The sequence below is a fragment of the Ylistrum balloti genome, unplaced genomic scaffold (assembly GCF_031769215.1).
Source record: "Ylistrum balloti isolate Yb309-2 unplaced genomic scaffold, AGI_CSIRO_Ybal_v1 Utg370288, whole genome shotgun sequence".
Taxonomy (NCBI): domain Eukaryota; kingdom Metazoa; phylum Mollusca; class Bivalvia; order Pectinida; family Pectinidae; genus Ylistrum; species Ylistrum balloti.
The window spans coordinates 535,004-650,998 of NW_026782219.1; the positions used below are offsets into that span (position 1 = coordinate 535,004).

Genomic DNA, 115,995 nt, shown 5'->3' on the forward strand with positions numbered 1-115,995 from the left:
CGTAGAAACTCCACCCACAGTTATGTTGTCGATTGATTCGGGTCAGGATGTAGTTAGATTGACGTACTCCCGCTAACCATTCTTGACATTACTCCCGCCCCATGCATGGATACACCAATAACCATTCTTGACATTACTCCCGCCCCATGCATGGATACACCGCTAACCATTCTTGACATTACTCCCGCCCCATGCATGGATACACCGCTAACCATTCTTGACATTACTCCCGCCCCATGCATGGATACACCGCTAACCATTCTCGATATTACTCCCGCCCCATGCATGGATACACCGCTAACCATTCTTGACATTACTCCCGCCCCATGCATGGATACATCACTAACCGTTCTTGACATTAACCCGCCCCATGCATGGATACACCGCGGACAGTTCCTAACATTACTCCCGCCCCATGCATGGATACACTTATAACCGTTCTTGACATTATCCCCGCCCCATGCATGGATACACCGCTAACCGTTCTTGACATTACTCCCGCCCCATGCATGGATACACCGCTAACCGTTGACATTATAGTCCCATACATGGATTAACCGCTTCTTGCATGATCGTCCCTGGTGTTACCCTTGCGCCGCTACACACATACATGCTACTTGATTATCTTGACAATTCCCCCGCCTTCTGCATGGATATACCGCTGACGGTTCTTGAAACTAATTCCTGGCTTATGCATAGGCACACCGCTGACCATTCCTGACATTACTCCCGCCCCTGTGCATAATACCCCCTGCGTAATATGATCGTAAAAAGAATTCCTCACCTTGAATTCATGTGCCGGGAATTCGAAGGATGAATCAATGTGTCCTTGGAACTGTAAAGCTCGCCACAGGGTTTCAACGTAAAATAAGTGATCAGAACAAAACTGTTTGAACTTAGAAAAGTACGTCAACTGAGATGAAATCCAGCTGTAAAAAGTATCCTCCAGTCCTTTACCATGTATTTGATTCACAATGGCCTGCCGTACTGATGTACTAGTGTTGATCACATTCAACACGTGTTCCATATCAGCGTTCAGAGTCTCCTGTTTACATATCAAGTCATAATGTACGGTGCACGGTTTACATAGGTTTGAAACGGGTATTGTGTGTTCTTCAATTTGTGTTCCAGAAGTTACGTAATCTAACATTTCCTGCAGTGTGACGTTGTATCCGCAGTACCCTCTGGTTGTGTTGTAAGGTCTTTTTCTGTATCTTTTCGCTACAGTGGTCCCCCATGAAGACAATGTATAATACTTGTCAACAAAGGCAGAAAATAATCTTGTGTATGGATTTCTTGTTACAAGAACAGTTTTCATGGAATCTGAATGATATTTAAACATTGAGGAAAACATTATTTCATTTTTTCCGTGAACATCTTCTCTGTTGACGTGGAATATATTGTCCGGTGTTTTCGCGTTCTTCAGGGCAGCAACTATCAATCCGATGAAAGTAGTGCCCGACTTCGGTGCTTTACAGAAGGCAATTTGGTAGTTTTCAGCAAAGAAGTACTTCGGCTCTCTATTTTTCACCCACGTTACAGGCATGTTCTCGCACTTCCTGTAGAGAAAATTTCGCCTCTCACGGTGTAACTGGACTAAATCCACTTCGCTCCTGTTGGAAGTCTCCACGTCTCTCCGGTTGGAATCATTACGTCAGTTGCTGTGTCCGCCATTCCGCAATGTCTAAAAAATATATGTTTATGTCAAATCTGGAAATTACGACGGGTAATTAAAATCTGGAGCTGTAGTATCAACAATTTTACTGTATATGATGTTAAGTTATTCATATTTTCTGATCATTTTAACATAATTAAAGGAGAAGGACAATTTTTGACGCGTGACTTGTGCTGGTCTCGAACCCACGATCTACGGCACCAAATCCCCTTGCCAGGAAATTCCAGGCTGTCTAAACACGACATCCCCAAAAAAGGATGTTAGTGATAGGTAGCTGAAATTTTCTCCATATAATCACAGTGGCAACTTGTCTAATTACATGATATGAACACATGGATCGCAATGTTAATGCATACCTGGACACGGATTGTATATATAACAAACTTAATTAGACAGGTAATAGAAATCTGAAACCTCCAGATCAACAACCTTACTGTATATGATGCATTGTTTTTAATTGATTGATATTTTAGCCGCACTTCACGAAAAAGACATTTTTGTACTCAGGCCCTGTCCGGGCAGTTGGTCCAGGCGAGTGTATGTAAAACACTAAATTTTCAGTAATTTGTATCCATCAAGTTCACACAACATGTTCCGAATTCTTCTAAATAATTCAAATGAAGCATACTTTAAATAGTTCGGACATCTGTTCATTTCAATATCATCACTGAAAAGAAGTGTTATTTAAGAAATGGAAAGTCTGTCCTTTAAAACTGGGATTGAATAATTAAACTGTTTAACATTATAACTATGACAGGCAGAAAGATATTCGGTATTGAAACATCAAAACCAAGCCGGTAACAAAGACAATAAGTCAAGACCAAAATGAATTTCCACTGATGAGTGATATCTGCGATAGAAAAACACAATTGACACCTTCTACATTTCAAAAGAGTTACCCATAGATCGTTATGGGACAAACCAAAATAGTTGTCACAAAACAAAATAGTTGGTACAAAACAAAAATGTTTTTTACAAAACAAAATAGTTGCTACAAAACAAAATAGTGTCTATCTATTTTCAACCAGAACGGGTAAAATTATGTTTGAGTACAAGCTAATCGATACATACATAAGTTGTACATGATGATTCGTGTGAAGAACGCACCAGAAAAAATTATAACAACTGAACAACATAAATAGATCTGAAGAAATGATACAAGATACATTGCAGTGTTAAAGTATATATCAGTCTCTTTAACAAAGGTTCAAGTGTAAAGTTGGCCGCTTGAGAAAGGGGAAAAAGAACGCCGGAAGTAAGGGGCTAGGACATTCTCGTAACCGAATATGTGTCAGGCAGTGCCTTGGAAAAGCGAAACATATATACCAAAATAACATTTTGATGCTGAAATAAAACACACAGGAATTTTGTTTAGCTGGTCAGTACTTCAAGAAATGAGGAGAATTTGGCGCATTACAGTGTGTGATCGAGGTTGACATTTTGTGTGCTTGTGTGTATGTTTTGACGTCATGATATTTGGTTGCCTTTAAACGCGGGGTACTTGTAGGAATAAAGAGAGTTTGATTTGTGCCAATTTCATTTTTGTAAAAACATTTTTGGTGTTCAGTAAAAATTAAAAGTAAGTCAAACAAATTCAGGAAATTGAAAATGTTGGCGTCAGCTTCGAATAGTGCAGAGTATGTGTATGCACCATGGCTTCCTTTTTCACGGAAGAATTTTTTTCTCTTTTTAAGTCTTGCATGCTTGGACGAGTTGTCTTGGAGCTATTAACGGCATATAGTTAATACATGATCATGTCTTTAAACAGAAGCCGCATTTTGGCGAGGATGAAGAAAGAATAAAAAGTGGCAAGTCTCTGTTACATTTGTCTTTCTGTTCCGAGTCAAAATGCGGCATATATTTTTTTTTATACTGACAATGTATTCTATCCTCTGTTGTGCTGAATTTTGCCTGATGACGTACGCCAAAATAATTGGTTCCGCACGGGAATATAGTTCCTAACATCAACTGATATAACAGCATATTTATGTTTTATGAATTTTTGCAAATAAATCTATTCCTTACAACATAACAAATTGCACATTTATAAAGTCAACCATATTTTGGACAAAAAGATTAAGTAAATTCTGAAAATAGTTCCGTTAAATTAGTGCACGTGCTAAAATACAGCTGTTTTCCATCACAGCCGAATGTTCCGACAGTGTAGGAATACTTTTTCAGTGTCTTCAAATCCCTGCGACGGGAGGAAAGGCAAAAGCGTGACTTCAGCAACACTTACTGAACATTCACACTATCGAATCTTCAATATTTCCTCATGCATATTTAATCATTGTTTACCTGACGTTGACGTTACGCTGAATATTGCCTGATTACGCACGTAAAAATAATTTCTCCGCGCGTCAATATAGTTCCACACCAACGAACATAAAAAGCAACTTTATAAGTTGACGTAACATAAATTGTTTGTTTCAATAAATAAAATCGATTCAAACATACATTTTTATTTCTGAATGAAATATTTTATAATGTAGTCAATCAGATAGTATTCTGTCGAATCAATGCACGTGCTAAAATACAGTTGCTTTCCGTCATTGACGTATACAGCAGAAATATATGTGATAGATGAACTCTGACAATGGCAGCGCCAGTTGCAGGACAAAGAGCTTTTTTGATGTGTGTTCCATAACGTGACAATTAGAAACATTATTTTTTGTCCTGCTAAAGTATAAAAGAAATGATCCATACCTCGAGCTCTGTTTGCTCTAAATGTCAAGAAAAGAATACCAAACAATCAAATTGGCTGTAAAATCTTGGCATACCCTTTTTTTAGAATAGGGGAGCCGTTTATTTTCAACCTAGTTTAATTAACGCATACGTTCGAGTAAAAACCAAACTTTCAAACCCCTTCTTCACGATCATAGTGCACATCAGGAAAAGCCTCTGAGAGGAAACCTGCGCAGATAGGCAAAATGACCAACGGGGAAGCACTGGGACTCTGCTTATCTAATATACATACATATCTCTTGTGAATAACTATTTACAAACATAATTATTACACATAAATACATCTTGATGAAAACTACCTTTACAAACAAAGTGCGTTATCTACAGAAAATTTGATAAGAACTATCTTTACATAGTCGGTATCTAACTAAGAGGGCAAGAAATAAAAACTCGCATATACCAGTTAAAGGGAGGTAGTATGGGGTGGTTGGTGGGATGTGTTGTAAAATAACTACAGGTGAATAAGAAAGTTACGTTGCAAATAAGATGAAAAACTTTCAGAAAATTTTTTTAAAAAAATCAATATGGCTTCAAGTTGTCTGAAAAATGCTGCTGAAGTTGGGTTTTCAATAGCCCCGCAGGGGCAAACTGACCCCAGGTCAGACAAACGGGGATCACCGAAGCCCCACAGGGGCCAATTATACTGACCAATCAGTGATCACCTGACTTAATTACCATGCATAAATTTACATAAGACTGAAACATCATGTACATAAAACCTTAGTATGTGGGAACCTTTATTGTACAAAAATATATTTATTTATTATTTTAGATTTTTACATACGTTACCAAGATAAGGAAATTATAATGTCTTCCTAAATGAAAGTGACTCTTCAAATTTCACTTTGGGCTAAAAAATATAAAGGGTCGATTATTTGAGCAGAAACCGGAAGTGACGTCATATTCCTCTATAATTTATTCTCTGAAGTCGTTTGACTACGTAATAATTCTTGCAAACTAATTCAGTGAAGTTAAACAACAGTTTATATGCAGCTTTGTATTTATAGATGAAAGCAACCCCAGATGTCAACATTGTCTACACCTATAACACTTATGTAAAACTAACCAGTCCTTACACACCTAAATACACACCACCACTTTGATACTGCATAAAATTTGCATGAAATGTTTTTAAAATGATGTATTTCCACTTCTGTTGCAATTTTAAAGGTATATGTATGTGCATAATACAGTAATATCTCACAAGAACCTTTTATATTACACTGTAAACTGTAAAGAGTTTTTTTTTTAATCTATGATTGTCATATGTAAGTTTATTTTTCTGAGAGTACAAATAGTCGCAACGTGATGTTCAGAGCTATAGAGTACACCATTCTAAAGATAATTATTCATAGCTATCGTTGAAGATAATCTGTTACTCTTCACCTCATGAAAAGATTGTATGTTTAGAATTTCAGTTCAGAGAACAATCAGTGCATGAGATATCTACATACGAGATTTTCATATGGTTTGAACTAGCTCACAACGACCTGTTTTATAGTTCTTAACTCACAACGACCTGCTATATAGTCCATAACTCACAGAAACCTGTTATATAGTACATAACTCACAGAGACCAGTTATATAGTACATAACTCACAGAGACCAGTTATATAGTACATAACTCACAGAGACCAGTTATATAGTACATAACTCACAGAGACCAGTTATATAGTACATAACTCACAGACTCCAGTTATATAGTACATAACTCACAGTGACCAGTTATATAGTACATAACTCACAGAGACCAGTTATATAGTCCATAACTCACAGAGACCAGTTATATAGTACATAACTCACAGACTCCAGTTATATAGTACATAACTCACAGAGACCAGTTATATAGTACATAACTCCCGGAGACCAGTTATATAGTACATAACTCACAGAGACCAGTTATATAGTCCATAACTCACAGAGACCAGTTATATAGTACATAACTCACAGAGACCAGTTATATAGTCCATAACACAGAGACCAGTTATATAGTACATAACTCACAGAGACCAGTTATATAGTCCATAACACAGAGACCAGTTATATAGTACATAACTCACAGAGACCAGTTATATAGTACATAACACAGAGACCAGTTATATAGTACATAACTCACAGAGACCAGTTATATAGTACATAACCCACAGAGACCAGTTATATAGTACATAACTCACAGAGACCAGTTATATAGTACATAACTCACAGTGACCAGTTATCATACCACACAGAGACCAGTTATATAGTACATAACTCACAGAGACCAGTTATATAGTACATAACCCACAGAGACCAGTTATATAGTACATAACTCACAGAGACCAGTTATATAGACCAGTTATATAGTACATAACTCACAGTGACCAGTTATATAGTACATAACTCACAGAGACCAGTTATATAGTACATAACTCACAGTGACCAGTTATCATACCACACAGAGACCAGTTATATAGTACATAACTCACAGAGACCAGTTATATACTGTGGATTCATTTTATTTCGTGGGGGTCCAATTTTCGTTGTTTTCGTGGATGAGCAAATCCACGAATTTAAAAACACAACGAAATATGAACTACTTACTAAAGTAATTTTGAAATTTGACCAAGTAATCTTTGCCGACACCGGAAACGTCCACCGGTAATGACAGAAGCCCCGTAATTAGTCGGGAGTCGGGTAGTCTGAGGCTCGACATGGATACGCTAAATTGGTGTCAACGATATATAATTATATATTATTAAACATAACAAACGGTAAGTACCCATTGTGATGCTAAGTATGATGGGATCGCAGTCGTTAGCGACACTGTGGACACTAGTTATATCGGACCATCCTGTCGATGAAGATTGGAGACCAGTATTTCTATCCGACTACAGGTTCACAATAATTATTAATAATGCAGATCTTGTTTACACACCTGTTTACACACATGGTCCAGTTATATGATACGCGTGGTGTTTTCATATGACTGCGGTACACCGACTGATCAGCGCACAATGTTATATCCACTGAAAACAATTGTTTCTGATAATTACCGATTGATTACACGCCAGGATATATACTGATTTGTGGTTTGATATTAACGAGACCAGCGTTATAAAAACACAGGACGCCATCTTGAAAAAAAACGTTCTTTTATTCTTGTCATCAGTGTTAATTCCTGTGAACATAGCCTTAATACAAACAGAAAAAATTTACTGGAAGCAAAAACAGAAAATTCTAGACGTTTTTATTTTTTTAGAATCAAAAATCCGCGAATTTATGAGTCCACGTTAAATGTCTAATTTGTAGAAACAACGAAAATTGAACCCAACGAAAATAAATGAATCCACAGTAGTCCATAACACACAGAGACCAGTTATATAGTACATAACACACAGAGACCAGTTATATAGTACATAACTCACAGAGACCAGTTATCATAACTCACAGAGACCAGTTATATAGTCCATAACTCACAGAGACCAGTTATATAGTACATAACTCACAGAGACCAGTTATATAGTACATACCACACAGAGACCAGTTATATAGTCCATAACTCACGGAGACCAGTTATATAGTACATAACTCACAGAGACCAGTTATATAGTCCATAACTCACAGAGACCAGTTATATAGTACATAACTCACAAAGACCAGTTATATAGTACATAACTCACAGAGACCAGTTATATAGTACATAACTCACAGAGACCAGTTATATAGTACATAACTCACAGAGACCAGTTATATAGTCCATAACTCACAGAGACCAGTTATATAGTACATAACACACAGAGACCAGTTATATAGTACATAACTCACAGAGACCAGTTATATAGTCCATAACACACAGAGACCAGTTATATAGTACATAACACACAGAGACCAGTTATATAGTACATAACTCACAGAGACCAGTTATCATAACTCACAGAGACCAGTTATATAGTCCATAACTCACAGAGACCAGTTATATAGTACATAACTCACAGAGACCAGTTATATAGTACATACCACACAGAGACCAGTTATATAGTCCATAACTCACGGAGACCAGTTATATAGTACATAACTCACAGAGACCAGTTATATAGTCCATAACTCACAGAGACCAGTTATATAGACCAGTTATATAGTACATAACTCACAAAGACCAGTTATATAGTACATAACTCACAGAGACCAGTTATATAGTACATAACTCACAGAGACCAGTTATATAGTACATAACTCACAGAGACCAGTTATATAGTCCATAACTCACAGATACCAGTTATATAGTCCATAACTCCCGGAGACCAGTTATATAGTACATAACTCACAGGGACCAGTTATATAGTCCATAACTCACAGGGACCAGATATATAGTACATAACTCACAGAGACCAGTTATCATAACTCACAGAGACCAGTTATATAGTACATAACACACGGAGACCAGTTATATAGTACATAACACAGAGACCAGTTATATAGTACATAACTCACAGAGACCAGTTATATAGTACATAACTCACAGAGACCAGTTATATAGTACATAACTCACAGAGACCAGTTATATAGTACATAACTCACAGAGACCAGTTATATAGTACATAACTCACAGAGACCAGTTATATAGTACATAACTCACAGAGACCAGTTATATAGTACATAACACACAGAGACCAGTTATATAGTACATAACTCACAGAGACCAGTTATATAGTCCATAACTCACAGAGACCAGTTATATAGTCCATAACACAGAGACCAGTTATATAGTACATAACTCACAGAGACCAGTTATATAGTACATAACTCACAGAGACCAGTTATATAGTACATAACTCACAGAGACCAGTTATATAGTACATAACTCACAGAGACCAGTTATATAGTCCATAACTCACAGAGACCAGTTATATAGTCCATAACTCACAGAGACCAGTTATATAGTCCATAACACAGAGACCAGTTATATAGTACATAACTCACAGAGACCAGTTATCATAACTCACACAGACCAGTTATATAGTCCATAACTCACAGAGACCTGTTATATAGTACATAACTCACAGAGACCAGTTATATAGTACATAACTCACAGAGACCAGTTATATAGTCCATAACTCACAGAGACCAGTTATATAGTACATAACTCACAGAGACCAGTTATATAGTCCATAACTCACACAGACCAGTTATATAGTCCTTAACTCACAGAGACCAGTTATATAGTCCATAACTCACACAGACCAGTTATATAGTCCTTAACTCACAGAGACCTGTTATATAGTCCATAACTCACGGAGACCAGTTATATAGTACATAACTCACACAGACCAGTTATATAGTACATAACTCACAGGGACCAGTTATATAGTCCATAACTCACACAGACCAGTTATATAGTCCATAACTCACAGGGATCAGTTATATAGTACATAACTCACAGACTCCAGTTATATAGTACATAACTCACAGAGACCAGTTATATAGTCCATAACTCACACAGACCAGTTATATAGTCCTTAACTCACAGAGACCAGTTATATAGTCCATAACGTTTATTTTCTGTATCACAAATCATATTCAATAGTTTATTTTCTCTATCACAAATCATATTCAATTGTTAACTCACTTATCTAGAAGAGTTCTTCTCTGCTATATTTGTATCTTGGTCCCTATATCATCGTCAATTTATTATCAACATATCAATCAAATCCTTATGCAAAATAAATAACTAAAAAAATAAATATAAAAACAAGATATAATAGTAACTGAACTTCGTGACAATTTGCTGAAATTTTTAGACTCTAGTGATCGAAAGCTACTTTATCCAGTGAAGTTCAGAATTTTTAGACAGTAAGATATATTGACAGCTGAGAAACCTCATCGATTTAATCACCTTGAAAGCTATTTTGAAGTGTAAGCTCAAATATTCAGATGAATAGTATGATATAAAATGACATTTAATCAATTTTTAATTAATTCGAAATATTATAAATTAGGAAAAAAAGTCCATCACAAAAACTGTACTTACTCGATATCAGTTTCGGTTTTGATGAGAAGAACAACATGAAGATGATAATTATTAAGAATCCATTTACAATTACGATCAATTTGAAGAGCCGTGTTTTCATCATTTCGATACTGCCGGCCGAGAAATTGTTAAAAAAATATCGACTTTGTAAATTCAATACACTTAGTCCAATATTAGACTACCGGTTTTGTGTTGTGGAGTCAAATTGTCGTATGTATAGAATTTTTCTCATTTCACTCTAGACACTTGGGTGTGGTATAGTCACTTAAAACTGACACGTGGTTCGCAAAAATCTTTCACCCATGACAGCAGATATTTATCCAGGATAGATAGGAAACAGCACCAAAACAGATTTCTTTTTAGGTCACTGAAGAAAAAATATCACGCAACGTATTAAAATAGTACTTTGTCCAACTTCTTCTCAATAAGAGGTTGATAAATGTGGCCAAAAAGAGTCAAATTGACTAAAATTTCAAAAATCTTCTCAACATCCTGAAATGATAGAATCAAATGCTCTTATGAAGTGATCTGAAGGTGCTTTACAAAAAAAATGTGCATTTCCTGACCCGGGGGTCCTACATTTCCCCTGGGGAGGGGGTTAACTTAGCTCTGGTGTATACATATTTAGGGAAATCACACTTTTGAATTTCATCCGTTTAATTGCCAAATGTATGGCACAAATTAGGTCAGAATTATCAGTATGAGCTGGCAGTTTGGTGGTCTACAAATGTTGACCCAGAGTGGATCCGGGGGCTGATGGATGGGGTCAATAAGGGTCAAATTGGCTAATTGGCTAACCTTGGGTCGCACATTTTTTCGTGGGGAGGGATCTACCACAGTTTGTATAGGAAATTCATATTTTGGAACAATTATTTTTAAAAAGCTATTGGAAATAATTCAAACTTTTATAAGTTATAATTTATAAGTATGGGACAGAAGTTCGATAGTAATCATGTATTTACAGGGCCTACTGGGCGGGGCCAGCATTTGTGAAATTGTCAAATATTTCATAACTCAGGTAACAGTTTAGACTCACGGGCGTCTTGGTATTACGCATTTACAACCTTAAGCTATGTAAATATTTTTATCAACCTATTCTCGAGCGCTCAGTGTAATTTCTCGAATCTGTTATGTGAAATATCTTTTAATGTGTATTAAACAGACTTTTTTTTCCTCTCTCACTTAAATCTTATTTAAGGCTCTTTCTTACTGGTCATAACCACCAACATACATCTACATTTACATTTCTTACATAAAGATATTCTGAATTGTGTCACTGTTAAAAGCTGTCATACCTGTTATATTAACAGCTGTTTAGAAAGGTTTTTATAAAAAAAAAAGATACTCTTGAATACGAACTTGCGGGGAATAAACATAATGTAATTTGTTTGAAATGGCAATATGTAGATATACACAAGAGCAGAAAGTCTATGGACCGTTACGTTCATCAGATTATTAAGACCTTTATTTGGAATAACACCATGTGGTAACCAGAGAGCGGAATATTTTTGCAGTAAATGCAAACCCACTTCTCATTATAGTTTCACCACTTTCTTACAACATTTCAGCCCAATTGCACTATTGGAACTTGAGAAGGAGTTTAAAATAGGTGCTGTTCAGTCAAACCATGATTACGTAATCACGTTACAAAATGGCCGCCATGACTGCCATATTGAGCTTTTGACGAGGCCGAAAACAACAGAAGTTGGTGGTGCCATCTCGTCTAAATGCTTGGAAAAATGATGTCTAGAATTCTGTGTACTGTTCCTTAAAATCGACTCCAATTCTCTGTAGACTGGTTTCCTTTGTTTCGACGTAATTCCGCTCCTTCTGGTTCCAAACTTTTGAGGAGAATTCAAACATCGTGCGTACTAACACATAGACTGGAAAACGCACAAATCAAATGCTTGAAGCAAAACTATGGTGGCTGATTCGGGACATCGTAATATCGCTTCGTTTAATGGGAAGCGAGATTGCGATATCACGATAGCACGGTGCGATATCACGATAGCACGATTCGATATCACGATAACACGATTCGATATCATCGCGCTATCGTGTTATCGCTTCTTGCTATCGCGGTATCGCATCGTGATATCGTGATCTCGCATCGGAGTATCGTGATATTGCAATATCGCTTTCCATTAAACGAAGCGATATTACGATGTCCCGAATCAGCCACCATACAATATCCTTGTTGTCGCTCTGAAGAATTTGAGTGCTTGCCAGTGAAAGGCGCTACGTGCAAGAACGATAAAAAAACGATCATGATTGTGTCTTCAATGAAGAATTGATACAATTAATCCAGATTTTGACAGCGAAACAGTCACAAATTCTTGTTGTTTTAGCTCAAAGTTATGGTAAACACGTATGATTTCATACTTACCCAGATGTCCATGATATTATCTGCTATCACTATCATATAACATTACTATTATGGCGTAATTTAAATCTACAAAATCCAAGTCGAACGGTTGAACTGATATGTTGAACGTTCGAGATAATAAGTTGAACGCTCGAGATAGTGTGTTGAACGTTCGAGATAAGAAGTTGAGCGCTCGAGATAACGAATTTAGAAAACAATATTGTTCATATCACAAATATACTACCGTACTATCAGTTACCTTTTGAATGGCTATTGCACTCCGATTTAAATGTTTTTTTTCTTTTGAATATGTGACATCGCCTGCTGTCAAAAAGCTAAAAAGTTCGTTTGTAAACATGATCGTTTCAGAGATATCGTTTTGAAAATTCACTATTTTTATGTTTGTAGTGTAACACAGTATTTCTTAAAGCCACAATTTACAAAACTTCTGAGAGAAATAAACGAAAAAACGTCAGACTCCAATCTTCTACTGGTTGTGTTATAAGATGAAGGAGACCGTGTAGTCATCGAAACGTCACACTCTAATCTTCTACTGGTTGTTTTATAAGATGAAGGAGACCGTGTAGTCATCGAAACGTCACACTCTAATCTTCTACTGGTTGTGTTTTAAGATAAAGGTGACCGTGTAGTCATCGAAACGTCACACTCTAATCTTCTACTGGTTGTGTTTTAAGATATAAGATGAAGGTGACCGTGTAGTCATCGAAACGTCACACTCAAATCTTCCACTGGTTGTGTTTTAAGATATAAGATGAAGGTGATCGTGTAGTCATCGAAACGTCACACTCTAATCTTCTACTGGTTGTGTTATAAGATGAAAGTTACCGTGTAGTCATCGAAACGTCACACTCTAATCTTCTAATGGTTGTGTTATAAGAATTTTTAATCTATTGATAATGTCAACCTGAAGAAAATGTTCCGAAATAGTATAAGTTGCATTTTGTATGTACGATTTGCGCTTTGGATACAAAGAACTATATGAAAGGGACATGCAACACAAATTAGGAACTCTTATGATAAAAGACCACAAAAGGATCTATTTAAAATTGACAAGAAATAATTCAAACAAAGCGATGGAATTCCGATCCCAGTACGAATCACGTGACAGGCAGTCAGTAACAGATTAATACAGTCTGATATTATATTGGCCTGTTTTCCCCCATCAATATAAAGTTATTGATCATATTTAATTCAATATTTAACAATGATATGCAGTAAAATTGTGATTCTTTGTTATATATACATTATATGTGTACATAAGTTTGTATTCCATATTTTTGATTAAAAGCAAACTTTGAATTTTATCTCCTGTTTTGTCCACGATTTCTTCTTCTTTTTCGTTGGAATTCTATACTTCATATTACCGCCATGAATCAGACACTTTAAAATGTTCTCCGCCCTACTTATGCAAAAGAAACGACACATATTCACAGATGTCTGTACGACATAGTAATCGAGAGAGAGACAGACAGACAGTCAGAGACAAAGAGACAGAGACACAGAGAGAGACACAGAGACACAGAGAGAGACACAGAGAGACAGAGAGACAGAGACAGAGAGAAAGAGAGAGAGAGAAAGAGAGAGAGAGAGAGACAGAGACAGAGAGAGAGACACACACACAAAGAGAGACAGAGAGAGAGAGAAAGAGAGAGACAGAGAGAGAGAGAGACAGAGAGAGAGAGACAGAGAGAGAGACAGAGAGAGAGAGAGACAGAGGGAGAGAGAGACACACACACAAATGGAGAGACAGAGACAGAGAGACAGAGAGAGACAGAGAGACAGAGGTGTAACAACACCGTCTTTGTATGCTGAGGATACTTTATATATATGTAGATCATACCTGCTCCTTCTCCACACAAGCAAAACATATCCACTTACCTAAACTCACATCCTGTACTTGTTTCAATATTTTTCTAGCTTTATTACATTAAGTACGGTGTGTGTCGGGTCGTATTTTATATGTACATGTATATGTAAAAAAAACACGCTTCAGTGACGCCATTAATCAGAAATTTTAAAAATATTCTCCGTCCTACTTAAGCAAAAGAAACGAAACATATACACAGATGTTTGTGCGATATGGTAATCGGAGGTTTTCGGCTGTTTTCTTACCCTATAATATAGTCTTATTAATTGGTTAATTCATAATGGCACCCCCCTCCCACCTTAATAGTGACAATGTAGCTCTAATGCAGTTTTTGATGTACATGATATTTTTGTGTTTTAATCATGGTCGTCTTGTTGCACTGGCCGTAAAATCCAAACAGATGCAACATAGAGAAAGTTCATTAAAAATACATGATATTCAGATCTGATAAGGAGCGAAATTCTGAAGTCAACAGTAGGCACAATGGGTTTTCAGTCACGGTGAATGAGAAAAAAAATCACTTTGCTGTGTCCAGGATAATAAAATAACCAAATAGTAATTTAAATTCAAATAAGATCTCGTACTAAAAAAGAAAAGATAAAATAAAATAAATAAAAAAAATTCTTATAGAAAATGAACTTTTGATGTAGCTGATACACCTGGGCATAAACCACTTTGTCAAGTCTTTTATACTTTGAAATCACAATTTCGTTTGTGAGAATCATATGGCGCATTAGTTGCTCTATCTATCTATGGAATGGGAGTCCATATATATCTTTTATGATAGTGTTGCTAAACGATTTTTTCAATGTCATGTTTTATAATCATGTTTGTGATAACACTGTTCATAACTTGCTGTAAAATTATTAATTTTCGCGAGGAATTTATTTTCGTTGAAATCACTATTACTTTAATAAATTAATCCATATGTCTTAGAACATTGTTCATAACTTGCTGTAAAATTATGAATTTTCGCGAGGAATTTATTTTCGTTGAAATCACGATTACTTTAATAAATTAATCCATGTGCCTTAGAACCATTGAATGAGTATAGATAAATTTGTTGGGCTAAATTTATACACGAGATGGTATTTTTTAATACTATCAATACATGTATTAACTCTCAGGAAATTGAAAAAGCGAATTGGCAAATTTTCGAGGCAACCTGCTCCTTTATGAAGACACATATCTTCCACAAATCGCATCACATACATAGAACGTAAAGAAAATACAAAGTTATAAATCTAAATCGAGAGCGGTGGTGTAAATTTAGGTGTCTCGATAACCCTTCGGCCGATGGACGCCGAAAGCCCTTTTTAGCGGACGAACAGTCATCCCAAGTTGTTGTATGAAAGATGGTGATTAAAATATCAAACATGTTTTACACAAATCTATGTATGTTTTGAACTCTAGACACGGAGCGTTTATGTGATCGCAACGAAAACAATTGCACGTCACACGCCGAGGAATCAGTAGAATGATGTACCAGCTTCCGACACAAAACCGATGAATATATTACATGAAATAACGAGTTGTTTATCTTTATTTTTTAAGAGCAAAACCTCTGTGAATGTCGTTCATCTTATTTCTTGAGTAAGCATTGTCTAACTGGTACCATGTTTGGTTAGATTACAGAAGTTATCTCCCTTATTCCGTGACTGCGTCAGTACTATGCCTATCTTTCTGTAACAGAAACTTTTGTTTGAAGTTTTTAGGCGTTTATAATAAACGATTTTAGACTTGTCATTGTGGCGACTCTGTCAACAGGAGGACATGACAGCAAATACTATGTCAATGTCTACATCAGGTTTACCGATAAACCTCTGCGTGGGTGTCCTGTTTTGGCGGGAACCGGTTCTTTAACAAGGAATTAAAGCACATGGTATCTCATTCTGGAATTTTAATCATTAAGCAACGGGAGATAACTCTTACATCAAGTGCATTGTATTACAAAATTTGTCGTTGCTACTTTTCTGTTTTAATGTACTTAGGTATTTTTCCTTATGAGTAGATTCCATACTTTCAGACACATGTTCCACTGATACAACATCCTGAATCTCAAGGTACATTGACGCGAGAAAAAAAAATATGATACGAAGTGATTAAAAAGTTTTAAAATAGATCACATGATTAATGTATGGTATTATTTTTTGTTTCCGCAACTTCACATTTGTTCCGCCAATGTTTCCGTCTTTGGTTTTAGGTCTGCTTGAAAGAGTTGTCTCCCTTCCTCCCTTTGAACACAATTTTGTTTCGCAGTGATCGTTTTGCTATGTTAGGGTGAGAAAATAAGAAAAAAAATTGATTAGATTGTAATTCAAAATCTATTGCTATAGTTAAATTTCAGAATCTGTCCACAGGCAAATATTCGTTTTCAGAAACATGTTTTGATACAGAAACGAAGCAACATTTTCATGATTAAGGAACTGAGAGTGTCGAAGAAAATTATCTTTAAATTTCTTTTTTTCCACAGGGGGTGCCACATGAGCATTCGGTGTCACCAGCCAGATTTCTACAAAATAAATCATATTTCCTAAGAACTGTTTTGATGACGTCACTTATTGTGTATGTAATCAACTTACTGTCACCAAATTCGTAGTAGATTGGTGATTTTTGATAGATGTCCTTTTTGTTTTAAAAATGTGTCACGTTTAAGCATATATTCTAATTTTCTTGAAGGATTGGTCTTTTTTCATAACGAATGAATAAATATTTTCAATGTGAAAACCCTGTTTGCCTTTATAGCACAGTGCCTATGACAATCACTGAAATTTTGAAAGTACATGATTAAATTTCAAATCCAGATCGCCACTGAAATCGACTGAATTTGTTGAAAAAAATTGTTTAAAACTGACAAGCCATATTTTTGTCCGGTTATTTAAAAAAAAAACGTATTTCTGAATAATTGTGGGTTGTCTTTGATTACATGAAGAAAATGTACCTATCCCTTCATTACACACTAATTAAGGTATGTAACATTATATATTCAATTATAATAATAAAACATACTTTAAAGAAACAAACACTTCAGTAGAAATAACCAGACAGTCTGTCTGTGCCACAAATATTCTTTCTTAAATGAATTTACCATCAATTTCTCTCCGAGTGCACTGCGGTGCTACTGATAAGAAACCCTGGTGGAGATTGTGAATATCCAGTTCTGTATCATGTAAGGACACTGCTACATATATCCTTTCTTTAAACGAAATTAGCATTACTTTATCTCAGAGTGCATTGCGGTACTACTGATAGGAAACCCTGGTGGAGATTGTGAATATCCAGTTCTGTATCATGTAAGGACACTGCTACATATATCCTTTCTTTAAACGAAATTAACATTACTTTCTCTCAGAGTGCATTGCGGTACTACTGATAGGAAACCCTGGTAGACTGAATTTGTAGTGCATGATTTTATTCATTTGTTTGTCTGATTCAAACTCGAAGTTTAAAGCATATCGATAACTTCAGTATATTGAAAATACTTTGAAGGGGTGATTTTACAGAGGTGTTCACAGTTAAAAACAATGGATGAAGTCTACAATGTTTTGATCTTCACAGACTGATTAGATCTACAATTTACCTTATTTTGGGTGGAGAGAGAGAGAGAGAGAGAGAGAGAGAGAGAGAGAGAGAGAGAGAGAGAGAGAGAGAGAGAGCTGTCCCGAACTGACCTTGAACCGGCGACCCAGAGAAGTGCTAGCTAATGTATGTATTTTTCATCTCAATGCCTCCGCCAGAAATCGAACCCGAGACCCTTGGCTTACTAGTCTGACGCTCAACAAATCGACCTAAAGATAAGTACTCTCTCTAGCCGAGTGGTATATTGCGGCTAGTATTTTACCAGGGCTACAATAGGAAGGGTCAGAACCCAGGTAGATGGTGGCTGGTATGATATGGCAAAACAATATCCACGGATAGATTTAATTACATACAAAAAAACATTTATCACAAAAGACAAATCGAACATTTCTGTAATGGTTGATTGAACAGCTGTTAATTTTGATTATATACCATGTGATACAATTATATATATATCACGTGATCAGTCTATTAAGTCAGTAAGGAATCTGTTATGTCATTATATAGAAAACGACATTACGACATTTCGTCTTGAACAAAAAAATGCACAACAAAATGGCTGCCTCCGTTAGAGACCTTTCAAATCAAGACTTTTTTTAGTTATGTGACAGAAAAGTACAATATATTTTAAATTTTCATTTGATATATATATCTTCTGGAAGTTTTCGAGATTTACAAAATATATGACATGAAATCTCAAAGTATTTTAGCATCGTGTTTAGTCTACACTCAACTGCAGGTAGGAAGCATGCTATCTTGTTGGTTTCTACTCAATACACACGATAACCGACAAATCCTGGTTCACACGTGATTCATACGGTAAATATATAGGTGTGAAACCGCACTTTCTCTTATAAATCACGTGCATATTTCAATTTCCTTTCAGTTATTTAGGATATAGATGATAAGCCAAACTGAAGTAATTATTCCTGGTGCTGTGGTAAAAACACGATTACGTTTCATTCATGTGGTTCTGAAATGAACCTATACAGTTCACGTATCTCAATCACAGAAGCAGGAGGGAAATAAAGATGACTGGGTCATATTTTTGCGATGTTATCTTTTCTCAAATTAACTTTTAATTTTCTCGTCTTGAAGTGGAAATACGTATGAATCACTTCCAGATATCTCCAATACAATCAGTTAACGTATATGTTTGGAATGTAGTTTGATCCTTTTCCTACCCCTGACATAAACTATGAATGAAATACTGTACATTCCTAACGAAATACAAATCGAGCAACTCGCGTGCAAGGTGCGTGCTATTTCGCTCGCATCAAACGGACCGTTGATGAAGAGAATGCGGGATGCTACATAAACTGCAGTAATGTCTCACTCCTGATAATCTTAAGACAGAAATCACAGACTGCACATCGTATACCCTCATCGTAAACAGAAACCCTGTGCAGTCTTTGTTAGAATCTATCAGACTGCTGTGATATTCCGTGCAAGCATCATAAGAAATCCTAACAGTATGCGTAAATAAAACCCCGTACTTAGATATATATCCGTGCTAAAGACAATAACAGAATTAAGAAAATATGTGAATTATTAACGGTATGTACACTGTATGAGAGGTACATACACTATAGGGGTGATATACTGTATACAATATGTGAGGTAGGTACACTGTGTGAGGTAGGTACACAGTGTGAGGTAGGTACACTGTGTGAGGTAGGTACACTGTGTGAGGTAGATACACTGTTTGAGGTAGATACACTGTGATGAAGGTACACCGTGTGAGGTAGGTACACTGTGTGAGGTAGGTACACTACATGAGATTGGTACACTGTGTGAGGTAGGTACACTGTATGAGATAGGTTCACCGTGTGAGGTAGGTAAACCGTGTGAGGTAGGTACACCGTGTACAGTAGGTACACAGTGTGAGGTAGGTAAACTGTGTGAGGTAGGTACACCGAGTGAGGTAGGTACACCGTGTGAGGTAGGTAAACTGGTGAGGTAGGTACACTGTGTGAGGTAGGTTCACCGTGTGAGGTAGGTACACCGTGTGAGGTAGGTACACTGTGTGAGGTAGATTCACTGTATGAGGTAGGTAAACTGTGTGAGGTAGGTACACCGTGTGAGGTAGGTACACTGTGTGAGGTAGGTACACGATGTAAGGTAGGTACACTGTGATGTAGGTAAACTGTGTGAGGTAGGTACACTGTGTGAGGTAGGTACACTGTATGAGGTAGTTACACCGTGTGTGATAGGTACACCGTGTGAGGTAGGTACACTGTGTGAGGTAGGTACACCGTGTGTGATAGGTAAACCGTGTGAGGTAGGTATATCGTGTGAGGAAGGTACATCGTGTGAGGTAGGTACACTGTGTGAGGTAGGTACACATTGTGAGGTTGGTACACTGTGTGTGATAGGTACACCGTGTGAGGTAGATGCACTGTGCGAGGTAGGTGCAGTGTATGAGGTTGGTAAAGTGTGTTAGGTAGTTACACTGTGTGAGGTGTGTACACTGTGTGAGGTAGGTAGACCGTGTGAGGTAGGTTTACCGTGTTAGGTATGTACACTTTGTGATGTAGGTACACTGTGTGAGATAGGTACACCGTGTGATGTAGATTAACTGTGCGAGGTAGGTGCAGTGTATGAGGTTGGTACACTGTGTGAGGTAGGTACACCGTGTGAGGTAGGTACACTGTGTGAGGTAGGTACACTGTGTGAGATAGGTACACTGTGTGAGATAGGTACACCGTGTGATGTAGATTAACTGTGCGAGGTAGGTGCAGTGTATGAGGTTGGTAAACTGTGTGAGGTAGGTACACCGTGTGAGGTAGGTTTACTGTGTTAGGTAGCTACACTGTGTGAGGTAGGTACACCGTGTGAGGTAGGTACACTGTGTGAGGTAGGTACACCGTGTGAGGTATGTACATTGAGTGAGATAGGTACACCGTGTGAGGTAGGTACCCTTTGTGAGGTAGGTACACTGAGTGAGATAGGTACACCGTGTGAGGTAGGTACACGATGGAAGGTAGGTACACTTTGTGAGGTAGATACACTGTATGAGGTAGGTAAACTGTGTGAGGTAGTTACACCGTGTGAGGTAGGTACACTTTTTGAGGTAGGTACACCGTGTGAGGTAGGTACACTGTGTGAGGTAGGTACACCGTGTGAGGTATGTACATTGAGTGAGATAGGTACACCGTGTGAGGTAGGTACACTTTGTGAGGTAGGTACACTGAGTGAGATAGGTACACCGTGTGAGGTAGGTACACGTTGGAAGGTAGGTACATTGTGTGAGGTAGATACACTGTATGAGGTAGGTAAACTGTGTGAGGTAGGTACACTTTTTGAGGTAGGTACACCGTGTGAGATAGGTACACTGTGTGAGGTAGGTACACTGTGATGTAGTTACACCGTGTGCGGTAGGTATGATCATTATATCAAGGATACTGATATTGGCATAGAGCATACATGTTAAGGAGCTACTTGGTTTGTTTTTAACGAATGACCTTGACCATCTTTAAAGGTCACTGAAGAACACTTTCGATACTCAAGAAGCTTAAGGTATTGATATTGGGTATGAAGCGTGCTTCGATAAAATATTACCAAGTTTGTGCAAATAAATTGCCTTAAATCATTTTCAAAATATACTTGGGGATTGGCCGTTCATGTTTACATCTACGAACCATTTTAAAGGAAAAGTTGTATATCAAGATATTTTGGTTGATGTTTCTAAAAGAATGTCGTTCGTCAGGACACTGATTAAGATAATGTTTAAGCGGAACATTGCTAGACTGAACATTCTGGTCCATGTTTGAAGAACCTCGTTAATTTGGACAATTTGGTTTAATGTTGAAGCGGAACATTGTTAGAGCTGAACACTTTTGTTTATGTTTGGAGAGAAACCTTGGTAATTTGGACAATTTGGTTAAATGTTGAAGCGGAACATTGTTAGAGCTGAACACTTTTGTTCATGTTTGGAGTGAAACCTTGGTAATCTGGACAGTTTGACTCGCGCTTGAAGTAGAACACTGTTAGTATTGAATACCTCGGTTCATGCTTAAGTGGGACCTCCTCAACCAGGACGCTACTCAATACCTTAAGAAGGACATCGTTTATGGGGAGATAACCCTGGCGTAGTTATCACATCAAGCGTCATAGTGTTTGACTCTGGCTGATTAAGCAATTTAGATATAAATAGAAAAAACACGTTCTCGCGAGAATAGGACAGGAGATATTGTTATAGATATACATTTTATCAATAGAATAAATTTTTTTGCCATTAAAACAGAGTACCAGTTAAAAACAAATGACAGAAATCTTTCACGTGTTTTTTTCAATTTTATTTTTTTACAAAAACAATCGGGCACCATTATCACATTTTATCTAAGAATAAGAGTTCTAGATAATATATATGAACATTATCAGAACAAACAGTAATTTATATCTGAAGAAATATCCGGAACGAAATGTTCCTGTCTTATCAGCCTCGTTGTATTAAATACAATTCTATATATCATACAGGGAAATATTCACACACAGAATTTCAATTTTACACCCAAAAATATACAGAAATATATATTTCAGGCCAAGTTATGCTATTGTAGATGAAACGTAGAATGTGACAGGACTTTTCCGCGTATACTGCAATTTTAGCGTTAAAATATCGTAATTTCGAAATCTGAGAGTACAAATTTTCTCTAACAACGACGCATTACCACCCTGAACTAAACATAAAGAAATATTCTAGATTGCCTGCCGAAGTTGTTTTTTCTCTCCGTAAAAGACTTCGCTTCGAAAATTAGTATGAGCGCAGTCTTGTAAGGAAAGGTTGTACGAAGGCAAGTAATCCGGTCTACTGAAAAGATACTCGGAACTCCTCTTGACATCTATCACATTCGAGGAGTACAGAGTAACACAAAAATTAGACAAACCATGATTCCGGATAGATAGGATCGCCTGCTTTAGTACAACTTTTCGTTATTGAAATTCATCATTGATACGTCATAAAATACTGTTGTTTCCAATGCACTAAGAAAAGTCCTAGTTTGTCATTTTCTCTACGAATTGACATTAACGCATATAATTTGACAAAAAACTTGGAGAAAAAATCGCTTGTTTCCGAAATAAATTCAATAATCATATGGACATATCGCTTTTTTTAGACTTGTAGAATTATACTTATTGAATAACATAGTATTTCGCTCAATATGAAGTTGATCAACGCACATAAAACATAAACAATTATTTTTGTCAACAAATGTATAATCTAAATATCTGAATAAAATTATTTCAACACGAAAAACACAATTCAACGCATCGCATACATTATTAACCTGAATAACTTGTTATGTTCCAACATTTTCAGCGGAACGAGTCGAGAACCGTTTTCGTTCGTTTTCAAGGCAGACAAAAACGAACCTGTCATTCGTGACATAATCTCCATTCTGACAAGCGTTTCTGGGACTCGGACAGTTAAATGTAACGTGCTGATTTTGCAAAATGTACATATTCATTTTCCAAAGCGGATGTTTTCCTCTTGTTTGTAGTTCATATAGTTGCTTAGCAGTTGTTCTGGTGTGAAATGGACAAGTCAGAAGTCCAGTAATTGATCGCATCCGGCTGAAATAAGTGTATGGGACACCTGATCACTGATGGTCATTTTGTTTCCGGTTACTGTTAAAGAATATGCCACTGCCGTCCACTGCATGCATCTGTCGTTGCTGGCTGCCGCACTGGATTTCCAGATATATTTTCTGAAAAGACAAAAAAGACCATACTTATAGGTACATATCTATTTACTTTTGGAAACTGAAATATGACATTAAAATCAAAGTAATCCTGGACAAGTTTGTGAAATTATTGGTAAAGAATTGTCGAATTTAACACCCGACTTTTAGCTGTAGCAATTTTGATTAAAATCCATTTCTGATAGTAGATTTCTAGCTCCAATATGGCTGCAAATATTAAACAGGCTTTCTTCAGTAGCTCCACTTAATCAGATTATAGCGAAACTAGATTTGCAACTTCTAAGTAAAGAAAGCGTTACAGATAATGAACTTATACTGTTGATGTTATTTGTAATATACAGACAATGGCTCGTTAACTAAAAACTAAGAATGGTGAGAAAAATATCCGAATTCCAAAAGATTTTTTTACAGCTTTCACTTCGCAGGCGATTTTTGTATCAGCCCATTATGCGGATCAAATGTATGTGCCTCGTGGTGTAATTATATCATCATAACTCGACACAGAAACTAAAACAGTTTTACTACAAGTTACGATACTGTATATCATTATATATATTTTTTTCTTTTCTTTTTTTTTTATTTTTGAGTTATTTGTTATTGATACCGACAATAAAAAGTTTAAAGATAAAGAAAAAATAACAGCCAGGAGTTCGTGAAAGAAGAACAATATGATAAAATATCGGATGGTCATCCCCGACTGATTGAAGATCGGTTCTGAGTTCTGCTCCGTCGTTCTCCAAATAAGGTCTGACATCAGCTCATTACAAATCGTGTTCTCGTGAACGTTTTCATCAGCCAATAATTTAACCGCTTATCGAATCTTTAAAGTAAATGAAGACGAGAGAAATTTGTATCATCCCCGTCTGTAATCTTAATCTTAAATCGTCAAATAGATTTACCAAAGTCCAGACATTATTTATAAAGAAAAAAAATTATTTTTCCCATTCTCAAATAAACAAATAATAAATAAATAAACAAATAAATAAATATCCGGTCTAATATCTAACCAAACGATTTAACATATCTGATGTAACTTAATTACGTTTTTGATAAAATTTCATAAAGTACATAATCAACATTACTGCTTAAATGGGTGATAATTTGGTTTGTCGCACGACGCACAACGAGAGCGGAACCGTAAAAATATGCGACCCTCGAAATGAAATTTTAGATTATCAACCATACGCGATGATTCTTAAAATCTTTTGGATGATTATGATAAGTATGTTATTTTAGATATTTTTATCATAATTTTCCTTATTGTTCTTTTGTGAAAATTCAGTTCATCTTTTCGCTGTATGTATTTTGTAAATAACAAATTCTGACTTTTTGAGAGGAAAAATATTAGATTCTTATATACCAATCGCAGTGGAGACGAGCATGCAATTAATTCACATCCCGACCACACATGTTTTATATATAGATATATAGATAATAATACACACGAATATATATTAATAAAATACGGTTAACGAGGTAGTATGTTTCTGCAATTGATATGATACTTTTGACATAGACAGGAAAAATGTACGTCATGTTATAATCACGTGACCGTAGAGGAGGAATGTCTTTGTTATGGTAACAAGCAATATATCTCAATCAGGGCGGTGAGGCGTTTTTATTTCATGTCATACCACGAGCCAAGACAATTATCTCACATAACCAGTCCGCCCTTTGTGAAAGATCATTTCCGCTAAAAGACCATTTTCAAATAAAGTACTGCACGTGGGAGGAAACTTTGTTTGTTTGGTGGGTTTAACGGAGCGTGAACATATTATTTCAATGTGTGGTTTCCTTGTATTCGCAGGTAGTTACCTCAAAGAACAACAGGTGGGAGGTCCGTCGCAGTCTATTTGCTAAAAGCAATTTTGATAAAATGCCACCCCAAAAGACATAAACATGACAGAACAAGCCTTTCCATTTTCACCTGTAATTGTAAAGTCAGGTGTCCCATTTAAACCATACTAATGAACTGTCGCGCGACCTAGTAAAACATTACATGTGCCTTTCACTGTGTCCAAAGACCGTTTTACATTGGTTGACATCAAAATCCATAGAATTCGTTTATGCAGATATTCAAGACATCGAGTTTGAAGAAAAGGAAATAACGGCACCGTACATTAATTAAGACAATTTTATTTCACCACGGAATGTCTCATTAAGACGGTCTAATTAATTACATATTTTAATTATATTTATAATAAATTAATGAAGCCTTTATGAAGTATTTTTATCAATGACTTCCGGCAGAGGATTAATCGTGTGGTTTCTTAATGCTTCCTCAAAAGGGTACCGCGTACAGAATATAATTTCAATAGTCCGGACCTGTGGTTTATCTACATCGAACGTGTACTTAATCATGGCACATTTCTATATGAATAAAGACATATACTATTAAGAGAAGACATATTATAATTAGGTGATTTGTGTCCAGTCTTATTTTATATATTTGGTACAAATAGAATGTGTTTAAATGATAAAAACGATCCTCTATAATACGGATTTTTATATTAATGGAATATTTAATGAGATGACCTCTCTAACAAGGATTTTATATTAACGGAGTATTAAATTAGATAATCTTTATCATAAGGATATCTGTATTACCAAGATATTTAATACATAACCTCTTTAATACGGATTTCTGAATTAAAGAATTATTTAATTAAATGATTTCTATAATACGGATTTCTGAATTAACGAGATATTTAATGAGCTGACCAGTATGATTTAATTAGTTCACCTCTGTAATACTGACCTTTGCATTAAAATATATTAGATTAAATGAAATCGAAAATACATAAATGAATAATTTAGAAAGTCATTTTTATAAAACGCTGAACAAATGTGGCTTCATTAATTACATATGAATTGGAAATTATTTCAAAATTTTTTTTATCCTATGATCGACATTTTCAGCCAAATATCTTAGAAAATGGACATTTCTACGTCAAACTATACGTGTTGTCCGTCTATGGTCTATATTGGCGAGTCAGAATGTCATCTGTGAATGTGTGCCGTCATTTGATTATCTGATGTGACGTCACAATGAGTTCTATTTCGCTTATAGAATACTCCAAAAACATGAAAAACAAGGCAATTATATGATAAAATACTATAATTATATAATTATCTCAACTCACCGCTGACTGAAAGAGTCCGTCTGTAACATCGGCAATTCGTTTTTGGTCCTGCTTGGATGAATCATCTTTGATCCGCATGACGTTGAGTTCAAAGTTAAGTCACATTGATCTCGTTTTATTGATAAAACATTGCCTCACGCGGTTGGAACATTCAGAAAAAAAAATTAACATGAAAACCAATATATATATATATATTTAATATCCCCTCAACAGCGCCCCTATACGATCAAATATTGGAATTCCTTGTGTAATACGTTACAGTCACTCCTACGATCTCTCCACAACAAAGGAGCCACGTCTTGATGATAACGATTTAGTTTCCGTACACAACATCCCATTGGATTCCGGAAGTAGTTCCGACACGAGGAGTCCGTCTGCAGAATCGTCTACTCCTATTTCCGGTGACTCGACGCTGATCTGAGCAGCGCTTTCAAGTGGCACCGCTAGGTGGCACACCATTGCGTACTTAAGCTCACTATTATTAGGTAAAACAATAGACATTTTGATTTTTTTTTTTTTTTTTGCTTAATATGTGCTAAGATGCACGTAAAATCAAATTGATTTACTCTTAGTTCCGAGCTTAACTCTTAACGATGAACCGTTTCTGTTTTACACACAGTTCCAAAAGTCTTGACGATTTGAATGTTTTCAGTTAAGACACTTAATTTAAAAATCGATCCAAGTATAGATAAGTTGTCACTTCCTTATTAAATTTCTATTGATTTTTTTCAGGTTCGGAAAATCACAGTTGCGCTTCCGATTTGTAATTTAGTTTTCGTTCTCGTCTTCCGTGTATTGTTTTGAGATTTGATATGAACTAATCGCTCGCACTCTAGTAAAATGAAATCCAGATAAAATAAATCAATTCCTTCAAATCACAGAAAAAAATTTCTCGACTTCGCCTTAACGTTTTGATTTTTTCCCAATTTCTCACACTTTAGAAGTTCAGATCGTAGTTTCAGAGTCGAAGTCCAATATTTGTTGTAGTCTCAAGTCTCGATGGTATCTCTGGTCAAACTGAATGAAATACCTACAACATACATACCTATATACTATCCCATACACACACACATATATATATATATCATATCTATTTAGCGTTCCTCACATTCCTCTGCATATGTAATTATAATTAGTTGATGCCCCGATGTAGATAGCTCCTCCTCTTTGTCTGTCAATCACCCGCCCACTCACCAGGAAACCTCTCACCCTCAGTTTCGAAAGAGAGAGAGAGAGAGAGAACTGGTAAATATAGAAACACTCGGTATAAGCTTTCAAGAAACATTTGAATGATTACGCTCATTTTGGTGTCGGATGTATACTGGCATGTTTAACAAGATCGCCACTAAGATAGGTACTGATGCTGTAGACTGGATACATGTGTATAACACAGACGAGTGAATTTTAACCGTGGACAGGTGGTTTTCGTAAACAGCCGTAATAGGCGATGTCGTCAAAGATTCGTCTGTAGCAGTATTTCTTTCCCATGCAATAAATTTGAATCAAAATAGTTTTCCCTTATTTTTGTTTTGAATATCCTAGCTTTCATATTTGATATATAGATCCTTTTATACATGTTTCAATTTCATATGATATTGATGAAACAAGCCTAAGACTTCGTCCATTTACAAAATACGATTATGTCAGATACAAAAAAAAAGCAAAACTGTACTTGATTTTGCTAAACGCATAAGGCGCTAATTGGCTACTCTGATCGCATAAGGCGCTAATTGACTACACTAAACGTACAAGGCGCTAATTAATTACACTAATCGCATAAAACGCTAATTGACTGCACTCAACGCATAATGCGCTACTTGACTATACTTAACGCGGAAGGAGTTAATTGATTTCGCTATAATCGCAGTAATGTGTGATCGTTTAACATTTATAAGCCGTTGAATTTAGTTTATGCGCTAAGATCTCCCTGGCCTCATTGAGTACGTTTGATAGCACAATTCCATGTCTATAAAACCAATACACAAGTTATAATAATTACATGATCTATCTAATTTTGTTAAAGTTTCTCTTCTTTCAGTTTTTTTTATAACTAGATAATGATCATTTTTCTTTCAAAACACTTTATTCGGATTGATTTTGTCAATGGTTGATTGGTAATGTCAATGGTTGGTTGGTAATGTCAATGGTTGGTTGGTATTGTCAATGGTTGGTTGGTAATGTCAATGGTTGATTGGTATTGTCAATGGTTGGTTGGTATTGTCAATGGTTGGTTGGTTGATTGTTATTGTCAATGGTTGGTTGGTTGGTTGGTATTGTCAATGGTTGATATTGTCAATGGTTGATATTGTCAATGGTTGATATTGTCAATGGTTGATATTGTCAGTGGTTGGTATTGTCAATGGTTGGTAATGTCAATGGTTGATTGGTATTGTCAATGGTTGGTTGATATTGTCAATGGTTGGTATTGTCAATGGTTTATTGGTAATGTCAATGGTTGGTTGATATTTTCAATGGTTGGTATTGTCAATGTTTGGTTGATATTGTCAATGGTTGGTATTGTCAATGGTTGATTGGTATTGTCAATGGTTGGTTGATATTGTCAATGGTTGGTATTGTCAACTGTTGATTGGTATTGTCAATGGTTAATTGGTAATGTCAATGGTTGGTTGGTATTGTCAATTGTTGGTTGGTTGATTGTTATTGTCAATGGTTGGTTGGTTGGTTGGTATTGTCAATGGTTGATATTGTCAATGGTTGATTGGTATTGTCAATGGTTGATATTGTCAATGGTTGATATTGTCAATGGTTGATTGGTATTGTCAATGGTTGATATTGTCAATGGTTGATTGGTAATGTCAATGGTTGATTGGTATTGTCAATGGTTGATTGGTATTGTCAATGGTTGGTTGGTTTTGTCAATGGTTGATTGGTATTGTCAATGGTTTATTGGTAATGTCAATGGTTGGTTGATATTGTCAATGGTTGGTATTGTCAATGGTTGGTTGATATTGTCAATGGTTGGTATTGTCAATGGTTGATTGGTTGGTTGACAGGTTTTCCGTTCCCGCGATTCCTTCCGTTGCCGGGTATCGACTCACTGACGAACGTCAGTGATCTGGCGACGTGTAGCGGTAATGTCAATAGAATATCAGGATGTTTCGATGACTACACTGTCAGCTTCATCAGACAAATGACCAGCGTGAAGATCAATGACCACACTGTCACCTTCATCAGACAAATGGCCAGTGTGAAGCTTGATGACCACACTGTCAGCTTCATCAGACAAATGACGAGCGTGAAGATCAATGACCACACTGTCCCCTCATCAGACAAATGACCAGTGTGAAGCCTCGTGACTACACTGTCAGCTTCATCAGACAAATGACGAGCGTGAAGATCAATGACCACACTGTCACCTTTATCAGACAAATGACCAGTATGAAGCTCAAAAGGCTGTATAAAGATAAAGTTTAGTTATCTGATTTGTAAACTCACAACACAGAGTTTCGAGCAAAGAAGACGGATGATGATCATGGGGGAGTCTTATGGTCGTCACAATCCTTGTGTAACGTGTCTTGAATGTATTTGAAGCTCGTTAGTGCTAGTATGTCTTGTGGTTTCGTTTGCGTTACCCTTGTTCTCTTTTTAGGAACGTGACATTACTTATTTGGATTCATCAAGATTTAGATGGCGGGAGTCGTCGATGAAGTGTTCTCTCCAGAAACAAGTTGTCTTATTAACCGTATGCTTTTTCTTTAGTTAATTTTTGCCCTAAATTAATCGAATTTCAGCTTGATTTAAGATTCTGTTGACATTAATATTTCTGTTTTTTTTTAAAAAATTAAGTTTGTTATTTCAACTATTCGTTGAATCGTGATAAGTTCTATTATATATACAAACTTTGGTTTAATCTATATTGTATAACTTCTTATCAACAACTATGGTCATTTGAGGACGGCTTCCCGGTGTTTGTGAGGTAAGTTGGTCTGGTTTTATATTGTTTAATGACCTATCAACAGCTAGGGTGATTAAAGACGGCATTAATACAAATTCCAAGCTTGTTTTCCCATCCCAAGTATCATATGTGTTTGTTTAATTGTTAAATAACAAATTCAATGATTGTTTAAACTATGAACGGTCACTCGGTGCACGCGAGGTGAGTGCAGGTGTAGAGAACATATGTTTTTAGCGGCTGCGATGTGTTCATGTAAGCCTTGTGGGACGGCGGTCGATTTTACAGTGTTGTCATACTGTACTACACTGCTGAAAGCCCCTATCAGGACACCACATCCGGTCACATTATACTGCCGACGGGCGAACTAGTCATTTCACTACCACAAAGCTGAGCGTTAAGTAGGAAGTAGTAACTACCATGTATAAAGGCTCTGGTATGTTGCTGCTTGAGAACAGAGCCCAAAATGTTCCTCATAGGGGCGGACGCTGAACTAGACCCAAAATTAGGACATTGTCAGGGGAAATATCAGGAAAGAAACAGTTGGTATGAAAGAAGAGATTGGGTAGATTTCAAATTTAGTCGCCTCTTATGATCATGCAATGAATGCAGGAAGCACAAATTGTATGTGCTACTTGTAGGACAAGTACAAACGAGGAGACGGTCGATCAGAACTACGGAATGGAACCATCTTGTTTGAAAATACGTTTTTAGCAGGTGCATCCTAAACTTATATCTCTAATCTAGTTTCTGAATACAGAAAATATCGTATAGTAGGCACATCCGATCATTATACCTACTCTCCCAATTTGTTTTTTTTTTCCGAAAGATCAGTATCACATTTAATACAATAAAAATTACATTAGAAATAATATAAATTTATAAAATTTTAAATTTTGTTTTATTGTCTTTTTTATTACGGGTTTCAGTTTTAGAATCACCCGCAATGGTTCTGCGACTTCAAAGCAAACTACTTTGATCTTTCTTGTCCGTATAGTAAGTGACGACAAGATATTTATGGTGTTTATCAAAAGTCGTTCAATGCTGTCAATAATTAGCTCAGGAGAGGAAATATTTCTAGATATATAAATATCACTGTCGAGTAAGGCAGCCTGAACTTCACAAGAATCTAGATAAACAATATCACCGACCTTTATTCCTCAAAATTGGGGGTATTTACATTGATGGCAACAAATTATTTATAACAATTGTCTTAGAACAAGAACACTAGATCAGATAAAGATGTTGGCGGAATTGAAATAAACGTTGGCAACTTTCCAGAAGAAAAACGCAAAAACCTCGCTTCAAAGCGGAAACCATTGCTGCGTCCTCTGTAGTTGCCAAAGGAACACGTATGGAAATCCCACTGAAAAAGACACAAGCTTTGTCATAAATTTGCCTTCGAAAGGAAATGTAGATGTATTCTTAAAACGTTGTCCTTAATTTCTTCATTGGCTGTGATAAGATAAAATCTAGTGAACGTATTTCTATTGTCGGTAACTAGATGTATTGTCGGTAACTAGATATACTGTCGGTAACTATATGTATTGTCGGTAACTAGGAGTACTGTCGGTAACTAGATATACTGTCGGTAACTATATGTATTGTCGGTAACTAGATGTACTGTCGGTAACTAGATGTACTGTCGGTAACTAGATGTACTGTCGGTAACTATATGTATTGTCGGTAACTATATGTATTGTCGGTAACTATATGTATCAGCAACTAGATGTATTGGTAACTAGATGTACTGTCGGTAACTAGATGTATTGTCGGTAACTATATGTATTGTCGGTAACTAGATGTATTGTCGGTAACTAGATGTACTGTCGGTAACTATATGTATTGTCGGTAACTAGATGTATTGTCGGTAACTAGATGTACTGTCGGTAACTAGATGTATTGTCGGTAACTATATGTATTGTCGGTAACTAGATGTATTGTCGGTAACTAGATGTATTGTCGGTAACTAGATGTATTGTCGGTAACTAGATGTACTGTCGGTAACTATATGTATTGTCGGTAACTAGATGTACTGTCGGTAACTAGATGTATTGTCGGTAACTAGATGTATTGTCGGTAACTAGATGTACTGTCGGTAACTATATGTATTGTCGGTAACTAGATGTAGATGTATTGTCGGTAACTAGATGTACTGTCGGTAACTATATGAATTGTCAGTAACTAGATGTAGATGTACTGTCGGTAACTAGATGTACTGTCGGTAACTATATGTATTGTCGGTAACTAGATGTAGATGTACTGTCGGTAACTAGATGTACTGTCGGTAACTATATGAATTGTCAGTAACTGGATGTATTGTCGGTAACTAGATGTATTGTCAGCAACTAGATGTATTGTCGATAACTAGAAGTCCTGTCGGTAACTAGATATATTGTCGGTAACTAGATGTACTGTCGGTAACTATATGAATTGTCAGTAACTAGAAGTACTGTCGGTAACTAGATGTATTGTCGATAATTAGAAGTCTTGTCGGTAACTAGATATATTGTCGGTAACTAGATGTACTGTCGGTAACTATATGAATTGTCAGTAACTGGATGTATTGTCGGTAACTAGGTGTACTGTCGTTAACTAGATGTATTGTCGGTAACTAGATGTACTGTCGGTAACTAGATGTACTGTCGGTAACTAGATGTACTGTCGGTAACTAGATGCATTGTCGGTAACTAGATGTAGATGTATTGTCGGTAACTAGATGTACTGTCGGTAACTAGATGTATTGTCGGTAACTAGATGTATTGTCGGTAACTAGGAGTACTGTCGGTAACTAGATGTACTGTCGGTAACTAGATGTATTGTCAGCAACTAGATGTTATGTCGATAACTAAATGTACTGTCGGTAACTAGATGTACTGTCGGTAACTATATGAATTGTCAGTAACTGGATGTATTGTCGGTAACTAAATGTACTGTCGGTAACTAAATGTACTGTCGGTAACTAGATGTACTGTCGGTAACTAGATGTATTGTCGGTAACTAGATGTAGATGTATTGTCAGTAACTAGATGTACTGTCGGTAACTAGATATACTGTCGGTAACTAGATGTATTGTCGGTAACTAAATGTACTGTCGGTAACTAAATGTACTCTCGGTAACTAGATGTACTCTCGGTAACTATATGTATTGTCGGTAACTAGATGTGTTGTCGGTAACTAAATGTACTGTCGGTAACTAGATGTACTGTCGGTAACTAGATGTATTGTCGGTAACTAGATGTACTGTCGGTAACTGGATGTATTGTCGGTAACTGGATGTACTGTCGGTAACTAGATGTACTGTCGGTAACTAGATGTATTGTCGGTAACTAAATGTACTGTCGGTAACTAGATGTATTATCGGTGACTATATGTATTGTCGGTAACTAGATGTGTTGTCGGTAACTAGATGTACTGTCGGTAACTAGATGTACTGTCGGTAACTAGATGTATTGTCGGTAACTAGATGTACTGTCGGTAACTAGATGTATTGTCGGTAACTAGATGTACTGTCGGTAACTAGATGTATTGTCGGTAACTAGATGTATTGTCGGTAACTAGATGTACTGTCGGTAACTAGATGTATTGTCGGTAACTAGATGTATTGTCGGCAACTAGATGTATTGTCGGTAACTAGATGTATTGTCGGTAACTAGATGTATTGTCGGTAACTAGATGTATTGTCGGTAACTAGATGTACTGTCGGTAACTAGATGTACTGTCGGTAACTAGATGTGTTGTCGGTAACTAGATGTACTCTCGGTAACTAGATGTATTGTCGGTAACTGGATGTATTGTCGGTAACTAAATGTACTGTCGGTAACTAAATGTACTGTCGGTAACTAGATGTATTGTCGGTAACTAGATGTAGATATGTTGTCAGTAACTAGATGTACTATCGGTAACTAGATATACTGTCGGTAACTAGATGTATTGTCGGTAACTAAATGTAGATATGTATTGTCGGTAACTAGATGTACTGTCGGTAACTAGATATACTGTCGGTAACTAGATGTACTGTTGGTAACTAGATGTACTGTCGGTAACTAGATATACTGTCGGTAACTATATGTATTGTCGGTAACTAGATGTACTGTCGGTAACTAGATGTACTCTCGGTAACTAGATGTAGACAGTAGATGTAAGTTGATGTACTGTCGGTAATTAGATGTAATTAAGTGTCTTATGAAATCAAACATTAGCTGGTAATTTATAAAGAACGTTTATCATTATTTTTTCTTGTATTTTTTAATTACTCTCTATTTGTTTTAAAAAAGGGCGGGATGGGGTGTGGGGTGGGGGTTGGGGGGTGGTTAACGCAAACACCCTGAAGAACAAGACCAGGTGTTTCAGAAGGGTAAACATCTTCTCTTTCATAGGAAATAATATCATGTTATCAAACGTGTTGACAACAATAAAACTATCAGGCATACTAGCACAAAATACACATAAATACATCTAATTTTATATTGAACAAGAAGATAAAAATATTTCAAATGATCTTGATAGCAATTATAAATATCATACAAGTCAGCATCGACTTCCATCTCTAAAAACCTTGTGTTGTAATTTTATCTTAAGAAATGTAATTCGAGTATAAAATTAGAGTAAAGGGACCTGATGAATTCACTTTTACATAAAATCTATATTTACAAAGGTTCAAATATCAAAAACATTTTCCAGTGTACAGCGAATAACTGCCAGCACGTGTAAAAACATGTTAAGCATACGTGTCAAAACGAACGCCAACTTGTTTTCTATCGACTGGTTCGGGATATGTAAAACAGATCTACATTTTGATCTCAATGTTCCTTGTACCTTTTTTTGTTTTCATTACTGGGCGCACGTATCCTTAGAAGACGAGGTCGCTCGAGCATTAACTGACTGAAAAGTGACATGGTAACATCACGACCAGTCACTCTATACTGACAACGAACTCATTTAAGTAGTAGGAACAGATCAAGAAATGTTAAGTGAGGTTCGACTTCTTCTCTTTCTCGCTTTTTGACTTCCTTGTGTCTAGTAATATTACCTTTATTACGTGAGGGACGTACAATACATTATGGTCTTTTCATTTTGTTTTAAATGTGTCATTAAGAATTGAAAGAACAGTTAAAAATCACAATTAAGCTTCGTTGTTCAATAAAATTCGAACCCGGACTCGCTGTTTTAGATTTAATTCATTAACAGTCTTCCCTGTCATTTGTTAGATGTTGTGTAAATCAACCCTTAGGGTCATTTTGAGACGGGGTAGCATTATAGAAGCTGATGGCTACCTAAATGAACAGAATGCAGGAGAGTCGTCACATGTTATCCAGAGAAATAAGGGTTTCCTGCTCAAGGACATAACCACGTGAACATAGATTAGTCCGTCTTTCAGCATCATGAGAAACACAAACCACCAGAGGCAGAGAGCGTGGAACAATTCACCTCGTATCTCCGACTACAGTTACATAAGCGACAGTCGTAATACTAAATAGTTACTAAAATATACGTCACGGGAGGACAAATAACATGAGATAAAAAAGGCTGAGGAAAATTTCAGCATGATGTAGTCCATAAAAGCTTATTAAATAATTGCATTTAAAAAGAAAAAAAACTTGTTTTTGAAAATTCATTTATTCGAATTCAAAATGAAAACAATACACAGGTGCGTGTTCCTTGATCCTGATATTAAATTCACACTTCAAGATTTTCATGACAGGTGTGTCATGTGCCTGCAGATAAAGCGTCCAATAACTTGACCCTTGTCTGTAGATATTGTTACATTTCCTGAACACAAACAGGGCTAAGCTTGCTTGACAACGAAGGAAATCCCAACTTTACAATATACAAACAGTCCATAAAAGAAATACTGTATCTACAAATACTTCAATATCACAATTATCTAGATTGTCTATTGGTTCTAAGGATACGGACCTCCTTCGTATATACTGGATTTCTTAAATTCCCAAGAATCCATATGCACAGTTTTATAATTAGCTCGTATTGCCGTTCAAACAAACCTTTCTGTGGGATTCTCACTACCATTCTCAGTAATATAAAATCTGGGTTACAGTCTTATTGTGATACTTATTAAATCGTTCTATTCACTTGTGTGACTTTTGTTCAATCCTCAAAACGTGGATTTCAAAAATAAATAAATAAATAAATAAAATGTCTTCTACATGAACTTTTGATTTTTCCACGTGTTATTAGAGCTTTCTTTTCCAAGAAATGTGAACTACTGTACAAATATATGGTTGCGAACTATACTGAAGCGTTTGTAAATATACGGGGACAAAATCATAAAAATGACCGAGTTTCTTGTCGACAATACCTTCGTCGAGTTTGGTGGTAAGATCTTCCAACAGACTATTGGCATACTTATGGGAACTAACTGTGCCCCTCATTTGACTCAAAGAGAAATATTCCATTTCATAGTGCGATATGAAGCTGGAGGTGTTTGATGATCATTAGCTTTCCTGTTTGTTCCGTTGTTGTATACCTTGCTCTTATTTGCGAACGTGCCATACTTACTCTGAATTACATGTGTCGCGTCGCCGATGAAGCAGAAGACGCCTACTCTTCCGGAACGCATGGTCTTTCTTTTGTTCATATTTTGCCATAGTTTTATTGAATTTGATTTTGGATTAGGATTATGCTCACATGTTTGTAATTTCCTGTCGTTTTTAGACAACACAAAGATTAAGCACGTCTTTCCTCGCATGCTGAAACTATAAACTATGATAAAAAATTGTTAAAAGTGATTTGATAAAAGGCAAGATACCTAACCAGTCTAATTAATTGCGACATTTAATACAAAAATGTACATTAAAACTGTAAATACCGCATTTTTAGACAAGACACAATTAAATCATAATTATTTCCGTTTATAAAAACTCGCTATATCACAACAGAAACGGTGATTTGTGAAAGAAAAAGATTAAATAAATTACATCAACGTAATTCAGTTAACTACAACATACCATACATTAAAATGTAAGCCTTTTATATCTAGCTAGTAGTAGGTAAAACCATAGCGGAGGTGTTTGAGGGTAAATTAGTAACATAGTTTTGTGGTGACCTGATCGCGCACTCTCATACACTGTGACTAATGAACTCGATATTACAGGTCGCACGTGAAAGTGGTCGCTAAGGAATGGTAGGAATTCCACGCACAATGGTGTGAAGTCGGAAATAATGGCATCAATATATATCTCACCGTAACATAGCGATAATCAGGAAACGAGTAAGTCTTGGTTATCAACAACACCCTTCTTTTAGAACATTGCAACTCGTACATGACAAGGGATACTGTTTATTGTTGTTTTGGGTCAGATAATTTCGGAAGAAGATCTCGGGTTTTCAAGGGTGATACATTTTTTTTGTTTCAGCTTTAGGAAACAGGAAAGAACATGACTGAAGAACAAGTTCAAACACCCAATGTCTCTTAATACAGAGTTATAAACATACCACCAGAGAGTTTGAAGGTGACTCATGGAATGTTGATAAACCCAGATTTTTTTAATATTAAATATTTATCTACACGTTCATCTGATCCACTCTATCATAATTCTATTTTTTCTTTTTTAATGAAAATACGAACAATCTACCACTGAAGATTCTACAGCGTAGCCAGGGGCTTGGATAGAAGAAACATTTGACATCACCTCGCAATGCGATCGTTATGCCGTAACACAAGACTTTGATAGCATCGTTGCATACAGAGCATAGACAATCAAAACATGGTAGTTAAGATTTAAAGTCAGACAAAAGTAATTTGCTGTAATTGATATTGGCAACAGATTTGCTCATTGCCGTAAGCAGAATATCTCATTTGTTTTCATTTCATGTGAAATTTACAATCTGTTCATTATAGTTCGCTTCTGATGAAATATTCATCAACCGTTTTGTAAATTCTTTATTGAAATCAGGCTTTATGGGACTTCCTTTGTACAAGGTAATAGGGGTGTGATTGTTCTAAAACTACCGGCGAAATGAAAATCACGAAATTTAATGAATCATGGGGCTAATGAACCTCCCCATCTAGATTTTGACTTTACATTCCTTCGTCACTTCGTCTGCTTCAACATTTCGGCCCTTAATATCACTGACGAGTCCTAGAAGGACGAAACAGCTGTATGATGTAGCATCACTGACGAGTCCTGGAAGAACGAAGCAGCGGTATGATGTAGCATCACTGACGAGTCCTAGAAGGACGAAACAGCTGTATGATGTGGCATCACTGACGAGTCCTAGAAGGACGAAATAGCTGTATGATGTAGCATCACTGATGAGTCCTAGAAAGACGAAACAGCTGTATGATGTAGCATCCCTGACGAGTCCTAGTAGGACGAAACAGCTGTATGATGTAGCATCACTGACGAGTCCAAGAAGGACGATACAGCTGTATGATGCAGCATCACTGACGAGTCCTAGAAGGACGATACAGCTGAGAAGACTTAGAAGGACGAAACAGCTGTATGATATAGCATCATGACGAGTCCTAGAAGGACGATACAGCTGTATGATGTAGCATCACTGACGAGTCCTAGAAGGACGAAGCAGCTGTATGATGCAGTTTATTTAATTATTTTGCCGTACTCCATCTAACCGAATTTCTGCTATTCACTTGTGTGTCTTTTGTACTCTGACATACGTTTTGATGAAATCACAGTTGGACGTGATCAACAGTCTAAAACAATTCTAGTTCATTGTATATCAAGCTGATCTGACACAGAATTCAAAATAATCGAACTGTTTTCCAGTAATAATGAAACACTCTTTGTTATCGTGGGGTCTTAGTCATGCTACGGTTAGGGGAAAGTTGTTACAAAATGCATGTGTTATCTTTTCTTATTTGTTGTATAAATTACTAAATGCATCTTTTTCTGTTAGGATAGAATGTTTGTTAAATGAATGCATATTTTGTATTGATTTCCATTTTCTTTGATACAGGTAGAGTTATAAGGTATTAAAGACAGTACATAAGAATTCTTCTTCGTCAGTTGTTAACACTTCAGAGAATATCGTTATATCTGGTGTTTTATCAAACCGCTTTGTTGTGATGTTACTTATTACTGCTATATATTAATTGTCTCATGATGACGTCATAATGTAATGACGTAACGGGCTGTATAATAATTAGTGGTTAATGCTGTCCCCCATTTTGCACAAATCAGTAATGTTTACGTTAATCTTATTCCTATACGCTTTTGGATACGGAATCAAATGAAATTTAATTGGAATGAAGGAAACCGTCAACAACACACCCTTATTTCAAAATTTCAAAACGTAATTTAAGATATCTGTGTGTATTTTGTACAATATTCTGATACTATCGAAAAGATATCTTATGACGTTTCTGAAATGACTTCTTTCAGTTAGCGTTTGAATGTTATCAATAAATAATTTAATATTCCATAAATAAAAAACAATTTTATTGGGTTTTTTTTAATGTTATCACTCCATTTTGAAATGTCATGTTTCCAATTCGGCGATATGAGAAATTTCCAAAGAAAATTTTTCGTTTTAATTATCAAAAATTCTTTATTTTGTATGTGGTTGATCCCTAACACGAAACACGATGTGTTCAGTTAGCACGAGGGGATTACATAGAACTGAGCATTCCATTTCAGTGCTATGGTCCAATGACGTAAAATATTATTGAGTAAATCCTAAAAACGACATTTTTATCAATCTGGTATAGAATGTATTTTAAGAAAATCTAAAAACAAAAAAAGTTATAGAAACACAGTTTAAATAAAATAAAAGTCCAAAAAAAAAAAAAAAAAAAAAAATCCAACACCCTCAAAAACAAATAAATGAAGGCAAAATTTGAGTATAAACACGACCAGGTGTTCCGGAAGGGTCAGCGTCTTCAGTGCACTAGCATAATTTGACATGTGCCTCTCTTCTCGTTACAATTATTTTCTGTATAATAATGACGTTGTACATGCACGCATTTACATAGCTTTATTGTAACCCTATGTTTAGGACTTCAGGATAATGTAACTTGTGGTATGTTTAAAAATATTTATTAACGAGGAAGGGATTTTGGACGTAGTCTATGCACGTGTTTACACTAGAGTTTGAAACAGAGAACTTTGAAGAATTCCCTTACGGACATCCCACTACAAAAAAAAATGACCTGTGTTGCGTCATGTCTGAAGGTTTATATTAAATCGATGTACTCGTTGCACTCTGAACGAAGTTCGATTTTAACTGACGATTTAATATAAAACCCCAAAGGAGACAAATACGTGAATTCACACACCTATTCACGTGTTGATCTTGCACTTGACTAGTACGAAAGTTTTGAGTTCTATCAATTCCTGTGGTTTGTTATCACGTATGATCTAATATCAGTTTCCATTTCATGTTAGTGTTTTAATCAAGTCTTATAATGCTACATTTCAGGCGAATTAAGATGATAACACATGTTTTAATATATAGAATATAGAGCTAGTACACCTTCCTATCTAAATTTTCATGTTTCTTTAATTAACTTTAGATTTTCTTCTAGGGTCCAATACTGAGGCGCTTGGCATCACCGACAGGTCCTAGAAGTACGAAAATTTATTTGGCTCTACTGTGTCTAATTTTAAGTGTGTATTAAGGAGTTTTAATCACTTGTATGTCTTTTGTCCGTCTGTGAGTCCATCTCCTCGGGTCACAGACGTTTCGCTGGCGTCTATTATAACAATATATTATAGTGATGTGTATATGTAAAGTGCATTTCCGCAAAATTAATGATAAACAAATATGATGACGTCATAAAGTCACCCGAATTTTTAGATTATATCTCCATAGTAATATCTTCATCTACATTCAAGTTCTATCTGATGGTGGATATTTTTTATTGACTTATTTGTCAAAATGATGACAATTTACATTTACCGTGAAAAAAATTACAAAAACATTTTTTCTGTGTTTTTTAAAAGTAAATAGATTCTCGCGATAGTACAACGATATTTGAACAACATAGTATGTAACATATGAAATAGAATATGTTTGATCTTGTTGGGTATTAAATAAATGTATATGCCCATAACACACCGTACCTTTTTTTGGGGATGTCGTGGTGGTGTGGTGGTTAGGCAGCTAAACTTTCTCAGTTGGGCGATTTGGTGCCGTAGATTGTGAGTTCGTGTCTTCCTTCCTTAATCGTGCTATAATGTCCTTCCAAAATCATATATTATTCATATTTTGTATCACCGTTCTAAGATTGAACGAAAGATATAAAAGTAGAACCAAATGACGGATTAAACTGCTTTATACAGCTGTTTCGTCCTTCGACAAAGGCAGGGTTGAATATATTTTATTTCTATAATAGTAAATTAATTACTATACCGTTTTTCAGAATACCTAAAACATATTCCATTATTAATTTTGTGAAGCGGTTATGTACTATGTGTAGGTATACACAGTCTGGAAAGTCTTCTATTTAATCAATGATAGGGTAAGTACATTATCCCATCGATATCTGTTTCGGCAAATTTTGGGTTTCTTCAGTCGACTGCTTGGTTTCAATACGTTAGACTGCAGCATCACAGAGTCATAGAAGAACGAAATAGTTGTATGATGTAATTTGAAATGTTGTCTGGTTATATTACAATATATCTTTATTTGTATATTAAAAAAAACTATGAATAAAATACAGAACTTTCGCTCCAAGTGAAATAAAATAAAACTTTAAGAAAATATGAAATTATTAATAAAAGAATGATTAATACGGAGATACCCTGACAAAGTACAAGGAGAATAAGATAAAGGGTTCCAGAAGTGTAAGCGTCTTCTGCTTGATCGGCGCCACCAGTCATGTGAATCATAGCCAAACCAGTTAAATTATTCACATTCCGAAATGAGAACACTTTAAGGAACTACGGATCCAACTGGCAGACTAATGAGCATCAATCTTGCGCAACTTTATATCTCACAAGAAAACCATTCCCCATTAGGATCATTATGGCGACGGTAAAAAATCCCTATAATCTTTATCAACGTGTATTTTTGTGTCTTTTTTTTTATACGGATCGAGTTCAAATAGTTAACTCATTTACCTACAATAATAATTTTCAATACTTTAGAGTGTTTTAACGTAAACCTTGTTTGCTATAAACCATCGCCTTGTTTTAAGAGCGATTTGAATTCTTCGTAACACGTTCAAGATCCAATAATTCTCTTAATACAGACCTCTGCCAAACCATGTAAACAGAAAAATAATCTGTCCACGCCCCAAAAATGTAGAATATCCCCTATTTATTTGATTTAAAGAGCAAAACACGTGTTTCGACAAAACCCATATTTTATTAATAAAATTTGGAATTCTCATATCACGCCAAAATTTTATTATAAGAAAGAAAACGAACTTAATAGCACGCTTATCGTTGAAACTGAATAACTTTAAACTTAAAAATGTGTTTTGTTTTACTTAAAGTGTAGATTTAATATCAGTAGGCGGCTCGAAAGTGTAGGAATTAGCTATAAATACTCGTAAACTCGTTAACTGCATTCATCTCGGGAGTACAGTAAATACTGAGGTCTTGTTGATGGCAAACGATGCTGCCAGTTTTATATACGGTAAGTTACAGAGGTCATAGGAGTTGCCGTTCGTAATATTACGGAATCATATCCATGAAACCTACTTTTAGAATTTAAAATGGTTTTACTCAGCGCAATAAACATTCATTTTGGGATCGATTAGGCACCGAGAAGAAATGTCATTTTCTTAAAAATAAATCCTGATAAGGATAGCAAGGGGTTGTATAAAAGATACATTAGTGAGTACAAATATATAAATTTCATATAAGATTAAGTATGTGTACTTAATGATAAATTAAACCATACGTACGTTTCGCCCTTCCAGGTATTATTGATCAGGAAAGTTTAATATGATTACAAACACCGTACTGGGATGAAACAGACGTTTACGACATTATGAACGCAATGGGGTGAGGATAATTTACTCAATATTTGATGATTTGATACCGACACGTCAACAGAATTTTGATTTATACTCAAATTCGATGAAACTATTATAAAATGTAAATAAAGGAAAAAATTGTCCAGAGACCTTAGCAAAATACAAGGACCATTTGCTCCGGAAAGAATCATTCCAAGAGACAATACAATCAAACCTCGTTATCTCGAAATCGTTTAACTCGAATACCCTGATTAATTCGAAACATTCCATCGGTCCCTACCTTACTTTACACAAAAAAATTCATTCGCTTAAATCGAATACTCGGTTATCTCGAAGTTGATCCATCGATTTCGAGATAAAGAGGTCTAGGAATATCGATTTACTTGAAATGTTATCACTTCATGTTTCTTCCAGGGTCAAAATGGATTTTCCGTTATGACTAATAACATTCTGATACAAATGACAGATCCAGGCCCAACTAGTATATTGCCTTTCTGTATTTCAAATGTTGCCATTGGGGAAAAAAACAAAAAACACACAATTGTTTTTGCTTTTAAACAGTTCTTTGTAGTCTGGTACTTTTTGCATGCGTGAGGTATTATCAAAAAATGTATCGACTAACTTCTGAAAATAGGTTTGCATTACATATTTTTAAAAACTCGCGAATATAAATGTGTGCGAGGAAATTGTGAGAGGCTGGCTGAAAAAAAATAAACTAACCATGTTTTATGGTTTAAATGTTCTTTTCCAAAATTTAATTTTGTATAATATATTTCTGTTTAATCTTTCCTATATTAAATGCATTCATTTTTGAATGTTTATCGTCTATTCATGGTCTCGTGTGAATATCAAAGTGATGTTATCTTGTTTATATGTCTTTTCATGTGTCTGTAGTAAATAACATCAGGTGTTGGGTTTCCTATATACAGTAATAACGATGGTTTACATCTAACGGTTAATTATCAACAGATCTGAAACATTGTTTGTTCCAAAACACTATAATTAAATCAGTTTAAAGAACGAGGAAAGTATGAGTTATGAACAAATGTATTTATAGATTTAGTTAGTTCTGTACAACAATGTTTCTCTAAAGAACAATTCTTACCCGTTACAGGCCATTTTGTAGTTTGTTTCAACATTCTCGCATATTTAAAACATTATCATGATTGATCGTGTTTCAGGGAGAATAAATTATTGTAAGAAACCATTTCTTTATCACGTTAGAAACGCTTCTGTTGGGAGCTGCGATCGTAAAATATTTTACTGTATACAATTTCACATGTTACATGCTACAAAATAAGATGTAACAACGATTGTACAAAAGACATACACGCCAATAACAGCTTTTGATAATTTAGAGTTAGACACAGTAGAGCCAAACAATGAATTAAACAACATCATACAGCTGTTTTCTGCGTCCTTCTAGGCCTCGTCAGTGATCCTAAGGGCCATTTTTTAAGCTTACGAGGTAACTAAGGGAGATTTGAAATGATCGAAAGTAAAGTTAAAATCTGGTTGGGGCTGTGATTTAGCTCCATGATTAAATAAATTTGGTAACTTTCATGTATGAAGTATATAATTTAACTATGTTACTATATCAAATTTGATATATAGAATGTTACTATATAAAGATATGGAAATATACAGATAATTAAGAATTAGTATGTTTCTATACAAAAGTTAGACATAAAGCATAAAAAATGATAATATGGCTATTGTTGTGACATGATAACGACATACCGACAAAAAAGGGGCATTTTCGTAATCACTGCCACGATTCTCATTTGGAGAACGTGACGTTTTTGGATATAGAATTAGATTTATTCGACGGTGAATCAGATGTCAGATTTCAGAAACCTGGTCTTTTTCTGATGAGAAAAACAAACCGTCACTGGTCGGGAGCTAGAACTACACTATCTCTAATCAATCATTTTGCTTTATTATGTTCTGTAGGTGTCTACGTGGTTCCTGATGCTGTCACTCCAGTTGTGACTACATCGAGAACCGATCTTCTTCATCTAATTTGCATTGATGTCCTATATACAACCGTATTTGTCAGTCTGCTGCCGCTTTGAAATCATCTACAATTTACTTTAATCAGATTTACTAAGGATTAATTTTTTAAATATCTAAATACAAGCTTGATATTTCTTTCAAAATAAATGATCAGAGAAATGTTATATGAAATAACGTCCATGACAGGCTTAATGCAAAAATGAATACCATACGAATTGTTGTTTATTTCTGCGGGTCAAAATTGTCACGATTTTCAATTATATAAAAAAACCTAAATTTTAACGCATTAGAAGTTTATGATCTGATTTTACGAGGACGCATAATTTTCGCGAATTATTTTCCGATATAAGTTTCAAATACGTGATCGTTTATTTATCAATCAGACACCAATGAAATCGGACGAGTTGTGATAACGATTTATGTTTATAAACAGAAGTATGTTGTACCATGTAACAAACACTCTGTATAAAGTATCATTTGGTCCATTTCAAACTATTGAAATATTTCCGTTAATATCAGTGGATGATTGGAACCGGCTTACGACGGTACCGATATGACAACAGCTTTAGTAGTACTTCATATAGCGAATGAGATTCATATGGATAATATTTTCGCGATCAAAGCCCCGCGAAATAGCTAAAATACCATTCCCGCAAAAATAACCGGTCACATGGTAATACACAAAGAAAAGTATGCATGCCAAATCGACGGTGAAAATTTACGTTTACATTTTTCATTTTTCTGACATTCGCACAAAAATAAACCAAAACAATTAAAAAATGTAAGGAAAATCTTACAGATAGACTTTTAAAAAATGACTTCAAGATTCCAACCTGTCAGCAAAAACAAAAATGTGATTTATTCTGGACTTCTACATTGAGCAAAAATTGTAGTAAAATAATCTTGGGTGGCGAGTAAGGGAAGTAAATATCACGCCCCATAGAACACCGATCCAGTGCTGGCAGGATATTTTGACAGTAGGAATGTCAATATAGCATATATCCAAAGAAAACACGAGGATGTACTGGAATCTAAATTATGAATGGAGAACAGAGGAACATGGAAAGTTCACTTACATAAAACATAGTGTTAAATAGACGTACGTTACCCTCCCTCGAGAAATACAGAATTTTCAAATAACTGCATTAACTTTTTTTTCCATAAAGTATAAGTTTGAAACTTCTGGGCGCCAAAAAACGAGTGAAAGATATCAAAATTAATTAAAACAAAACTTAATTGAATTTTTAGATCATAGAAGAAATTGATGTTTGATACACTTTCGCACAGAGCTAGTTAGGTTATTGTCTATAACTTTAGATGTATATCATAGCGAAAAGACCTTTTAAAATCAGAGCTTTAATGTTAAATCGATCGGAACATCTTCAAGTATAAAAGACTTCAAGATATTAATGTTATGTTTCCGGTGAAACCCTATCTCTATTATATTGTAGGGCTGGTACATTGTGTATGTTTAGTATAGACAGGAGGAGGAGGAGGAGATGGAGGGGAGGAGATGGCGAGCAGGAGCCCATACGAGATGATGATAGAAGGATATGACAGGAAGATTGGAGGAGGAGGAGGAGGAGGAGCCCGGACGAGAGGAGGATAGGAGGATGAGAAAATGACGGAGAGGGGTAGGGGATAATGATAGGAAGATTGGAGGAGAAGGAGGAGGAGCCCATACGAAAGAATGATAAGAGGATGTGTATACGAGGGAGAGAAGGAGGGGATGATGATAGGGAGAAGAGACGGAGAAGGTAACGATGAAATGAGGACAAAGAGTACATGAAGAGAAGGAGGAGCCCGGATGAAAGGAGGATGCGAGGATGAGTGCATGGAAGGGGGGTGGTGATAGGAAGATTGATGATAAAGGAGGCGGAGGGGGATATGATGATAAAGAGTACATTAGGGAGGGGAAGAGGAGACGGAGAGGAGGAGCACATACAAGTGACGAGGAGGAAGAGGAGCCCGGACGAGAGGAGGATAAGAGGATGAGTACATGAGGGAGAGGGGTAGGGGATGATGATAGGAAGATTGAAGGAGAAGGAAGAGAGGGATATGCGGAGCCCATACGAAAGGAGGATAAGAGGATGAGTACATGAGGGAGAGGGGTAGGGGATGATGATAGAAAGATTGGAGGAGAAGGAGGAGGAGAAGAGGAGGAAGGGATATGAGGATAAAGAATACAGAGGAGAATGACGATATGAGGATTGGAGGAGAAGGAGGTGGATAAAAGGACAAAGAGTACACGAGGGAGGAGGAGACGAGGAAGAGGAGCCCGGACGAGAGGAGGACAAGAGAATGAGTACATGAGGGCGAGGATGATGATGATGATAGGACGATTGGAGGAGGAGGAGGAGGAGGAGAAATGGATAAGGAAGAGATCGTCTTTTATTTATAACCGAAGCGATTTCTACACAGTCAGAACTAGTGAACAATTTTAGGTTATGTAGTCCTGGGTCACTGAGTATGTGGTAATTTAAATACATTTGTGTTAAAAAGTTTAAATGGGTTCAATTGAAGATAAAGATTAAAAGCAGGGACAATATTTTGTTATGTTTTATCCACCAATACAATCATAGTCCTTTCTTCGTAAATTTTAGCGATTTACAGAAAAGTGAAGTTTAAATTTCTGGATGTCAGAAAAATAAATACGTATATATGAACGGTAAAACAAACACTGAAAATAGATAACGACATCACGTGTAAATGTGATATTGGATAAATGTGTTGATTTAAGATGTGAAACATAACTTATGTTTAAACTTACTTTACACCAATAGGCAACCAGTCTGGTTCTTTTCCTGTTAAAATGAACATACTTACCCTTGTGTGACATTGCTACGATTTATCACTATCAAAGTCAGTTGTGTATCATCAGCTCATGAACTGCCAACAGCGTAGAAATGTTGAAAGTGATTTGAACAAATGGAGGTTCCTTCCTTCATAAAGAGGTGAAAATTGACGATGATAGATATATATGTAAGCATTGAACTGTTTTAGTTGGAATTCATGGGAGATATGAATGCCAACAGGTTACGGACAAACATAAAGCAGTTTGTCAAATTTGTCCTTTTTTCTGTTGGCATTCATATGGTCATGACTTCCAACTGAAAGTAGTTAAAAAAACATAAAAAAGAAAGAAAGAAAAAGAAATGAACAACATGAAAAATTTATCGCCTCGTTTTCTCCTCATGGATATTTTGTTTAATATTTCATTTTTCTTTCAGGCTGTCAAATCTGCTGTCTTCTTTTAAACATTATAACCAAAATTAAACTCCGAAATTACTGATAAAACCTTTTCTCCGTTTTCTTATATTTTGGTTTTCATATCAATAATAAAAAATACAGGAAAGGACACCTCATCAGCATCACACAGCTGTTCCGCGCCCTCCTAAGACCGTGACAGAAGGTCGAAAATTGGTGAAACGTACCAAGAAAGTGATTGAGGACAATTTTAAATTACCGACAAAATGGCAAAATACAGATTGAGAGGTACACTAATCGTACTATTCAATCAGTGTCTAGAATTTTCAATATTTGATCATTTTAAAAGAACGGCAAATACAGAGGTAAATTCTGAACTATCAAAGTGTGGCAGTGCATTGTCACGTGACATGGAAATATGAATTTATTTTCTCATATTTCGTCCCGTGTCTATTTTATTTGTTTCGAAAGGATGAGATCGTTACGTAATCATTTAACACAGAGGGCAAACTTCACGGGTTTGATAAGTCTTTCTTATGATGAGAAACATTGGATTTTTAAAGGCCGCCAGCGGTTCTTTCTAACGAATTTCATTTTTATGAGAAATGGGATGAATAGCAATTTTGATTTATTTTTAAAATATTACATATTGATTTTTCTTGAAGATAACGTTGAAAATATTTTCAAGTTTTATCCATACTAAGATCAAAGCGCGTGTTGTTTTGATAAGTAGACATTTCGAATTTTCCACGGCCCCTGTTTTCTTTAATGTAAATTGTATATATATTGATGTGGTTTTTGATTTAGATAGCAACTCAACATATGTTTCGCGGTTGATAAGAGAAATAGTAAAATCATATTTAAAAGACTTTCCCGCTGATTTTCGGTATACCTCGGTAATATTTGTGTTGTTATGGATTAAATATGGCTAAATGTAACACTGACAGTATAATATATAGGTCAAAACCAGTCCTTTCTGATATGGCTGAAAATCCCATCGCGATGAGTTGTAAGCTGTTTTGGAGCCGTTAGGTCTAAAAGAGTGTAGCCCACATCACAGGCACTCTTTGGCTTTCATCGCCTCAATAGCTTTAAAATATATCGGCAAATATGTTGATTTCACCAAATTGAAATTCGTTTTAATTAAAGTTTTAACTTCTGAACTTTTGAAAGTAACCGTAATTTCGATAAAGACAGTTGAGAATTTCTCAATATTTTCGATAGTAAGAAACCATGTGTATTTTATCTTTCTGAAGGTAAAAATACATTGTAATGATGTGGTATTTTAAGCCTTATCAAAGCCCAGTATGAATTAGATTGTATACTATCATTTAGGCATCATGTAATATATTATGACTTTTTAATCCGTTGAATGTTTTATGGTAATTTAACCAGATTGAATGCGCCTGATGAAGGCTTTGTTTGAAGTCGGTAACTCTGTGAAAATTCTTCTTTATCACAAATTACCGGATATCGGTTTATTTTGGAAAAGTACAATTTTGCGAAAAATTTCCAAATACACCACCCAGTTTTTTGGTTTTTTTTTTTGTTTTTTGTTTCAGGTTTTTTGTTTTTAAAACTTTTTTTCTAAGTCGTTTCTTTATTTTAAAAATTGCATTTAAGTACACAAAGCTATATCTGTGAAAGTCAGCATTTCCTACGATCAACGCGCAGTAATCACCGTATTAGCAAGTTAACGAACTTTTCAAGAAAAAAAGGAGAAAATATGTCGTAATGAATATTATGAATACATTTATATAAAATAAGTTAATAAATATAGTAAACGTAGCCCGTCCGATATCGATAGGAATTTTTGTCTCATTCAAATTCCTGATTGTTACCTTAAATGTATAAAAAAAAATTGTACAATTATTTACTGACACCAGGACATTTTCAAGACGTTTCAGTTTGATTATTAATTGTAATGCAACAGATCACGACTTATGTTTTTTTTTAATAAATTCGAATAGTGGCACGGTTCATAATATAAACATGTAGTAGACGTTCTTTTGAAACTGTCAGAAATATGAATATTTCGAGAATTTGTCATGAACACTGCACCTCTCTATCTGGATTTTAACATTTTTGTTCCAATAAATCTTGTTTTTCTCTGTCGCCTCCTCGCTTTTGAAATGTAGGCTCTTAGCATCCCTGACGAGTCCCAGAAGGACGAAACAGCGGTATGGTGTAGCATTCCTGACGAGTCCTAGAAGGACGAAACAGCGGTATGATGTAGCATCCCTGACGAGTACCAGAAGGACGAAACAGCGGTATGATGTAGCATCACTGACGAGTCATAGAAGGACGAAACAGCTGTATGATGTAACATCACTGACGAGTCATAGGAGGACGCCAGGGAACAGCTGTATGACGAAACAGCGGTAAGATGTGAGCTCATTCATTGCTTGGCTTAGTTTATCAAACTCGAAATTTGCATTAAGATGTGTGTTCACCTGCGTCTTTTGTACAATATATATGTTATTACTTGGCTATTTCATAGATTAGCGTCTCAAATGATTTATCACACAATCCAAACTTAACACGGACCAAAGCGCAAAATTCCATTATTTGATCTGAAGGTTACTTTAATTTGAGATAGGACGAGAGAATGTAGTCATACACACAAAAATAGCACATACGGCACGATAAGGATCGCACGAGCTTACTATAAATAGCATGTGATAGTCCAAACTTCTACTTGTTTTAGAAATATAGATACGATAATAAGGTTCTAATATCTGCCGGAAACAGATTTCAAAACGGCATGTCAGGGACTTGGCCAGAGAATCACTGGTATTTGACCTTGGTTATCCTTATGAAGCATTCATGAGTCACAGGTCATGTCCAGTAACTGGGTCCCTTATATAAGCAGTGTGTTTAAGTACAATAAATATGATGCAAAGTGGTAGTATAATTAACAAATAAAAAAAAATGAAAAAAAATCAATAAGATATCACCAAGAACTGCACAAAAATGCAACCAAAAGAAATTAAGTGCTTCATACAGCTGTTTTATCCTTCTAGGACTCGTCAGTGATGCTACATCATACAGCTGTTTCGTCCTTCTAGGACCCGTCATTGATGCTACATCATACAGCTGTTTTATCCTTCTAGGACTCGTCAGTGATGCTACATCATACAGCTGTTTCGTCCTTCTAAGACTTGTCAGTGATGTTACATCATACAGCTGTTTCATCCTTTTAGGACGTGTCAGTGATGCTACATCATACAGCTGTTTCGTCCTTCTAGGACTCGTCAGTGATGCTACATCACATAGCTGTTTCGTCCTTCTAGGACTCGTCAGTGATGTTACATAATACAGCTGTTTCGTCCTTCTAGGACTTGTCAGTGATGTTACATTATACAGCACTTTGATCCTTCTAGGACTCGTCAGTGATGTTATATCATACAACTGTTTCATCCTATCATGATACGTCAGTGATGTGACATCATACAGCTGTTTCGTCCTTCTAGGACTCGTCAGCCACATCATACAGCTATTTCGTCCTTCTAGGACTTGTCAGTGAGGCTACATCATACAGCTGTTTCTTCCTTCTAGGACTCGTCAGTGATGCTACATCATATAGCTGTTTCGTCCTTCTAGGACTCGTCAGCCACATCATACAGCTGTTTCGTCCTTCTAGGACTCGTCAGAGATGTTATATCATACAGCTGTTTCATCCTAATAGGACGTGTCAGTGATGTTAAGGAGGCTACTTGGGTAATAAAAATCAGTCGAAACGAATATAAAAAACCAGACGTGAACGTACAGAATCCCCATAAATCAAACAATGTTTGCCTTAATAGTTTTCAATGATAGTTGATTTCAAAAGTAGTCCATATGGTCTGTTGATTTTTTTCTCTTCTATACTGTCTGTGATTCTTTGTATGTATAACACAATGTAGTCTTTTCCTTTCACACTGTTAAGTTAAAATTGTTGTGGAGTAGCAGCTGCCTGGTGGGTTGAAGGTGAAATGACATTTGTCAAAATCCTTTTTTTATTTTTCAGTGTCAGTTGTTACATCCACCATTGCGCATGCTTATCGATTATTTATCAGTTTCCTCTTCTTTTCTCCGTTTTCTTGCCCTTCCAAAAATAAAATATGCCCAACTAGGAACCTGTAGGAACCGGTGTATCAAATCTCACAATGATCCAACCAGAAGTTCTCAAGATACTGGCTAAACGACTTTAACTGTCCTATTCCAATATGGCCTCCTCTCTACCATTTTTTGTCAATCAGTCCCATAAATGAACATGCACAAATAAGGATTAAAGGGGATCTAACTATGAAATTAGAGAAATATCGACTCAGTACTTCTCAAATATAGCCATAACAACTTCTTCAACTTCCAAAATCCAATAGGGCCACCTGTCCACATTATTGGTTTTTCGTCCAATCTAAAAAAAATTGAGCATGCACAACCAGATTGAAGGAAGTCTACATATGAAATTTGAGAAATGTTCATACACTACTTTTCAAAAAATAGAAAACCTCATTTTAAAAAATCCAATATGGCCATCTGTTGGACATTTTATTCCCTGATATGTCCAAGGATTAAACATTCACAATCAGGCACTATGAGATGAAATGTCAAGTTTGATTATATTCCATCCACTACATTTCAAGAAATATTGATAACAAACTTTAAATTTTTTCACCAATCTGTTTATATGTTTAATATTAATTCTAGGGACCAACCAAAGTCTACATCTGCTTTTCAAGAAATAGACAACAGATGAAATGCCATTTGTACATCCATCTGAAAAAAAAGTACCTTTTTCACAACTGCCAAATAAATCACAGAGGACTTTCAGAAAATTATGATAGGATAGGATAGCATTGTGTTGAAATATATTACAAAGATAATTTCATCTGGAGATGGGACCATTAGACATCAGATGAGAAATAGATGATAAAATATCAAGTTCCATTTTTAAGCCCTTATGAAACTTTCACAAATTATTTAAATTCACAGAACGCATTTCACAAACGATATCTTAAAATTCTCAAATATTTTTTGCTTATTTTTGACTGTAAATTATAATCTCTTTACGTCTTGTTTTACTTTTGAAGTTTTCAAGTCTAAAATATAAATAGTGAACGCATTAATTTTATCAAAATGACCTAACACGATCATATTGACCCCAGCATGTACTGTACTATAGGAAAGTATTCATACAAGATTAGCAGTATCAGGTTATTTCAAATTAATTTTATTTGATAATGAGACATCATTTTCACCATTATGGCCTTTTTTCTGAACCATCGAAGAAAGAACACTTTAATCACTGTACAAAATAATTAATAACAGCATTATAATTTTTTCCTCAGAGTAGAATATCTTATAATTCCTTTCTGAGAAATTTTTTTTTATTTTATTAAAAAAAAAAATTTCAACTGACATATACTGGTAAGTATGAAGAGAAACAAAATACCTGCTTTATGTTTTTTTTTTATTTACAGTTAAATTCCAAACAAAAGTGTCCAACTTTGTTTGATATCATAAAAACAATTTCTTTTCAGATGATGACCTGATTCTTAATCAAAATATCTGCATCGTCTCTGCTACCAACACATATCATTGTAATCACAAACAAAATGGTGACACATACTGTGAGATAAATCTTATTTATCAATCTTTATCCAGACAAAGTTTTACTTGTTTTAGAAGTTTCATTTCTCACAAAAAAAAAAAAAAAAAAGACGAGAGAAGATAAAATATAGTGTTGTAAAAGAAGAAAGCTACTTACACCACCTCAGTTTTAATAACATGATGCCCTACTAATCAAAACTAAAGAGAATTTCTATAAGAACCCTCCTTCTCAAAGACAACTAAATGTGGCTACATACGCCAAAGGATTTTCCACCTTAAGAGTTTCAACAATTTTAGGTACAATCAAACCTCCTTATCTCACATTCATATAACTTCAAGATACACTTTAATTTGAAGTATTCTCGCAGTCCTAGTCAAACTTCAGACCAAACAGTCAAAGTCGCATAAATCTGTTTCTCGGACAACTCTTAAGTTTTTTCCGTGGTCCTGTCCTTTTTGCCTGTAGAATATGAAACACTAGTATCTTTCTAAATATTTATTCAGCATATTTCTGTTATAAGTCTATAGAATAAAAGCTATTACAATATTATTATGCACATTTTCAGCAAATTTCAGGACTGTTAAAACCTTTCTCCATTATCTACCTGTTTAGACTATTGATTATAAGCTATATTTTGGGGTATGTTTTATCTGAACCACAAACTTGTTAATGCCATAATGTCTGGGGGACTTTGGATGTTTTTTGTCTATTCTGTTCTTTGATTCTTTCACGCTTATTCTAATGGTGCAATTTAAACTATTATCAATCTTTAGTTAGAAAGAAAGTTTTTGCCTTAATAGAATATTTATACATCAATAAATTCGAAAGCATAAATGCAATATGATAAAGCTTGTACTTAAAACATTCTCCAACAGCTATATTTAGAAAACGACAGAAAAATCACAGCTATATAAAAAAGACAGGAAAATCACTGCTTCCTATCTGAATGTATACCCAGGAATCAGGATTGTTTCAACATTTAAGCGACAGCTGCATTTCGATTTTTCTGTGAGTAATGCTTCAAAATATCACAACACTAACTTTAAAGAGATCATAGCATTTCACTGCATTCAGTCAGAAAGATACCCAGGACAGTGGGCTTATTTGCAGCTCAACTCATTACTGTTAGAATTGGGATGATTCTATAATTCATAACAAAAACGATTATCAGTCCTAGCAGAATGAGAAATAGAATCTTACATGGGTCTGTTCCTTCAGCAAGAACATACAAGAAAAAGACCCATATAGGGTTATACCTAACACATATTCAAAAAAATGAAAAAAAGTCATAAATTGTAATTTTTTTGTGAAACTTAATCGTTGCACCATCATTAATGTCTCAGACAAAATTGTAATTTTTTTGTGAAACTTAATCGTTGCACCATCATTAATGTCTCAGACAAAGGGCATAAAATAGACATTATCAATTTGCGACATGGTTACACCACATGAACTGATGAAACTATCTTACTGTCTTTCTCTACTCTGTGTGAGACAGAATTATCCAGTTCCTAACAACCATGAAATTACCCTGTGAAATTATGTGAATTGATATCTATTTCAAATTTTCATTTAGAGAGAAAAAGTGACGGACATAGCTTTATAATTTGATATGTCAAGAATAAAACAAAACAAAAGAGTTATTTTATGTTTTCCTAAGTACTTGTCACCTCAGAAACGTAACTTGTTTAAAAATCTGTTTCATAAACCTTTTGTGAAATAGAAACCTGTTTCAGGTCCTTAAACGTATGTACCAAATCAAACTGCCGTTATAATATTAATATCTTCCGAATCTCATCTGACGTAAAATTTCTTACTAATGCAGTAAAAGACAACAACAAAGCGTAACTCAATGACAGTTAAAGAAAACAATAATATTTCTTTCAGTTTTATGTTATATAGAGGCAGTGCAAATCCATTTGCCAGGTCCATTTTACTCATTTGAAAAATCAGTAACATTCACGAAACAAGACAAACATGTGATAACATATAAATCAACAATTTCCTATAAAAAAATACCCCACTTCTGTGATAATATAAATTTGAGCTTATAATTATGAAAAGAACATCAACCTGATCGAGTCTATTCTTATCTTTTAACATTAAAATCATTTATTATATAAAATACTAGCTTGATTTTTGTGTGATCCATCAGTGATGTTTTATTCTGGAAAATATTTTTACATGTTTATAATACCAGTTGACTGATTAACTTTGTTATAATCATCAATGATTTCGTATTTTGGGAGAACATTCTCACACTGATTGAGGAATCATCAATCATACAACTCAAACTCTACAAAAATCACAATCCTCCTGAAACACCAGACATCAAACTAATATAGTATTTACTTATCAGTACATATTTGACAATCAATCCTAACATTTCACAATCAGTCGCCTGTATCCTTACAATATTTTCCTGCGTTTGAAAGAAAACAAATTTCATACCGAGGATTATAAGTTATTAACTGACAACATATTAAAATTTTTCACATGCCTTTCTGGATAAGACAGGCATTTGAGTCAGAATTACATAATGTAAAATACCAAGGTAATTGGTAATGAATTTGCTATTAATTAATTGACACACAATCTATTAATTCCAGATGAATCCTATTTGTTTATAACCGGTTAATATGTGGATCAAATGGGGAAAAAATGACAGAAAAATTGGCTTTGTGGCTTATAAACAAGTGTGACTTAAAACTTGGAAAATCTGATAATCAGTTATTAATAGGACTTTTTTCCATTCACTATCAGAGCCCTACAGTCATACTCAGGAGAGATTTTCTCAAGTCATAGAAAGCTATGATTATTTTTGCTCATCTTTGTGAAAAATAGATTTTAAAACAAAGCGTTTCTTTTAGGTTAATTAATCATTTCCAAAACAAGGTCATTGAGCTGAATTGAGCCATCTAGAGTAAGAGATAGGAATCTTTCTGCAGCTTTTGCACTGACTGTCCTTAGTGATGGTAACCGTAGCAACATCTTTCCGTATCGCCTTGGATCATCCGGATGACTTTGCGTCATGTAGTGTCTTAAGACGTCCAGCATCTTCGTCTGATACACAGTGATACTAGTCTTTTCTTTCAGGCCAGCAGCGTCTGAAATACAAATACTGATGTCAAACCCTTTCAGACCATCTGGGTCTGGAATGAAAATACTGATTTAAAATTCTACAAAATTATACATTTAAGTATAAAATGTTTGTCAGAGAGGACCACCCCTACTGTCAAGCATATAAGTATCACTGTTTGATAAATTTGCTTAAGTTTCCAAATATGACCTTTATGACATTATGATACAGAGAAAAATGTTAACTAAATCTGTTGTGAGGTTCTTGAATTATGACATTAATCAAGAATGGAATGGATAGACAATTTGGTATTACTATACATCCCCTCCCCTAAAATCCCAAAACAAGCAGCTCAAGGGCTTTAATGGTCACCTGAGTCACAATTGTTCTTGTAACATGCCAAAGAAATGATATTGTTAAAAAAAGTAATATAACTTTAATTATATTGTACAGATAATGCAAATATAAATTGTGTTTACATTAACTGCTGCCCCGTGTTTTGGCTTCTTACCAAGTTTGAATTAAAAAAAATTTCACTCAAGAATTGAATTATCTTATATAAAATCTTCCATCAAGGACCAGATGCACATTTTTGAAATTTCAGTAATTTTGACCCACTACTGGCCCCGCCCATCATCCCCTGGTGGTCAGTCAAGGTAAAATATGTGCATCTCATTGAAATGTCATCTTAAATATATCAAGGTTTGAACTTTTTCCAGTAGAAAATAAATAATCTTCAAACTATAGTAGATTTTCCCCTCCCCAGGGGAAATGTGTCACTCTGGGGTCATGATATTTACAATTTTGGAAAAGCATCTGAAGGCCTTTCCATCCATGAAGAGTACTTGATTCTAACATACCTGGGATTTGAGAAAACAATTTTTAAACTTTCAATCAATTTGACCTTTATTAGTCCCATCCCTCAGGCCCCAATTATGGTGCACCTTAAGCTATGGAAGATTTTTATAAAATTTGATTGAAACTGGTTCTGTACTTTTCCCAAAGAAATTGAAAATGTTAAGAGTTTACGACCCACGACACCAGAAAAAAGAGGATCTCAATAAAGAAATAAATAGAAGGGCATAAAAGTAAATTATTCTGTGAGAAATTCTGTACAATGGCAATAAAAATGCTGATAGATGATCCTGATTTTGTGTAAACTCTAGTAAGTACACTCCCCTTACCAAAAAATCTAAATTCTTTGTTGATGTGATTAAAACATGATTGTACGAATTACATGATGAATTACTGGGTTTATCCTCTTGCCCAGGGTCATTTTGAGGCTAGGTCACCTTGTAGTAGTCTAGGACTACCTCACTGAACAACATACAGGAGGTCCATTACATGCCATCGATAGAGTGTCATGCTTGAGGACACAACAATTTTAGCACAGACTGGTTTGTTACACAGCTTTCTGAGAAACACAAACCTGCGAGGTAGGGAACACTTGATTTGTTCCTCAGCTTTCTGAGAAACACAAACCTGCGAGGTAGAGAACACTGAGTCATTCACCACAGTTGTTCACCTAAGACCTACACATAAAGTATGTTAACTGCAATAGGTCAATACTTGAAACTACCGATCGAATAAAACATTTTTGGTTTGGAAATTAAAACATAGTTTTAGTACCTGGGTAAGTGAGAACAATAGCATTCATGATGTTAAACTCCACAATGTCCATCTCCATCTCCTTAAGTCGTCTGCTGAATTCACTGATGGCTGTCACAAGTTCCTTACCAAATCCCATCCCTTTGGCAACTTCAGCAGGCAGTATGAATCCATCCGCGAACTTGATAGACTCATCGTAATCGATAGACCTGAAATAAACGACACACAACCTTGAAACTGCCTACCTCTAGTGTTTCTGTTTCCTGTGTTAGCAATGATTCATCCGGGCAAAGAAACCCTTATCCTAACAGGTCTTGAAAATATTGTATTCTTGTATTGCTCTGATATAGGATGTGTGGTATGGCAATAATAATTTGGATGTCACCAAAGATACACTTTTAATACAAATTCATAAGTCAACAAGAGTTATGTCCCTTGACATCATTATTTGTATGATACCTACCTGAAGGAAAGTCGAAGGATGTTAAGCTCCATGAACGATGATTTGAGGAGAGCCATTTGGTCCTCAATGCAAAAATCTTGAAATCCTAGTTATAGAATAGAAAGAACATACAATGAAGAGCTTTTCTGATTTGGCATTTATAGTTACTATAAATGACATAACTTTGCAGGCAAACATCATATTACATATGCATTCAAATAAGATATTTACAAAAGTGTGTCATTCATAGCGATTGTAAATGCCATATCAAGACCTTATATTTTAAAATGTTTTATTTCCTCATCCTATTTTTCTTTCTGATTTTCGAAATACATGCCGTTTACTCCATAACAAATGTCCTCCTCAAATGAACATCCCCACCCCCAATGTGACAAAAAGGTCCATTCCCAAATGAATAGGAAAACGCTGTATGGAATAGTCATTTCAATCATTCTACTATTACTGTACTCTTCGGACTTGGTTGTAAATGTTAAGGAGGAATTCCATGAAGAAAGAAAGTGGATGTAGAAATTTAATCCTTATATTTACAGTTTTTCTTCATTGAAATACAATTATGTTTCTATCAATTCCAAAATTTACTGACAAAATAACCCCAAAAAATCAGTTGACTGGCCTAAAAACTACCATCACTAACTTTTTCACGTCTTTCTGATACGACAGCAACAGAACAAACAATAAACTTTTGATAATTCATATATATTCATATGTCACTTACTATTCTAACATTTGGTTAACTGAGATTTCCTGAGAGAAATCCTCAAGAGTATGGCAAAGAATTGCATATGGACCAAATTTCAAATGCATTTCTTTTTGCAGAGGCATTTAAAACCATGCAATATTCAAACCCATAGTGTGATAGAACATCACATAACTATGTATACCAGAGAGACTATCAATATCCATGAATAATAAAATTGGGAATTACAAAGGTTATTAAGATAATTACAACAGTAAGTGTAAATATTAAGTAATATAGCACACTCTGAGAGTTTCAGTGGGATTTTCGAAAAAGAAAGGAAGAATTGAAAATCATGCTCCACAGTGATTCCAGAATTATGATGTCATAATGTATGGTCACATGATTTATGGCAAATACAATGTAAAATACATATCCATCTTGTTGAAGGTTCGTAGGAAATGCCATGCAAATGTTAAGAAAGAAATTGTAAAAAGACCTGTTTTGTATATTTCTTAAATTACGTCGTAATCATGGAAAGTTTTTTCTACATTTCAATACACATATGTAAACTTTCCTACATACCTGGTACTTTCTTTGCCCAATCAATGATAAACTTAAGTTCAGCATAGCCAAACTGCATCATCTCATTAATTCCCATACTCTGCAGACCAGTAGCACCTACAAAAGAAAAGACAACATAAACAGACATATCTGTAACCAGGGTTTTCCATAATTTTGTTAGTAGTAGGCTTTGTAGTGAAAGTAGGAGGCTGGCCTGCCGTGTATGTGCAGTCGTGTACGGAACATTATTACGGAACTGGATTGGTGTAGGTGGCCAAATGATCAAAGTAGCCGGTCAAATTAGCCAGCGACCGGTTCTTATGGAAAACTCTGTATAACACTATTAACACTGGTTTCAAGTAAACAGAAATTAGGCACTGATTTTGCACTGATTTTACGAATGTTTAAATATCAGCAACCACCAATACTTCATCATGCTTGATCCTCACTTGAACTGAAGCTTTTGCTAATATTCAGCGATTTTATTCAATACTTAGTAGGGGAAAGACCGTTTTTAGCAGTAAATTAAGACAACAATATCCCTACATTTGCAATACTTCATCATGCTTGATATATACACAAATGACTCTTACCGTCAAAGTGAGGCATCAAGTCAGCCTTAGCCTGTATTAGGCCCTCTATAGTCTGCTCATAGATCTCCGAGCGTCGGTCAGTGTCGGACACTATACTAAGCCCTCCGTCTGGACCAAAAATAGACTGCATGTCCTCAAGTCGTGGACGTTTGTGACGATGTTTTCCTCCTGGTGAACGGTCCTCACGCACAGCTATCAAGGCAATATTTAACAGAAAGTATGTTTTAACACACACCAGATTTTCATATTTTCTTTTGAATCAAAAGATGCCACAATGAAAGATAAAATAACATGTCTGTTATATACTGTTCTAAAAATGGGTTGCAATCAGATTATGTACCCATTAAAATTTATGATATGAAACTATGCTGCAGTGTAGTGTGCATGCAAGAAGTTAAAAATTTTGTGGGACAGAAACCAGGGTCATTATCTTTTTCAAAGCCTCCAATAAATACATTGACCCTGGGACCTCTGGCTTAGGTGCTAGACTTCCAGTCACACCCAATCGTATGAGAGGATTTCTCTAGCCAACTAAGTGGTACATTGTGGTATTATATCCATCATTTAATGAATATTCTATAGCATGCAAAAATTTGTTCTCTTTAATGTTCAAGACAAACCGAGAAAATAAAATATAAATATTGAGAGCTCAGAACTGTGTAAAAATTATATAGGTTAAATAACTGATAAGAAACAGCTCTGATAACTGTTTAATCAATGATGATAATCAGTTCCATGTGTCCACTGCAAAATTGTTGGACATGAATCTCTCTGGCATTAAAAATTTTAGCAAGTTTGAAATTATGTTTTTAGAAGTTTGAATCTGTTACAATTTTATCTTATACTTAGTGAAAAACACTGATTAAAAGCCTATAGTTGTGACCCCTTAATTAAGAACTTTCTTGCAGAATTACAATGAATCTGATTCTGTAATGAAGTAATTAAAAAAATTATACTGATGAACCATCTTTGCAAATTTAGCTTCATGTTCTAAATCCATTAATTTTCAATTATTTTTGATAATCCACATGCACATATCTTGAAATATTGTGTTACTTTTAAACCATGAAAGAAAAATTATCTACAAAATATTTTGTGTTGTACAGGATGAAATGCTTCTTATTAAAAGTTGACACAATCATGATATTCTGAGAGTGTTCCTATCTTGTTATATGTACAGTATGATACCTGTGATGTCTTACCTTCTCTCTTCATGCCCATTTGCTGACACTTCATGAATCTACAATACTGGCAGTTATTCCGTGTGAATTTGTTAATATTACAATTGCCAACATCTTTACAGGAATACGATAAGTTTTTCTGAACAGTTCTTTTGAAAAATCCCTTACACCCTTCACAGGAGAAAACAGAATAATGATAGCCAGACCCCTTATCACTACACACCAGACAGCTCATCATTCCAGTCTGTTTGGTCGTGGAGTCTGACCTATCAACATCTGTCACAGTCTCAATCTGTATTATATTGTCATTCATTGGTTTCAGCGATGAAACATAAATTGGAGGTGGTGATTGACCACTTGGGCTTGTTGATTCTAGATGTTGTTGAGTTGAAAAGACAACATTTCCATCAGGTGAAAAGAGACCCTCTCCTGCTTCACTCATGTGAATCACTACATTTTGCATTTGTGGCGTCATTTGGCCGAGTTGCTGCGATGCACCGGACTGTGCCTGCTCAATATGTATGTGTGTGGTCTCCGGCAGGCTTGAGGTGACCACACTCTGGTCCATGTTGATATGTCCTGGACTTATAGGAGTATGGTCATGGTTCTGTTCCATATCAATAGTTCAGGATGTAGGAATTTGAATCTAAAACATGTGAAAAAGTTATCATTATTAGAGAGTCGTTAGAACATGTAAAAGATGAAATCCTACCCAAAGTAACCATTTCTTCATGACTTAAAATATACTGTTAATCATGACCACAAACAACCAGGTACTGGAACATTGGCAAATTAAATCAGGCTAGACGTAGGCAGATTTGGCTATTTATAGTCTGGATGGCGTTAAATTTTACAAACACGTCACTGAAAATAGCATTGATGTGGTGTGACTTTTTTTACATCTTGCTGTAACATTGTGTGCCTGCCAGCTGACACAACTTGAGTCCACAGCTCTGTATTTCAAGCAAATAATGGGAACAGAAATCGTCTGTAAGTATATACGCACATTAATTTTTTTAGATTTATAAAAATTATTATTTGTTTATGTTGTTCTATTTGGTTGTAAGTATGGGCGATACAATTTGTTACAAACACACATATAAGGCTGAGCAGTCAGAGACCACTAACCATAGTCCTCTGGATGGGACAATAACAGTGGCCTGTGTGAGGATTTTCCACTCTCGCATGCCGAAAGATCCATCTGTAACTTTTCATAAAAGAGGGGGTGCGATAACGCTGGTCCAGGGGTCTAGGGATAGTGTCAGACTATACAATTTTTTAAGGCATTATATGGACATGAAAATTACCCTAACATAAACCAAATCTAGATAGGCCAGCCAACTCTTCCTTTCAGCATCTGGACATGTTTAAACTGCTAGAATTAGGATAAGGCAATATAAGGCCCTGGAGCTGTCTACCAAAACCAGTATAACTGAACGATCATTGCTACAGATGGTTCCACCCCAGTGAAGGGAATGCATGTCACCCCATCATGTTGCCAGAACACTGATGATCATCGGTGAGATGATACCTGGACAAGGGTCGCGGAAATGGAAAACTGTCAAACAACAACAAACAACCAGGTATGAGAATTGCTTTAAGACCATGGAAGAGGACGCTTCTAAAGACATTATAGTAGAGTCTAACCATGAATGAGGGTTAGGGGAAGTTTGTATAAGATTTCCATTTGCTTATTCGGTTACATAAAGAGGTGGTTAGATCCGCTGCACAAATGTAGAATATATGTAGTGCAACTGCAGCAGTATGGGAGGTGGCTGTCACACCAGTGCATTGTATTTATTATATGTGTATGGCACACTTACAGGTAGCAAGTGTGTAATACATGTACTTATGTATGTGTGTCACGCTGTGGCATGTAGCCAGTAGTAATTGCTTGTTATATGTTGCGCTAAGACAAGAAGCCTTTCGTTAAATAACATAATCATTGTAAATTTTATTGATACCATTGCAAATTAGGTGAAATCTCGGATCTTTCAAATACACCAGGAACAACTGATAGGATGAGCTACCCCCTACATGTTACATATATGTATCAACCACAGGATGTTGTTAGCATGTGTTTTGTCAAAGAAGAACATTATTCCACATTTTGATAAGATAATCACATCAAGACTATCTCGGTAATTGTAAGATTCATAGAATTTTAACAAACATTATGGTGGTCAGGTGGCAGAGTGATAACACATTTGCCTTTCACCTAGCCATCAGGGGTTTGATTCCTGGAACACACATGAAAAAGTACTCTGGTTGCCTCCCAAAGTAAGACCTCTCGCACACTTCCATCCGGGCCAACAAAAGTGATTAATATAAGCTGAAATAACATCTTTGTTGTAAAATATCTAAGGTTTATATTTTAAAAACACTAACATTAATCCACAGTCATATTAAGTCTCAATCCACACATAATGGGAAAAGGAAATATCCTGTCTCACTATTGGATCATTAGGATAAAGGGTTGCAAGGAGCACATCAATTTATCGCATACTACTTTGCACTATTTAATATTGATGTACAAATAAGATTGTCTCATCCTAATAAAAATTCTGTATAATGAAATTCAACGCAAAACCACGTTTCAACTCACTGGATTCGTCGTTCAATTTTCGACATCCACATGATAATCAGTACAAGATATAATTAAAATATTCACACCTGCCCTTGGATCCTATATATGTATAATTGTCACATTTGTCTATTGCTAAAGTTACTCCCTTAGAGCCACATTTGCCAGGTCTAACGACTACTGTTTTTGAAGTTGAACCTTAATTAATTAAGAGAAACAACTCAACTCGTCTGTCAATTACCCCGTTAAATGTGAAATGGGGGCAGGGATTACACTTTTCATGCGCTGTGGTAGTAACGCTGTCTAATAAACCTTATTAGTACACAAACTTCGTCCGCTGAGAAAATGTTACAATTTTTGACAGCAGCACTTTACCTGTACATAGCCTCGCCGGTTTCTATTAAATGCATTAAAAATGGAACATTTTTACTTCTTTGAATTAGTTACCTATTTGCACTTACCATAAATATGTTAAGATGTTTGTGGTTAACACATGCACACTAATTTAGAAAGCACTAACAGCAGCGGAAGCCATTGTCGCTTTTCTTGTAAATAACATCAGCGTCTTTCAGACGCTCAAATTCGTAAAAACACAGAGCGCTAAATGGTAAAGGTATTTGCACACAGCACTCTATAAGTGTGATCAGTATGTGACTTAATTAGTATCGATATCATCCTTAAAGTTACGTGTATATTGATTTCCTTTATTTAACAGAAATGACGAACGTAATGATGTATTATTTCCGAAACAAACCCAAATGAGACTCAGATATAAGTAATTAACTTCCGGTTGGGCGGACTTTTTTCGGAATATCTCTTATCAATATAAAAATATTCCGAAAGAAATCCACGTGACTTCGAAAGCGAAAGTTGATGCCAAAATAATCCGTCTTTAGAAGGTTCACCGACGACGTCAAATATGAGATTCTGTACTGATATTTATTTTTTATTTATGATGTACGCATCTATATACCAAGTATATGGAACAGTTAATAATTATAAACAATCTCATCCAATAAGAAATGATGACAGAGACTTGGAGAATAAACTTTTTGACGAGAAGACCGAAGTGATTCCAGCCAACTTCAACACCACTTACCGCGACATCACAAATGTGGATAGAGAAGTGATATTTAAATATTCCTACCAAGAGAACATTAATAAGGTAATCAGAAAATGTTCCGCTAACAAAGATACACTGTTAATCGTAAGTGCATGTCGATCACGGAAGAAAATTATGTTAATTTGAGTTATATTTTAAAACAATCTCAGATGTTCGAAATCTGGAAATATGTATGTCATATAATCATTTATGTTATTACTTAACGATTATTTTCATATGATATATTTAAGTGTTTCAAAGTTTACACTCAGAATCTCAAACACCAGTAGAATTACTCATAACAAATACGCTACACGTCAATTCAACCCTTTGCTCCCAAGTTGAAACATGCATGTTGACAAGTAAATTATTTGGACCACACTGGGAATACTTAAGATCTGTAGTTGACATTTTTTTGTAAAAATAGAATCAACAAAGTAAACATATGTCATGTAAATCTGGTATCTGTCTACACCTTAGCTTCTTATCTTTTAACACACGTTTCACTTGAATTAATATTTTAAGCCCTCGTTGCTGTAAAATGCTGGTAGAAAAAAAATATTGGTTTTGTCAAATTTGTTATTTCCTTAAGCATTCCTAAATTTCTGTGCTGAATAAAGCTAATGACATAGGAGAATTGCCATTGGAATTGAAAACATTAAGTTTTAGCCACAAGCTTAAGACTAAATATGATACTTCATTTGGTCTGGTATAGAGGACTCAAGCACGTCCTGAACCGGAAATAAACTTATCTTATCTTATACATGGGAGTCAATTATTTAAAATAGTGAATAGTAAATTTGTCAGTCAGTGAGTTAGTTAACAACATTTTAACAATATTTCATTAATTTCACTCAACTTATTTCCAAGATTCGCAGAAATTAAATATAATACATAAAAGTATACACAATATACATACATATTTATACAGGTTTTTACAATATTACAGTTATATCATAGCTACAAAATTAAAGGCACCAATTTAAGCCCTGTGGCTGTTCTCTAGGTGCATAAAGGTGGAATTCAATAGCCCCTTAAACCCCTACACAACTTTTCCTCCTTTGTTATATTCTACTTTCTGTTTCAATTTTAGTTTGCATGTCTTTGTTTTGGTTGTGTTTTCACAGGAGATTTACCATGTAAGTACAAATGTTATGTGCTGTGTTCTCAAGTCCTCATATCCATGAAAATAACATAAATTTCTACCATCAGGAATAAAGAACTTATATTTTTGGGTCTACTAAGATTTTGCTTTTAAACTCTTGAGAATATCTATATGTATATTGATGCTGTGAGTTTTTTCTTATTTTTGCGTTCTGTTAACAAATTGGTATTTGAATCTTGAATATTTTCATTAAAAGTATAATGTGAGGGTTGTAATGTTGTAATCAAGTGATATGTATCACTAATTGACTGTATACATGTACAGAATGTTTGTAAAGATTTTGTATATACCCGCACAATATTATTGAGCCAGCTAAAAGCCACTAAGTCCTCACCTACAAGTAGATAAAACCATCATCTTTTTACTAACAGATATTCCCCCTTCCCAAATTGAGGAAATCCAAGACTTGCATCCACTATTTTCATATACACTTTCCTATATGAATTCAGTATCTGATCTGAACAAAGAAATATATTTGTCTGTACTTCTATGTACAAAATATTCTAAATTGAAAAAATTATACCAAAGAAATCTAATAACTTTTTTTTTAATTCAGATGAAGAACAACTTACAAAAATGAAATATTGATTCAAAGATAATGTTTTTTAAATTGAAAAATATTAAAATCAATATATGTTATTTTAGCTTAATATTTTAATTGTGGAAGTAGGAAAGTTTACGAAGTCTGATCCTTTCCTGGAACTCTCGCATATTGATACTTGTCACCCATGAATGGTTAGTATTGCTATATATAGCTGCACACACTGCTTAGTTTATATACACTTTTTAAAATTGTTGTGAACAAACATTTCAACATCTTATTACAGGTTTTAAAATTGCCTTTCAAAAACAGTTAAAACTATAAAGAGGGGGTTACCTCCCTTAAAATGCTTCAGTGAGGTTAAATTACATCCTACCTACAGTGTAATAGATAAATTTTACCAGTCCATACAACAATAACATGATTCCAGATAAGATAGAAAAAATTAACTTTTCCCTTTTAGCCAGCTCTGTTTTGGAATAGTGTTAATGTAACACCATTAAAATGTATCATCCATTATGTCTAGAATCAAGTCTCAATTAAAGTTCATTATTCTTTGTGTAGAACTCTTTAAAATAGGAGGTAATTAATTTGATAAAGTAGAATATGCTTATGTTTTCATGATAAAAAGAAAATAATACAAGTTCTTATTAATACATACAATAATACCAGACCTTATCATTACAGACAACAGCTGTTAGAGTGACAGTGTCACTTCCCAAAATCAAGGAAGTTGACACCAACAACCCTGTCCTGTTCGTCGTACGTCAACAACAGGGCATTCTGTCATGGCGAGTGCCTATGTACTTGGAATATGTGTGAGTTGTAAATTTATACCACTACTGCATTGCCTGTCTGTCTGTCTGTCCATCTTTTTATCTACATAATTAGATGTCAACTTCTTTTCTTTTCAAATGAAGTAAGCTTCTTCTTTAAAAAGAAAAGGCCAATGGTCATATTTGGCCAGTAGCATGCTGTGGTGAATGTTTTTTAAATATAGAAATTAACTCTTGCAACAACATTGTCTGTTTTGAAATGTTTAGAAATTACAGGTCCATTAGGCCTCTTATTATAAGAAGCACTTTGGGTACATTTAACGAACTGGATCAATCATTGCCCTTTTTTATTTTGTCATACAGTAATATTTAGAATAGATTTGAGCTTATGACCTCAGGTTAATTGAATAAGTGGGTCTTGTTATTCATACATTTCATGACTTGATGTTGTACTTTTATAAGAAATATCTTTTCTTGCAGCTACACGTACAACATGGTCAGCCGTAACCTTTGTCCAGTTGATGCCGTCCACAGGAACTCCACGGAAAAAAACCAGACTGTGTTTGTGGATGTATCTACTTTCTCAAAACAAAACCTCACGTTTACAATCTCTGCGGATTTTGTAAAAGATTTTAACCTGAGGTAGGTAGTCAAATTGAATAGTTTCTCAAAAAAAAAAAAATATGAAAAAAAAATATATATATAAAAAAAAGTAAATGGATTTTATACCCCCAGGATATTGGAATTACACAGATGTATAAAATGTAGGTCACTGTAACCTGCTTTTTATTTTCTAGTGATCAAAATTATTTGATATGTCTAGATTCATTGATTTACAAACACAATGTAGTATACAAAGCATATTTTTTATGTGTTTAATTGTGTGTTGTACTGTCAACATCATCAGACAATTACAGCTCTGCTGGATGTTCATGATATTCTTAACTTTCCTATTGATCATGTCACTAATGTCATGTATTTTATATGACACACACATAACAACACTGTTGTTACGCCATATATATGTCATGTCATGACGTCACATGATTGTCTCCGTAGTAAAAAAAATACAGTCAAAGTTGAATTAAAGCTAGTCTATCTTTTTGAGAAATTTGGAAAGTTTTTGACCTATTTTTCAGGGATAAATAAAATATTATAGTCATGTCCATGTTATGTTAAATATATAGAGGTGACACAACGAGTGTGTGTGACCTGTTTCTACAGCAATACAAAACATTGGCCGGGGCGATCCAATTGACATATTTTCTTATGGTTGTTTTGTTTACGTTTTCACTTGATGCGCAAGAATATGACCGGCAGTGAGTGTTGCTAATTAATATGCATAAATAATAAGTCACAAAAATGTATTCAACTAATATAGTTTATTACAATAATAACAAAAATATTAGGTTTAGTAATGCTCATTATAAATAGGTGTATGTATAAAATGTTCTTTACCACAAGTGAAGTGGCTTTCCCGCCAAACATTTTATACCGCATGTGGTAAAAACAAAATGTTATTCAACAGTTGCATTGCTTATCCAATGCCCTGGGAGATGAATAACATGGGCCATTTTGGTAGAATGTGATATGTATCTTGTCCAAAGTCCTAAACTCATTTAATAAATTTCCTTTAAGATTGACACTAATGTAAGGCGATATATCTTTTTAATGTATTGTGTTATTGTGTGACCAGTACGTCATTTCCTTGTTTTATGATAATCATTGTTTGATATGTTGTTTAATATTTTGTCACCATTTGTATCTGATGTAGTACCAACGAGGTGAGGAATGTAAATGTCACGCCGTCAGAGCCACAGTATTTTATGTACACATTTCCAGACAATGTGGACTCAGTATTCGTACAGGCAATGTCCGACAGCGACCTCTGTATGATACTCTCAGTTCAGGATGTAAAGGTAGGTCACCCTGTTAGTAAGTCTTACAAATCATAAGATAGATAACTCTGTTGTTGAGTTTTCAAGAGCAGAAAGGTAGATAACTCTGTTGTTGAGTTTTCAAGAGCAGAAAGGTAGATAACTCTGTTGTTAAGTTTTCAAAGACAGAAAGGTAGATAACTCTGTTGTTAAGTTTTCAAAAACAGAAAGGTAGAACACTCTGTGGTAAGTTTTCAAATACAGAAAGGTAGGTAACTCTGTTGTAAACCGTACAAAAACAAAAAGGTAGATAACTCTGTTGTTAAGTTTTCAAAGACAGAAAGGTAGATAACTCTGTTGTTAAGTCTTACAAAAACAGAAAGGTAAGTAACTCTGTTGTTAAGTCTTACAAAAACAGAAAGGTAGATAACTCTGTTGTTAAGTCTTACAAAAACAGAAAGGTAGATAACTTTGTGGTTAAGTTTTCAAAAACAGCGAGTTAAGTAACTCTATAGTCAAGTCTTATATAAACAGAAAGGTAGATAACTCTGTGGTCAAGTCTTATATAAACAGAAAGGTAGATAACTCTGAAGTTGGGCTTTACAAAAAACAGAAAGTTAGGTAACTGGTTTTTGTAAGTCTGAAATCAGATGTAAACATTGTCGTATATTGAAATTGTTCTTTGTGTAATTTAGATCCAGACTTTCCTGTTTCTTAAGTATCCTTTGCCATGTATTTGACCTTGACTTTTGCTGTTTTTCTAGTGTTCTATATTTAACCTTACCCTTATCATTTATATAGTGTCCAGTTTTTGATCTTGACCGAGATGTTGAATTTGCTGGTGTACACCAGACAATGACCAAGCAGGCAGCCATTACTGCTGAGGTATGTGTATTTTAAGACCTTGTCAGGTATAAAGTTTTCATAGTTAATCACATATGTTCTGTAACAATTTATTTTCTTTCCCTGTTTTTCCCAAAGTCTTACACAAAAAAATTTGTTTTCCATAGAAATGATGAGATAGATTATTGATTAAAATGTTTACAATAATGCAGTTGGTCAGGAGTTGGCTAAACAGCCTTAGTTGAAAATTTGAGATGTATGGTTCAAAGCTCCCTACCTATTTCAGTTTTTGCTTCTCAGAAAACTGAGAAATAGCTCAGTCTGTGCTGATGTTTTGTGTACTTAATCCTCTGCATGGCATGTAATGGGCCTTCCACATGTTGTTCAGTGAGGTCACCAGCTATTACAAGGAAACACCACCTTATAATGATGATGGGTGTTCACAGGGTGATTAACCAGCAAAACCTATGTTTATTTTGATTTATGAATGTTTCTATTTTTTGGCAAATATATTTTATCCTTGAAAGGAGAATGTAGAAACCTTCTTGCTTTCTCACAAAAATCATGATTCAGTTTAAGAATACTGGATGTATTTCTACCCTACAGAAAGCTAATTATGATCAGAAATCGTTCTACATTGTCATGGTGTTGAAGCCCTCAGACTATGACTGTAACGGTATTGATACTATACAAGCTCCCGGCTACACTCGCAGGAAACAGCTGACACTGCAGGTTCATGGCACCATCAGTGGTAAGTAAAGTATCTATGACTGTCAGTGATACGATTTCTCATACCACCATTGATGATGTAGGATTTTTGGTCACCATAAAACCATAGGTCATTATAACCTATAGCTGTCGTTGTTCATCAGTCGTCATACATCATGTATTAACTTGATAACTTAACAGGATAAAATGAGTGAATCTAAACAGATTTTGATGAAACATAGTGTGCAGTTGTATGTCAATAAGATCTCAGATGACTGAAATAATGGACTAATTTAACTGTAATTTACAGAGTTATGGCCCTTTGAAATTTTGTTTTCATGGACCTTGTGAATAAGATAATTTGAGTAAACATGAACTGATTTTGATGAAACTTGGACTGCAGCCTTAATAAGATCTGGGAAGTCTTCACCAATACCACTATTTTGTTTGTATTTTGATTGAGTTATGGCGCTTTGCTGTTTTATCTCTATTTGACTTTGTGAACAAGATAACTTGGGTAAAAATGAAGAAATTTTAAACACACATGGTCTGCAGTCTTATATCAATAATATCGTAGATGATTTTAACAATGGTATCGATTTGATAAAAAATTACAAAGTTGCGGTTTGCAATATTACTTCCATGGACCTTGTGAACATGAGAATTTAAGTAAATACGATATGAACCGGTTTTTATAAAACTTGGTATGTAGCCATATTTAAGATTTGTTGGGATAAGTCTGGTAAACCTTTAGGCCATTTACCTCTCGTTAATAATTTGATGTTTCTGATATTTTCTCTGACATAAATGTAATAAAATTTGTTTAACGATATAAAGTGTTATACATGTCCATCCTATTCATTGTGTCCTGTGGCCTTATGTCCTGTCCCGAATTAATTTCGTAACTTGAGATCTTCTCTTCAGATTTGGTTCGTATTTTCCCTTGTTCATGTTGTATCACAACATCACATTCTACACTTGATCAAATTGTTTACCTCAGGGATGGAGGCATGCATGACTTATAGACATTTTCTAGTCACTGTGGTAGTAAAAATGGAGACATGCATGACTTATAGACATTTTCTAGTCACTCTGATAGTAAAAATGAAATTATTTTGGTCAAGTATATAAAAACTTTTATAGCTTCATGGTTTTTTTGTCACAATTTTTTTCTCTCAATATTGGAGGATAAGATAATTATGAAATGTTAATTCTGAAGTTAACTTGTGTTACAGCTACTTTTTCTTACCAAGATAGAAGATGAAATATTCTTAAGATACTGAAGTCTATATATAAGTTGCCATGTCTTACAGCTGATTAGTACTTTCTTGTCGTCGGCACATTTGATAGATATATTTGATTTCTAACTAGCCATCCATACAGCCAACAAGTATTTTTTGTTGTGGGAAGGAAGGAGAGAATATTTTTGAAATACTGATATTGAAATGGCCTTTGTGTTACAGCAAACAATTTTTTTCTTGTTGCGTGGAGGGAGGATAAAATATTTTTTTTAAAATACTGATGTGTAACTTGTGTTGTGTTACAGCTAAGAAGTACTATGCAGCTATAATAGCAGCAGTCGGTGTGTTTGTAGGATTTTACATCGTAGCGTTCATCGTAGGAATTTTATATCATGGCTGGTAAGAATGATTCAATCTAAAATTGATATTTTGTGACTCCATAATGTATCCAAATTCAATTCAAGCATCAATATCAAAATTCATGAGATCTTTACGAAGTCTTGTTCAATATGCTGATTTTCTTTTAAGACTAAAAAATATATCTTAAGTGGAAAATTATCTTAAATTCATAGTAATTGCTCTTCTTTGATATTCGATAGTGTCAAGTTTTTCAAAAGATTTACATTTAATTTAATCATAGCAATCGAGACAAATGAGTTAATATTTATTCTCACTTACTGATTAAAGTAATGTAAATATTCTGAAATAAATTACCACAATGATGTGAATGAAATGTTTTGTTTACTTCTGATAAATATCCTTGAATTTGTCAGTGTTTCTTTAGTGATGAAATAATTTTGAAATTTTCTTTCTGAAATTATTTGTAGAATAACATAATTATGATTTTATTTATTTTCTTATTTTGGTTTGTTTCAGTCGAAAAAATTGGGGTGTTTGGGAATTTGTACTAGAGGAAGGTAAGGAATTTTTTTTGTAACTTGTCAGTAGACTGTGATGTTAAAGTTGATATAGGCATCTCATGGTAAAGAGAATATATTAAATCTGATTTCATTATTTTCTAGTAAGTTTAATATAATAAAACAAAAGGAATCTCAACAACACAAAGACTTTTTGTAAAGCTGTCTACTAGTAAGTTAAAGAAACAAGATTTCCATTCTGTGAAACTACCAATGGAGAGGGGAAAATGAGGCTGAAGAGGCATAGGTTAAGTGGAGGATTGTGTGGGGATGTGAGGCTATAGAGGGGTGGAGTAAGGGTGGAGTGGAGGATGGTGTGGGGATGTGAGGCTATAGAGGGGTGGAGGAAGGGTGGAGTGGAGGATGGTGTGGGGATGTGAGGCTATAGAGGGGTGGAGTAAGGGTGGAGTGGAGGATGGTGTGGGGGATGTGAGGCTGTAGAAGGGTGGAGTAAGGGTGGAGTGGAGGATTGTGTGGGGTGTGAGGCTGTAGAGGGGTGGAGTAAGGGTGGAGCGGAGGATGGTGTGGGGATGTGAGGCTGTAGAGGGATGGAGTAAGGGTGGAGTGAAGGATGGTGTGGGGATGTGAGGCTACAGAGGGGTGGGGAAAGGGAGGGAGTGGAGGAATGTGATGGGATGTGAGGCTGTAGAGGGGAAGGTAAAGGGTGGGGAAAGGTTGGAGTAGAGGATGGTGTTGGGATGTGAAGCTGTAGAGGGATGGAGAAAGAGTGTAGTAGAGGATGGTGTGGTGATGTGATATTGTAGAGGGGTGGGGAGAGGATGGTGTGGAGGAATGTGTGAGGATGTGAAGCTGTAGAGGGGTGGGGAGAGGATGGTTTAGAGGAATTTGATTAGATATGAGGCTGTAGAGGGGTGGGGAAGGGGTGGGTTAAGTGTGGAAAAAGGATGGTGTGGGGAGGTGAGACTGTAGAGGGGTGGAGAAAGGGTGTAGTAGAGGATGGTGTGGGGATGTGAGGCTGTAGAAGGATGGGGAAAGGGTGGAGTGGAGGATGGTGTTGGGATGTGAGGCTGTAGAAGGATGGGGAAAGGGTGGAGTGGAGGATGGTGTGGGGATGTGTGGCTGTAGAAGGATGGGGAAAGGGTGGAGTGGAGGATGGTGTGGGGATGTGAGGCTGTAGAAGGATGGGGAAAGGGTGGAATGGAGGATGGTGTTGGGATGTGAGGCTGTAGATGGGTGGAGTGGAGGATGGTGTGGGGATGTGAGGCTATAGATGGGTGGAGTGGAGGATGCTGTGGGGATGTGAGACTGTAGATGGGTGGAGTGGAGGATGCTGTGGGGATGTGAGACTGTAGAAGGATGGAGTAAGGGTGGAATGAAAGATGGTGTGTGGTTGTGAGATTGTAAACGGGTTTACTAAATTTTGTGAAGAATCCAATGTTGGACAGTGTATTAGTAAATGAGGTCCTTTGTTTATTTAGAATCATTCCAGGTTTCTCTGTGTTTCAAAAGTTCACAACAGATGTAAAGTATGGATAAAACACTTCATTTTTGGCGGCTTTGGGGGGAGGGGGCATTTGATTGATTGATGATTGGAATCGATGCTTATAAGCAGATGATACTGAAGATGATAGGTTGTTGATGATAATTGCGATGAGGATGATCATGACAATGATATAGAATTTGATGATTTAAAGTGTGTATTAATGATGATGATGATGATGATGATGATGATGATGATGATGATGATGATGATGATGAATGAAAATTAAAAGAAATACAAAAAAAAATAAAGAATTTGAATCCATAATTTTGTTAGGAATACCTTTATAGATATTTGTAGATATTTTTCATCTTCTTTGCTAAAAACACAATTTGCCACGGGACAAAAATTGTAATCATAATTGTGATTTAAAAAATTCTTGTTGGACTTCGTCATATGACCACCTGTGACCTTGACCTTAAACTTTTAGATACAGAAGAGACAGACCCTCTTGCAATAAGTGTTCAGGGTAATCGTCATGGATATGGGAGTGTTAATGTGGACGATGTTTCAGGTAAACCTATTTCCATTTTATTGATTTATCTAATAAAGAAAGATAAACAAAATGGCTTCACCATAATCATAACACAAAGTGCATTTGATTTATTTTTTTATTTTTTTGTGTGACATTTAGCAATAAAAAATTAGACAATGGTTTACATAATGGTATATTAACATATTGTTGAATGATAGTTTAGACGTCCTTTTACATCCAGATCACAAAATTTTAATTTGTTAAACGCCGCCGGAGGCGGTCGTATATTGGTGTCATCTTCTCCATCTGTCCGTCCATCCATCCGTCTGTCCGTACATCCATTTCTTGTAAAAGCAACTCCTCCTAAAGTAATCATCAGATTTTCATGAAACTTGCTCAATGTCACTACTACAATGGGTAGATGTGCATGAAGGGGTGATTTTTCGGTTCTTTGATTTTTGTAAGATTTATGCCATTTTATAGTGATCTTTATATTTTGTGGTGGCGTATATTGTGTCCACGGCACTCTTGTTGAAATATGATTTTAATGGGAAAAGTTTGACCATCTATAAGGTACTACATTTTCTTTCAATTACAAAAAGTATGTGCAATTATTCAACTACGAAACCTTCATAATGTCTTGTAAATCTCACAGATAGATTGTTTATGGAATTATGAAAAACATGTTCATCTCTGTTTTCCCTCTGATCGCAATTTGTCTCATGCATCGTACAGAAGGTAACGATGCCCAGAGAGATAAGGAGATGTACAGGGTTCCCCCACCACAACTCGCCAGAACTCCATCTGAGGATGATGTAGATTTCCTAGACGATGCGTCAAGTGAAAAGAATGTCCTTCGTACAAAAGTAAGCATTTTCTGAATATCATACAAAAATATAATTATCTGAATCTCCTTCGTGCAAAAGTAAGGATTATCTAAATATCATACAAAAATAAAATTACCTGAATCTCCTTCATTTGAAAGTAAGAATTGTCTGAATGTCCTTCTTAAAGCAAAAAAATATCATGGTGTGATTTACCGAGCAAACAATTTAGCAAACAAACAAACAATTGTATTATGTTCATTTTCTCAGACTGCACTGTTTGTTTGTGACTTGGCAAGGAAACCAAAGAAACGACAAGAGAAAAACTACAGGCTATTTTGCAGGTAAACAGCTGTATTTTCTACAGAATGAACTGAAAATAAAAATACAATGTTGATATTGACTATAAATGATCTGTTCTATAACATGTGACGCTTATTATGCTTTTGGTTATCAACAGAATAAATTGCAATACTGATAAAAAAATTAAGAAAAATGAGGCTTTTTTTTCTCCTGTGAAAATTTTTCCTGTTTATGTGATAAGAACTTCTTAATATAGAAACTTTTAGATAACGTTATTTGACTGATTTTGACTCTGTCTTTTGATTATCGATTACAGAAATCTTATGGACTAATTTTGACTCTGTCTTTTGATTATTGATTACAGAAATCTTATGGACTAATTTTGTCTCTCTCTTTTGATTGTTGATTACAGAAATCTTATGGACTAATTTTGACTCTCTCTTTTGATTGTTGATTACAGAAATCTTATGGACTAATTTTGACTCTCTCTTTTGATTATTGATTACAGAAATCTTATGGACTAATTTTGACTCTCTCTTTTGATTATCGATTACAGAAATCTTATGGACTAATTTTGACTCTGTCTTTTGATTATCGATTACAGAAATCTTATGGACTAATTTTGACTCTCTCTATTGATTATCGATTACAGAAATCTTATGGACTAATTTTGACTCTCTCTATTGATTATCGATTACAGAAATCTTATGGACTAATTTTGACTCTCTCTTTTGATTATTGATTACAGAAATCTTATGGCTAATTTTGGACCTGTCCTGTCTTTTGATACAAGGTTTTCTCTTTTTATAGAATAAAAAGATCTTTTTATAGAATTCTTTTAAAAAGATATACGAAATCTTATGGCTATTGCCATTTTTTATGGTTTACAGGAACAAATGAATCCTTAATTGAATTTATAAATCTCAGTGCTTGATATTGTGACCCAAATTTTATGAAAGGAGATGAGCTAGGCTTTTTCTCATACAGGGTGAAACATGGACTTATAAATATGTTAGGTTGAATTACCGTAAATTTGCGGGTATAATGCGCACTCGGGTATAATGCGCAGGTACTTTTTTGGGGTCAGATTAAAAAAAAAAGAAAAACAGATTTTCTACAGAAAGATTAATTAATTACTGGTTATCACAATGACACAGTTGATGTGGTTTGATCCAGTGATAATTGAGAAACCACAATGAGCGAGACCCAAACACATTTAATTACCTTGGTTGAAATGATCTACTTGACGTTTCAGGTTTTACATGTGACAGGAGACCAGGATATCTGTTATTATAATTTTGACTGTTCACGACCTCTGGGTGTGCTCAGTGCCTTCAACAATGTCTTCAGTAATATTGGTTATGTCATGTTAGGGTCGCTGTTCCTGCTACTGGTGTGGAGAAGGTAAGTACAACATGTCGTTCCTTAGGATCCTGAAGTCCATTGGAAACTATTGTATGTTATAATTTTTTTCTGTGTTTACCTGAAAAGATACAAATTTTTAATTGAAAAATTCGGGAAATTTTACTTGAAATACAATACAATTTTACTTGAAATATAGATGCAAAATTGAAATAGTCAGGAAATTTTAGCAGACACAGAAAAGTATTTTTCATGAAATGCTGATTGATACAGACGTTTGTATCTATTTCTTTCTGTGTTTAGCTAAAAATGTATGAATTTTGAACTGAAAAAGTCATGAAATTTTAGCAGACATAGAAAACTTAGCTAAAAATGTACGAATTTTGAACTGAAAAAGTTATGAAATTTTAGCAGGCATAGAAAACTTAGCTAAAAATGTATGAAATTTGAACTGAAAAAGTTATGAAATTTTAGCAGACATAGAAAACTTAGCTAAAAATGTCTGAATTTTGAACTGAAAAAGTCATGAAATTTTAGCAAACATAGAAAATTTAGATAAAAATGTATGAATTTTGAACTGAAAAAGTTATGAAATTTTAGCAGACATAGAAAACTTAAATGAAAATGTATGAATTTTGAACTGAAAAAGTTATGAAACTTTAGCAGACGTAGAAAACTTAGCTAAAAATGTATGAATTTTGAACTGAAAAAGTTATGAAATTTTAGCAGACATAGAAAACTTAGCTAAAAATGTATGAATTTTGAACTAAAAAAGTTATGAAATTTTAGCAGACGAAGAAAACTATTTGACATGAAATACTGATACAAATATTTTGTCTTGATTTCAGAGACCTTGTGTATAAAAAAGCTGTAGAGAGAAATCCTATGGTGGAAACAGTAAGTATTTTAACCATTGAGTACCAGGTATTAACTGTAAAATAACTCTCCTTGTGGCGTTGACAAATTCGACATCACAAGTTTCCGATGGTTGACATTCGTGAAACAGATTTCACATCAGTTAATAATTTCAGTCTATATAAATGCTAGTTTTCATAACAAATTTATTTTGATTATGTTTGGAAATTCGCAACTTAAATTAGACACAAAAGCTGGTTTACAGTGTCAAGTGCAGCAGTTTACCTACATATTTATTCAACAATAAGCCCATGTCTGGTAATAGGCCCATCTTCATGTACTGAAATAACAGTAGAAATGCTGACATTACTATTTTCGAACATTTTCTTCAAGATCGAAATTCCAGTGAAAGAGAAGTTCCGAAAACACAACCAATAGTAAATTTACACTTCAATCTTCTACTGGTTGTGTTATAAGAACTTATATTTAGCTAACAATTAATTATCCTCTAATAAGCCCATCTCGTGACTTTGAGTCAGAGGTTATATTTTGACTTCCTGCAAGATAGATAAGATAATATGAGGTGTTTCTCTCCTACAGAAATATGGCCTTCCCCAACACAATGGGTTACTGTATGCGATGGGACTGGCTTTGTGCATGGAGGGTTTAATGAGTGCCTGCTATCATGTTTGTCCAAACTATTCCAATTTTCAGTTCGGTGAGTCTGCCTTTTTTCTCTGGAAAGTTAATAGTTCTTAGTCTAAATTTAATACCATCTGTATATAGCAAAGACCTGTCTAGAAAGGTCAGAGGTATATAAAATTACCTGTCAATAAAGGCTAGATATGTGTAAAAATAACATGGTGGTCAGGTGGTGCAGTGGTAACGCACTCGCCTGTCACCTAGCTGTCCGGGGTTCCACTCCTGGAATGGAAGTGAAAAGATAAGGGTCACCTGCCCAACCACTTGGGTTTTCCTAGAGTACTCTGGTTTCCTTCAACAATGAGACGTCTCGCGCGCTTACATTTGGGCCAACAAGAGTGATTAATATAAGTTGAAATAATTTGTTTCGCGGTTGTTGTAAAGAAACCTTTATATATGACAAAAACCTGTCTATAAAGGACATTGGTATATAACATATATGTATATGAAGGTTATCTGTATATAACGAAAACCTGTCTACAAAGGACATTGGTATATAAGATATATGTATATAAAGGTCATCTGTATATAACAAACACCAGATCTATTTATAATGTCTATAAATGTCACATGTACGTAAAAATACCTGTCTACAAAAATCTGTCTATGAATAATACCTGTCTAAATAGCCCTCCTGTATTTTACAGATATCTGTGTATATATGCCATATCTATTCAGATAATACTTGTCTTAAAGGCCACTTGTAAATAACAAATACCTGCCTATAACCACCTCTACCTAAAAATACCTCTTTACAAAGATCTCCTGTCTATAAAAAATATCTGTCAATGAAGACTGGGATCGAATTTCCCTTGAAACAACTTTTTCTCTGTAACCACATGATCAGGGTCATGAGTTAAGGCCCGCAGCAGGCCAATATGACGTAGTTTGTTGATATGATTGATCTTGATCGACTTTCAATGGCATAGGGGTCAAATGTATTAAAAGTCTTCTTCTTAATAACCAAGAGGCCCAGGGTCATGAATTTGGGCCTGTAGCATGCTGGGATTATTGCCAACTCATGCTGTTGTGTTTCTTTATTTTGATATATATTACACAGTATATACTGTATTGTTAAAAATTTATATGATGTTTGGGAAAAACATGAAAATAAACTCTTCTGATAACCTAAGATACAGGCTCATTGGCTTCATTCTTTTTAGGTCGAAGGCTCATGGTGACCTATTGCCATCATGATTTGTCTGCCGTTGTGCGTCGTGCGTCATTAACTTTTCACATATTCGATTTCTTCTCAAGAACCACTGAATGGATTTTGATCAAATTTGGCACAAAGCATCCCCATGGGAAGCCGCTTCAAGTTTGCAAAAAAAAAGGGCATGGCCCCAATAGGGGCCCCAGATGGGGGGAAAAGGGGAAACTTGATACGAATGTTCTACACAAGGTCCTCGCAAGTGTTTTAACTTTTTGGGGCGATTCAAAATCCAAGATGTCCATCCTGGCCTCTGTTTGGCTAAGACATTTTGGACTTCCTCTCAAGAAACTGGTGGATCATGTTCAAACTTGGTACAGATGTTTTACACACAGTGTTTTTACATTTTTGCAACATTTTAAAATCCCCAGATTTTTGACATATATTCCTCAGGTGACCATTAAGGCCCCTTGGGCCTCTTGTCACCACTATTATTTCAATTTCCAGTTTTCACGATTTTTACCCATTAATACAAATTTACCAAAGACACAACATCTCAAAATCAATAATCTTTAAATCAAACATTTCAACTTCTTATTTAGATAGCAAAAAAACAAAAAAAAACTTTCCAAGATTTGACTTTTTATAAACAAATTATTTTTATACATCATCACCTTGTTAAGTATGCTGTACTTTTGTAGACACATCCTTCATGTACATCATCGCCTGTCTGTGTATGTTGAGGGTTTATCAGAACAGACATCCTGACATCAGCGCCAAAGCTCACACCTCCTACCTTGTCATGGCCTTCATTATCTTCATAGCCGTTGTTGGTGTTGTAAGTATCACTATGTTCACGTTAATAAGCCCACAGATGTTGCTGTCCACTCGATGAATGCTTATTCATTGACTGTGGAATAAGTTCATTACTTATTTAACATTTCAGTAAGGGGTAATATGTGTTGACTTATTTACTTAACCCTTTCGGCGCCAATTATCTCTTACAATGTACTGCTCAGCGCCAATTATCTCTTACAATGTACAGCTCAGCGCCAATTATTCTTACAATGTAAAGCTCAGCGCCAATTATCTCTTACAATGTACAGCTCAGCGCCAATTATCTCTTACAATGTACAGCTCAGCGCCAATTATCTCTTACAATGTACAGCTCAGCGCCAATTATCTCTTACAATGTACAGCTCAGCGCCAATTATCTCTTACAATGTACAGCTCAGTGCCAATTATCTCTTACAATGTACAGCTCAGCGCCAATTATCTCTTACAATGTACCGCTCAGTGCCAATTATCTCTTACAATGTACAGCTCAGCACCAAATATCTCTTACAATGTACCGCTCAGTGCCAATTATCTCTTACAATGTACAGCTCAGCGCCAATTATCTCTTACAATGTACAGCTCAGCGCCAAATATCTCTTACAATGTACAGCTCAGCACGAAATATCTCTTACAATGTACCGCTTAGCTGTAAATATCTCTTACAATGTACAGCTCAGCGCCAAATATCTCTTACAATGTACCGCTCAGCGCCAAATATCTCTTAAAATGTACAGCTTAGCGTGAAATATCTCTTACAATGTACCGCTCAGCACCAATTATCTCTTACAATGTACAGCTTAGCGCCAGATATCTCTTACAATGTACAGCTCAGCGCCAATTATCTCTTACAATGTACAGCTCAGCACCAATTATCTCTTACAATGTACTGCTCAGCACAAATTATCTCTTACAATGTACAGCTCAGCACCAATTATCTCTTACAATGTACAGCTCAGTGCCAATTATCTCTTACAATGTACAGCTCAGCACCAAATATCTCTTACAATGTACCGCTCAGTGCCAGTTATCTCTTACAATGTACAGCTCAGCACCAATTATCTCTTACAATGTACAGCTCTGTGCCAAATATCTCTTACAATGTACAGCTCAGCACGAAATATCTCTTACAATGTACCGCTTAGCTGTAAATATCTCTTACAATGTACAGCTCAGCACCAAATATCTCTTACAATGTACCGCTCAGCGCCAAATATCTCTTACAATGTACCGCTCAGCGCCAAATATCTCTTAAAATGTACAGCTTAGCGCCAGATATCTCTTACAATGTACAGCTCAGCGCCAATTATCTCTTACAATGTACAGCTCAGCGCCAAATATCTCTTACAATGTACAGCTTAGCGCCAGATATCTCTTACAATGTACAGCTCAGCGCCAATTATCTCTTACAATGTACAGCTCAGCACCAATTATCTCTTACAATGTACTGCTCAGCACAAATTATCTCTTACAATGTACAGCTCAGCACCAATTATCTCTTACAATGTACAGCTCAGCGCCAATTATCTCTTACAATGTACAGCTCAGCACCAATTATCTCTTACAATGTACTGCTCAGCACAAATTATCTCTTACAATGTACAGCTCAGCACCAATTATCTCTTACAATGTACAGCTCAGCACCAATTATCTCTTACAATGTACAGCTCAGCGCCAATTATCTCTTACAATGTACAGCTCAGCGCCAAATATCTCTTACAATGTACAGCTCAGCACCAATTATCTCTTACAATGTACAGCTCAGCGCCAATTATCTCTTACAATGTACAGCTCAGCGCCAAATATCTCTTACAATGTACAGCTCAGCGCCAGATATCTCTTACAATGTACCGCTCAGCACCAAATATCTTTTACAATGTACAGCTCAGCACCAATTATATCTTACAATGTACCGCTCAGCACCAAATATCTCTTACAATGTACAGCTCAGCGCCAATTATCTCTTACAATGTACAGCTCAGCGCCAATTATCTCTTACAATGTACAGCTCAGTGCCAAATATCTCTTACAATGTACAGCTCAGCACCAATTATCTCTTACAATGTACAGCTCAGTGCCAATTATCTCTTACAATGTACAGCTCAGCACCAATTATCTCTTACAATGTACTGCTCAGCACAAATTATCTCTTACAATGTACAGCTCAGCACCAATTATCTCTTACAATGTACAGCTTAGCGCCAGATATCTCTTACAATGTACATCTCAGCACCAATTATCTCTTACAATGTACATCTCAGCGCCAAATATCTCTTACAATGTACATCTCAGCGCCAAATATCTCTTACAATGTACAGCTTAGCGCCAAATATCTCTTACAATGTACCGCTCAGCGCCAAATATCTCTTACATTGTACAGCTCAGCGCCAAATATTTTCCGGAAAATATCCGAAAACAATGGCAGCATTACTGAAACAAGCATATCTTGAATAATGATAAAGATATAAAAATTGTCGACCAAAGTCGCCTACGGCGGCCTGTCTGCATGTCGACTTTAGTTGCCTACAGCGCCAAAAGGGTTAAAATGGACTTATTTTAGCTTTAATCTGATTTTAACACTTTACATACTAAAGGCATTATGCTAGAATATGATAATGCTGATTGCAGTTTCTATATATACTATTTTATAGCAATTATCGTAGATGCATGAATTTATCATTGCAATAATTTGCGGAAAAATACTTCAAACATACTTAATTTAGCACAGTAAAATAAAATTAACATATTATCGCTTTAGAGCAGTGCTGATTTTGTGAAATCACAATAATTATAAATTAAACAACATACAATAACTGCATTTAGTGAAATAATATTTTAGCACAATACTTTCAGCACAAAATGTGCTAAAGTAAGATACCCACTGAAATAAGTACCCGGGTAGGAGCTGAAACTTGTGCCAAAACATTATGCTAAAATTTCTTTTTTGGAAACACTAGTACTTTAGTTCAGCAGTTTATTTAGGTGTAAGTCCATGCTTGGTAATAAGCCCATATTGACATACAAACCAAAATTAGTTTTGTGTCTGTTAGTGAAATAATATTTTAGCACAATACTTTCAGCATGAAAAGTGCCCTGTGACTTTGAGTTGGAGGCTTTTTGGGACTTACTAAAAAAATTAATATTATGCTGAATGGTTTGACATTTGATGCTTGAAGAAAAAGATCAGTTCAGATTTCTTATTCCAAAAATGATATTATTACTGCATAAACAGTAGAAATACATACAAGTAGAATTGATTGTAGTTGTTAAACTCAGCAGTAGTAATTTTTTATAGATCATCAATATTGTTTTAGAATTTTTTCCCTGACAGTTTTTTATATATTATAATGATAAAGCAAATATTTTCTAGATCTTGTTAGTTTTTGTGATGAAATGTTAAATATTCAGGGTTATGAACCATTTTCTTTGACCTCGCAAGGTGTCGTGATAAAATAATTCATATTTCCAGACATATGACCTTGTTGTAATTAAATGTACTATGTTCAGGTGTTTGGAACAAACATTTTCTTGACTTTGATGTAATTAAATGTTCTATACTTGCAGGTATATGGAACAAACATTTTCTGGATCCTGTTTGCTCTCGTTGACATGCTTGCCTCTCTAATTCTGAGTGTTTATATCTACTACATGGGCCGTTTTAAGATGAGTAAGTATTTTGTGGTTTTCCTGAAGATCAGCTGATTTAGCTTCTATTATCTTATCCTGAGGGTGGGACTTTTTTTTCCAGTGTGTTGGTTCCTGCCAGAACCACCAGAGGGCACCAGAGACCCTTGAATTCATATGCCAGTTCCTTACAACAAGTAGGCTGAACCTTAAGCATTTGCCTATATTCCATAAATAAGTTCTTTATTTCCACTGCAGGGACCATTAACCTTGCACTCATATTTTTAAGTGGCTGAGCACCAGAAGGTACTACAGGAATGTGCTCTAATTGTCAGTTTCCCTGGTGGAGCCACTAGAGGGAACCAAAGATTGGTTCCATCTGTCAGTTTCCCTGGTTGTGCCACCAAAGATTGAGGGTCAGTTTCCCTGGTGGTGCCACTAAAAGGAACCAAAGATTGGTTCCATCTGTCCACGGGATAATATCAGGGGGTAAAACAGGCTTGTATACCAATTCCAAGGCAGTAACGCCAGAGGACATTTTATACTGTGAAATCATTAATTTACAGGGATGATTTATTTTCATTGATTTGTGGGTACTATGAATCCACAAATTTATGTAAGATTTCTGGTGCTATATATTTCCATGAAATCTAGTATTATTTTTTTATAAACATAAAAATTGATCTACACAAAGATTTTAAGGTATAAAACAAAAAAATGCCCTTCGTGTACGTCCATCTTCCATCTCGAATGATCAATATGAGCTGTTAGAACTTGATTCGCGATTGTTGTAGAATAGAGAGAGTTGTTTCTGAATGAGAAGTATTTTTTTATAAGTAAGTGGATTGATTGATGTACACTGTGTAAATGCTTTATGGTTTAGTTATTAAACTTATCAGTCAAGAAATTTTCCACGCGTAAAATTGCTTAATTTTGTACAACATTGGTGAATGATGTTTTTCATGTTTTCCAGACACAGGAATCGTAACCAAGATGTATCTGTCTATACGTTACGAGTGTGGACATTGCACCAAGCCTATGTATAAGGTCAGTAACATGTTGTTAGTCTGATTAAAAATACATCCCTAGAATGTATATGTGAGATCATTATTTTTCATGGGGCTCAAATTTTGTGGTTTAAAATGAAATGTTTGTTGAGTATGAAATGGTTAGGGACAACAAATTAAGTTAAAAAAATAAATTTTTAGAATATAATTGATTTATTCAGCATTTACTTATCTAGGTCATCTGACCAGAAGGGTCTGATGACCTATTGTGATCACCTCTTGTCCTGTGTCGTTCGGCGTCCGTCGTAAACATTTTCAACTTCTGCTTAAGTTCTGCATGTCTCATTGAGCTGAAACTTACCTGAAATGATTGTGACATGATCCTGACCAAAGTTTTTGGGTTGGTCTAAAATACAACATGGCTGCCATGGCAGCCATCTTGAAAACACATTTTCTCAAGTTCAAAATTTGAAATCTTGTATTTCATGTCGGGCTCTTGTTTAATTTTTAATTTTAATTTTCATTAGTAACTATGAAATAACCAAGAGAAAAGTCACAAAATGCTTTGGTTAAACAAATTAAAGATGTTGCTGTAGTACAGGGATCACATACAAACACACAGATACATACGTACAAAAAATCTTATAATATGATATTGTATTGTTTGTCTGTCTATTGTTAATTTTCATTTGTTTGGAGATCTCACAGTTTTCAACCAACCTTTTTCAAACTTTTATGGGTTTAATAATATGAAGAAGTTTTTTTTTTAATGGCAGATTAATTCAACTGTATTTGAAAGAGTTACTGCCCCTTATTATTTTCATAATGTTCATCTTGTCTGTTTTCATCTGATTTCTTATAAACTTGTTAGGCTCATTTGCCATAACATATTGTGTTTTCCTTACAGGCATTGTGATGTTACAATATTAGAAAGAGTTATTGCCCTTTTTTCAATTTTTTTATATTGTCCAGATTTCTCCTCATTTTTCAGCCAATTTCTTTGAAACTTGATAGGCTCAAAAACCATAACATGAGACTGTGTCCTTATGAATAAGATTCTGATTCAAAAACATTTCAAAAAATTATTTTCATTTGTTCTTTTAATCGTTTTATCTTGTTCAGAATTTTCTTTCATTTTCTCCTTATCCTCTTGACATTTGATTCATTCCTACCACTTCCATATTTGGTCGTTTCTTTGGCATGGGAGGGACATATATTGGTCCTTCATAGTTATCTTTTCTTATAATAAAATTTACCTTGTTATAATTATTTTTAAAAAATGTAGTAGTGATTTATATACTTGTTTGATTATTATGTTCCTCTTGAGTGAATTCTTTCTTCATTCAGGACAGACTTGCTATCCTCTTCATTGGAAATGTAATAAATTGGAGTTTGTAAGTATTTTGAATTTTTTATTTTATCTTTATAATTCATTTTAAAAGAATTATTGAATTCTTAGGTGAAATATAGAAGGTCAATACTTAATCACTTAATTTCCATATTGGGAATTTTTCATGTAAACAAATTATATATGAGTTGATGACATTACAATGAACATCAAATATATGCAGTAATTGTGGTTACCAAACTGATGTCAGGTTTGACATGCATAACTGTGATTGGCTGAAGTAATTGGTAATCATGCCTACCATCTCTGTGATTGGCTGAGGTAATTGGTAGTCATGACTACCATCATGCTGATTGGCTGAAGTGACTGGTAGTCATGGCTACTATTATTCTTGGTAGTCATGGTAACTATTGGATGAAATAATACAGTTTAGCTATAAAAAGGTTATTTACATTAAAACCCAGAAATTTGGTTACATTGGGTTTCCCTTGTTTATACATAAGCTCCTGAAAGTATTTGAAATAACTTTAAACTTTGACCTCACCTTTGCAGCGCCATCTATGGAGCTGTTACATGGCCATCAGATTTTGCCAGCTTTTTACTGGGAATACTCATTGTTAACTTACTTCTGTATTGCTTGTTTTACATCATCATGAAGGTAAGTCCTGCAATTATAAGTCACAGTCTGATATAGACTTCAGAAGTTGCTTTTTTTTCACTGTTTATGAATGAAACCTTTTTTTTCGCTTTGTAATAAAAATGATGAATTTTGGAGGAAATATTCAGGAGAAAATTGCAGATTTTGGAACTACAGGAAGGACTATCGATGTTTCAGAATATTGTTGTTGTGAAAAAGATTCAGTTTTCGTGTGATTTAGGCCTGGTATTGTTGCACAAAGAAGATATCTTGTACTTATGTATTGTAGATGACTATTTTGATAACTCCAGTATTTGTTTTTAGTTGCGGTATAAAGAAAAGATACACCCTATAGCTGTGTTGTGTATCCTCACAGCCACAATTGTCTGGATCCTGGCTCTCTATTTCTTCTTTGCTCATTTAACATCTTGGCAGGTAAGTGTTGATGGACGTAAGCTGTTGTCATTTGATCTTCTGTTTGTGAAAGTAGTCAGGAGCTGGTGTTTCAGAATGAAAACTTTTTGACTTTAGATGGAAACATGATGGCATGGAAGGCAGAAAATATTGCGAAGAAAGCATAAAAGGATCAATTTTTTTATTGGTTGATTTTTATATATTGTAAAATTTTTCAGAAAGAATTATTTATCATAGATTAAATTGTTCTCACAAATTTTGTTACTAAATATAGATAATATATTGTGGCTTGTGTTCTTGTAGCTGACTCCGTCTCAGTCGAGAGAAGGCAACAAGAATTGCATAGTGCTGGATTTTTATGATGCCCATGATGTCTGGCATTTTTTGTCAGCCATTGCTATGTTTTTGTCTTTTCTGGTGAGTAACAATTTTATCTCCTGATCCCATATATGAATTAACATTGTCTATTTGGTTGACATATATAGCCGGGAACATATTGACCTCCTGACAGATGACCCTCCTGGCTTTCTGATCAAGGATGGAACTTATATTAGGATAAAAATGGTCGCTTATTGCCACTTTTAACTCAAAGTAAAGTTTTACAAATGTCGTAGTTATCCTCAAATAAACCCTGTCCCCAAGTGTGAAAGATCTGTATTTCAGTTTGAGAATGGCTTATTTAAGAACTACTTTTAGCTTGCTATTTTGAAATTGATTATTCTGTGATAATGAAGAAGGTGAATTATTTGTCAACAGAGGCTTGTTTGTCAACAGAGGCTTGTCAACAGAGGCTTGTTGTCAACAGAGGCTTGTCAACAGAGGCTTGTTGTCAACAGAGGCTTGTTGTCAACAGAGGCTTGTTGTCAACAGAGGCTTGTTGTCAACAGAGGCTTGTTTGTCAACAGAGGCTTGTCAACAGAGGCTTGTTGTCAACAGAGGCTTGTTTGTCAACAGAGGCTTGTTTGTCAACAGAGGCTTGTCAACAGAGGCTTGTTGTCAACAGAGGCTTGTCAACAGAGGCTTGTTTGTCAACAGAGGCTTGTTTGTCAACAGAGGCTTGTTTGTCAACAGAGGCTTATTTGTCAACAGAGGCTTGTCAACAGAGGCTTGTTGTCAACAGAGGCTTGTCAACAGAGGCTTGTTTGTCAACAGAGGCTTGTCAACAGAGGCTTGTTGTCAACAGAGGCTTGTTTGTCAACAGGCTTGTCAACAGAGGCTTGTTGTCAACAGAGGCTTGTTGTCAACAGAGGCTTGTTGTCAACAGAGGCTTGTTGTCAACAGTTTGTCAACAGAGGCTTGTTTGTCAACAGAGGCTTGTTTGTCAACAGAGGCTTGTTTGTCAACAGAGGCTTGTTGTCAACAGAGGCTTGTTGTCAACAGAGGCTTGTTGTCAACAGAGGCTTGTTTGTCAACAGAGGCTTGTTTGTCAACAGAGGCTTGTTGTCAACAGAGGCTTGTTGTCAACAGAGGCTTGTTTGTCAACAGAGGCTTGTTGTCAACAGTTTGTCAACAGAGGCTTGTTGTCAACAGTTTGTCAACAGAGGCTTGTTGTCAACAGTTTGTCAACAGAGGCTTGTTGTCAACAGAGGCTTGTCAACAGAGGCTTGTTTGTCAACAGTTTGTCAACAGAGGCTTGTTGTCAACAGTTTGTCAACAGAGGCTTGTTTGTCAACAGAGGCTTGTTGTCAACAGAGGCTTGTTGTCAACAGAGGCTTGTTTGTGGATAGATACACTAAGGATTTAGCTATTATCATTGCCGTGAGAATTCTTCTTTACCAGAGTTGGCATTTGACAGATTTAATAGTGATCATTACAGTAGATCTTGTTATCTGTTGGTTTAAATGTACACCAAATCTGTTGTATGTCTTGTTGACTGTAGGTTTAAATGTACATCAAATCTGTTGTATGTCTTGTTGACTGTAGGTTTAAATGTACACCAAATTTGTTGTAGATCTTGTTGACTGTAGGTTTAAACTTACACCAAATCTGTTGTATGTCTTGTTGACTGTAGGTTTAAATGTACACCAAGTATGTTGTATGTCTTGTTGACTGTAGGTTTAAACTTACACCAAATCTGTTGTATGTCTTGTTGACTGTAGGTTTAAATGTACACCAAATCTGTTGTATGTCTTGTTGACTGTAGGTTTAAATGTACACCAAGTCTGTTGTATGTCTTGTTGTCTGTAGGTTTAAATGTACACCAAATCTGTTGTATGTCTTGTTGACTGTAGGTTTAAATGTACACCAAATTTGTTGTAGATCTTGTTGACTGTAGGTTTAAACTTGACTGTAGGTTTAAATGTACACCAAATCTGTTGTATGTCTTGTTGACTGTAGGTTTAAATGTACACCAAATCTGTTGTAGGTCTTGTTATCTGTAGGTTTAAATGTACACCAAATCTGTTGTAAATCTTGTTGACTGTAGGTTTAAACTTACACCAAATCTGTTGTATGTCTTGTTGACTGTAGGTTTAAATGTACACCAAGTCTGTTGTATGTCTTGTTGTCTGTAGGTTTAAATGTACACCAAATCTGTTGTATGTCTTGTTGTCTGTAGGTTTAAATGTACACCAAATTTGTTGTATGTCTTGTTGACTGTAGGTTTAAATTTACACCAAATCTGTTGTATGTCTTGTTGACTGTAGGTTTAAATTTACACCAAATTTGTTGTAGATCTTGTTGACTGTAGGTTTAAACTTACACCAAATCTGTTGTATGTCTTGTTGACTGTAGGTTTAAATGTACACCAAATCTGTTGTATGTCTTGTTGACTGTAGGTTTAAATTTACACCAAATTTGTTGTAGATCTTGTTGACTGTAGGTTTAAATGTACACCAAATCTGTTGTATGTCTTGTTGACTGTAGGTTTAAATGTGCACCAAATCTGTTGTATGTCTTGTTGACTGTAGGTTTAAATTTACACCAAATTTGTTGTAGATCTTGTTGACTGTAGGTTTAAACTTACACCAAATCTGTTGTATGTCTTGTTGACTGTAGGTTTAAATTTACACCAAATCTATTGTAGGTCTTGTTGACCTTGGATGACGACCTCTTTTCTACACGCCGAGACAGAATCACGGTGTTTTGATGATATGACAGAGACAAGGACAGAGGATGTCATCTACCACTAAGTGCTACAAGTATTCCATGTCATTTGGTTTAAACAATATTTTATTTTCAGATTTTCATTTACAACATACACATACACAAATTATAAAATTGAAAATGGATCTGGCAACAAGATTATAAATCTTATATTAAGCCATCTCCAATATAAAAGTTACAATAGTATAATTTACATTAAACACATTGAAATAGATTTTTTTTTTTTTTTTTATTTGAACAGTATTTTATGTTTCACCAAAAATTTCACAATTCTGAATGTATATACTCATACTCTTTGATCTCTTGAAATAATTTGATGATGAAAATAGCACAATATTGAATTTTGGGATTAATGAACTTTCCCATCCGATATCTGATATATAATTCAACCAGTTTTCTTATTCCTCCAATCACCTTCCAGGTTTTAACAATTTAGGCCCTTGGCTTCACTGAAAATTCCTAGAAGGATGAAACAGCTTCATGTTGGATTTAATATGTCATTTCTTTAAAAAGGTGCTAAAATATAGCATGGATTACGAAAAAAAAACTCTACCCAAACTTTGGTTGGAGCTGGGGACATAACTGCTATGTCAATTCGAAATCCATACTAGCCAAAATAACAAGATCACCAATCATCATTTACATATGGAGGATTCATGTCGGTGTGATATCAATTTTTCAAGAAGTGAAATAACTTGATATGCCATACATCTATTAATTACATTTTTGTTTTCATTCTGCACTCTCATTTGTCGAGACACAATCACAAGTTCTTCAAATTTCATAGATATTGCTATGTGAACCGGATCATTTCTCATATTTCTCTGTTTTGTACTATTTTTGATCAAAGGGAATTTCTATTTACATCGCACATCTTCTTAAACCAATCAAAAAAAAAGTATTTCTTCAGCACCCTTCATTTATAATAATAAGGAAGCATTGCCGTATTTGGTAAAAAGTATTTGTTAAATATGAGATGGATGGTAAAAAAAATTTAAATGAAATATTATAAAACAATTACTGCAATATTATTGGTTCAATGTGAGAATCTGGGCCCGTATTCATGAAACCGTTCTCATGCTCGAGCATGAATTTTGTAATTGTAATGAATACGTGCCCAGGTCTCGATGGATACTTCTTTTTGTACTCCATAATTCTCATATCGAACCAATAATAGTGTTGTAATTGTAAATACGGTAAAAAATTCCTTGTATATGATTTTTGTTGATTTCAAGGGTATTTTTAATCAACAAATTCTAATGTACACAAATTTGAAATTATGAGTAGTATACAGATCTATTCAAACAGATTTCAATGATATAGTATTTCTGAGGAAAAACTAAGAAATTTGAACCATATTAAAATGTTATTTTACAATAGGCATAATATATATGCATTTATATGTCACTTTTATCTATTGTTTTGTGGACATTTGATGAAGAGTAACTACAAATTCCATGAAAATAAAACCCCACCAAAAAATTCTAAAAATTTGTTAGTAATGCAGCAGAGGATGACATAGTAGACGTGTTTAAGATGCTGAATTTGGCGTACATTTTGTATTAAATGTACACATTTACTACCATATTGCCAATTATTTTCATGGGAATGATATTTTCACTATTTCGTGGTACATTAATGTTACCGTGAAAATTCAGTCTCTAAAATAATGAGACACGTTTATTTGATGTTCATTTTCATCCAGATCACAATTTTTATTATTTGTTAAATATAATTTGACCATTTAATTTCAAAATCACAAAGATTTTGATATATGAAAATACCAGCTATAATGTTTATGCCTCCGAAGATACAATGTCACTATTCACAATTCTATTAACTTAATAACAATACAATACAGTGGTGCCAACTCGCCGGATTTTGTCAGATGAACCTTTTTATTGGCCATGATATTATGACGTTCTAAACTTGTGAAAGAACATCATCAAAATATATATACAGACATCTGAGATGTGATAATTATACAATATAATTGATTTTATGATAATTTTCCTTGGTGAACTTTTATTCACCTGTCACCCTTGACCTCAAAGGGCTACCAGATATTAGATGGCTATGGGTAAGTGACTCCACAATGTTACCTCATATTTCATCATATAATGTTTACCAAGCGAGGATATCAATGAAATTGTCCCCTTATTTCATTCTGATATTACGTGAATTTTTGCCAAACAGAAGAATCAGATGTTTACGGAATCTGGGATCAGGCATAATACGTTTTGTTTCTGCACCAAACATATACTTGCATAAATGCGTTTATTTCTGTGTTTTCTAGTGGCATGATTGTTTTACCTAATTAGCTCCGATAAGAGAGAGAGAAGAATTGTGCTGGGATTTTCCTAGGGATACAAATTCCGTTGTTTAAAAATAACCATTGGCAATAAAAGCCAAAACAAGAGAGAATAATAAAGCATGCTGTAACATAATTGTTTTTCAGGGGGTATAAATTTTCATGGTTTTCAAAAAAAAATAAAAATCTGTGGACAACAATTCCAAAAAGAGAGGATAATATCAGCTTGCTGTAACATCAGAATTATATATCAGGGGGTACAAATTTTCGTGGTTGTCGATGACCCGAAAAAGATAACTTACTCATGCATTTGATTTTATGAATAATTAATATCAAGTGTAACAAACAACGTGGATACCATGTGCTCGTGTTAACTAGACGCCTTTATTGAGTCGCTTACATCATTGACAATCAAGTGTCGCTTAGCACATTATAATAATATTACATCAAGTAAATCGCCTTTTACAGCAAGTTGAATCCAGTTTTGTAACAGTTTGCTAATTACTGGTTTAAGTATACACACAAAGTGAAGGAAAATAATCTCAAGGAAAATTGACAGTAGTTCCATGTATTGTAATGTTTTAAGGTGCCATGATCAGCTAGAAAAATATATATTGTGCAGTAAGCTCAATACATAATTCTTAAGATCTTTACTGGTAATTAAATTGCATGGATTTTTTTTTCTGAAAAGCAACACCAATAAAAATGGGTTTTTTTCCGGCCCGGGTGGTCGGGTAGCACCATGGTAATGCACTGACATTTCACCTAGCCGTCCGGGGTTCGATTCCCGAAATGAATATGAAAATGTATGGGGTCACCTGCCCAACCACGTCGGTTTTCCTCGGGTACTCCGGTTTCCTCCCACAGTAAGACCCCTCGCACGCTTCCATCCGGGCCAACAAGAATGATTCATATAAGTTGGAAAGACTTGTTTCGCAATTGTTGTAAAATAAATAAAAGTTTAATAATGCAAGGGAGATCCAAATTGTATTTCAAGAGTCTTGGGACTGGAGGAGAGTCATATTAAATTCTATACAAAGATTTGTTGTGACAGAGTGTAGGTTTTCATCTGTATAGAAGTGAGAAAATATCATTCATTTATAAGAGAAAATTTGAGACAACATGAAGGAAAGATGATTTTTTTATATGAGAGGCATTTAGACTTAAATTCACATTTACACACATTGTACAATGATCATTTGAAATCTGTCGATATAGTTTTGAATTTCAAATATTTTAATACAATTTGAAATATATATTTGTAAGATATTTAATTTCAAATATAATTAAGATATTTGTAATTGATGTATATGTTCAAAATGGAATTTATTTCATTCACATGACATTTAATTATATTTTAAAATCATTTATCCTGCAAGATTCTTTTGTATGTTTATATTTAAAATGCATTGGTACAAATGGTCACTATAGCATCAAGCTATACTTGTGTTGCATTTACTTTAAAGCTTTTGAAGGGATAAATATATGTCTGTGAATGTCGTATCAAAAAAGATGTGTCATTAATATGTAGTAAATAGACAGTACATGTTTAAAAACATTCCAATATAAAATATACATATATTGTTCTCAAAGTATCTGTGATATGTTCACTTTGCTACAAAAATAATGATCATGATTTCATACCTTAATATCTTAATGTTTTAGGTTTATGTGGCTTATCGAATAACAGTGTTGTCTTTAGGTTGTTTTCGGGGTTATTTTCGAACACAAAATCACTGACTCTTGTAACAAAAAAAAATGTTAGGTTTACACTATAGAAATGGAACTTATATATTAATTCTGTGGGTTCAATCAATCCATATAAAAATTACAGGATGTAGTTAATTGTAGAATTTTATGTGTTTACACATGTATCGGCTGATTTGTTTTTCCGAAGTTGCCTTTTAGGTTCCAACATTTGGGCCCCTTGCATCATTGAGAGCCCTAGAAAGACGATACAGACTGTCTAGCGTTTACCTTTGGAAAGTACTCGATTATGCTGGCAATCACTTGTAACAACAAAACTTTTTAAAAATCATCTTTTTCTTGTAAGTTTGATTTTTTCCCCATTTCATTCTGTTTTGATCTGATTTGACGTATATAAATTTGAAAGTGTATGATTTATGAAAAGGGAAACCATGTATTACTTTCTGTAAATTATGCCTTTAAAGACAACATGTAAGTTACATTAAATGACCTACCTGTTGAATGCATGGTGGAGTATGCTTTTCATCAGTGAAAATGCTACTTTTACATATTTCTATCAAATCCTGTATTTGTTTTCCCCGCTTTTTACACGAAGAATGCCATGCCGTATTTCATGTGTGTCATCATAATGTCTATTTATAAACAAGTTTGCAAATGTATTAAAAGTCACCATACGGTGACCATATTCATTCATATCATTCGTTTGCTTGTTTATGACTGATACAGAAAACACATTTGCGTGCGAAGTCTATCTTTTTCATAGCCACGCTTTTTAAGTGATCGAATTGATGAAACCATGACAACATTAAAATATAATAAGTAATTTTACCTCCTGTTTGTCAAGTCGTTATTGACACGGTTCTCATTTGGAGAACGCGACATAAATTAGATTGATCTTTACTTTCATTACATATGTTGCCGGTGAATTGATAGGCATATGTACCTTTTCAATTGTGTCAGTAGATATCTTTCATTTTCAGAATTTGCTCCCCGGTAAAATGAAGCCGTTCGAAATATGATTCCTTTGACGTATCGTTGGAATATTGATATATTTCAGGTTACAGCGGCAATGAACAACAGTTTCTTGTTCAAGACCTATTTTGGGAAGAAGCCCAGCAAACAAGACAAACTGCTTATTTAAACAAAAATTTAATTCGCACCATTTCTGTACACTTATGAAATATTACTAATATGTGAAGATAGCAATGGAATTATAATATATAAAGTGAGACAAATGAAAAATTGACAATACTAAAGGATTCCAAAACAGAACAGTGTTATGGAAGGACATTAAATTGTCGATAATTTATATAACTAAAAAGGTAAAACATTAACCGGACAACTTTAGAACTTTACGTCAATCATGGTAAATACACTTACCGGAGAAGTCCGAGGATATCCGAATATAATTTTAATAACGATCAGTTTAACAACAAAACCTTTTTTTAATGTGCAGGACGGCATCCACTTGAGCATTTGAGCATTTAAACTAAAATATTCTTTAAAATGTAAAAGAATGTTACGAAAATGGCCACAGATTTATTTCAAATAACGGAGATTTATAGAATATCAATTAAATTTAAAGTGAATACGTTTTCTTGATGTTCGCAGTAACGTAATTTATATAAAGATATAAATTTATTTTTCCTAATTAGAATGGCGAGACCTACTGTTTATTTTATCACAATATTCTTCTATGCCTTCACACTCGATTACAAGTCTCACACAACCCGAGAGAAAACTAAACCTCCCCAGCACCAAAACACTCTCCAAGAAGGTATATATGTGATATGTTGAATTTTCACTTGTCCATGCTTTAATATATGACAGAATATCAACCCCAAGAAATATTTCAAAAACCTTTCTAAAAATCAGCCGAAAATTTCATGAATTATCGAAAATGAAGAATTTCAGGAGAAAGTAATTGTCAGCGGAAAACTTACATAGGGATGTTTTTATTGAATTAGCATATTCCTTTGATTGAATCCGTTCTGTTGGTCTCGTGTATGATTTGCTAACAGTCTTTCTAGTTGTGAAAACAATTAACAATTCCATGGCATTGTCACGTGACTGCTTCCTGTACACGACTTGGAAATTGCCGTTTTCAGGATGAAGTTTAGAAAATCACACGTTTTGCCTGAGAGAAGACTACCGTGCTGCTACTTAACGTACAAAACAAATCGTATCCGGACGGAATACTTTGTAATTGATTGCGTACAAATGTAAAAAACATTAAAAAAAATCCTGACAAAATATTTGTAACAAGTTTCCCTGCTTTTTGTGAGGGAGAGGAATTTCAAGATTTTCTGAGAGACATAAGCGACAACAGTCAATTCCACCAATTAAAATCCAGTATTTTCATTAAATGTAACCTTCCTGTTTGGATTTTCCTTTGCTATTATTTTGTCAACATTTTTCTCCAATAATTTCAGGAACATTTTAGACTTTTGTTTGAGCCCATCTGATACTTTAGAATCTATTAGCACGTAATCCTCAACTCTCTGGACAAACTCCTCGGTAATCTTGTATTCGGGGTTCCCATATTTGATGTTAAACAGCGCCTGTTCCAGGTCAAAGTCTATGACAAGCCAGTGCAGGGCAAGCACGATACCATCTATCGAGTTGTCAAATTCTGATTTCGGACGGAGTGAACGAAGAGCTTGACGTTCAGTCTCGGTCATGATATGAGGAGAAGCTAACCCGGAATACCTCCTTCCGATTGACGTAAGAATCGTCTGATGCAGTTCCTTCCGAATGTCCTTGGCTTTCACGCGAACTTTGGCGTCGGGATGGACCTCGTACGATTGCAGATCCAGGTCTAATAGAGGCCTTGCCCGTACCAAATCTTGTTTGAGTCTTAAATCATTCTCAATTTCCTCTAATTCTCGTTCCACTATTCTTGTCTTGAATTTGACAATTTTGGATGAGATTGAATCAGCGTCGGAGTATGGGATAAGCATCAATGCATGAAATTCATCCTCCGTGAAGAGATTAAAAATATCGCAATCTTCCTCGTATTTCTCACTGATCTCCTTAAGGACCTGATGTGCCTGTTTCTCGATCCTTTCTCCTCTTAGCTGCTTCACAACCTCATTAATTTCACTGAGGATCTCTTCCTCGACAAGCACTTTGAACTTTTTCATCAAGCTGTGCTTTTCAATATATCTGAAAGAACAGGAAATTGGTGAAATGCTTTAGTTATAATACTTATCCGACAGTGATGAGACATGTATATTCAAAGTGATGTAGAACTACCTTGTAATACAAATCCTTTGCTGAATAAGATGTAATATGCAATATAACGCATGTAATTTCATTCACGTGTTCGATATAATAAATAAATAAATAAATAAATAAATAAATAAAAATGAAGTCCCATATACTTTCCTCATAGTTATTGAACTCCGCAGTGTGCGCGTGCTTTGCAACATTTTTCTCCCGGTAAGGATATTTTGCTTTTCGATGTTTCACTGTTTTGGAATTTAGGATTTCTCATCTTACATTCAAATTACAAAACAGCTTCACGCAGAAAAAACATCCCCTTTTTGTAGTTCCTGCTTGATTGTAAAAGTAGAATTTACTCGGAAGTTGAAAGTACCAATTTGAAAAATCCTTAATTTGATGAATAAAGCTTAAAAAACAAAGACACTGCATGACTGTTTAGCCCATTGGATACCAGATTGATCAATAATTCTAACAAAGCCCTTTCATAAAATTTATCAAATGAAATCGCCGTGACTTACTCCATCTGGTTCCTATAAACGTCAGGTATAATTGCCATTACGTCCCCTGCTGCGTATTCTACCATTTCATCTGTAAGAGGGCGCTGTGACCAGTAGCCCCCTATACGCGACATCCACATTTCCTGTAATACATATAAATAATTTGCTAATGTAGAATTAACATTAAGAATCAAAATATGAATTGTTGTTCATCCATCGAGTGACTGCTATCCGATAGAGCTGTGTCATTTGTATCCGGTTTGTTAATAATTCTATTTCATAAGAAATAATTGTGTCTTTATCGAAAGTACGTGACGTTTCCAAGAAGTGTGCAGGATAATATTGACATTTTGCACTATCGCCTCCCTTTACTTCTGTTTCTCTAGATAGTTTCACAGGAGTATAGATAAATAAGACAATACTATGACGTCATTTTGGCGCCATGTTGACTCACGCTGCGTCAACTCTTTTGCATGTCGCTTCAGACAACATTAATTATAGCTTTACGTAAATCATTCAGACGAGTATGATTTGAAACAAATGAATCTTTTTTATCAATAAAAGAACTTCCCTTGCTTAAGTGATCATTGGAAGGTCGTCAAATTGTATTTATTGTCAATATGAATGCAATCTTGGCTCCAGATAATAGTGATAAAATGCTACGAACGTCATTTGATTTATATAACCAGATTGCATTCATATCAGCAATAAATGCAATCCGACCACCGTTAAATGGCTAATTATCTAGTGGTGAGAAAATATGTGAATTGTAAGTAATTTTGAGTCTCTTGGCTGTGTAATTCTAATCAGTTCGATGGTATTGGAACATCCACATTTTTCAACCAATCAAATTGTGTATACCTTGACGTCTGCTCGCCAGTCGTATGGATGCATGCTATCGGAATAGCACTGACACACCTCGGATATATTCATCCTGGTAGGAAGACGGCGACCATGATCCTCTTCTATCAGTAGATGTCCAATCTAAACCAACAAAAGATAAAAACATCTGATCTCATCTCAACAACTATTAACATATTGTATCAAAGTTTTATTAAAAAAGTGCCAGCGGATTAATGAGAAACTGAACTAAAAGCAAAACGTTTGAAGTCCAGGTTTTCTACATTCTACTAAAGTTCATCTACTAAAGTCCCTAATTTTCAGGGTAGATAGCCCGCATGATCTGTGTTATAAATGACGATTGGGTTAAGAGACTCCCTGCACAGGTTTGTCAGCGAATTACATACCACGTTTGGTTAAAGTTTTTTAGCAACATATCTCTAACGCAAAACATGCATTTTATCGCCGCTTTTGTCAACACAGAAAACAACACCAACATCTCGTTTTCGGGACTTTTCGTCGCAGACGAGAAAAAATGAAAACGGTTCGCTTGATTAAGAAATCATAAACCGATCAAATATATAGTGTACTAAAATGACGTTGATGTATCACTGAACCGCGTAACCTATATTCGTCTGATTTGCATTACATTTGTAGCGAAATGTGATGTTCACCTTTGTCTTTGAAACATTTTCAACATATTCGGGTCTTAACTCATTTACGAATCGTATAGGGACGAAACAGCTGTATGGTGCAATTAATATTTTGACTATACTAGGTCTAATTATAACTTTGAAATGAAAGATTGCGTCTTAAATTGCACAGTTCTTTGGGTGTCCTAATGGAGTTTACAATTACGTACCTGAGTATCAAAGACATTTCTCAGTCTCACTGCGAACTGGTAGAAGAGGGCAGCACTCAGATGACAGGACGAGTGCGCCACCTGGAAACTCAAAATACTGGTAACATTAATATATTACAATAATTAAGTGTCAAGAAGTTTTGTTGTTCACATGTACACCCGATATATTTGGAACATTACGATTTGATTTAGTCTGTGTTTAAGACTGATAACTTTATATAGTGTTTGTGTTTTTCATTGTCGGTTTGAAAAAGCCAACGTAACCTCGGATTAACACAACTTTTGCAGAAAGGTTTACACGCAATGACAGATGTACAAAATCAAGAACGCACGGACAGGGAGACAGATAATTATATAAGTAATGAGACAATGGCAAAAGCAGAAAGACAATGGATTCGAATGACATATAACATTCAATTACACTTCTACAGGATGATAGATATCACACAGTCCCATACAAGATTTAACTTTTTGATACTCATAATTGACAATGATATCAGAATTCCTTGATCCGTTTACAATTTTAAAATAATTCGTTATATATTATTTAAAATTCTTCATGGTCTTAAAGTACTTCACGCAATACCTGAACATCAGATGTCAGTTATCGGGCGTTAGAAAGCTCACAACACCCGCCATTATCACCGAAATACCAGAACATCAGATGTCAGTTATCGGGCGTTAGAAAGCTCACAAGACCCGCCATTATCACCGAAATACCGGAACAACAGATGTCAGTTATCGGGCGTTAGAAAGCTCACAAGACCCGCCATTATCACCGAAATACCAGAACATCAGATGTCAGTTATCGGGCGTTAGAAAGCTCACAACACCCGCCATTATCACCGAAATACCAAAACATCAGATGTCAGTTATCGGGCGTTAGAAAGCTCACAACACCCGCCATTATCACCGAAATACCAGAACATCAGATGTCAGTTATCGGGCGTTAGAAAGCTCACAAGACCCGCCATTATCACCGAAATACCAGAACAACAGATGTCAGTTATCGGGCGTTAGAAAGCTCACAACACCCGCCATTATCACCGAAATACCAGAACATCAGATGTCAGTTATCGGGCGTTAGAAAGCTCACAAGACCCGCCATTATCACCGAAATACCAGAACAACAGATGTCAGTTATCGGGCGTTAGAAAGCTCACAACACCCGCCATTATCACCGAAATACCAGAACATCAGATGTCAGTTATCGGGCGTTAGAAAGCTCACAAGACCCGCCATTATCACCGAAATACCGGAACAACAGATGTCAGTTATCGGGCGTTAGAAAGCTCACAACACCCGCCATATCACCGAAATACCGGAACATCAGATGTCAGTTATCGGGCGTTAGAAAGCTCACAACACCCGCCATTATCACCGAAATACCGGAACATCAGATGTCAGTTATCGGGCGTTAGAGAACTCACAAGACCCGCCATTATCACCGAAATACCGGAACATCAGAAGTCAGTTATCGGGCGTTAGAAAGCTCACAAGACCCGCCATTATCACCGAAATACCAGAACATCAGATGTCAGTTATCGGGCGTTAGAAAGCTCACAACTTGGTTCTAGTTTTGTGAACCTGACATTTTTATGTAGACTGTTAAGTTATTATCAGTTTTCATATTCTTATATTCTTATCGAGATTTAGTTTGGATTAAGGTCTTGTTGATATGACGCATATTCTGTTTGTTTCCAATAAAAAATATCATAAATATTATCCCGACATGAAATGGAATGCTGTTTTTTTTTTTTTATTTGCAGAGATCGATACGTGCAGTGGTGAAAATATGTTACTTATCCACAATATATCGATAGTTCCGTTTTATTTTTGAAGCAAATCAAATGGTACAGGTATAATGTATTTATGAATAGGAGAGTGTATCATTAGATAATATCAAGAAATCCCCGTTCAACTTCAAAGCATTGTTAACATTAAAAATTTATGGAAAGTTCTTCAAATTTGAAATCAAACCTTATTAAATTAGAGATACATATCACGAAATCAATTTTGTCGATATTGATTGAAAACCACTTAAAGAAATTTTATTTTCCTTTGATTATTTGATAATATAATGAATCAATTAATCAGTTTGGATTTCGTCGTTTAATAGTTTATAACAAATTAAAACCCCAATCAATCCATTTATCCAGTATCCCGATATTGATTTTTGGATTTTATTTCTCTTCAATACTGCTTTCCCAACGACATCGTTAAAATATTCAATAACATATTTAAACCTCGGTAGTTTTTATTTTGTGGTAATTTGAACAGCGTGACGGATAAAAGTACATATATTCTAACTCTCTATATAGAGAGCCTGACTTTGAATTCTATAAAGTTCAGTGCCATTGTTATACAAAACAATACCCTTTCTGTTTACCTATACTCGAGGTATGGGTTTTATTGTTTACAACAATCTATGATATGTAATTGTCGTTGTATGGTGTTTGTATGAGAAAAAAAATCACCTTTTCAATAAAATTCGCTATAACATCACTCTTTCATTTAACTTTTTGTTGTGTTGCTCTCAATACCTTAAAAGCCATGAATAGACAACGTTATTATCAAGCCAGGTATAATGTATTTATGAATAGGAGAGTGTATCATTAGATAATATCAAGAAATCCCCTGTTATGTTACTTATCCACAATATATATTCAAACATGCTAAATAAATGTTTTCCAAGCCCAGAAACATTTTAATTTATTTATCGTCTATTTATCGTCGACCATGACTATACCTAACATGTCTGTGTTTAAAAGATGTTTGATAAAACTAGCCACTTAGACACCGCCAGCCTGTTTCACTTCAGACAAACCGTAGACAACTAGACTTCGAGTAACAGCCTGTATTTGTCATAGTTGTGAAAATCGGTGGTCACATTTTATAATTTTAAGTATTTTTGTGTTGGTTGTTAATGGGATATGACCTATTTCTACATTTCTACATGAATAGATCCATATATTACATATGATGACATTATTTAAAAGGTATTATTGAATGTGCCCCATGACTGCAATATGTACGTCGTTGGCGGCAAGAATTAAGAAAAAATGCTTTGCGGAATACATTCCTAATTTTATAAACAAATCAAACAAACCAAAATCAGTTTTTCAAATTATTTGTATGAAAATTACGAAATCTAATTATTGGGCTGTTGCACCTCCTCGTCCAGATTTGACTTGGACTTTCCTTAGTCGCCTTGTAGGTTTCAAATTTTAGGCCCTTAGTATCAATGACGAGTCCTAGAAGGACAACTGTATGCTGCAGCTTAATTCATTGTTTGGATCTACTGTATTTCACTCTAAATTATTAAAAGGCGCTACTCACTTGCATGTCTTTTTTACATTCTTTGTAATCGTATGTAGATATAGGAAAAATGTTAACTTTATCAAGTGCTATATATTACCTTCAATATATCCTCAGATTCCAGGAGAAATCGCAAACCACCTTTATCAAATAACTCCAAGTTTACAAGAGTATCAAAGATATAGACTTTTCCGTGAAAAGTTCCTATTTGGAATAACGTAAGCGGCCCGTCCCCGCCCATATGTATTCCTTCACCAGAGATCCCCAGCATGAGCTCGCGCTTGAGCTGATGAACAAGCTGGCGACACCTAGCGGTGTCCAGTACAAGCTCTTTCTCATGGAACACAGCTGGCTCCATGGCTCGGAACTGATCTGTTAAGATACCAATATACACCATAAGTTATATCACTTATATAAAGGATAGCAAGACAGGAGAAATGTATCTAAAGACGAATTTCGCATTGATATTGTACAAGAAATTATATGTAAAATAATTTGGTAAACTGCTTCACCTAGCTGCTTCATCCATAAAAGACTTGTACACGATTCTAGGGTAAAAACAATTGGAAAAAAAACATCGGAGTTCGAAAGAATGAAAAATCCAGATCGGACTGAATAACAGAAATAAACGAAAGGAAAGATCGAATACCCTTCAGGTTTTGTACCAAGCTACCGTAACAAATTATACAAAAGTTTGTAGTATGAGTACCGAGCCCCGACAATCAACTGTAAAATATGACACAGATCTAATGGTAGAAAATTGCAAGGAATTCCAAATCTACATTATAGATAAATACTCGTGTTTTAAATAGGACAAAACATGCTGCAAATTACCTTTTTTCTAATAGATATTCTTCTTGTATACTACCTCTGTTAACAAACTTTTATCATAATCAGTGCTGTGGTCTGAATACACCTCCAACTATAGATGCTGATAATTCATATTAAAAACCGTAGACTTTTTTAATGATTTAAAACAATACCTACCAATTCTTGCCACGGGATACACGGGTAACCCTGCGAATGTTGTCTCCGCCATTCTGTGTAGTTATTTGTTACATCGCCATCAGAAAAATTCGTTGAGATCTGTAGAAAATAAAAATAGAAAAGGATATCATCATATTTTATCCTTGAAATGTTGATATCAATTGTTATAAGGTGAGAATCTATAAAAGTGTAAAGGAGTCGATGAAGCAAAAGACGCTTACCCTTCTGAAACGTTCATTATAACGTTCCCCTTTTCTGGCTCTTCGCGTAGTTATTTGCTTTATGTAAATTTTACCTCCCTTTTAATAAATTTTACAATTGCGTTTACATGCATTGTTACTAGAACTATCGAAGTTTGCTCCTCAGCTGAGTATGTAATGGAAACGTATTGCTTAAACTTGGTGTTCAAATGTTCCATGTTAGAAAGAAATCAAACAAGTTAATTCATAACATCTGTATACCGGTATATTAACAACGATCCTGTCAAACTAGACAACTGTCGCAAACAAATCTACAGTGCTATATTTACATATTGAATCTATCTTACATGTGTTCAAAATGTCTACTGAATTATTGAAGTTATTTCTAAAGCACGAAATCCATAATTTGTAATTAGCTAAATGTGTTAATGCATTTCATACACGGATATATCAATTGTCAAACATTGTAGAAACCCAATATCTTATCAGTGCGTTGAATTGCTGGACAAACAAGCTTGCAATAGTATGGCTTTTTTTTGTCCGCGTGTTGTCAAATCAAGACATGTCAGCTTAACTTTTTCAACTTTTTAAAAAATTGACAAATCCTGATGACATTAAATTGTTTTCATGTACTTAAATGCCAGACATATAATCGTCACTTGTTTGGTATTAACTGGCATCTATTGATGAAAAATAAATTTACATAGAATTTAATAAGAATTGAAAAGAATTGTGCAGTTTTGTTTTTGTTTATGTGTGACAAGAATAAAAAAAATACAATGCAGTAAACACGAATGCTTAGGTTATTTTACGGTTCTGTTTGTGTGTTTCATATTTCATTTTAAAAGATAACAAAATATTTATATGTCGTCAAACTGAAAATTATTATATACACTATTTTCATTGGACGTTAAGGTGACAATGCTTTATCACACTACTACATATCTTAACTGTCAAATAATATTGTAATTCAATACACTGTGTGAGACAATGGGTTTTACACGATACCAACATACATAACCTTAGCACCACAATTAGCATGGCTGGTATAGTGGAATCAGACAGACAGACAGACAGACTAACCTAGTGTTACATAAAATACCTATGTATGATAAGATTTTACGTTGGGGAAAATCATATTGTGTTAATTACACGTTATATTGGAACCGAAGGAAATATCAACGTCTTACTGATATACCAGTCAATATTTACAAATATCTAAATGTTCAATATTTGCTAATGCTTAGTTTCTTTATAAATACTACCAGATATTTTTTTAAGAAAGGGAGGGGAGAGGGGAGTTGTGTATATATTACATGTAGTATCAGCGATGATTAGGGCTTACGGTGTGAAAATCTTGAAAACAGATCCAGAAAAATTTAAAAAAAATGAAAAATAGTTTTTTTTCAATAGAATTTATTATTTTAATTTTCAAAAGGTAAAGTATAACAGATTAAAAGAAATACTATCATATTATAGATAATCTTTATTTATTTTACAAGCAAGTTTTTCCAACTTATATTAATCACTCTTGCTGGCTCGGACGGAGGCACGTGAGGGGTCTTAGTGTGGGAGGAAACCGGAGTAACCGAGGAAAACCCACGTGGTCGGGCAGGTGACCCCATACCATTTCACATCCATTCCGGGAATCGAACCCCGGACGGTGAAAGTCGAGAGTGTTACCACTGCACCACCCGACCACCCTACACTATCATATCAAATCACTGGACAAAAATCACTATATTCGCAGTCAAGAAAGATAATGCCAAGTCTAATATCTAACAAACGTTTTACATGTCATTCACGTGTTGCCAGTCTTTTTGTTTCTTGTCTTCAAAAGAAAGTTTCCATCATTTCGAGAATGATTCGTGTATCGATGTACGGAACCTAATACCTCTGTAATGACGGTATCACACTGATCTGTTGCAATTAGTATCGTATGGCCTGGTTATTACCATGCATACAACCTGTAGAGATTATCAATATTTAACGAGATATTACCTGTACTATATAATTGTGTGGTTACCATATGTTACAAATCATCCTGTGTACTCCTGTTTTACTGAACTTTCCTGAAGTTTGATTATTCACAGTCAATGCAAGCTGATATATATATTTTGAAAATCTTAAACAATTTTTCGTCCTGATAAGTGCAGTTTTTAAACGAAATAAAAAAAAATAGCTAAAATGTCAATTTTTTATTTTATATAGAAGTTTAGCTTAAAAAATTAAAACATCACATCATGATAAGAAATATTTTTACAATTTTATCTTTTATAGAAAGTTAAAAAATCATACTTTATGTTATTACTTCAAAATATCGGTTCAAGATATCAAAAAAAAATACATTTTTATCATTGATAGCTAAAATCTTATGCATTAGGTATTGTTTCAAAATATCGTTAATTCTACAGAGTTAAAATGTGAAAAGATCCCTTGTGCTCAAAATAACGTATCATGAACCTCGATTTACGAAATGTCTAATCATGATATAAAGAAATCGACATCAAAAGCTGAAAGCATGTCAATCAAACGAAACATCTGTTGAATATCCGACTGTGTAAATACAGTATTATACCATTATAATACGTACAGACTCAAAGTATTATTTAATGTGAAAGGATTTGTATCAACACGTGACTTTCTAAGCCTAAACATTCCTTTGTGAACACAGATCACCTAGTAATATTAGATATTGTATTAGTGATAGGTCTGTGTGTGTTTATGTTTTTATTACGTATGTTGTACATAAGACATACAAGTGAACTGCAATTTCAAATATAAATTGTGGAAATGAGCTGCATCATACAGCTGTGTTGGCATTGTGTAAATAAGGCTAGATATAGTCTACGGTTGACAGTTAGATCTGATATAACTTTAGAGTTTCAAGACAGCACAAAATATATTAGTTATATATACTGCCCTGTACGGTCTGCATGCACATTCAGCCTTATCAGATTTGCGTCAACGTATGTAATGATGAGAGAGAGAGAGAGAGAGAGAGAGAGAGAGAGAGAGAGAGAGAGAGAGAGAGAGAGAGAGAGAGAGAGAGAGAGAGAGAGACAGAGAGAGAGAGAGAGAGAGACAGAGACAGAGACAGAGACAGAGAGAGAGAGAGAGAGAGAGAGAGAGAGAGAGAGAGAGAGAGAGAGAGACAGAGAGAGAGAGAGAGAGAGAGAGAGAGAGAGAGAGAGAGAGAGAGAGAGAGAGAGAGAGAGAGAGAGACAGACAGACAGACAGACAGAGAGACAGAGAGACAGACAGACAGACAGAGAGACAGACAGACAGACAGACAGACAGACAGTGAGACAGAGAGGAGCAGAGAGAGAGACAGAGAGAGGAGCAGAGACAGAGAGACAGAGAGAGACAGAGACAGAGAGAGAGAGACAGAGAGAGAGAGACAGAGAGAGGAGCAGAGACAGAGAGACAGAGAGAGACAGAGAGACAGAGAGAGGAGCAGAGACAGACAGAGAGGAGCAGAGAGTTAGAGAGACAGAGAGAGGAGCAGAGAGAGAGACAGAGAGAGAGAGACAGAGAGAGGAGCAGAGACAGAGAGGAGCAGAGAGAGAGAGAGACAGAGAGAGGAGCAGAGACAGAGAGGAGCAGAGAGTTAGAGAGAGAGACAGAGAGAGGAGCAGAGAGAGGAGCAGAGAGAGAGACAGAGAGAGAGGGCGCAGACAAGCAATTACTGATTAAATAAATGAAAATAAAAAGATAAATCATAACAAAATCGAGCAAACATTATATAAAATGAAATAAAATGAATGAATGAATGAATGAATGAATAAAAGACATGTCGTTATTCAGTAAATAAAGCATTCCAATAAGTACACGTAAATATGGTCTATAAGTTATATATGGTGAGTTTCCTGTACTTAAAATATCACGACTACCTACAGTTTTACTAGCAGATATAATCAAACGGACGAAATGCTTCTAAAATGTAGTTTACAACTCACCATATCATATTCAAATTCATTGTATATGTACATATATAAAAAGGCGTGAACAGGTTACCTGTGTGCTGATAGTGAGCAGAATGTGTGATTTTAAATCTCGGGGAATGTTACCCCTGCACTAGATTTCCGATTATCCCACCCTGAAGTGTATTAAAAACCTATATTTCAATAAACCTTGGTAGTGCTGTATATATAATACCTGTCTACAGTGTTATGTCATTTAGATTGGGGTTCGTCGACCCTACAGGCGTCGTCCAGGAAGGAATCATTTATTCTGACTAAGTCAAATAAGAACATATTAGAAAAAACGTTTACAATGTTGACAGATGGCTGTTTAACCATGTCTGTGTTTTTTTATCTATATAATTCAATATTAAACCAGAAAAACTAAGACGCCAATAAGATAAATTTCAAACCGTCGCAATGTAAAGAGGAATGTTTGTATAAGTAAATTGAGTTTTCATGTACGCAAACTCATGTTTAGCATATATATAGATTTCCTCTCACAGTAACACCCGGCCTCGCATGTTTCTTTCCAATCGAACGAGAACGTTTAAAAGAAGTTGGTGAAATTTGTTTCGAAAATATTTAAAAATAAATAAAGTTTAATTCTAACAAACATCTATGTTTTGTTGATATGTATTTCAGTATCATATCTATTTACAATAAAAAAATAAAACGAATTTAAAAAAAAAATCACTGATTTAACTGCTGTAATTGTTGATTCAAATTGTTTTCTATTTCACAATTTCCCCCTCGATTTTCATCTCCATAGTTTGGTCTTTAATCATTACAGATCTTATGTGTGTGTTCAGTTATGAACGTGTTTATCACCACAAGTATCGATTTTATGTTAGAGATAAGGAGTTTTTAATTTAAATGGCCGACTACGTTAGAATCAGTGTTAACCATGTTTCCTGTCACAAAGGTTGTACACAGACACATTAGCGTTCTGTATAGCATATTGATCAGCCTTTAGGAAGGACACTCCATTTTAATCCGAGAATATGGATTCTTGTATTTATAAACGAAACCCTTCACAACTGATTTTAACAAACAATCTGTTCCCTTATCAGTCTTACTTCCCCTTTGCAGTGTCATGATATTGACAAATATTTCAAAATAAAGATATATTTGAAAACGATGTTTGTTGCTGCACGTGATTTTTTTTCTTTTTAGATTTATTTCAAAATAATATCAAGTCATTTTAATAGTCAGGTCATTGTTTATAGAGGTAGTAAATATAGACTTCATCTTACTACGGGAGGTCGTTATAGGCTGGTGGTAAAGATAAAAGGATGGTCGTTATAGACAGGTGGTAGTTAAAGATAAAAGGATGGTAGTTATAGGCAGGTGGAAGTTAAAGATAGAAGGATGGTCGTTATAGACAGGTGGTAGTTATAAACAGATGTTAGTGAGGGGTGGTTGTTATAGACAGATGTTAGTGAGGGGTGGTTGTTATAGACAGATGTTAGTGAGGGGTGGTTGTTATAGACAGACATGTTAGTGAGGGGTGGTTGTTATAGACAGATGTTAGTGAGGGGTGGTTGTTATAGACAGATGTTAGTGAGGGGTGGTTGTTATAGACAGATGTTAGTGAGGGGTGGTTGTTATTGACAGATGTTAGTCAGGGGTGGTTGTTATAGACGGGTTGTTCTTATGAACAGATGCTAATTATAGAATCCATTTACTATAGACAAATAGTAGCTCTAGCTATTTTTTTAAAAATCAAATAAACAGATATATGTTCATCAATATTACAGAGCTAGATTATAACCTACATGACAACACCAATACAACACATACATTTATAGAAATAGACTTTTACAATATATAGAAGATATCAACATAACACCTACCGTGACAGACAGCCGTGCGGACTAATCCAAACTGATATCAGTAGATATATACCCCGGCAATACCTACCCCAGTCTGACGTGGTGTAGCATTACATACACATACCTTGTGAACAGATCGAATCCTTGGTCTGTCTATTGACAACCGTACTCGACAATATGGCGTGGCGTCACGGTCGACTAGTCAGCGAGATAAGTAATTACAACAGAAGGGATATACCTAGTGTTAACCTAATAACTGATCGGCCCTACACCAAGTGTTTGTTCCTAAATCTATTGTGTGTAGTTACGTATATATACATACACAGCCATGACGTGTCGTATAGATTTAAAGTGTTTTATATACACTGGAGGAGATTTTTATCTTATATTTCCAGTTTTAGATATCATCTATTTTTTTTTCAATGAATCAAGGCCCACCTTAATAATGTACTTATTACGAAGTATTTCCTCACACCACGTGGTCTACGTCACCATATAAGGTCATCGTCTCCCGTTCGTCGGTGAGACGATACCCGGCAGCGGGAGGAGACAGGGAGACGGAAACCCTGTTAATCAATTAACCATGCCTCCCGTTAGCCTATGTATTCCCCATCAGTATACCTCCAGTCACTACATTTGGTCACCACATATGTCCCCGTCATGGACCTTGCTGTCTCCACATGTGATCCCTGTTAATGACTCCTGTCTCCAAATATGTTCCCTGTCATGATGTCCCCATTCCAATGCGGTCCTCGTCATAATACCTCTCGTTCCCATATGTGGTCTCCGTCATGATTCCTCCCGGCTCCACGTGCGGTCCTCGTCATGATACCCCTCGTCACCCTGTGTGGTCCCCGCTATGGTGCCTCTCGTTACCGTGTGGTCCCCGCCACGGTACCTCTCGTTACTCTGTGTGGTGGCCGCCATGGTGCCTCTCGTTACCCTGTGTGGTCCCCGCCATGGTGCCTCTCGTTACCGTGTGTGGTCCCCGCCATTATGCCTCTAGTTACCCTGTGTGGTCCCCGCTATAGTGCCTCTCGTTACCGTGTGGTCCCCGTCAAGGTGCCTCTCGTTACCCTGTGTGGCCCCCGTGATGGTGCCTCTCGTTACCGTGTGGTCACCGCCATGGTGATTCTCTCGTTACCCTGTGTGGTCCCCTCCATGGTGTCTCTCGTTACCTGTTTGGTACCCGTCACGATGCCTCTCGTTCCCATGCGGTCCCCGTGATGGTGCCTCTCGTTACCCTGTGTGGTCCCCGTGATGGTGCCTCTCGTTCCCTAATGAGAACAAGTTTACAACAGCGGAAGCATAAGAAAACATCAAACACTTCAAACTTCACATCGTACAAAAGGAGATATATTTCCATGCTAGATCATTGTGGCAATCGGGGAATTTCTCCATAATCTTCATCAACCGGTATCTTTCGAAACCCGGTAATCAGTTATGGTCAGCTGTCAACATCTTGCAAGGTAATCGTGATATTTGGACCATTTTGGAATATAGAATTAACTGTGACACGTAAAGATCATGTGTATGGAAATCAGTGTGTTACTTTTTCTTTAAGGTTGAAGAGAGAAATCCGTAATAGAGAAATAGCAACGATTCCACTGATCAAATAGCTTGGTAGAAAACTGTTCATGTTGATTTCATTGCAGAAAAATCATCGACTTAACGGGCTGATGCAGATGTTCATTTCTGGTAGGTATAATCGAAGGCCATATCCAGGAAATTTATCGATATATCGGCGTGGTCATCATGTTCTGTTTTGATAAGTTCTTTGATAAATTTAACCGCGTGGGCAAACAAAAACACAGTTTGTTCACATAGGTTTGCCAAAAGTCAGTTTGAAGATCTTATTCCCTAACTCGACGACAGAAATCGATCTTTTTCACGGCGATTTCAGTATCTCCATCTCCGGTTTAGACTTTTCATGAAATGTTCCCAAGAGAGCTCACCATCATTTGTATTGCCATTTCTTTGAAGAGAAAGTTCTTTGTAAGCAAGGAATAAAGACCCTCCTTAGTTTGGAATTGGTGGTGGTAGAGAGTACTGAATGGAACAATCAAACGTTCTACTGGAATATTTTTTTTCTGCGGGAGATGGTTTCAAGACTGATCAAAAGCTATTTAGAGTTTTTATTCTCATACCATCAACTCCTCGAGTAAACAGCATCACAAGAAATATTTGAATTTTAATTAACAGTCGTGCGAGCCCTAATATAATGCTAGAAAAATGATCTCGATATACACGGAAGTATTCTGGAGAAAGGGATTATTTTAAAATATAAGATTAAACTCCTTTCAAACCTGCAATTCCTGCCTCTGTGATGGGGTTCGCGTCTTTTTGTTTAGCATACTATCAACTTGCTATCTGATGGTAGTCTCTAATTTTAGCCAAGATTAAATTACAATGTATTCCTCATTGCAAATTAACAAAAATACCCCAAAACGTTATTTTCCTGGATGCACAGCAGTAAATTTTACCCAGTGAAACTGGGCACGGGGAATTGTGAAATTACATATCACAAAGCACCCTGGGACATTTTCATTAATTCTAGTTATTCAACTTACCCAGGATTATCTCCATCTGGATATTTTCTAAAAAAAAAAAAAAAAACAAAGCATTTTCCTATTCCTATCCCACACTCAAAGCCCCGGATGTATTTGAATATCATTTACAATTTTACCTGTCATTTGCCATTTTTATATAAAATACTGGTATGGTTTTCAAGAATGCAGAAATGTGGAGATGGCGACAGACGACGCATGAAGACGGATCAGAAACGGTAACTGAGCTTGGGAGCAAGACTGTACATTTTGTATAGGTCCTTTCTTTATCAGGTAAGCCATGTTTATTTTACAAACAGGTAATGTAAGAACATTTGTAATCAGATTTAAAGGGAAAATCATATACTTATTTTTCAAATCGTGAAGTCTGGTTGTAACATCATGATCAAGAAATAAATTTTTGTGTTTCTTTGATTTTCAGCGACTTATTCTTTTACAATTGATAAACCTAATCAATTTAATCCAAAATGGAGTTTCGTGATAGTTTGGGGCCTTCTCTTCATAAAAAAAGTTCTTGGCTTATCATTTTAAATATTGCTTCAACTCCTAGTAATCATTTGTCCCGGTATGTCATACTTACGAAGGAAAGCAGAATATGCCGCAAGCAAACATGGAAGACAAGGACTTGTGAAGCCGTCTAGGAAATGGGAGAGATATTCTTGTATTGCAAGGAATATTTTCTTCGACAGACATGATTTGATGTAAGATATTACTGATGTAATTTTAATATTCATTCACTCCCCTCTGTGCAAACTCGACTTCCGTAAATGGTCTATTACTCAAAGATAGGATATTTAACTAAACATTGACTTTAGTACACCTACTTAAGCTATATCTGATTCTCTGTATTGGCCAATTCGGATTTTTCTCACTCATCTC

The 115,995-nt window shown here is 35.3% G+C and overlaps 4 protein-coding genes across 4 annotated transcripts in view; 1 reads left to right on the forward strand and 3 right to left on the reverse strand.

Moving 5' to 3' along the window:
• LOC132552941 (carbohydrate sulfotransferase 11-like) overlaps positions 1–1,546 on the reverse strand; it is a 4,040-nt gene extending 2,494 nt beyond the window's left edge. The window contains exon 1 of the mRNA XM_060217140.1: positions 785–1,546. Coding sequence (XP_060073123.1) covers positions 785–1,546 — 762 coding nt within the window. The remainder of the gene's footprint in view (positions 1–784) is intronic.
• Positions 1,547–55,230: 53,684 nt separating this feature from the next.
• On the reverse strand, positions 55,231–66,034 carry LOC132552912 (retinoic acid receptor RXR-alpha-B-like). The gene is made up of 7 exons (XM_060217112.1): positions 65,956–66,034; positions 62,932–63,556; positions 61,730–61,921; positions 61,158–61,253; positions 59,897–59,981; positions 59,455–59,642; positions 55,231–57,853 (listed from the first exon to the last, which is right to left on the reverse strand). The coding sequence occupies exons 2-7, from the start codon at positions 63,524–63,526 to the stop codon at positions 57,618–57,620; spliced, it is 1,392 nt and encodes a 463-aa protein (XP_060073095.1). The 5' UTR covers positions 63,527–63,556; positions 65,956–66,034; the 3' UTR covers positions 55,231–57,617.
• Positions 65,087–92,981, forward strand: LOC132552942 (SID1 transmembrane family member 1-like). Its single transcript, XM_060217141.1, has 24 exons — positions 65,087–65,141; positions 66,391–66,659; positions 68,990–69,120; positions 69,559–69,720; positions 70,853–70,997; positions 71,757–71,840; positions 72,405–72,549; positions 74,053–74,146; positions 74,624–74,664; positions 76,596–76,679; positions 77,376–77,506; positions 77,735–77,806; positions 78,619–78,655; positions 78,991–79,171; positions 79,978–80,026; positions 80,585–80,702; positions 82,538–82,674; positions 86,235–86,337; positions 87,268–87,341; positions 88,649–88,695; positions 89,202–89,307; positions 89,611–89,721; positions 90,004–90,117; positions 92,726–92,981. The coding sequence occupies exons 1-24, from the start codon at positions 65,087–65,089 to the stop codon at positions 92,786–92,788; spliced, it is 2,553 nt and encodes an 850-aa protein (XP_060073124.1). The 3' UTR covers positions 92,789–92,981.
• A 6,137-nt stretch (positions 92,982–99,118) lies between these two features.
• LOC132552959 (uncharacterized) lies at positions 99,119–106,604 on the reverse strand. Its single transcript, XM_060217159.1, has 6 exons — positions 106,553–106,604; positions 105,666–105,937; positions 102,248–102,328; positions 101,407–101,529; positions 100,567–100,688; positions 99,119–99,988 (listed from the first exon to the last, which is right to left on the reverse strand). Exons 1-6 carry the CDS (start codon positions 106,602–106,604, stop codon positions 99,166–99,168), a joined length of 1,473 nt encoding a protein of 490 aa, XP_060073142.1. The 3' UTR covers positions 99,119–99,165.
• Between the last annotated feature and the right edge of the window lie 9,391 nt (positions 106,605–115,995).

Coding starts and splice junctions, on each gene's coding strand:
- LOC132552912 (XM_060217112.1), bottom strand. CDS start 63,526: ATGGAACAGAACCATGACCATACTCCTATAAGTCCAGGACATATCAAC. Junction 61,922..62,931: donor AATGGGCATGAAGAGAGAAG/GTAAGACATCAC, acceptor TTGCCTTGATAG/CTGTGCGTGAGGACCGTTCA. Junction 61,254..61,729: donor CTTGATGCCTCACTTTGACG/GTAAGAGTCATT, acceptor TTTCTTTTGTAG/GTGCTACTGGTCTGCAGAGT.
- LOC132552942 (XM_060217141.1), top strand. CDS start 65,087: ATGGTGGTCAGGTGGCAGAGTGATAACACATTTGCCTTTCACCTAGCC. Junction 72,550..74,052: donor GGTTCATGGCACCATCAGTG/GTAAGTAAAGTA, acceptor GTTGTGTTACAG/CTAAGAAGTACTATGCAGCT. Junction 77,807..78,618: donor AAAACTACAGGCTATTTTGC/AGGTAAACAGCT, acceptor TAAAAAGATATA/CGAAATCTTATGGCTATTGC.
- LOC132552959 (XM_060217159.1), bottom strand. CDS start 106,604: ATGGCGGAGACAACATTCGCAGGGTTACCCGTGTATCCCGTGGCAAGA. Junction 105,938..106,552: donor GTATCCCGTGGCAAGAATTG/GTAGGTATTGTT, acceptor GTATCTTAACAG/ATCAGTTCCGAGCCATGGAG. Junction 100,689..101,406: donor ACTGGCGAGCAGACGTCAAG/GTATACACAATT, acceptor TATGTATTACAG/GAAATGTGGATGTCGCGTAT.